Source organism: Zootoca vivipara, chromosome 6 (genome assembly GCF_963506605.1).
Source record: "Zootoca vivipara chromosome 6, rZooViv1.1, whole genome shotgun sequence".
NCBI lineage: Eukaryota > Metazoa > Chordata > Lepidosauria > Squamata > Lacertidae > Zootoca > Zootoca vivipara.
Window position 1 is genome coordinate 2165223 of NC_083281.1, and position 127667 is coordinate 2292889.

The 127667-nt window shown below is 47.2% G+C and overlaps 1 protein-coding gene across 1 annotated transcript; it reads left to right on the forward strand.

Annotated features, from left to right (window-relative positions):
• The first annotated feature begins 40025 nt into the window (after positions 1-40025).
• Positions 40026-117639, forward strand: ONECUT3 (one cut homeobox 3). The gene is made up of 2 exons (XM_035119273.2): positions 40026-41106; positions 115110-117639. The coding sequence occupies exons 1-2, from the start codon at positions 40026-40028 to the stop codon at positions 115400-115402; spliced, it is 1374 nt and encodes a 457-aa protein (XP_034975164.1). The 3' UTR covers positions 115403-117639.
• Positions 117640-127667: the final 10028 nt, after the last annotated feature.

Here is a 127667-nt window from a genome sequence, read left to right on the forward strand (position 1 = left end):
GCAGAACTGTTGGTCTGCAGCCATTCGGAGGAATATTCCTTGTGTACAAATCAGTGGTAAGAACTAGGACATTGCACTACAGAAGGATGGCTGTGTTGTGCAATAGTTAGAGTACGGTGGCAGGGAATCTTCGTGGGAATGTTCAGGGTGGCAGGAGAGGATACATTGGAGAGCCAGTGTGGTGTAGTGGTTAAGAGCGGTAGACTCGTAATCCGGGGAACCGGGTTCGCGTCTCCGCTCCTCCACATGCAGCTGCTGGGTGACCTTGGGCTAGTCACACTTCTTTGAAGTCTCTCAGCCCCACTCACCTCACAGAGTGTCTGTTGTGGGGGAGGAAGGGAAAGGAGATTGTTAGCCGCTTTGAGACTCCTTCGGGTAGTGATAAAGCGGGATATCAAATCCAAACTCTTCTTCTACTCTTCTTCTTCTACATTGTTTATTAATATCCTTCCTAACTTGCGCTAGCAAGTTCCTTTATGCAGCAGTGTTACATCCCCCCTTTTTACACGCACAGCAGATAGCTGGTTGCAGGCTCGTGTGAGCCTCCCACTGTTACACAATTCAGTCTGTCTCGGACTGAATTGTACGTTCCTGGTAAGTTCCCTTGAATCCCTCTGAAAAGAATAAAGACGCCACAATCTTATTCAAAGTCAATAAAAGAAGTTTGCTCACATCAGTTCACAGTTGGATTCCTGAAGACAGACTTAGTAACAGATATACACATGTGGATCTATCCCATACTGGGGAATAATCCCAGTGCTTCCGCTAGCTGAGAGCTAGCAGAGCAGTCCTAGCTAGAAGCTGGTCAAACGAAGAAGGGAGTCAAAAAGAGAGAGGCGTGCTGTGTGACTCATCCTTTTGTTACCTGCACAGGTGAGGTCACTGCCACCTTCTATCACATGCAAAAGGAAGGATGCTTCAGGCAGGAGGAACAGGAAGTTTCAACTGGTTGGACCAAAGATTCCCTCGCATTTCTTCTCTAGCATTGCAAAGAATGCCACAATCCAGAGGGGAAAGTGGATGGAGCAATTCATGTAAACATTACCTTTATTTACCAATATTAACAATATGAGTGCTGACTGTGCAGGCAGAAGACCTAGCAGGCAAGTTCTCAGCTAGATGCACCAAGAAGAGAAGGCAAGATGACTGGATCAGGCCAAAGACACAGTATCTGATCCATCATTCTGTCCTCACAGCGGTTGGCCAGATCCCTGTGGGAAGTCTACGAGTTGGAGATCAGCAATTCCTAGAAACTGGGATGATGTTCCTGGCGGATGGCCATCAAACCTCTGCTTAAAAACCTCCAAGGAAGGAGAGCCCACCACCTACCAAGGGAGTTTGTTCCACTGTCAAACAGCTCTTACCATCAGAACGTTAAATAAAAATATAAAAATAAATAAATTTTAAAAATTCCTTCAGTAGCACCTTAAAGACCAACTAAGTTTTTATTTTGGTATGAGCTTTCGTGTGCATGCACACTTCTTCAGATACACTAGAAACAGAAGTGTCAGACCCTTATGTATATACAGAGGGTGGTGGGAATGGGTGGGAATGGGTGATGGGCTGATGGGAGTGGTAAACCTGTAGATGGCTGTTAACGACTGCTGATGACTGCAATTGGTCCTGCGGGGGGAAAGCAAGGGCTGAGGCGCTAAAGAAAGCTTGATCATGCATAATGAGATAAGAATCCAATGTCTTTGTTCATCCCAGGTGGCTCCATGGTTTTAAGCTTGGTAATGAGTTCCAATTCAGCAACTTCTCTTTCCAGTCTGTTCCTGAAATTTTTCTGTAATAAAACAGCTGCTTTGAGATCTTGTATAGAATGTCCTGGGAGATTGAAGTGTTCTCCTACTGGTTTCTCTGTCTTGTGGTTCCTGATGTCAGATTTATGTCCATTTATCCTTTGGCGTAGGGTTTGGCCTGTTTGTCCAACATAGAGAGCTGAAGGGCACTGTTGGCATTTGATGGCATACACAATGTTAGAAGATGAGCAATTAAATAGTCCTGAGATGGTATGTTAGAACGTTATTCCTGATGTTGAGTCGGAATCTCCTCTCTTGTAACTTGAAGCCATGGGTTCAAGTCCTACCCTCCGGAGCAAGAGAAAAAAACTTGCTTCTTCTTCCATGTGGAAGCCCTTGATATATTGGAAGGTGGCTCTCCTATATCCTCTCCGTCTCCTCTATTCCAGGCTAAACATACCCAACTCCTTCAACCAATCCTCATCAGGCTTGGTTTCCAGACCCCTTGATTATCCCACATTCGCTCTTCTGCACATGTTCCAGCTTGTCAACATCTTTCTTAAATTGTGGTGCCCAGAACTGGACACAGTCTTGCAGGTGTGGCCTGGCCAAGGCAGAACAGAATTGTCCTTTTACAGTCGTACCTTGGTTGCTGAACGGAATCATAGAATCATATCATAGAATCATAGAGTTGGAAGAGACCACAAGGGCCATCCAGTCCAACCCCCTGCCAAGCAGGAAACACCATCAAAGCATTCCTGACATATGGCTGTCAAGCCTCTGCTTAAAGACCTCCAAAGAAGGAGACTCCACCACACTCCTTGGTAGCAAATTCCACTGCCCAACAGCTCTTACTGTCAGGAAGTTCTTCCTAATGTTTAGGTGGAATCTTCTTTCTTGTAGTTTGAATCCATTGCCCCGTGTCCGCTTCTCTGGAGCAGCAGAAAACAACCTTTCTCCCTCCTCTATATGGCATCCTTTTATATATTTGAACATGGCTATCATATCACCCCTTAACCTTCTCTTCTCCAGCTCCCTAAGCCGTTCCTCATAAGGCATCGTTTCCAGGCCTTTTACCATTTTGGTTGCCCTCCTCTGAACACGTTCCAGCTTGTCAGTATCCTTCTTGAACTGTGGTGCCCAGAACTGGACACAGTACTCCAGGTGAGGTCTGACCAGAGCAGAATACAGTGGTACTATTACTTCCCTTGACTTCCGAAAGTCCGTTTGACTTCCGAAAACGTTTGACGACCAAGGCACGGCTTCCGATGGGCTACAGGAAGCTCCTGCAGCCCATCAGAAGCCATGTCGGACATTCGGCTTCCAAAGGATGTCCGCAAACCGGAACACTCACTTCCGGGTTTGTGACGTTCGGGAGCCAAAACGTTCGAGTCGCAAGTCGTTCAGGATCCAAGGTACGACTGAAATATACTCGGAGTCCTGTACAGTAGTGACTCCGTGCTCTTTTTTGCAGCTTGTAAAACAGTGAATGAAAAGCCCTCCAAACCTCAGGCTTTTATATACATTATTTACACAATGGGTCCCGTCTGATTGGCTGATTTTCCTTCCCTCCTGGGGCCTGATTGGTCTTCTCCCGCAAGCCAATCAGTTCTTGCATTCTAGGATCCTACTTGCCTATTGTTCTAGGATCCAAGCTTAATACATAACAATGCTAGACTTCGGTGCATGCTAACTAAAAACGCATTGGCCGTTTTTCTTCAGCTGAATACCATTTGCTGAAAGCGGACAGAGGGGGGGGGCTGTTCTTGCTTAAAGGTTTTCCACGGCCACCAGGATGACCACTGAATGCCAGGCTAGATGGGCCGTTGGACATGGGGTGGACCTGCCAAAAAATTAAGAGCTTCTGGGATATGGTGTACGAAGAATTGAATATATATATATATATAAATCGTGAAACTGCGTTCTACACTTTTATCCGTAACCGCTTGACTGATCGTCCTGAAATTTTGACACAACGATCCAGGCCACTCCCCGAGCGTTGTTGGGGGCAAAAGCCCCTCAAATCACACACCTGGGCAGGTGTAGACCTGGTTTTCCACCAAGTCAAACAGCGCCCTCAAGTGGCGTAGTACCCTCCTCCACCCCCTCCCTTCCTGTGAAATCTAAGCCACACCCACAAACCAAATGACATCATCAACCAAGCAACTGAAACCACCAAGGCGGCCATTATCAGACAGACTAGGCTGCTTTCCAGATTAGGCCAAGTGGAGGTAGGGGGGGTGAATAGAGGGCAGGGATAAGTAATGGGTCAGAACGGGGAGGGGGGGAGACACAGGGATGAAACCTGCCCTCTCCACAGTATCTTGCCTCGACTCAGGGGGACTCTGAGGCTCAGGGGTATCTGAAGGGGGGCTATTACCCTCCATTTCACAGACTAACGCACAGCAACGCATGCAGGGCCAGCTAGTGTATATATATATATGTATATGTATATGTATATGTATATATGTGTATGTATATATATATATATATATATATATATATATATATATATATGGGGAGGGACACAGATGGCGCTGTGGTTAAACCACTGAGCCTAGGGCTTGCTGATCAGAAGGTCGGCGGTTTGAATCCCTGTGACGGGGTGAGCTCCCGTTGCTTGGTCCCAGCTCCTGCCAACCTAGCAGTTCGAAAGCACGTCAAAATGTAAGTAGATAAATAGGAACCGCTACAGCGGGGAGGTAAACAGTGTTTCCATGTGCTGCTCTGGTTTGCCAGAAACGGCTTTGTCATGCTGGCCACATGACCTGGAAGCTATACGCCGGCTCCCTCGGCCAATAATGGAAGACAAGCATGCAACCCCAGAGTTGGTCACGACTGGACCTAATGGTCAGGGGTCCCTTTACCTTTACCATATATATATACATACAAAATTTCATAAAGAGACCAGAAGTCTTTTTATTGGGCCTACTAGAATCAAGTATCTTAAATGAAAATAAGAACATGTTCTTATACGCAACCACGGCAGCAAGAATATTAATTGCCAAAAACTGGAGAAAGAGTGATGTAGTACCAACTAAAAAAAGAGTGGCAGGATAAATTATTCGATTATCTCGAGCTGGCGAAAACGACAGATGCAATTCGGGGACAGTTCAAGTTAAAATCCCTAAAAGAGTGGGGAATGTTTAAAGAGTATCTTAAAAAAACAACAACTGTGTCCTCAGATAAAAACCTGGACTTGCTTTGAGTAATTTCTGCAAAACAAAATAAGGGTTACAAGTATATTATATGGAGAAAGATGATGAAAAGAGACAGTTTACCAAGAAAGAAAAATTAGAACCGCATTGAGGAGGAAGGAAGTCTATAAGAACAGAATTGGGAATAGAAAAGAAGATAACATGAGTTTGTAAGATCTTTTGGATTTATGGGTATATGTTTGTAATTTCTTTGTGTGTGTGGTTTTTTTAGTTAGTTTTTCTCTTTTTTTGTCAGGGCCAGGTTACATATAAGCTAAACAAGCTACAGCTTAGGGCCCCACTCTCTTGGGGGGGCCCAAAAAAATTTAAAGGAAAAAGAAACCTGGATGCACATTTCCAAAATATAAGATAAAAATAAAATAAAATAAAACCTCCATACAGCAACAGTGTTTTGTGATGTGTAGGCTCCTGTGATGTAAGTCATGGGCCCCGCCTGCTCCCTCAAATATCACTGGTTTGTTCCTTTCTATATATAGGGTGCCTACATTCTGCATGTGCAAATGGCTTGAGATACCTATGAGGTCCATCAATGACCATATAGCATATATTCAACACAAAAAACAGTGACCCTTTGCTGTTGGCAAACGACAGCTGGACATATAAAGGGCCCCATTACCTTCAGTAGCTTAGGACCTCATCAAACCTAAATCCGGCCCTGAGTAGAGGTAAAGGGACCCCTAACCATTAGGTCCAGTCGTGACCGACTTTGGGGTTGCGGCGCTCATCTCACTTTACTGGCCGAGGGAGCCGGCGTACAGCTTCCAGGTCATGTGGCCAGCATGACAAAGCCGCTTCTGGCGAACCAGAGCAGCACACCGAAACGCTGCTTACCTTCCCGCTGTAGCGGTACCTACTTATCTACTTGCGCTTTGACGTGCTTTCGAATTTTTCGCTGATAGGGACTTGTGAGGGACAAGGGGTATCGCGAAGCCCCTCCCCTCCTGAGTTCCAGCCCAGCCCCGAGCGAGGCTGAAAAGAGGGAAAGCTCCAGCTCAAGTGGGGAAACAGGAAGTGGTGTCCAAGGCTCTGGCAGGGTAGAAGAGCCATCGTCCCAGGTGGGACAGGAAGGGGGAAGGAAGGGGGGCAGACCCGTCCCCCCAACTCCGGAACTTCGCAGAAAGCGTCGGGGGAAGAGGATGGGTCTCCCCAAGTTGTTATGCTGGCGCAAGACGCGCCAAAAGCCACTTGGAGGTTCTGATTCAAGCTGAACAGATGTGTCTTTGTAAATAGCACTGCCATTAGCACTGTAAATACTCAGCACCAATAAAAGATAAAATGCAGAGCTGTGTAGAGTCGTTACTCTGAAGTAGCCCACTCCGGCCACCGTGACAGGACTCAAAGATCAAATATGAACAGCTAAAAACGTAGGGGGGAAATTGTTTCCAACTAGGTTTTTCTTTGTGTTGTATGATGATGCTTCCTTAAAAAAATTGATGTCTGGAAACGAGATTTGATGTTTGGAAACGAGATTTGATGTCTGGAAACGAGGTGCATTTTCTGCTGCCAGCCCTGAAAGGGTACCAAAGCTGGACTTGTTGAGGGTCAGCCAGCTCCTTCTCCCTCCCTGCTCGATTTCCACTGGACGTCCACCGCGAGCCAGAGGGAAACGTCGATAGAGACAAAGCAAGGTTATTAATTTTTCAGAAAAGAAAATGCATTATACATTTTCGGGAGAAATATTGATAAAGGCACTCAATTGCCTCAGCCTGCTCCTTCCTCGGCTCCCCCCTCCCCCCCCACTCCTCTGTCCATCTCCATCTTGCCTTTCCTTCCTCCCAGAGGTTTCTTTTGTAATCTGTTTAATGCCATAACTCTGTTCTGATCGTGGCTTTTTTAAAAACAAACAACAGCTTCTGCAGTCAGACCGCAAGGCAAATGTTTTCTCTCCTCCCCAGCCAAAACGAAACAAACGAACGCCCATCTCCATTCGCTCTTATTTTGGAGAGCGTCTCCCACACCCTCCTGGTGTCTCTATTTTCCAGGGAGAGTCCCAAATTTAAAGAAGCCACCCCAGTTTCTGATTTGATCCTGGAATGTCCCACTTTTCCTTAGGACATCCCTATTTTCATGGGAGAAACATTGGAGGGGATGGAATAGGACGTCCCTCTTTTCATGGGATAAATGCTGGAGGGGGTGGAATAGGACTTCCCTATTTTTATTGTTCTCGAAGCTACCAATATAGAATCATAGAATCGTAGAATTGGAAGAGACCACAAGGGCCATCCAGTCCAACCCCCCTGCCAAGCAGGAAACACCATCAAAGCATTCTTGACATATGCCTGTCAAGCCTCTGCTTAAAGACCTCCAAAGAAGGAGACTCTACCACACTCCTTGGTAGCAAATTCCACTGTCGAACAGCTCTTACTGTCAGGAAGTTCTTTCTAATGTTTAGGTGGAATCTTCTTTCTTGTAGCTTGAATCCATTGCTCCGTGTCCGCTTCCCTGGAGCAGCAGAAAACAATCTTTCACCCTCCTCTATATGACATCCTTTTATATATTTGAACATGGCTATCATATCACCCCTTAACATGAGTCTGACCAAACTGCGGGAGGCAGTGCAAGACAGGAGTGCCTGGCGTGCTCTGGTCCATGGGGTCACAAAGAGTTGAACTAAAGAACTAAACAACAACAAATGTTTATTGGAGAAATGTTGGAGGGTATAGGGAAGTTTTTTTTAATGTTTCATGTTATGTTTTTATATCTGTTGGAAGCTGCCCAGAGCGGCTGGGGCAATCCAGTCAGATGGGCGGGAAAGAAGAAGAAGAAGAAGAAGAAGAAGAAGAAGAAGAAGAAGAAGAAGAAGGAGGAGGAGGAGGAGGAGGAGGAGGAGGAGGAGGAGGAGGAGGAGGAGGAGGAGGAGGAGGAGGAGGAGGAGGAGAAGAGATGAAGAAGAAGGAAGAGGAGGAAGAGGAGGAGGAGAAGAAGATGGAAGCGGAGGAGGAGGAGGAGAAGGAGAAGGGAGAGGAGGAGAAGAAGAAAGAAGAGGAGGAGGAGGAGGAGGAGGAGGAGGAGGAGGAGGAGGAGGAGGAGGAGGAGGAGGAGGAGGAGGAGGAGGAATGTCCCTATTTTTTATCAGTGAAGTTTTGGAGTGTCTGGATTTCTACAGAGAGTCCTACACTTAAGACCATGGGTAGGCAAACTAAGGCCCGGGGGCCGGATCTGGCCCAATCACCTTCTAAATCTGGCCAACGGACGGTCCGAGAATCAGCATGTTTTTACATGAGTAGAATGTTTGCTTTTATTTAAAATGCATCTCTGGGTTATTTGTGGGGCATAGGAATTTGTTCATTCCCCCCACCAAAAAAATATAGTCCGGCCCCCCACAAGGTCTGAGGGACAGTGGACCGGCCCCCTGCTGAAAAAGTTTGCTGACCCCTGAACTAGACCATGTGAAAAAGGAACATAATATTTCAGCTGCAGCTCATTCATTTTCAGCTTTGTATTCTTGTTATTATAAATAAATAAAAAAGCACCCAGGCATTCCGTGGTTGCGCCCGTAACCTAGGTTTATGGTACCTCTTAGCTCCTAGCTTGCATATCTCAGTTTCTAACACCGGTTAGGCCCTGATCCAGCGGGCTTTTCTGACTTTCTTACGATTTTGTGACATCCTGCACCATGCAGAATCACAGCAAATAATTGTGCCCCCCACCCACCCACCCCGTTCTGGTTCTGGCCATTAGGGTGCCCAGGCTATTATTGTGGCAGCGATGATGAATCGAGAAAGGGGAAAGGTTTGTTTGTGCGTGATCTCACAAACGCAGAAGAGGGAGAAGGTGTTAAAATGGTCTCTTTAAGCCATCGGTTGTTGACAAGACTATTCTAATCCCATCGAAGCTCTAAGTGATAGATGGATGTTGTCTTTCTCAATCTCACACTATAGTGTGCATTGATTTTCCCTTCCCTTCCTCCCTCCTTCACAGACGGATCTCAAAGGTAACCTTTCTCTGAAAGCGATAGATGTTCTCTTCCATATCTTCCATAGTGGCCCAGGAAAACCCTGGGTGGCTAGCTCAATTGAGCAGGGCATTAACCATACTCATGAGTAGACCCCATTATATGAGCGTCACTAAGAGGAAGAAATGGAGGCAGTGAGAGATTTTACTTTCTTGGGCTCCTTGATCACTGCAGATGGTGACAGCAGTCACGAAAATAAAAGACGCCTGCTTCTTGGGAGAAAAGCAATGACAAACCTAGACAGCATCTTAAAAAGCAGAGACATCACCTTGCCGACAAAGGTCCGTATAGTTAAAGCTATGGTTTTCCCAGTAGTGATGTATGGAAGTGAGAGCTGGACCATAAAGAAGGCTGATCGCCGAAGAATTGATGCTTTTGAATTATGGTGCTGGAGGAGACTCTTGAGAGTCCCATGGACGGCAAGAAGATCAAACCTATCCATTCTGAAGGAAATCAGCCCTGAGTGCTCACTGGAAGGACAGATCGTGAAGCTGAGGCTCCAATAATTTGGCCACCTCATGAGAAGAGAAGAATCCTTGGAAAAGACCTTGATGTTGGGAAAGATGGAGGGCACTAGGAGAAGGGGACGACAGAGGACGAGATGGTTGGACAGTGTTCTCGAAGCTACGAACATGAGTTTGACCAAACTGCGGGAGGCAGTGGAAGACAGGAGTGCCTGGCGTGCTATGGTCCATGGGGTCACGAAGAGTCGGACACGACTAAACGACTAAACAACAACAACAACAACTAGATCCCAATGGTCCCATAAACACAATAAAACATCAGACATTAAAAAAAAAAAACATTTGGTTGTTGGTTGGCTGGCCCAGCCCTTCTGGGTGGCTCCCAATAGAAGATTAAGAACACAGTAAAAAAAAAATAGTTGCTTATTTCCTTGACATCTGATGGGAGGGCATTCCACAGGGCGGGTGCCACCACTGAGAAGGCCCTCTGCCTGGTCCCTTGTAACCTCACTTCTCGCACTTCGGAGCTGGACCTCAGTGTCTGGGCTGGACGATGGGGGTGGAGATGCTCCTTCAGGTTTACTGGGCTATTTAGGGCTTTAAAGGTCAGCACCAATCCTTTGCATTGTGCCTGGAAATGTACTGGGAGCCAATGTAGATTCTTTAGGACCTGTGTTATAAATGCAGTAAATAAATAATTTAGTTCCATTCATGGTTTCCCATTAGGGCATCTGGTTGGCCACTGTGAGAACAGGAAGCTAGACATCCTCCAAAACTCAAGGTGGTATACAGTACATGGTTATACCCTCACCCCTAATTCTACCCTCACAACAACCCTGTGAGGGAGGTTAGGCTGAGAGGCAGCGATTGACACACACACGCACACACCCAAGATCCCACCTAGTGAACTTCATTTCTGAATGAGGATTTGAACCCTGGTCTTTCCAGCCCAACATTTTGTGGGAACAAATGCCTGTCTTTTAACTCAATGTTGTGTGAACAAGGCCTGTCCTGCTTCCTTCTGACATTCAGGGTTGTTGGAAGTCCCTGAGGTCTAGCCTTATGAGAGACCCTCCCTCTCCCTCCCCCTCCCCCTCTCCCTCCCCATCCACAACCAGAGATGGATGATATTGACAGGCTGGTCCCCATCTCTCTGTCAATTCCACTGTTGACATCATTAAAGCTAGCAGTGGATCTCAATTTAACGTGTTAGCTAACAGATTATTTAATTAGTTTTCGATACTAAGGAAAAGACGACCGAAAGGATTTATGGAAGGAAGGAAGGAAGGTTGGTTGTGATTTTTGAAAGCATCAGGGACCCTGGGCTTGTGGAACTCACAGTCTGAGGTTCATGTAACCAGTTGAGGAATGATCATAGACTTTACCTGCATGCACCCCAAGAATGTAAAGCAAAGAATTATGGAACTGTCGTATGTAGTAGATTTCAGGAATTGTAGCTCTTTGAGGGGTAAATTGCAGTTTTTGGAATACTCTGGGTGCACTGTGTGTGTGTGCTTTAAACGTGCTTTAAATTGAGGGGGGGGGTGTACATGGAATCTCTTTTCCCAAGAGCAGTTGCAAGCTACTGGAATTTGCTGCTGCAAGATATTGTAACGGCCATCAATTTTGTCAAATGCATGAAGCTACCAGGACTAGGATCCAGGTATGTTTAGCCTGGATGAGAGCAGGAGGAGATAGGATAGCCGTCTTCAAATATCTCAAGAGCTGTCCCATGGAAGATGGAGGAAGCTTGTTTCCTTCTGCCTCGAGGGTAGGGCCTGAACAAACGGCTTTGAGTTGCAAGAAAGGAAGAACTTTCTAATGGTGAGAGCTGCTCAACAATGGAACGGACTCCCTCAAGAACTGGGGGGGCTCTCCTTCCTTGAAGGTTTTCCAGCAGAGGTTGGATGGTCATCTGTCATGGATGCTTTAGCTGAGATGCCTGCATTCCAGGGGGCTGGACTAGATGACCCTCAGGGTCCCTTCCAACTCTAAGATTCTATGATGCAGCTTCACTGTCAGACGCAGGAGGCCAGTTGCTGGGAATCGCAAGCAGGAGGGTTGCGGATGTTGTTAGGTCCTGCTTGTAGGATTTCTTTCAGGGTACCTGGGGGGGGGGGAGATGCTGGCCTAGAGGGGCTCCCTTTGGTTTGATCCTGCAGCCTGTTCATTCTTTGGTTGATTCCTTTCTTGGGGCAATGATTTTCTATTGAAAAACACCCAAAATGACTTACAGAGAGGTAAAAAAAAAATCCCTCCTCCCTTTATCATAATAATAACAACAATATTATATTATTTATACCCCACCCATAATGGCTGGGTCTCCCCAGTCACTCTGGGTGGCTCCCAACAGAATATTAAAAAGAAGAGAAAACATCAAACATTAAAAACTTCCCAATATAGGGCTGCCTTCAGATGTCTTCTGAAAGTCTGATAGTTGTTTATTTCCTTAACATCTGGGGGGGGGGGCGTTCCACAGGGCGGGCGCCACCACCGAGAAGGCCCTCTGCCTTGTTTCCTGTAACCTCACTTCTCACAGGGAGGGAACTGCCAAAAGGCCCTCGGAGCTGGACCTCAGTGTCCGGGCTCGACGATGGGGGTGGAGACGCTCCTTCATGGAAACACGGCTGTTTAGGGCTTTCAAGGTCAGCACCAACACTTTGAATTGTGCTCAGAAACGTCCTGGGAGCCAATGTGGGTCTTTCAGGACCGGTGTTATATGGTCTTGGCGGCCACTCCCAGATCCCAGTCTAGCTGCCGCATTCTGGATTAGTTGCAGTTTCCGGGTCACCTACAAAGGTAGCCCCACAGAGAGCGCATTGCAGTAGTCCAAGTGAGAGATAACCAGAGCATGCACCACTCTGGCCTGACAGTCTGTGGGCAGGGAGGGTCTCATCCTGCGTACCAGATGGAGCTGGTAGACAGCCGCCCTGGACACAGAATTGACCCGAGCCTTTAACATGTGATCACACAAAAGCAAAATTAGGCAATAGGTAAACCTTGAGCAAAAGGAATCATAGAATCATAGAACAGGAAATGACCCCGAGGGTCATCTAGTCCAACCCCCTGCAAGGCAGAAATCATGCCCCAAGCTTTCCCTGGGTGGGCTGAGGGAGCCAGCATTTGTCCGCAGACAGCTTCCAGGTCATGTGGCCAGCATGACTAAGCTGCTTCTGGAGAACCAGAGCAGCGCACGTAAACACCGTTTACCTTCCCGCCAGAGCGGTACCTATTTATCTACTTGCACTGCATGCTTTCGAACTGCTAGGTTGGCAGGAGCTGGGACCGGGCAACGGGAGCTCACTCCATCATGGGGATTTGAACCGCCAACCTTCTGATCGGCAAGCCCTAGGCTCTGTGGTTTAACCCACAGCGCCACACTACACCACACTGGCTAGTCCCAGATTTACAGAAGCCATCCTGGTTTCTGATTTGATCCTGGAATGTCCTGCTTTTCCTTAGGATATCCCTATTTTCATCAGAGAAATGTTGGAGGGTAGGGAAGCATGCAACCCCCCCCCCCCAAGACAAGGAGGTAAGTAACTAGACAACCTTTAGAAGACATCTGAAGGCAGCCCTGGATAGGGAAGTTTTTGTTATATTTTGTTATATAAAGGTAAAGGACCCCTGGACACTACGAGCGAAAGCCTGCCTTCAGGGAACCTACTGTGAACTGAATGTAAGTAAACTTCTTGTTATACTTTTAAAAGAAGACTGTTGTGTCTTTATTCTTTTTAGGAGGGAGAAAAGAGGAATTTACCAAGATCAGGTAAAGATAAAGGTAAAGGACCCCCAGATGGTTAAGTCCAGTCAAAGGCGACTATGGGGTTGCGGCGCTCATCTCGCTTTCAGGCCAAGGGAGCCGGCGTTTGTCCACAGACAGCTTTCCGGGTCATGTGGTCAGCAGGACTGAACTACTTCTGGCACAATGGGACACCGTGACGGAAAACAGAGCGCACGGAAATGCCATTTACCTTCCCACCGCAGTCCTACCTATTTATCTACTTGCATTTTGACGTGCTTTCGAACTGCTAGGTTGGCAGGAGCTGGGACAGAGCAACAGGAGCTCACCCCGTCACGGGGATTTGAACCGCCAACCTTCTGATCTGAAAGCCCAAGAGGCTCAGTGGTATAGACCACAGTGCCACCCGCGTCTGTTTTTAATAACAATAATAATTTATTTATACCCTGTCCATCTGGCTGGGTTGTCACAGCAACTCTGGATGGCTTCCAACATATATAAAAACATAATAAAACATTAAACATTTAAAAACCCTTTCCTATACAGGGCTGCTTTCAGAAGTCTTCTAAAGGTTACTTATCTCCTTGGCTCAGGGGCTCACATAACTCCAGATCCTCCATCATTTCTCTGATAAAAATAGGAATGTCCTAAGGAAAAGCAGGACATTCCGGGATCAAATCAGAAACCAGGATGGCTTCTGTAAATCTGGGACTAGCCAGTGTGGTGTAGTGGTTAAGAGCGGTAGACTCGTAATCTCTGCTCCTCCACATGCAGCTGCTGGGTGACCTTGGGCTAGTCACACTTCTCTGAAGTCTCTCAACCCCAATCACCTCACAGAGTGTTTGTTGTGGGTGAGGAAGGGAAAGGAGAATGTTAGCAGCTTTGAGACTCCTTCGGGGAGTGATAAAGCAGGATATCAAATCCAAACTCTTTTCTTCTTCTTCTTCTTCTTCTTCTTCTTCTTCTTCTTCTTCTATTCTATGATTCCATTCTACAGTATTCTATGATTCTTCTCCTGGAAAATAGGGACACCTGGAGAGTCTGAAGTTGGTCAACACTGCTTCCTGTTCCATAACACAATGTGAAGAAGTGATTTCTGTTATGTGTCCTGAATATTCCGACATTCAGCTTTATTATAATAATTGCAATTATTATTCATCGTGTCAGTATGAATTAATTAACTATAACTAAGAAGAGGGAGTACCCAAAGCCAGCCTTACTCAAAGAGCCATTGGAATGAATGAACCAAACTTCATGAATGAACGGAACTTCAGTGGGTCTACTCTGAGGACAACATTTTAGGGGCCACCCATCAGACCAAACCCATTGAAACTGAGACCCTTATAGAAAAGCCCGCTCATTCCAATGGGTCTACTCTGAGCAGGACTTATACGGTACAACCCCCGGTTATTGTTGCTCTGGATAATACAGCAAGAAGCAACCTCTATTAGAACTTTTGTATAAAGCCCAGAACTTTAGACTTTTTGTATAAAGTCTGAAGCTGAACATAAAAAAAACCAAGATCATGGCCACTGGTCCCATCACCTCCTGGCAAATAGAAGGGGAAGAAATGGAGGCAGTGAGAGAGATTTTACTTTCTTGGGCTCCTTGATCACTGCAGATGGTGACAGCAGTCACGAAATTAAAAGACGCCTGCTTCTTGGGAGAAAAGTAATGACAAACCTAGACAGCATCTTAAAAAGCAGAGACATTACCTTGCCGACAAAGGTCCGTATAGTTAAAGCTATGGTTTTCCCAGTAGTGATGTATGGAATTGAGAGCTGGATCATAAAGAAGGCTGATCGCCGAAGAATTGATGCTTTTGAATTATGGTGCTGGAGGAGACTCTTGAGAGTCCCATGGACTGCAAAAAGATCAAACCTATCCATTCTTAAGGAAATCAGCCCTGGGTGCTCCCTGGAAGGACAGATCGTGAAGCTGAGGCTCCAATACTTTGGCCACCTCATGAGAAGAGAAGAATCCTTGGAAAAGACCCTGATGTTGAGAAAGATTGAGGGCACAAGGAGAAGGGGACGACAGAGGACGAGATGGTTGGACAGTGTCCTCGAAGCTACGAACATGAGTCTGACCAAACTGCGGGAGGCAGTGGAAGACAGGAGTGCCTGGCGTGCTATGGTCCATGGGGTCACGAAGAGTCGGACACGACTAAACGACTAAACAACAACAACATAAAGCCCACATTCTGTAGCATTCCTCCTACCCGCAAAAGATAAAAAGAGTAGCGTGGGCAACAGAAATGTTTGTTTCGCACACAGTCAAAAGATGCGCATTTGGGCATCATCCGTTAGAGAGAGGCAGGCAGAATAGGGAGAGGAAGAGAGGAACGGAAGGAGGGGATTTGCTGTGTTGGAGAGAAACTTCGAATGTGTCCTTTTTACGCCTAGGCGAGTGGGTGAGTCGAGGCGCGCGCGCGCGGGTTCTGCTTTAAAAGGCGTCGTTTGCGATGCCTATCTGAGAAGCTAAACTCAAAGCAGGACACTGTTGAAAGGATCAGGCTTTCTCCTACCTCCCCTCCCCACATTCCTTTATCTCTCTTTTTTTTAATGCATTTTTTTTAGCTGCAAACAAGATTGAAACCCACAGGCCGATTTCCTCCAGAATATTGCCATCGAAACCAACAGGAATGTTCCTGGTGAACTGCTCGACGACTTCAATTTAAGAAGGCGGGTACATGCGGACACGCAAACACCTCCCCGTGTTAGGGGTCTTTCTGTCTTTTTTTGTAAAAAAAAAAAGTGTTTTTTTTTTTAAAAAAAACACAACCCAAGGAACTTGTTTCTGGAAGTTAAGACACAAGCACACACACACACACGTAATAAACCCCACCCATTGATTCTTTCCACCTCCCTTGGTTTTGCTGCAGTGGGGCTGGGTGCGCGCGCGCGCGAGGCTTACTAAGCGACGGGAAGAGGATCGATGCGGATCGATGCGGAGCCCGATCGATTAAACTCCCATTCCGATCAATTTGGCGCAGGATCTTGCCTGTTCAGAAGGAAATTTACCAGCCCCTTGTCTATTTCACGCGGAAAGGGAGAGAGATTTTCCCCCCTCCTCTCTCTCTCTCTCTCTCTCTCAAAAAGAGTGAAGCGATGCAGCCCCGCCACCCGCACCCCCCCCCCCGTGAAATCTGCAAGGCCTTGTCAGTTTCGCTAAGAGTGCGCTCGCGCGGTTTATTATTATTATTATTATTATTATTATTATTATTATTATTATTATTATTTAAAAATACTGTCAGGTAAATCATCAAGCCAGACTAAGAATCTTAAACCGGTGGAAGGGCAGGGCCGTATTACTCTGTGGGTGGAAATTATTTTTTGTTTGTGTATTTTGTAGGAGAGAGAGGGAGAGGGAGGGAGGGAGAGAGAGAGAGAGAGAGAGAGAGAGAGAGAGAGAGAGAGAGAGAGAGAGAGAGAGAGAGAGAGAGAGAGAGAGAGAGAGAGAGAGAGAGAGAGAGAAAGAAAGAAAGAAAGAAAGAAAGAAAGAAAGAAAGAAAGAAAGAAAGAAAGAAAGAAAGAAAGCGCTCTCTTTTAATTTTATGGGTCCTCTAAACTTAAACCCTCTATTCGCACTGAACATCAAAGTGGGGGGAATAATGGCTATATTGTGGTTCAAAAAAATAAATAAATTGTGGTTCAAATGCTTCCGGGGAAATGAGGAAAGCAGACTGGTGAGGTGGGGGAGGAAGAAATAAAATCAATGCCGCAGTAAAATTGATAGTGAGGTTGCAGAAATCCCGGTTTTTTTCTTTCCTTTATTTCTTGTTCAGATGGACAATTTTAAGAAATTGTGTTATGTTTGTGTGTGGCGTCTTGGACGGTTCCCTCTGAGTGCGCCACCCCTTTCTAGATTGTAGGGAAGGGATCGATGGGTGGTATGGTTTTTTTTGGGGGGGGGTTGCTGTTTTTAGTTTACTTGCACTGCACACGGGGCGGGGGGGGGGAGGACAGCTAATTCCCGAGCCTGTCAAATTTCGGCCCCCAGAGACTCTCAGGCATAGCTGCCAAGTTTTCCCTTTTCTCGCGAGGAAGCCTATTCAGCATAAGGGAAAATTCCTTTAAAAAAGGGATAACTTGGCAGCTATGGTCTCAGTCTAATCCTCTTCTCGCCCAAAACATCAAGTTTTTTCTTCGCTAGCCCAGAATGTTGAATGAAATGATTTTCAGAAATCTAGCTCCAGCCTGCCTTGCCCTGAAGTTTGTGTGTGTGCGCGCGAGGTTTGGAAGAGGGAAATTTGTGGAGCTGGGAGCGGGGGGGGGGCGGATTTAATCTGCAAGATCGCCAAGCTTGAAGGGTTTGTTTGGACTTTGGTTTCCAACTGCACCAAGTACAAAAGGAGAATGATGTAAGGGCGCCTTCTGCGAGGTAATGATTGACAGCGCGCACCCAACCCCAGCCAGGACTTACCTCCTAGATAAATGGGGTTTTAGGGGGTTACAGCCTGATTTAGCTGGAGGGAGGGGACAGAAAAGGGCGTTTTGAGAAAAAAGTAAGAGGAGGCAGCGACGGCAGGTCTCCTACTCCAGAGGGAAGGAACGGGTTCCGGTCCAAGGCACGTTTACTCTGAAGTCGGTCCAATCCGGTTTCAATCCGGTTTTCTTCTGAGCTGTTGGCGAAGGCGCGCAGAGGGATTTCGCTTTTAAAATCTGCTTTCTGGTGGCAAAGAAGTTACATGTCATACTTTCAAAATAAATTTGGGGGTGCCAACTAAAACAGATGGGGTTGAGGGTTGCTTAAGAAGCCGTCAGCGCGCCTCGGAAGGGATGCATAGCTGCCAAGTTTTCCCTTTTCTCGCGAGGAAGCCTATTCAGCATAAGGGAAAATCCCTGTAAAAAAGGGATAACTTGGCAGCTATGAAGGGATGGCCTTAGGAAAGCACCCTTCCCCGGAAAGTGAAAAAGAAGGTGAAATATACAACACACACACACATACACGCCCGGTTCCTTGTTACCAAATTTCCCCTTTTTAAAAAAAATTAAGTTTTGTCCGGAGAGGGGTTCTAAAAGGATAAAGGAAGCAGAGAGAAAGAGGAAGAAGTAATTTCTGGGCGTGACATCGTCGTCGTCGTCATAATATTCCAACTAAACAATAGAATAACCCCCCTAAAGTTAATGGGCCTAAATCAGGCATGCCCATCAATTTCAATGGGTCTACTCTATTCTGTTGCTCAACAACAAGCCACACTGGTATTATTATGGGCCGTGTGCAACTAAATTATGGGCTGTATTCAAATACGCTCATAATTATTGTTGTGCTGTCTCAAGTCATATGCCTGATTTTTGGCCTGCCCTTTTTGTGGTTCTTTTTTATTTATTTTTAGTTGGTTGTAGAAGGATATTTTTCGACCTATTGATTTGTTGGGGGGGGGACTACAACACTTTTAGAACTTCGCGTGGTTTGGACATTTTTTAAATATAGTCTCTTTGTGTTCCCAGCTTGTTGGACAAGTCGCTTCGAGACTTGTTGCCGCCCTACGGAAAGAGAGGAGTATACCGGTATTTAAATAGTCATATGCATAACCGTTGCTTTCAATGGGTCTGTTAGCCGGAAGCGCCTTGTCTTCGGCAACCGTGCAGATTTAGACCCGTCTAGTCACCATAGCTGCCAAGTTATCCCTTTTTTAAAGGGATTTCCCCTTATGCTGAATAGGCTTTCTCGCGAGAAAAAGGAAAACTTGGCAGCTATGCTAGTCACAGAAGTAAGTTGGACGGAGGCTTACTCTCGAGGAAGCGAGTGTGTGTGATGGAATGAATCGTCCCATTTGCAACCCCCGGATCATAATAATAAAAAGATGAATTATTGTTGTTTCTGAAGAGGGGGAAAATATGTTTCGAGAGGGTATCCTTTGATCTACACACACACACCTGCATTTTTATAAAACGGATCATCTATCCGTAAAAAATCGCCCCTCCCAAGACCAGCCTCTCAGAGTTTTCCCAGAGCGAAGCGAGACTATAGCAAAGATTTATTCAGCGGCCAAGACAATACGGTTTATTTTATTTTATTTTAGACCAGTCCCCCCCACCCCACCCGCAAAAACAACCCCCAACATCACTGGATGGTCATTCCAAGGACTGTGGTTTTAAAACGGAGCGACGGAATTGCCCCAACAGGATCAGTCAAGGCCAGATCGCAGATTCCCAGTGCAGGAGGGATCTTTTTCCTTCCCCACCCCGCCGCCGCTGCTTCCTTCCTAAACCTTAGTAGGCCGACTTGCCTCTCAATCCTTCACCAAGAAGGAAAAAACAATGGGCTTTACTTCTGAGTAGAGTCAACATGCACTGTTGAAATGGCCTGGGAAGATTTCAGATCTCTTCTCCGAGGGCTGGAAAGCTGAAAGGGGAGATACGGAGAAAATCAAGGACACACACACACACCCGAAGTCAGAAACACAAACATCTCCATAGTACCCCAAAATGTTGGCAATTCTCCCGCCCAGAGCAGAAAGCTGGGGACGATTATTGGTGTGTGATTAAAGTTCTGTATTCATTTCCGTATAATTAAAGGCGAGTTTACTTGGAAGTATAAGTCGCCAGTGTCTTCCAAGACGCCCCGATTCTGAGCCGGTGTGTGTCTTTAGATAAAAATTTACTCGCGTAGCTAGAGAGTTTAACACACATTTCCTTGTCGTCCGCTCACGACAGAGTCGCTTCCGAGACAGCCTAACTGTGCCTCCCCGCGTTTGTGTGTATTATATGGAAATCTGGACCATAATAGTAATATATGGAAATGTGGAAATTTTCCAACAATGATTCCCCCCTCCCCCAAATCACCGCGTTAGACAATTAAAAAACACCCAGCATTAATGCACGGGGGTTCCTGATTTCTTTTGCATATTTTTTAAAAAATATTATTTAATTAGATTACTTTCAACTTCTTATTTGAGCGTCAGGGCCCCGAGCCTGCGATTGCCACTGGCACGAAAATGGAGGCTAGCCTCTCCAAGCGCGATAGTTATGATATTATTTACATTGAGTAGGGAGAATCGGTCTTTTTAAGGTTTGCTGGAAGACGTCCGGGTACACAGCGCAAGGTCTAACTCGATCTGCTCAGAAGTAAGCTCAAATGAATTCAAGGGAGCTTACTCCCAGGTTCAAAGGGGTGGGGATGGGGTGGGGTGGGGTAAGGATTGCCAACTTTAGACCATATTCTTTCCCAAGAATATATAAAATCTTAGATTCATATAGGGTTCCTATAAGATGCCCTTTGAACATGTGAGGAGAATAATTTGAGCACACTGAAATGTCCCGTCCCCCATTCTCCCACGTTTGAAAGCTGGAAGGCTCCATATTTCCCCCCCCCAAAAAAAACTCATTGAGAACTATCTTGGGCACATAGCCATATAGCAATGTAATTTTGAACGGAACACATTCCAGCCGAGCTGAACCCCCTTCCAATTTGTATGCCTGGTTTCAGCTCGGAGAGAAGAGAAGCTGCGGCTCTGTTCCCTTTTGAGGTGGAATAAGCCGGTACCTGGCTGGTGATTTTGGGGGAGATCCTGTTCACATTTTAGCAGAGGATTTCTGGTTTAAATGGGGCTTGAAGGCTGCAGTCCTAACTCTTCCCCCCCCCACCTCGTACCTGGGAGTAAGGCCCACTGGATTCAACTGGGTTTGCTTCAGAGTAGACACGGTAAACTTTCCCACCAGAAGGGAACCTGCTGAAACTCGATGAGAATTAAGGAAGCGCGTCTCCTAGGAGCTGCTGGATCGTGTCCTGGCCTTTAGAGATAGATTTAATATGCACCTTAGAATCTATTTCTGCATGTACAGGGTTTGCTTTATCCGTAAGGCGCTGTAACAGGGGTTGGGGAAGCGTTGGAGGGTCTCTGTGCGCGAGGAGGTTACAGTTTAAGAAAACTGGACGCCCAATGGCAGAATTTCCCTGCAGTGTCATATATCTGGGAATGTAGATATATACCCTGTGCTCGTAGATACACATAGAGTGGGTTATAGCTAACTAAGCCCTACTCAGAGTAGGCCCATTTACATTAATGGGCTTAAATGAGGCTTGCCCTTTAATTTCAAGGCGTCTGGTCTCGGCATGACTAGAGCTACCCGCAATCACAAATCTCAACACAGGCACCCAAACTTCTTTCATTCATTCATTCTTTTACAAAGCAGGGCTTGTTTGGAATGGGTCTCCCTTTCCTTCCAAAATCTTGCTGAATTTCGCCCCCCCCACACACACACCCGCGCCCTTTCCTCCGTGGTGATCACAAAACTTCCTCGCCAGACCTTCCTGGACTTTAAGTTTCTCGGTATGTATGGATGCGCGACAGATTGCTTTCAGTTTAAGAAAATCAGGTGTGGCGCGGAGGAGTTTAATATATATTGCGACCCACCAAAATGTCACAAAAAGTACGGAGGGCTTTCGAGTTCTACAGAGTTCTTCCTCAGGCGAGCAGGGAGGGAGGAAGAAGAAAAATAATTTAAAAAAGAAAACAGACGGAAGAAGTACAAATAATAATTAGACCGATTATTGAAGCTATTGAGACCAACAGGCTCATCTTCGTGATGGAGAGGAACCGCAGTCTGCGCTGAAGGCCCCAGCGCAGCTCCCCCTTGGCGCAACGCTGAGCCTGAAGAAGAGCTCTGCAGGAGCTGAAAGCTTGCCACACTTCTGTGGCGGGCGAGGGGGTCCCGATAAAAGGCGCCGCCACTTGCACTCACTGTGCCAAAGTCCTTACACGGTGTGCAGATGGAGATGACGAAAGAATGTGGATTTGTACCCAACATTACCCCTACTGGGAGAAGACCCGCTGGAATAAAATAGCATGATTCCTCCCCACTAAGGTTCATTAATTCCAGTGGGTTTACTCAGAATGCAACTGGACAGTAACCTGTTTTTCGTATTAATGGTGATGGTCACGATAAACTCTTCGATATCACCCTGCAAGTTTAAATATATATATGGTGTTTTCCAGAAGCCCCAATATGTTGAATTGGGCTTTACTCCATAGTAAAAGGCTTTTGTTTTTTTAAGGATTATAGCTTATTTCTCTAGATTCTAGGAGGACGCCCCACCCGCTTCCGTGCGAAATGACTTTTGAGTGTTAAACTATTGCGCGCGTGTGCAACTTCCAAAAGCAGACCCGTGGTCAGGTTTATTCAGAAGTATCTAGCGTTTAGCCGTATTCAGAGCGGACCCATTAAATAAAAAGAAATTGCTTGCTTAGCTCCGTCAATTTCAGTGGACTTACTCTAAGTAGGATTCCCTTTTTATTTTTTTTATTTTTTAAAGGACCTACCCGCCGGTTCTTGGCACTGCGCGCCTGTGAATACAGCGAGGCTTACTTTTGAGTAAAGATGCGTAAGATTGCGTCCCTAGTCGCTGTGTGTAAAAAGCGGGGAGGCAGCAGCCCCGCAAACCTATTCCCTAAGCATAATTTCCTCTGAAGTAAGCCTCGCTGCGCTCCGCGTCTCGTGTTGCAGCCTTGCTGGGTGGGCGGTTAGCAGATCTTTGTAAAGAAAAAAGTTATTGTTATTGTTATTATTAAAAAATAAATCAGTCTCGCTGAATCCAAATCGATCTACTCGGAGTAGGACCTACCCATTCCCTAACCCACTGCGACCAGTCCTTAGCAAATGTGTTTTTTCAGATAGCATCCCCTGAAAAGAAGCGAAACAAAACGAAGCGGATTGTAGAATAATCCGAGGAATTTGAAATGCCTATTCTCCAGCTATGCGTTGTTGTTGTTGTTGTTGTTGTTGTTGTTGTTGTTGTTGTTGTTGTTGTTGTTGTTGTTGTTGTTGTTGTTGTTTAATTGCTATTATTATTACTAATGTGTTCCTTCAAATATAAGAAATAAAAACTCTGCGATCCTTTTTATTTTTTAACTAAATCACTCCAATATAAATCTCTTGGATACAGCCCGTTTGCTTTCTTTCTTTCTTTCTTTCTTTCTTTCTTTCTTTCTTTCTTTCTTTCTTTCTTTCTTCCTTCCTTTCTTCCTTTCTTTCTGTGTCCAAAGACTCATTAAAATCAATGGGCGCGCCTGTCTTTGAAGCCCATTGATTTTCAATGGGTCTACTCTGAGTGGGACTTAGCCCGGCGCAGCCCTTTCCTCCCAGTCTCCTGTCTAAGCCTTACAAACGCTGGGAGCCTGAACTCAAAAATGAATTTTATTATTATTATTTTATTTATTATTATTTTTCCTTTCTTTGGCGGGGGTGGGGGGGGAAGGGGGGCGGTCTAGAAAAAGTTTGGAGGAAAGAAGGCGGACGAGGGTCAATTGACGGGTGCGCGCGCGTGCTGCAGATCCCCCCCTCCTACCTTGGATCCCTTCAGAAATTTGGCCCCAAATGCGTCGTCCTAGTTAATATTCCTTATAAGAAGCAAGGCGTTTGTAAAACGAGCAGGATCGCTAAGCTAGATCCAGACGCAGGTAAGAAAAGAACATCGCTCGCCCATGTTAGGTATTTTTGTAAGATACACACACATACTGATACGTGGCATACTATCCACATGTGCATGCAGCAAATTGAATTAATTTAAGTTAAATCTTCTCTCACTCTCACTTCCCTTTTTTCCCCTTTCACACTCACACACACTTTTGTCCAAGGGAGCCCAGATTCCAACGTTTGGGAGAGGAAGGCGAAAAAGTTAGCAATGGCAATCCCCTCAAGGCAGGTTGCGGAGAGTGTGTGTATGTGTGCCGGGGGAGAGCCTTAGGCCCTCATCTGAATGGGATTTAAGAAACCCCTGAGCACTTTCCTTCCGCCTGCCTCTCCCCCAGACTTAGTCTCTTGCCTCCCGAGCTGGATCCACCAACATGTTAAGCCGGGGACCAGGGCTAAGTCGTGCTCAGGGGTCGGAGCAGTTAAAAGCCTGGAGCGCAGCAGGCTTGCGCGAGTCTATTGATCCCAAGGCGCGTTTGTTCTGGGTACAACCCCTGAGACGTTCAAGAGGCAGGAGCTCAGTGCTAAAGGCCAATCACAGGAAAGAGGATCCGTCAGTAGTCGGAGTGGTTGGGCGCAAGGGTGCCAACGGTGCCCGCGCACCATTTGAATGCCAATGCCCATTAACTTGGGTGTGCGGGGAGGTGCCCCCTCAAAGGGACCTCGACCCCTAGGAGTTGGCTCCTGTGGTTGGGGGATTTTTTTCCTTCGGGTCTCTGTGTGCGGAAGGATTCTCGCATTTACAGCCTGGTTTTACTCCAGAGCAACCGCTCTCCCGTATTTCAGTGGAACCATAAAGGCTTGCCTGATCCTGGTGCAAGTTTACCTGGGGGTAAGCCTGCGTAGGATCTGGAGCTGGCCAATTAGCATTTAGGAACCAGAAGAGCCTGCTGGGTAATAATAATAATAATAATAATAATTTATTCCCCGCTCATCTGGCTGGGTTTCTCCACCCACTCTGGGAGGCTCCCAACAGAATAATAATAATAATAATAATAATATTTTTTTAAAAAAGTGATAAAACATATAAAAACTTCCCTAAACAGGACTGCCTTCAGATGTCTTCTAAAAGTCAGAAAGTTGTTTATGTCCTTGACATCTGACGGGAGGGCGTTCCACAGGGCAGGCGCCACCACCTAGAAGGCCCTCTGCCTGCTTCCCTGTAACCTCCCTTCTCGCAGGGAGGGAACCGCCAGAAGGCCCTCGGCGCTGGACCTCAGTGTCCGGGCAGAATGATGGAGGTGGAGACGCTCCTTCAGGTATACTGGACCGAGGCCATTTAGGGCTTTAAAGGTCAGCACCAACACTTTGAATTGTGCTCGGAAACGTACTGGGAGCCAATGTAGGTATTTCAGGACTGGTGTTATGTGGTCTCGGCTGCCGCTCCCAGTCCCCAATCTAGCTGCTTCATTCTGGATTAGTTGAAGTTTCCGGGTCACCTTCAAAGGCAGCCCCACGCAGAGCGCATGACAGTAGTCCAAGCGTCTAATCCGGCATGCGCTTCTTGCGGCGCCTCAATAGGAAGCCCACAAGCAGGATCCGATCCCATGAGCCTCCTTCCCCCCCCCCCCTTCGTTCCTAGCATCTTGGATTGAGAAGCATTACTGCCTCGGCTCCCACCGCGGAGGCGGAGAACAGGGTTTGCTAGCCAAAGCGTTGAGTTTGGGTTCCGAAGGGAGCGCGTTTGGCCACTTGCTTTCGAAGCTTTCCAAGACAGATAGTTGCCTTATACCGAAGGTCCAACCAGTCTAGTCGACACTGACTGGCAGCAGCGGCCCTCCAGGGTTTCAGGAAGGGGTTTTTCCCTGGCGAATGCCGGAAATGGAACCTGGGACACTGTGCGCAAAGGAGGCGCTCTATTATTGAGCGACGGCGTTTCCTCTAAAAACAGTGCAAGGCGCCAGTCCTCATTGTTCTGTTCTAAAAGGGCAGAGAAACAGAACACAGGAAGCAGGCTTCTACGAAGTCTGGAGTTTCGGTCTGGCTCCCTCAGTAGTGCCTGCACTGACTGGAAGCGACTCTCCTGGTAGGACGCTCCCAGTCCTACCCGAAGATACCAGGAACTGAACCTGCTGGGACGTTGCGTCAGCAAAGGCAGAGATGCGCTAACCACTTGGCTTGCCAGCCCACACCGCAAATATATGAAAATATACACGTCTGGCAAAACAAAAACAAGCAAAACAAACAAACAAATAAAACCCACCCAAACAAATAAATAAAAATAATCTGGAAAGTCGTGTCCTGGGGGGAGAATTTTCGGTGTGATGATCCGAATGTTGATTGTAGGCGCCGCGGGGCAGAGATACCTCCTTTAAACCCAGCGGTTTTGAGTGTTTATTTTTATTTATTTATTAAATTTATATACACCACACTTCGTCAAAAGATCTCGGGGCGGTTCACGAGATAAAAGCAAGTTAAGAAGTGAAAACAGGAACAAACTAATAACACCCCTCATGGGCGTAGCCATGATTTATTTGAAGGGGCAGGCTGCCAGGCTTTATGCTAAGGGGGGGGGGACACCAAGTTATCTGGGACACAGTTGGTCAGTTAAGTATTTTTTTCTTTATTTACTTGATGGGGGGCAGCTGCCTCCGCCCCCCAGCCTAACTTAGTTCCATAGCTTTCAATAGTGGAGCACAACTCCACTAAATTTCTGGAGAAATGAAAAGGAATCCGAACTCAGTTTTTTAAGGGACTCTCTAGGTTGTTGGTTGTCGACTGCCAACCCGCCCCCTCTCCACCCCAAGAAAGGAATTTACCTAGGTAAATTAAATTAAGAGACTTTGAATTAATTCATTTATATGCCACTTATCTGACAAAATGCCTTCTTAGCGTTCCGGGCATCAGGGGTCTGAACATATAGAAATATTATCGCGATTGCAAGGACATCGGGGCAGAGCGCTCTCTCTCTCTCTCTCTCTCTCTCTCTCTCTCTCTCTCTCTCTCTCTCTCTCTCTCTCTGTGTGTGTGTGTGTGTGTAAAAAGTGTCCTAAGCAGACAGAGTAACAGTAAAGAACCATCAACATTTCATAATAATAGCTTTGGTCCCCCGGAATAATACACTGAATTATTATAAAATATAATGTTGATGGTTCATGACTGTGACGTGGCCTGCCTGGGACGCTTCAAACGAAGGAAAGGAAGACGCCGCATCTCTGCCCCGAGGTCCATACAATAACGATAACGATTGTGTGTGTGTGTGTGTGTGTGTGAGTGTGTGTGTGTTTTCAATATGTTACCCAATATATTGCGGATCCTTGAAAGGTGTACATATTACCCCCATTGCTCTCGCAGCTGTGGAGCGAGTTCATTCCTCGATTCCCTGAAAGCCGAGTCGTCTTGGGATATTGATGCGGACTGTAAGCGCCGCGAAGGCAGAGAACTTTTTTTCCTCTCTAAGCGGGGTGGGGTGGGGTGGGTAGTCTGCAGAGCGCGCCCATTCCAAGAAAAAGTCGCTTAGGGAAAGTCCCTCGCCGCCCCCCCCCAAATCAAATGCCCAAGGTGCTTTCTCTCCCACCGCCGACCCCTCCCCAAAATGTAAAGGTCTCCTGGATAATCCCCCAGCCAACCAGTGCGCCTCTCCCACCACCACCGCCCCACCCACCCTCGGAAAGCTGGCTTGCGGTCGCCTCTGGACAACTGCGGGCGAGTCGAGGCGCCAGGAAATTTTTTCCCAGGGTATATCTATCGATTGCCCCAACAGAGAAAACAAATCTTTATGTGTCGAGAGCTGAAGTGTTTATGATAGATCTGCGGGGAAGGGGGAAGGAGGAAAGGGAGGAGCTGCCGCCGCCAAAAACAACAGCAACACACAAATGAAATAAAATTTAAAAGCCCTGGTGTCCTTTTTTGACACACCCCTCCTTCCTGTGCTTCGTTTTTTCTGCTTTCTTTCTTTCTTTCCATCCTCCTCCCTTTTCTTTCAGTTTCTTTTCTTCTTCCTTCTTCCTTGGCTCTAATAGGCTCGGCTAAGGGGTTGTTGTTGTTTTAAAGCAGGCACAGGCAAACTCGGCCCTCCAGATGTTTTGGGACTACAACTCCCACCATCCCTAGCTAACAGGACCAGTGGTCAGGGATGATGGGAGCTGTAGTCCCAAAACATCTGGAGGGCCAAGTTTGGGGATGCTGTTTTAAAGTGTTGGAACTCATTCTTTCCTCCATTCACCCTCTATGCCAGGCATCCCCAAACTTCTGCCCTCCAGATGTTTTGGACTACAATTCCCATCTTTCCCAACCACTGGTCTTGTTAGCTAGGGATCATGGGAGTTGTAGGCCAAAACATCTGGAGGGCCGCAGTTTGGGGGTGCCTGCTCTATGTACTTACACACACATAATGCACACAAACACAACTCTTCTGTAAATCTCTCTCTCTCCATTACACACACACACACACACACATACACATATACACACACACTTATTTTTCTTCACATCTACCTGTCCATTACACCAGTCATTTTCAACCCATGTGCTGTAGCACCCTGGGGTGCCGAAGGATAGTCAGGGGTGCTGCGGGCAACCCTGTCCCTCTTCCCTTCCCTCCCTCCTCCGATGCCCTCTCGCTTCTCTGCCTCCCAAAGGCTGGCACAGCAGCCCTGGCTACACGCTCCCCAGGCGAAGGGTGCCTCTGGGGCTAGAGAGCCCAGTAGATTACATTCCACGTAGACAAGTTCACGGGAGGCAATGTTGTCTGTCCCCTGTCGGAGGCAGTAGACCTTTGAATGGCAGTTGCCGGGGATCGCAGGTGGGGAGAATGGCCTCTGTGCTCATGCGCTGCTTTCTTGCTTCACATTGAGGCTTCTGGTTGGTCCATGTGAGAGCAGGATGTTGGACCAGATGGGCCTTTGACCTGGTCCAGCAGTGTTCACTGATACAACAGCGTTCCATTCATTTTGGTTCATAGGCCCATGGGCTCCTCACCTGGCTTAACTTGTCCGAGAGCAGAGCTTTATGCAGCGAAATTGTTTCCCTTTGGCAGATAAAGGAACCCAGCGCCGGGTGTTGTGGTGCCTTATAATCAGGAGTGAGTGAGTTGTGGCCTTCTAGATGGTGCTGGGCTCCAATTCCCATCATCCCCAGGAGGAGCCACAACTGTGGGAATGTTCAGGGAGGCAGGAGATGATATTTTGTTTATTAATATCCTTCCTAACTTGCATTTGCAAGTTCCTTAACTTAGCAGAGTTTACATTCCCCTTTTAAAAGCACAGTGAATAGCTGGTTGCAGGCTCGTTTAAGCCTCTCACTATTAGATTCCTGGTGAGTCCTCTTATATCCCTCTTAAAAGAATAAACACACAACAATCTTATTTACCTCTCTCGCCCTGATCTGGCCACAGTGATCCATGCGACGGTCACCTCCAGGCTTGATTATTGTAACTCGCTCTACGTGGGGCTGCCCTTGAAGCTGACCCAGAAACTCCAGCGGGTGCAGAATGCCGCGGCGAGGCTCCTTACGGGGTCCCAGCCGTGAGATCACATTCATCCAGTGCTTTACCAGCTGCACTGGCTCCCGGTGGAGTACAGGATCAGGTTTAAGGTGCTGGTCTTGACCTTTAAAGCCCTATGCGGCTTGGGACCCTCGTACCTACGGGACCGCCTCTCCCGGTATGCCCCGCGGAGGACCTTAAGGTCCACAAACAACAATACTCTGGAGATCCCGAGCCATAAGGTGGCTAGATTGGCCTCTACTAGGGCCAGGGCCTTTTCAGTATTGGCCCCGACTTGGTGGAACACTCTTTCGCAGGAGACCAGGGCCCTGCGGGATTTGTCATCTTTCCGCAGGGCCTGCAAGACAGAGCTGTTCCGCCTGGCCTTTGGGTTGGACTTAGTCTGACCCCTGTGTTTTCCTCCCTCATGGCTTGGATTTATGGACTACTTAAATCAGGCTGCATTTTAAATTTTAATACTTTATTTTAATCTGTATTTTAATTAATTGCTTTTTATGTTTTATTGTAATTTTATTGGTGTGAGCCGCCCTGAGCCCGGTTTTGACTGGGGAGGGCGGGGTATAAATATATTATTATTATTATTATTATTATTATTATTATTATTATTATTTCAATAAAAGAAGTTTACTCGCATCATCAGTGCACAGTTGGATCCCTGAAGGTAGACTTAGTTACAAAGTATATTCATGTGGAACTATCCCATATGGGAATAATCCCAGTGTCCTTTATTGGCTGGAAGCCAACAGAGAATCTCTAGCTAAAATGATGCTGCTCCTACGAATGGAGGAAGTCAGAGAGAGAGAGAGAGAGCGTGCTGTGTGCCTTGTGCTTTTGTTACCTGAACAGGTAAGGTCATTGCCCACCTCTAGTCACATGCAAAGGAAGTAGGCCCCAGCCAGGAGGAAACAGGAAGTTCTGACTGGCTGGACCAAACATTCCTTTGCATGTCCACTCTAGGAAAACAAGGAATGTTGTATTTGACTGCTGCTTACTTATCACATCCCACAATTGTTTACCTTTGGCAGATAAAGGAACCCAGTGCTGGGTGTTGTGACACCTTGTAAACAGGAGGGAGGGAGTTGTGGCCTTCTAGAGGCTGCTGGGCTCCATCTCCCATCATCCCCAGGAGGAGCCACAACAGCATCTCCTTGGAGCTGTCCCAGGTCCTGAATAACGTGACCTTGGGACTAAAACGGTGTGAGGGACTTTTGGCCCTCCGGATGTTGCTGGAGTACAACTCACAACATCCCTCACTGTTGTGTGGGAATGTCCAGGGATGCAGGAGAGGATATATTATTTGATGATATCCTATTCCAACTTGTGTTAACAAGTTTCACAATTTAGCAGAGTTACATTCCCCATTTAAAGTCACACAGCGGATGCGTTGCTCAGGTTCGCTAAAACCTGGTATTTTCTCCTTTATTCCCTTCCTAAAAGATAAGACACGACACAGTCTTCTATAAAAGTATAAAAAGAGTTTACTCACATCATTCTGTCCACAACAGGATCCCAGAAGGCAGACTTAGCTTAGAAAAAGTTACATACACCTGGAAAACTATCCCATAAGGAGATAGCTCCTTTGTCCTCTCTTGGCTGGAAGCCAAGAGGGCATCTTCGGCTAAGCAGATGTTTCTTCCTCGATGAAATGTAGTCGGAGAGAGAGAGATGGCGGCCAGTCCTATGCTTTTGTTACCTGCACAGGTGAGGCCACACCCACCTCTAGTCACATGCTAGAGAGGAAGTCTATCCCAGCCCAGGAGAAACAGGAAGTTCCGACTGGCTGGTCCAGACATCCTCTTCTATGTCCACTCTAGGGATGTTGTACTTGACTGCTCTTGTGTTTCACACCCCACATATTGGCCATCCTATCTGCCAGGAGCCTCCAACAACATCTGGAGAACCAGGGGTTTTTTCCCATCCCTATTCTGTTAAGAGGCATTCCCCTCTCTTGGGAGGCCAATGCTTCTTCTAAGCAGTCGTTCTTCTTTCCATCTCTTGGATGCAGCAGGGAATGCTGCTTCTTAGATCAGGGAATGGGGGGGGGCTGGACCTATAACCCAGGCACAGGCAAACTCGTCCCTCCAGCTTTTTTGGACTACAACTCCCATCCTCCCTGACCACTGGTCCTGTTAGCTAGGAATCATGGGAGTTGTAGTCCCAAAACATCTGGAGGGCTGAGTTTGCCTATGCCTGCTATAACCCAAGAGACGTTGCTGGACTCCAACCCCCACAATCCCTGTCTATTGGCTATGCTCGCTTCTGGGATTACTGGGGCTGAGAGTCCTACAGTATCTGAAGAACCACAGCTTCTTAATGGTGTTATAGGTTTTGGGTTGTATTTACATTACCTGTATATGAAAAGCAGAAGCACTGAAATTCATCGGCGGCTAGTCTTGTCCATTCGGGTTGGCCTGGAGTAGGATTAACATTGGACCTTTGTTTTTTGGTAAATTTATTTACAGTATTTGGGTTTTTCAAATTAAATTTTTACAGTAACATATTAACATACAATATAGAAACAAGATTCCACAGAATCTACTGGACTTCCCTCCTCCCCTTTGTGGGTCCTTTGGTTAATTCATTTCCTCTTGCATCAATAATAATAATAATAATAATAATAATAATAATAATAATAATATATTATTGATACCCAGCGCATCTGGCTGGGTTTCCCCAGCTACTCTGGGTGGCTTTCAACCGAATGTTAAAAACACAATACAGCATTAAACCTTAAAAACGTCCCTAAACAGGGCTGCCTTCAGATGTCTTCTAAAAGTAAGAAAGAATAGTAAAAATCTTTTGCATCTCCATTACGTCCAAAAATCACCATTAAACTACAAGTGTTATTCCATTAACATTTTTAACCATTTTAGAATGGTTTTTAAGATATAAATTTCCCTCATTCCTTATTAAAATTTTGGTTTCCTGATTTCTGATTCTTCCCGTCATTTTTGCCGTTTCGGCACAATCCATCAACTTGATCTGCCGTTCTTCTCTGGTAGGGGCTTCAGCTTCTCCCCATCTCTGGGCTAGTAGCAACCACGCAGCCGTGGTTATGTACAAAAATAGACTTTTCTGCTGCCTTGGGATTTTGGCACCTAAAATTCCTAAAAGAAAAGCTTCGGGGGGGTTTTAAAGAAAAAAATATTTTAAACTTTTTTTTCAGTTCATTATATATCATTTCCCAAAATTCATTTACAGTGGTACCTTGGTTTAAGAACAGCTTAGTTTGTGAACAACCTGGATTAAGAACGCTGCAAACCCGGAAGTACTGTAGGTGTTTCAGTTTGTGAACTTTGCCTTGGAATAAGAACATGTTTCTCTTCCTGTTGAGTGTGTTCCATTTGTAAATTGAGTCCCTCGCTGCTATGGGAAAGCACACTTTGGTTTAAGACCTTCTGATCAGCAAGCCCTAAGCTCTGTGGTTTAACCCACAGCATCACCCGTGTCTGTAGAGCACCCTAAACCAAGGTACCACTGTACTAGCTTACATGTCCACCAAGATTAATGTTGGACTTAACCCTATGGGTGGTAACAAACTAAGTCGTATTCACAGTAAAGGTAAAGGAAACCCTGACCGTTAGGCTCAGTCATGGACGACTCTGGGGTTGTGGCGCTCATCTCACTTTACTGGCTAAGGGAGCCGACGTTTGTCCACAGACAGCTTTCCAGCAGGACTAAACCGCTTTTGGCGCGGCGGTACACTGTGACGGAAACCAGAGCGCATGGAAATGCCGTTTACCTTCCTGCCGGAGGGGTACCTATTTATCTACTTTCACTTTGACGTGCTTTCGAACTGCTAGGTGGGCAGGAGCAGGGACCCGGCAACGGGAGCTCACCCTGTCGCGGGGATTCGAACCGCCGACCTTCCGATCGGCAAGCCCTAGGCTTAGTGGTTTAGACCACAGCGCCACCCGCGTCCCTTGTATTCACAGTAGACGCATTCAAATCAATAAGTTAGATCCAACCTATACGGAACGGACCCAAGTCACAGTGCAAACCTAACCACGTCTACTCAGAAGTAAGTGCTGTTGAATTCAGTGGGATTTGATCCCGTGTGAATGGGGCTAGGATTGCAGCCCTAGCCATGATCTTTAATTCAAAACGGTTGGCTCTGATGATGACTAAAGTTGGATAAAGCCCAATGCACGCGACTCGTGTCCATTGATTTCAGCGAGTTTGCTCAGAGCATGACTTAATTGGCCAGGGAATGCAGATGTGAAAAAAAGAGAGGGGCTTAAGTTGCTCTACAGACACGGGTGGCGCTGTGGGTTAAACCACAGAGCTTAGGGCTTGCTGATCAGAAGGTCGGCAGTTCGAATTCTCTCGCATGTCTTCTCTAGCCTTGACTGCCTCTCTCATGGATCACATCCCACATGCACACCTTCCAGCTTGTCAACATTCTTCTTAAATTGTGGTGCCCAGAACTGGACACTGTGTTCCAGGTGTGGCCTGGCCTGATTCAAACAGAGCAATTTCCTTTGTTCTTCCTATTCGTCTGGTGTGCGAAGAAATGGACTCCCTCTAAGCAGCAAATGAGGATTTTAGGGAGAAGGGGGTCTGTTCGAAGCCTACATCACACACACACACACACACACACACACACACACACACAGCATAGCTGCCAAGTTTTCGCTTTTCTCGCGAGGAAGCCTATTCAGCATAAGGGAAAATCCCTGTAAAAAAGGGATAACTTGGCAGCTATGACTACAGCAGACATAAATTTCTAGGTTCGGGGAGGGCTTTAAATAAATTAATAAAATATTGTGGGTGTGTTGAGGGGAGGGGGAACTGAATCATGCAAAAACCTAAATGTCTTGGCTTCGATTGTATAAAGATTGACCTTGCTAGTGTGCGGAAGGCCCAAGCTTCGGGAAACACCCTCCTGTCCCCCAAAGGATTATCAGTGGCTGTGGGGAAGCAGAAAGACTTGACCATACAGTAATATTCATCTGCCACGTGAAGGAGACTTCCAATCCTACAGAGGATGCGATTTAGCACCTTAGCTACATCCATTTTTCTTCCACCTAGCTTTTTCTACAAAAGATCTTCCCTGGTGGTTTAAAACAGCCTTTCCTCCTTCCTTCCTTCCTTCTTCCTCCTCCTCGTCCTCCTCCCCTCCCTGCCTTACCACATTTTCTGGCCTTTTGCCTAATGACATTGTATTGATTAGGCTCCAGCAACGGGGTGTCACTGCCCAGTGGAAAGGAGAACAAGCCAGCATAGCTCAATTATATTTTATTAATTACAGAGCGGTTGGGGAGAAGAAAGTCCGGCCAACGTCACCAAGAGTGGGGGTGGGGTAGGGAGACAGATTGCACCGCAAGCACCCTCAGCCAGGCCGTTTGGAAAACAAACAAACAGGGCAGAGGGGATTTCATTTTCCCGTCTTTGAAATATTTCCCCCCCTGATTGTGATAATAGTAAGGAAAGATACACACACACACACACACACACACACACACACATATATATATATATATATATATATATATATATATATATATATTACACAGAGAGAAAAAAAGAGATGCTATTTTAATTCATTATTCAACACACACAAGGTTTATTGCATTTATAGCTCAGCTTCCCCCCGCCCAAGGAGTTCGAGGTGATGAACATGGTTAACCCTGTGGGAATGTTCAGGGTGGCAGGAGAGGATATATTGTTTAGTAATATCCTTCCTAACTTGCGCTAGCAAGTTCCTTTATGCCGCAGAGTTACATGCACAGCACATAGCTGGTTGCAGGCTCGTGTGAGCTCTCACTATTATACAATTCAGTCTGTCTCAGATTGAATTGTACGTTCCTGGTAAATTCCCTTGAATCCCTCTTAAAAGAATAAAGATGCCACAATCTTATTCAAAGTCAATAAAGAAGTTTACTCACATCAGTTCACAGCTGGATTCCTGAAGGCAGAGGTTACAAATCTGTACATGTGGATCTACCCCATATGGGGGAATAATCCCAGTGCTTCTGCTAGCTGAGAGCTAGCAGAGCAGTCCTAGCTAGAAGCTGGTCAAAGAAGGAAGTCAGAAAGAGGGGAGTGTGCTGCCTGACACATCCTTTTGTTACCTGCACAGGTGAGGTCTTGCCCACCTTCTATCACATGCAAAAGGAAGGATGATTCAGTCAGGAGGAACAGGAAGTTTCAACTGGTTGGACCAAACATTCCCTCGCATGTCTTCTCTAGCATTTCAAGGAATGTTGTTCTTGACTGCTTCTCCTGGATCACATCCCACACCCCACAAACCCCAACTCGCATCTCATTTAATCTCCTCAACAACCCTGTGAAGTAGGTTAGGTGTGAGAAGCGTGGTATTGTTAAAGTAATAAATAGAAATTATATAAGATTTAGAGTTTACTACGGATGACATGTAAAGAATCGCAGCAGGAGGTGGAATGAGGAAGTCAATAGATTGGAAATAAGGGTTGTAGTTAGAATTTTTGTTTTTGTATTTTCTTATGTTTTGCATTTTCTTTGTGTGTTTTGTAGTTTTGTATGTTTTGTTGTTTGAGAAAATCTTTAATAAATACATAATAAAAAGAGAGAGAGAGAGAAGCAATGGCTGGCCCCCAAGGCCATAGGAAAACAGGGGATCCAAACCCTGGTCTGCTGAGTCCTAGTACCCAACCTTCTAACCGCTACACCACACTGTTTCTCTCACGTGGTCTACCAACAGAATAAGACTGTGCAATGATTGGCAGGCCCGCGGAACAGTTTGCAATGTACTGAAAACAATAAAGAAATAATGACAACCAATTATTATTTATGAGCTGTTCGACACCGCTGAAGGAGTCTCCAAACCACATTTCAGAGCATAAAAATATGGGTGCATATATTTATTTATTTATTCATCCATCCATCCATCCATCCATTCATTCATTCATTTTCGCAGCTATTCTGTGAAATGTATATGCAGCTTACGCAACGGGAAGCCTCCGATCAGTTTACAAATGAACAATCCAAGAGCATTCATGGAAATGTGGGGGCCCGTTAGGGGGTTGGAAATTGCTTCGATCCAGACAGGCAGCAAATGAAAGCAAGGCCTTGAAAGGGATTGTAACCCTCCAATGCGAGCCATTCACATTTAGGCAGCAGGAGCTAGAAGTCACGATACCAAGGTGGAACCTCCAGCTTTAGTAGCATGATACCAGTGAATACCAGAAGCTGGAAAGCAATGGTGGTCGAAAGGATTGCCTTCATAACCTGTCTTCGAGCTTCCTAGGGTTGTAAAATTGTCCACTGCTGGAAACAGGGGGCTTGGAATAGCAGGTCACTTCTTGTCTTCTTACATGAGGAATGGGGGACCTGTGGCCCTCTGGGATGTTGCTGAGCTCCAGCACTCATCGATCCCAGAAGACAGCATGGCCAATGGTCAGGGTTGATGGGAACTGCAGTCCAGCAATGTCTGCAGAGCCTCGGGTTCCTTACCATCTTCCAACGATCACCAGTGTCAAAAGCAATGACTGAGTCTTCAACATCAGCTTCGTTGGACTGGTCATGTTGTGTGGATGGTTATCATCTTCCAAAGCAACTCCTCTATTCCGAACTTAAGAATGGAAAGCGTAATGCTGGTGGTCAACAAAAGAGGTTCAAAGACCCTCTCAAGGCAAATCTAAAGAAATGTAGCATAAACACAGACAACTGGGAAACACTGGCCTGCGAGCGCTCCAGTTGGAGAACAGCCTTGACCAAAGGTGCCATGGGCTTTGAAGATGCTCGAACTCAGGACGCAAGGGAGAAACGTGCTAAGAGGAAGGCACGCTTGGCAAACCTTCACCGGGATCCACTCCCACCCGGAAACCCATGTCCCCACTGTGGAAGGATGTGTGGATCCAGAATTGGCCTCCACAGTCACTTATGGACTCACTGCTAAAACAATGCTATGGAAGACAATCTTACTCAGCTACAAGGGATCGCCAAAGAAGAAGACCCCATCTTAGACCAAAGGTCAGATACTTCAGGACCTGGGACAGCTCCCAGAGGGTGCTGTGGTGGATTCTCCCAGGGCCAGATCATATTAAATCCCAAAGGAGGGCCTAGTGCTGAACCAGGTCTAATCAGTAGTGAAAGCCCAGGCAAGGGAGGGTGGAACAAAGAAAGCCCCCCCCCTGCTTTAACACACCATTTCCTCACAGCTGCCCACATCTGTCCTTTTCCAGATGAGATACTTCCCTCCTGAAAGAGCCTTAAAAGTCCACAGGTAGAATAAGCAAAAGGGAAACAGATCTGATTGTTTCTGAGGTCATGTCCAGTTCCTGCTGCGCTTGTATCAACGAAGGGCAGGTTAGGACTACTGTATATTCCTTTATTATTAGACAAAATCCAGTGTTGGATTACGTAGCTCCATTAATTTCAATGGGCCTACTTTGAGTAGAATGTAACTGGAGACAACCCAAAGAGAACTGCCTTTATTCTTCAGCTTAAAAGCTGAAGCAGAGTTTTTGGGTATTGGGGGGGGGGACCTGGGCGGGGAAGCTGAGGACCAGCAGTTGAAAGCAGGCACCGAAGTCTGGGGATGCCTGGTGTAGACAATACTGGGCTAGATGAACTGTCAGTTTCTTCGGTTCCCGTTAAAGCAGAAACATGAGGACTAGGACCTTACTTTCTAGGGGAAGCTCTTTTGCTCAGTGGTAGATCTGTTCTTGGTGTGGTTCCCCCCCCACACACCCCGCCCGCCCTCCCCCTGTAAGTTAAGGAGGCTGTCTCTGAGCATAGCTAGAAGTACTTGGACCTGAGGCATCAAAGAAGACGCTTTGTGGAGGGGTAGGGGGGGCAGGCTGCTTAATCCGGTCCCATTAGGAAACGCTCCCCTCCCCCTCCCCCCAATACTTCCCACAGACCATCTGCGGAATCTTTTCTCTCTCCCTTCCCCCCATGAGCTGGAGCGATCGATAAGGGCAGAGCGCGGGGAGGGCGGTTGTGCTACAGCGGAGCGCCGAGCCACTCCTGTGAGCCCCCCCCCCACTCCACACCGTCTCCAAGGGCCGGTGGTGTTGGGGGGGGATATCTAGGAAGCAGAGAGGTCATCTTGGGACTGTGTGGGGCGGGTAGAACGACCCCCGCAAAGGTTAGGCAGATGAGAAGCCTTGGTTGCAGTAGGGGGTGGGGGGTGGGCAAGGTTGGCCTCCGGTGTGGACCCCCGGCCCTGCCACACGCGCAGACACACACACACACATACACACGCCAGAGCGCGCTCAGAGCCTTCCCCTGCGAGGATAGATAGACCAATAGAGCAGAAACGCCCGTGATAGATGGAAGCAGAGATTAGGCGCGATGGAGTGTCGTGATGTATGGCTGGCTGATACAGTCGGGGGGCGAAGGCGGACGGGGCCGAGGGGCGAAGAGGGCAGGCGGGGCACGGGGCGCTTGCCTCAAGAGCTCAGCTAACCTGTCCCAAGACACAGAGGTCCAGTACTCTTTCCTTCCTTCCTTCCTTCCTTCCTTCCTTCCTTCCTTCCTTCCTTCCTTCCTTCCTTCCTTCCTTCCTTCTTTCCTGTCTCTTTTCCTGCTCCTGTCTCTTTCCCTGCTCCCTCTTTCTTTCTTTCTTTCTTTCTTTCTTTCTTTCTTTCTTTCTTTCTTTCTTTCTTTTCCTTCGTCTCACTGCTTCCTATTTCATTCCTTTTTTTATTTCCTCCAACCCCTGCTCCTTCCTTCCTTCCTTCCTTCCTTCCTTCCTTCCTTCCTTCCTTCCTTCCTTCCTTCCTATTCTTTCCTTCCTTCTCTCTCTCTCTCCCTCCCTCCTTACTTCCTTTTCCACCCCCTCCCTCAATCTCACCCCTCTCTCCCCTACTTCCTTCCTTCCTTCCTTCCTTCCTTCCTTCCTTCCTTCCTTCCTTCCTTCCTTCCTCCTTCCTTCCTTCTTTCCTTCCTTCCTTCCTTCTTTCTCCCCTCTCTCCCTCCTTCCTTTTCCACCCCTCCCTCAATCTCACCCCTTCCTTCCTTCCTTCCTTCCTTCCTTCCTTCCTTCCTTCCTTCCTTCCTTCCTTCCTTCCTTCCTTCCTTCCTTTTTTCTTCCTTTCTTTCCTCCAACCCTTTCCTTCCTTCCTTCTTCTCATTGCTTCCTTCCTGTTTCATTCATTTCTTTCCTTTCCTCCAACCCTTGCCTTCCTTCCTTCCTTCCTTCTTTCTCCCCCTCCTCCCTCCCCTCTCTCAATCTCACTCCTATCCATCCCTCCTTCCTTCTCGCCTTTGCCTTCCCCACAGATTCACACTCTCCCCCCCCCCGCCCGCCCCACAACCTAGTTGAAACTCTCTCGCTCAACCTCCAGCCGCAATTGATTTTATATCGCTATTCTCCCTTGCCCCCCGCTGCTGCCTCCCCCCGCACCCCCGCTTTCCCCTCCCCCCGCCCACCTCCCAGCACTCGCCTTTCCCTGCCTCGCGTGTGTGTGTGAGAGAGGGGGGGAGGGGGCACACATCCTTGTCGCTTGTCGATGCCTCTACAGAGAGAGAGGCAGAAATCACATTCATAACAGGCACCAGAGAAGCCACACTGAGACTGGCAGGTGGGCGCTCGTTAGGAGCACGCTGGGCAGGTTGTGAGCCGTGTGTGTGTGTGTGTGTGTGTGTGTGCTTGGGGGTGGTGTCGGTGGAGGGGGGGGCGGACAGACCGTAGCTGGGCGCCGTGACGTCAAGGGTAGAGGGAGGCTGAGCCGAGGAGCAGAGCCGCGCGATTCGCAGCCACGGCGGACAGAGGAGGAGGAGGAGGAAAGCAAGCGAGCGAGCGGGTGAACGGGCGAGAGAGACAAGCCAGAGCCGAGCGCCGAGAGGAAAGGAGCGCCCATCCCCGCAGCTTTGGGCAGGAGGGGGGTGGGGACCCGCCGCCTCCGCGGCCCCTGAGCCCTGCCGCTCCCCCTGCGCGCGCGCCCAGAAGAGATCCGGATGGAGATCTCCTGAGATGGATCTGGATTAAGGCGGCGGGGGACGCAGGAGGGGGGTGGGAGGAGGAGGGAGGAGGAGGCGGAGATCCAGGAGGAGGGGGGGGAGGGGGAGGGGGGAGGAAGGATCGCCTGGCAGGGGGAGAGCGAGCGAGCGATGGAGTTGAGCCTCGACGGGCTCGGCAACCTCCACCAGGCCGGGGAGCTGTTGAGCCCCGCCGGGGCGCACGCCAGGCAGCCTCCGCCTCCCCCGCCGCCTCCCCCTCCGCCTCCTCCCCCGTCGGCGCACCGCAACCTCGTCTCCTCGCACGGCCGGCCAGCCATGGTCTCCAGCATGGCGTCCATCCTCGACGGGGCGGGAGACTACCGGCCGGAGCACACCCTGGGCGGGCCGCTCCACCCTGCCATGAGCATGGCTTGCGAGTCGCCGTCGGGGATGAGCACCTACACGACCCTGACGCCTCTGCAGCACCTGCCGCCCATCTCCACCGTCTCCGAGAAGTTCCACCACCATCACCACCCTCACCACCACCCGCACCACCACCCGCACCACCCGCCGCACCACCAGCGGCTGTCCGGGAGCGTCAGCGGCAGCTTCACCCTCATGCGCGAGGAGCGCAGCTTGGCCGCCTCCATGGGGAACCTGTACGGCCACTACCCGAAGGACATGCCCTCCATGGGGCAGGCCCTGTCGCCCCTCTCCAACGGCCTGAGTCTACACAACGGGCAGCAGTCGCTGGCCCCCTACGGGCCCGGCGCCCACCTGGCCGGAGACAAGTTGCTGTCCCCCAACGGCTTCGACCCTCACATGCTTTCCAGGAGCGAGGAACACCTGGCGCGGGGTCTAGGGGCTCCGGGCTCCGGCATGATGCCCTCCCTCAACGGCATGCACCCCCACGGAGGGCACCCCCACGGGCAAGCCAACGGCGCCCTGCTGGGCGAGCGGGAGAGGCAAGCTTCGTCCGCGTCGGGCTCGCAAGCCGGGGGCTCCGGGCAGGTGGAGGAAATCAACACCAAGGAAGTGGCCCAGCGGATCACCGCCGAGCTGAAGCGCTACAGCATCCCGCAGGCCATATTCGCCCAGCGGATCCTGTGTCGCTCGCAGGGCACCCTCTCCGACCTCTTGAGGAACCCCAAGCCGTGGAGTAAGCTGAAGTCCGGGCGCGAGACCTTCCGAAGGATGTGGAAGTGGCTGCAGGAACCCGAGTTCCAGAGGATGTCTGCCTTGAGGCTGGCGGGTAAGGTGGCTTCGCGCTAGGGACTAGAAGCCTGGGTGCTGCGTGTTGGGGTCTGGAGAGGGCTGCGGGGTGGAGGGTGGGAGCAAAAAAACAGCTGTAAATTTCACACGCATTACAAGCGCACACACATGCACACACTTGGCCGCCTGGACGCGCGCCTCTGGAAGAGGGAAACGGTCGTCTGAACCCTGCGGAGCGGACGCGGGGAATGTCATAGGCGGGAGGGTGAGAGAGAAAGAAGAGAAGGGGGTCTTCTAGGGGAAACCAGAGGAATCATTGGGGAGCGGGAGGGGTGTGCTTGCGAAAGGAATGAGACAGGAACCCCTGCCCCTACAAGAAAAGAGGCTGGAGGATGATTTACAGGTGTGTGGGTCAGGATGCGTGTATGCTGATTCGCGGTCCCGAGCCTCAGGGAAAGTGGCGGGCGTGTGTGAGGATGAGCTCCGGCAGAGATGACACCACCCCACCCCCCGCCCATCCCCTCTTGACGGCATAACTTTTTTATCGCCTCAATTTGCGACGCTTTCCAGGGTAGGGGCTTGGGTCTTTTCACACGTTCCATCCCTGCCCGTTGCCGCGTGTCGAAAAAGGGAGCGACGGCGTTCCAGGGAAATGGGGGGGGGGAGATGCGCAAGGCCAAAACGCACGATCGATGTTTATTCAGTCTTGGGCTTCTTCCCCCCCCCCCGCCACCCCCGCTTTTCTGCATAATATACATTGTGGCCTATTCCTCTCTCCTTTCTGTCTATGAATCGTCCTGATCGCTGGCTGCATCTGGGGAGAATCGCAGGGAGCATCTGGGGAGAATTGCAGCGCCCTAGGGTCTCTGCCGCCTCAGGAGTAAGCCCACTTGGGTTGAATGGGCCTTACACCCGGGGCAAGAGAGCGCGGGAGCTTCCTTTATTCATCCCTGCTCGGAACAGACCGGTTGGAATGGAAAGGGCACGACCAACTTGGGTGCGCAGCGCTCATTTCAACGTCCCTCCTCTGATTTAGCTACAGCCCTGAATATTTTATCCCAGAATTGATGATGGTGCTAATGCCTGGTGTGAGCCACGTGTTAAACACGCAGGCACAGCGTTCCGACGTGCGCAAGAGCAGAACCCGGGTGCTAGCGAAGCACGATCCGTTTTCTACTTCGGTTAGAGTGACACACACACACAGAAAGAGAAACACGCGTCGGTCCATCCATCCATACGTTTTAGGACACCGAGTCCCCTCCGTCCTACCTCATGGGGTTGTTGTTGAGGATTAAATGAGGCGGGAGAGAAAACCACGTAGGCCACTTTGAGCAAAGTCTTGCTCAGAAGGATACCCACTGAAACGAACCAAGGCCCAAGCTAGCCGCGCCTACCCGTTTCCATGAGTCTACTCTGAGCAGTGCGTAACCGTTGAAGGCAAAACCTACAGAAATGCAGGGGGTCCGCTCGTCTCTCAGTGAGTCTCTGAGCAGGGCTGAGGCACTTTATGGCGCGCCAGGCGCGCGCGCGATTCCGTTCGTGCTGCGATGCCCACAGACGGATGGGGGAATAGGCCGTTTCAGGATCCAGAGGGATCAAGAGGAAATGAAAAAAAGAAAGGGCGGGGGCGAGAGAGGACGCGCGGGTCTCTGCCTGCAAGGAACTTGCAAAGTCTAAAATATGCAATTGCCTCAGGGATCGAATGCAGTTGAATGCGCATATTTACACTACTCAGTTGTGATCCGCTATATATGTATATGAATGGGACCTGCTGACGGGCAGGTAATAATAATAATAATAATAATAATAATAATAATAATAATAATAATAATAATAATAATAATAAAACATCTGAAGGCAGCCCAGTATAGGAAAGTTTTTTATGCTTGATGTTTTACTATATTTTTATACAGTATGCTGTAAGCCGCCCAGAGAGGCTGGGGAAACCCAGCCAAATGGGCTGGGAATAATAATAATAATAATAATAATAATAATAATAATAATAATAATAATAACGCCCATCTGACTAATTGCCCCAGCCAATCTGGGCTGCTCCCAACAGAATATTAAAAACATAATTGATATTAATATTAATAATGGTCAAATGAATGAACACGCTTAACCTACAGAGAGGGAATTCTCCTCCGCCTTACTCATTTTCGCCTTCTCTCATTTCCCTTATCCATCTGAACGTTTATTCTATCTATCCATCTTTCGCCAGCCGAAAGTTCGCTTTTAAACAGATTGATCCTTTAACTGGCCATATTAATAAATGAATCCCGAAACATAATTTCCCATTGCTCGCCCGTAGTATCTCCCTGTCTGGTTGTACCCTTGTCAATCGTGTGCGCGCGCGTGGACAGATTATACACGGTCTTGACAACTTGGCAACTGCGTTTCGTTCACAGCAGATTTTCGCTGATCAATGGGTGTAAAGAAAAATGTGTGCGTGTGTGGTGTCTTTAAAACGCCGTTTCCTTTTAGACGATTTTAATATTATATATATATGGCATGCGAATAATAATATATAGTGTTGCGCCCTGCTCAGAGTAGACCCTATGAAAGCAAGGGACATGAATAACGAATGTCAGCTCCAACTAAATTATACTAAAAGTAGGACCTCTTGAAATCGATGGGCCTAAAATCTTTACCTCCGTGCATTTCAGTTTGAGCCAACCTATAGGCAATTTTTCTTGATGGAGTATGCAGAAATTGCGAAACTTACTGGAAGAAATAAGAAACCAAGAAGAGAGACTTTTAAAAATCAGAATGGGGGGGGGAGGGATTTACTGGCTATTTGAAGATGTAAACAACTTAAAACATTAGCAGGATCGACATAAACAAGTGAAGTAAGAAATAATGAAAAGGGAATACAAAGGGGAAATTAGCAAACAGTCTTGAACCGAATTAATAATAATAATAATAATAATAATTGTATGCCACCCATCTGATATAAACTAAGTAACCGCAGAAAGGAGGGGAGGAAAGTCGAGGGAAATGCAGATTGATTATGTAAAGATTTAGGGTTTTTTTAAAAAAAAATGAGAAAATGAAAATTTAATTTTTTAAAAAAGACAATTTTGACACCCCTTTCCTTCAGTAACTGGTGCCTGGGGCAGAGCAAACCCATTGAAATGGAGGGAGAAGAGGAAGTCAGCCTCAGACAAGTCAATGGGTCTACCGGCTACTCTGAGTAGAATTTAGCCAAATCATTTCAGCCAATAGTAGCCGTTACTCCTTTGCTTAATAAACAATAGGGTCTCTGTCGCGGGGGAAAGGATAATAATGTGCCTTTCTAAAAAGCGAGGGTTTAAAAATAAATAAATGCATGGATGGATTAAATGCTGGACACTTTGCTGATTCTGGAATCATCATTTTCTTAAAAAACAAACAAGGAATCAAACATTGATAGCTTCAAAGATGGAGATAGGGGGAAATCTGTCTCAATATCTGTGGTTACAGGTAGGCAGCCATGTTGGTCTGAGTCGAAACAAATTAAAAAAATTCATTCAGTAGCACCTTAAAGACCAACTAAGTTTTTATTCTGGTATGAGCTTTCGTGTGCATGTGGTTAGAGAGGCGAGCCGAATCGGTGCCCTAAGGGACGCTTAGCAATAGGCGTGGAGGGACGTGGGGGAATTTAAGTGCCTTGCAAGGTTTGCCAATGAGCCCAGAGGTGAGGGGACACCCCTGCTTGGGGGGGGGGCTATCTCTGTACCGCACACCTGTGTGGAGTTTCCACCCGTGACTTCAGAAGAAATAAATGGGTGGTTTGGTCGCACCGCATCCCAAGACACAGTCAGCCCCAGAAACCCATTATTTTCCCCCAGTGTTCTGTTTCCAACGCTGGTCAGATGCATTTTTCCGACCAGGGAAGGTCTGGGAGGACAGCCATAGTTTGACTGACTGACTGACTGACTGATTGAATGATTGATTGATGGTAGTCCGCAAAACCTACAATGGCATCGCCAGTGAACACTGGCACGCGTGCGCCCGTTTAGACGCGGTGGCCCCCTTCACTGACAGGCCTGAAGAACACAGTAAGAGTTCTGCCGGATCAGGCCAGTGGCATTCAATGGCCAGCCCAGATGACTATTAGGGGACATCTGAGAGCAGGACACCGGCACAAGAACACGTTCCCCACCCTCCTGTGTCTCCCACCCATATTTCTTTACAAGTTTACTTTTCCTTCCTGCTGCTTTTAATCCTCCTTTGTCCCTGTCCATATTTCATTATTTCCTTCCACCCTCGATTTCTCTTCTCCTCCCTCCCTCCTTTCTCAATCTCTCCTTCCTCGACCTCCCTCCACCTGTCTCTTCCTAAACTCATATGCATATGAGAGGAAAGATGGAGCCAGTTTTATTATCCCAACCCCCTATTCCCAGGCTTGGATGTTGCTGAATAGGTCAAAATCAGCTGATCTCAGTGACCTCTCCCCCCCTCCATCGCCTACTCGACCCCCTCCTTTCCCCCTCTCTCCCTTGCAGGCAGATCGATAGTATATAGCTCCTTCATTTTACAAATGGCGGCGGAGATCAATTATCTATAACCGAGGCAACGCGGCTCAGATAGGGAGAGAGAGGCCAGCCTAGTAAACAGACCCTTTTGTGGGTAAAGTTTAGGGTTCTGTTTCCTGTCCAATCCGGCTTAATTCGGATTCGGAGAGGGTTCTGTGTGAATGAAATCACGCGCGAAAAACACACACACACACACAACACAGCCCTTCAAGGCTTTCTGATGAAAATATTGTTAGCCACCTACTAACGCGCTACTTTCGGAAAAATTATACGCACCGGAACGACTCCGTTTACACAGAACTTGATCCTACGCACAATCCAGTGTTTGTTTGTTTTAATTTAAAATAGCAGGGGTGAGCGTGGGGAGAAGAGAGATTACTTCATTTGCTACCTGTTATTTACTCAGTGAAATTGGGAAGCGCCCAAACAGACCGAAGTCCAACGCCCCCTCCCCCGTTGCCAACAGGTGTATCTGGAAAGCGCACGAAAGGAATAGACCCCAGTCTCTCTCTTTTATTATCCCTGGAATATTGTGTTCAAAGTTAGACTGCCGTTGAAGGGGGAGGTTCCATCTTTTTAGCCTTTGCTCTCCTCCGTGACTTTGCTCTCTCGCCTCTCCCGATTAGTCCAACATCATATTTGGCGGTGAGTTCCGCAGATAATGAGCGTGTGTGTTGTGGTTTAATGAGTCCAGGAAGCGCCCGTTTTCCTTTCCTGGCTACTGCCTGGTTCATTCTCGTTCGCCTGAGATGAAAGAACCATTTTTAGTTTTCTATCGTAATTTACATATATAAAGAGCAAACCTTTTGTGGCAACTAGAAAGACCTCGAATATACCGTATATAAAGGGAATCGCTGTACAATGCAGTAGTAAATTCATGGGGAGGTCAAACGCCAGATAACCGCGAAGAATACACGCATTTTCTAGCACAGCGAGAGAACAACGTCTGAAGAGCAGGGTGTGAGAATACTTTTTGCAGATATGCCATAATCCAGTTTCTGGGTTGTGCACCCAATGCTCACCAGACTTAGCCCCCCCCCCCGCAATGTGCCTTTTAAAGCACATTTCAAAACGCAGCCAAAGATTTCTGGCCGCTGCAGAGTTACCATTCCCAGGGACCCTTAGCAAAAACTACAGTTCCCAGGATTCCTCGATGGCAAGAGGGCCATCCGAACGTGCTTCTGCGCTCACGCAGCCTCAGGGCAGTGTTATTGCTACACGTGACAAATTTAGGTCCGTCGATTTCCATAGGCCTTCTCTGATTTCTGGGATTTATGTTGTGAGGGGCGGGGGCGGGGCATGCAGAACCGAGTTGCCTGCAACGCAATCGGTCGATTAGTTAAGTGTTTTTATTTATTTGCTTGATGGGGGGGGGGGCTGCATTATGCAGCCACTACGGCTGCCCATGAATCGAAAACACACACATGCATATCCAAGACACTGCGAGTCATTTCCCTCAAGTGTTGTCCAATCATAGCTGCCAAGTTATCCCTTTTTTAAAGGGATTTTCCCTTATGCTGAATAGGCTTCCTCGCGAGAAAAGGGAAAACTTGGCAGCTATGTGTCCAATGTTGGAGTTGGGTGATAGACAACCTGCGCCCCTCCAGACCAGAAGTTGCGGAGCTGTTGGGAGTTGGGTAATGCGCCATCTCCCGCCAGCGATTATCACAGAATCACAGGGTGGCGGGAGTTGGAAGGGACCCCCGAGGGGCATCTAGTCCAACCCCCTTGCAAATTGCAGGAATTTGTCGCCCAATGCGGGACTCGAAGCCGCGGCCCTGAGATGACGAGGAGGATTGGAGACCGCTGATGGGTTCTCCTGTCACCTATACATGAAGTTGCTGGCAGGATTTGAGATATAAGCAGTGGATTAGTGAGAGAATCAAACGACCCTGGAGTTAAGAGGGCGAAAACATATTTTTATTTTGATTATGTATTTTGTGGTTTTATATATCTTGATTTTATTCTGTGAACCGCCTTGAGACCCCACCAGGTATAGGGCAGTATATAAAGTATAATAATAATAATAATAATAATAATAATAATAATAATAATAATAATAATAAACTTACATGCTGTAAAGCAGCAACAACAACAATATACAGTATATGTTGTAAAACAGCTAATAAAACAGTGTAAAAAAACAAACAGGAAAGGAGGGAGTGGGAACTTTATGGGGTAGGAAAAATGCTATCATGTTCTGGAATAAGTTGGGGAATTAATAAAAATGATTTTTTAAAGGGAGATTACGAGTTTCAGGCTCTACCGACTGATCATTTCAGGGGGTTGGGCGATGGCCATTGGAGCCATAATTGGAGTTCTATAATTTTATGGTTCTATGAATAATCAGGAGGGGGTACCCACGGATTCTCCCCCCCCCCATCCCTGTTCTGAAGAGGCAACCCCCTCTCTCAGGACACAATGCCTCTCCTTAAACAGAGTCATTCCTCCAGCTGTCGCATAAAGTAGGAGGTGAAGTTGTGGGAATGTTCAGGGATGCAGGTATTTGATTATATCCTATTCCAACTTGTGCTAACAAGTTCCACAACTTAGCAGAGTTACCTTCCCCTTTTTAAAGTTACACAGCGGGCGCGTTGCTCAGGCTCGCTAAAGCCTCTGTAATAACTGTCCTGGTATTTCCCCCTTTATTCCCTTCCTAAAAGATAAGACACGACACAGTCTTCTATAAAAGTATAAAAAGAGTTTACTCACATCATTCTGTTCACAACAGGATCCCAGAAGGCAGACTTAGCTTAGAAAAAGTTACATACATTTGGGAACTATCCCATAAGGAGATAGATCCTTTGTCCTCTCTTGACTGGAAGCCAAGAGGGCATCTTAGGCTAAGCAGATATTGCTTCCTCAATGAAATGTAGTCAGAGAGAGAGGTGGTGGGCAGCCCTATGCTTTTGTTACCTGCACAGGTGAGGCCACGCCCACCTCTAGTCACATGCAGAGGAAGTCTGTCCCAGCCCAGGAGAAACAGGAAGTTCCGACTGGCTGGTCCAGACATCCCCTTCTATGTCCACTCTAGGGATGTTGTACTTGACTGCTCTTGAGTTTCACATCCCACAGAAGTCACTTCTTATATAAAGCAAGGCTAGGCGGGAACCTGTGGATTCTAGAAGTTTCTGAACCCCGGATCCCATCGTCTCTGGCCACCAGCCACTGTGGTGAGCGGGGAGCAGGGTGGGTAGAGATGGATAGAGTGAAACAGCTGGAACCAACTCCGGATTTACGTATAAGCTAAACAAGCTATAGCTTAGGGCCCCACTCTCTTGCTCTCCCCCCCAATATACTTCTTCTTAATTGTATCTCACTATTAATATGCTTCTTCTTGATTGTATTTCAGTTCAACAATGACTTTGATAAAACACGTTTTGTGATGTGCAAATGGCTTTAGATACCTATTAGGTCCATAAATCACCATGTAGCATATATTCAACACACACACACACACACAAAAGGACACATTCTGCTCATGTAAAAACATGCTGATTCCTGGACCATTCGTGGGCCAGATTTAGAAGGCGATTGGGCCAGATCCAGCCCCTGGGCCTTATTTTGCCTACCCATGCTCTACCGACTGAGCTATCCTGCAGGCTGATGTATTAAGTCAATTTCAATGTAATAAGTCATGCTTGGAGTGGACCCGCGGGTTAGACTATTGCTTTCAATGGTTCTGCTATGAGTATGATGTAACTTTAGAATAAATGTGTTTAAATTTTTTAACAGTATGATTTAGCTGGGAACATAAACATAATAATGCATACTGCCCTTGAGACCTGAAAGATGATCCAAACAGCTGACAACGAGTTGCTGCTGTTGTTTTTAAAGCCATAGGATATTGAAATATAAAACAGAGCAGCATTAGAACAACAAGAGGTAGTTGTTAAAACATTATAAACTCAGGAAGATAAAAGCAGATAATAACATCAGCAAAAATGCCACCTATGTAAAAAATTCCACGGAGCTAAAATCTATAGAGACCATTGCTAATGTATTGCAGTGCTAATGTAGTCAGTTGTGTGTGTGCATGGGGGTTGGGGTTGGGAGGGGGTTCAAGTATGATTCAGCTCAAGCAAACCACTTTGGAATCCCATATATTTTAAAGGAAGCCTTCTGGGATATAATGGGCCTGCTCCCATGTAGGACAAAGGGTTATAATGGGCCAGTAGCTCGTGTTCTCGAAGCTACGAACATGAGTTTGACCAAACTGCGGGAGGCAGTGCAAGACAGGAGTGCCTGGCGTGCTCTGGTCCATGGGGTCACGAAGAGTCGGACACGACTAAACGACTAAACAACAACAGCTCCACTCAAAGTGGACCCATTGAAATGAGCAGACCTCAGTTTGCCATGTCAGCGACTGCTGGATGCAACCCACAGTACCTGACTTGACTAAAGACCCATTGGAGTGAATGGGCAGCGCTAATTCAGCACCATTGATTTCAAAGGAGGGAAACAGGAAGCAGCCTGGGAGTCATTTTGGACTCACAGCCGCCATCCATGGAGGCACAGGCCAATTCTGCATCCAGGGCAGCTGTCTACCAGCTCCATCTGGTACGCAGGATGAGACCCTCCCTGCCCGCAGACTGTCTGGCCAGAGTGGTGCATGCTCTGGTTATCTCCCGCTTGGACTACTGCCATGAACTCTCTGTGGAGCTACCTTTGAAGGTGACCCGGAAACTGAAAATAATCCAGAATGCGGCAGGTAGACTGGTGACTGGGAACGGCCGCCGAGACCATATAACACCGGTCCTGAAAAACCTACATTGGCTCCCAGGACGTTTCCAAGCACAATTCAAAGGGTTGGTGCTGACCTTGAAAGCCCTAAACGGTTTCCGCCCAGTAGACCTGAAGGAGCGTCTCCACCCCGTCCACTTCCCGAGGGCCTTCTGGTGATTCCCTCCCTGCGAGAAGCAAGGTTACAGGGAACCAGGCGGAGGGCCTTCTCGGTGGTGGCACCCTCCCTGTGGAACGCCCTCCCATCAGATGACAAGGAAATAAACAACAACCTGACTTTTAGAAGACATCTGAAGGCAGCCCTGTTTAGGGAAAATTTTAATGTTTGATGTTTTATCGTGTTTTTAATACTCAGGGGTGCCGCCCTGAGTGGCTGGGGAAACCCAGCCAGATGGGTGGGGTATAAATAACAACAGCAACAACAACAACAGCTGAATCAGACCATTGCTTGATCTAGCTCAGTGTTGTCTACACATACTTGCAGTGGTTCTTCGGGATTTAAGGCCAAACGATTTCTCCCAGCCCTTCCTGGAAATGTCAGGGATTTGAACCCAGGACCTTCTGCATGCAAAAGTATTTCACCATGGAGAGACCTGGTCTGAATAGAGACTTTGGATTCTTATCTCATTATACATGATAAAGCTATTTTTAGCCATCTCACCCCTTGCTTTTTCCTGTAAGACCAATTGCAGTCTTTAGTCCATAGGTTTACCCCATCTATCAGCCAATCACCCATTCCCACCACCCTTCTGAGTAATACCCCTCCCCACCCTCTCACTATATTTAAGGTTCTGGAGACTTCTGTTTCAGTGTACCTGAAGAAGTGTGCATGCACACGAAAGCTCATACCAATGACAAACTTCGTTGGTCTCTAAGGTGCTACTGGAAGGAATTTTTTTTATTTTGTTTCGACTACGTCAGACCAACACGGCTACCTACCTGTAGCCAGTATTTCACTGTTATGGAGAACTCTATCGGATGCTGCCCATAAGATTCCCCTGGATTCCAAAAAGTTAATTACATCTAAGACTGTTTCTTTGTTTAGATCGTGGACTCATAGAACTGTAGAGTTGAAAGGAGCCTGTAGGTAATCTATTCCAGCCCCCTGCGATGCAGGAAGTGGGATTCGAACCCATGGCCCTGAGATTAAGAGTCTCATGCTCTACGAATTGATATGTATTGATACCCCATCTCTCCAATGAACAGTTTTGGAGAGCAGGACATTTGATGACACTTGAGCTAGTCTTAATATTCCTTCCTTCCTTCCTTCCTTCCTTCCTTCCTTCCTTCCTTCCTTCTTTCCTTCCTCCCCCTTCCATCTATAATTTCCTTCCTTCCTTCCTTCCTTCCTTCCTTTCCTTCCTTCCTTCCTTCCTTCTTTCTTTCTTTCTTTGAAAGACCACCCATCATAAGATCTCAGGGCGGCTCACAGAACAAAATACACGATGAAAAACAAGTAAATAAGTAAAATGAAACAGCAAAACAATAACCCGCCTCACCTTAATAAAGGTTGTAGCCTCAGCCTGATTTGAATGCTATCTGTCTTATCTCTCCCCTCCTTGGATAATAATAATAATAATAATAATAATAATAATAATAATAATAATAATAATAATAGGAAATTGATCTATTAGCTTTCAATATCAGCTCCTCACAGTCACATTTAGGGTGGTTCAAGAGAAGGCTTAAAAATAAATAAACATGCAGATCCCTACTATTTTATTATAAATGTGAAGGGGACGGGCGGGGCGGGGGAAAGCAAACATTTATTTAACATGAACCAGAATAAAGAATTGGCCTCACCTTCTACACCTGAGTTTTGGCTTAATTGGGGGCTCTAGTAATTCAATTCAGAAGAGGATTAAGCCAAAACTCAGGTGTAGAAGGTGAGGCCAATTCTTTATTCTGGTTCATGTTAAATAAATGTTTGCCTTTGTTGTTGTTTATATCCTTGAAAATGTACTGATCCGTAGTTCCAGATCTGTTTTCTGCCAATCCCTGTATATCCCACAAGACTTATGTCAAAATGTGTGTGTGTGTGTGTGTTTATGTGAATTTGGCAGATGCCCTCACTCTCCCATTGTGTTCACATGGGGTGGAACCTAATTCGTATTAGATGGTTATGATGAGGCAGGAGATTTCTTCAAGAAGTATCACAAGCAAAAGGGGGCGTAAATAATAGAAACTGTGCCCGCTAGAAGCTTACAATTTAATTTATATCACACTATTTCCAAAACCGGGGTTTCTGGCTGTTTTTTAGACTACAATTCCCATCATCCCTGACTGCTGAGGATCATGGGAGTTTTAGTCCCCCCCCCAAAAAAAAACAGCCAGAGACCCAAGTTTGGGAAACCCTGCTCCACTGGTTAAAAGGTGTTTGAAATGCCACAGGTAGGATCGTTATAGAAGCCTTCCCCTTATCTTTTTCTAAAATCCACTGGCTCTCCTCCCCTCCCCTTTCAAATAATAGTAAGTTGGAAGTATGTGGAAGGGTTAGAATAATAGAATCATAGAAACATAGAGTTGGAAGAGACCACACAGGCCATCCAGTCCAACCCCCTGCCAAGCAGGAAACACCATCAAAGCATTCCTGACAGATGGCTGTCAAGCCTCCGCTTAAAGACTCCAAAGAAGGAGACTCCACCACACTCCTTGGCAGCAAATTCCACTGCCGAACAGCTCTTACTGTCAGGAAGTTCTTCCTAATGTTGAGGTGGAATCTTCTTTCTTATAGTTTGAATCCGTTGCTCTGTGTCTGCTTCTCTGGAGCAGCAGAAAACAACCTTTCTCCCTATATTTGAACATAAAAGGATGTCATATAGAGGAGGGAGAAATGTCATATAGAGGAGGTTGGGAGACAGAGGTGTATTTCGTAGGTAACAGTTGCCACAGGCCTGTCGATAGGATCATTAGAAAGCCTTGTTATCAGAGGAAGGTCAAGCGTGTTGGGTGTGGACACAACTGCAGGATTCCTTGGCGTGGGCAGGATTCCTGAGAGGAGGGACTCCAGTAGAGAACAAGGACTCCTTCTGAGACACAAGAGGCACCTTCTTCTAAGCGCGTGAACCCATCCTCCCGCAGTTCTCCGTGGGGGAGAATCTGAACGATCCAGAAAATATTCAGCTCGAGGGTGCAATTATTGTGTTTTTAATATTTGGTTGGGAGCCACCCACCCAGAGTGGGGTATAAATGAATCAATGAATAATTGCAAGAGGAAACGGCTTAAAGCAGAGGAGGGGGCATTATTAGACAAATTAGAGGGTCAGAGGGCTATCAGCACCATGTTCGCAGACCGTTTTCTTCCAAATAACAGTTGATGAGAACAGCAATGTTGCCTTTATGAAGAAATCTGATTGCCAGAGGTGAGAGAAATAGGCTTTTTATCTGGTCCAGCAAAGTTGCAGGTTCTTAAAGAATTTCAGAGCAGGACTTTCCCCAGCAAAACGTCACACCTAGGAAAACCTGAATCTTGACACATGTGTGAATGTCCCTTTCTAGTGATAGACTTGGACAGTGTGGTCCTCTACATTATTATTATTATTATTATTATTATTATTATTATTATTATTATTATTATTATTAGACTGCCCTATACCTGCAGGTCTCAGGGCGGTTCACAAGATATGCAAACACAGAATACATTGTTGTTGTTTAGTCGTTTAGTCGTGCCCGACTCTTCGTGACCCCATGGACCAGAGCACGCCAGGCACTCCTGTCTTGCACTGCCTCCCAGAGTTTGGTCAATACATAAATAAAACAAAAACAACCTAACAACGCCATGTCGACTCAGAAGTAACCCTTTTTGAGTCCAATGGGACTTTCCTTGGGGAAAGCTTCCGAGGACTTTGGAGATGAATCGCGTTGCTTTCTGACAGGAGAACTGTGATTTTTGTGGTTTGGTCAGAAGGTGGATGCAGAGAGGAGCGTTTAAAGGCAATGCCGTCATTCCAATCTCTTTCTTACACCATAAGTATCTTCTTACACCTGGTATGGAGACCCCCTAGACTCACTGGAGCCCGCAGCCTCTCCAGCCAACGTGTCTACAAGATGGTTCTGTCTGCATAGATTTTCAAAGGAAGAAAATTACAGGCCCACTCCAGACCTTCCAAGGGTCCCCATTTTCCAGGGGACTGTGCCAGATTTGCAGAAGCCGTCCTGGTTTCTGATTCCTGGAATGTCCCACTTTTCCTTAGGACGTCCCTATTTCCACCGGAGAAATGTTGGAGGGTATAGGGTTATGCAACCCTGGAGCCAAGGAGATAAGTAACTAGACCATGGGTAGGCAAACTAAGGCCTGGGGGCTGGATCTGACCCAATCGCCTTCTAAATCCGGCCCGCGGACGGTCCAGGAATCAGCGTGTTTTTACACGAGTAGAATGTGTCCTTTTATTTAAAATGCATCTCTGGGTTGTTCGTGGGGCATAGGAATTCGTTCTTTCCCCCCAAAAAAATATAGTCCGGCCCCCCACAAAGTCTGAGGGACAGTGGACTGGCCCCCTGCTGAAAAAGTTTGCTGACCCCTGATTACTAGACCTTTATAAGACATCTGAACGCAGCCCTGGATAAGGAAGTGTTTTTATTTTGGTATGAGCTTTCGTGTGCATGCACACTTCTTCAGATACACTGAAACAGAAGTAACCAGACCCTTATGTATATTCAGAGGGTGGGGGTGGGGTGACAGTTCTGGAATAGGATGTCCCTATTTTCTCAAGCTACCAGCATGAGTTTGACCAAACTGCAGGAGGCAGTGGAAGACGGGCGTGCCTGGCGTGCTCTGGTCCATGGGGTCACGAAGAGTCGGACACGACTAAACACAGAGCCTAGGGCTTGCCGATCAGTTGCTCGGTCCCAGCTCCCGCCAACCTAGCAGTTTGAAAGCACGTCAAAGTGCAAGTAGATAAATAGGTACCGCTCCGTGTGCTGCTCTGGTCCGCCAGAAGCGGCTTTGTCATGCTGGCCACATGACCTGGAAGCTGTATGCCAGCTCCCTCGGCCAATAACGCGAGATGAGCGCCGCAACCCCAGAGTCGTTCACGACTGGACCTAATGGTCAGGGGTCCCTTTACCCTTTACTATTTTTGTTGGAAAATTTGGGCGGGGGGAAGGTTCTGCTCTTTCAGATTTTACTTGTGCAGCAGGGATGAAAGGAACTAGTGACACCCCCCCCCCAAACTGAAACCCCCAACCCCGTCATCCTGAGCCTTCACCATGGGGGCTGTTGGGAATCCTGAGAAATCCCAAAGGCCATGTGGGTCCTATGAGAACTACCCATGGAGTCACCAGTCTGGATTTCTAATGGGGAAAGGAGACCCAGGCAGAACAGGGACTCATTCAGAGATGCTCGGTGGTGGGGCAACGTCTCTTTGAGTGCTGCAATTCAACATGGGGGCGTGGCTGAGCGATCTGGGTCACCACCCCTCCAGGGGCTAAGGCACGTGGCGCTAACTCCATGGGAGCAGCTTGGCGTACAGTACAGGGACTCATTCAGGCTTTCTCCGGTGTGCCTCTGGTAGGACTTGCAGGAGATTCAGAAGGACTCTGAATCTGCACTCCAAGGGAGCCAGCTGAGACAGTTTCCGTCGGAACCTCCCGCCCCTCTCCACGCAAACGGGTTTCAAACCGGTTTCTGTCGCCGTCAGCGCTTGGAGCCGAAGAGCACACACGCTCCTTTAGAAAAAAATAATAATAATCAAGTCCAAAGGGACTTGCCAAAAGCCATTTACACCTACTGCCTAATGAGCGTTGGGCAGAGTCCACATCCCAGCGTCTGCCAATGGCAGCGATCCAACCCGGTGGTTCTTCCAATCCACGAGGCTGCGTGCATGGCATACTGTACATAGATCTTCAGAAGCGCCTCTCTCAGCAGCCCTGGCGGGGTTCAGGACACAGGTTTCCGGCGGGCGGCGCGTTTTCGCACGTGGTGGCGGCGTACACGTGTCGCCCTTGCACGAAAATCATCTCCCGTCAAGGGGTCATAGCTGCCAAGTTATCCCTTTTTTAAAGGGATTTTCCCTTATGCTGAATAGGCTTCCTCGCGAGAAAAGGGAAAACTTGGCAGCTATGCAAGGGGTGGGTGTGGAGGTTATACTCAGCGAGCCAGCCGTCCTCAGTCATAATTCCATATAATTTTAAAGAGTTACGAAACAATGGAAAGTGTGTGTGTTTGTGTGTGTGTGAGAGAGAGCGCGCGCGCTGGGAAACCCAGCTAGATGGGCGGGGTATAAATATTATTATTATTACTGTATTATTATTATTATTATTATTATTATTATTATTACTGCTACTACTACCACTACTAAAAACAGATCCAGTTGGTTTCAAGTGGTCTGCCACGAATTCTAGTAGGAGAGAAACAGAAATGAATACTGTACTCTCTCCCTCCCTCCCTCCCTCTCTCTCTCTCTCTCTCTCTCTCTCTCTCTCTCTCTCTCTCTCTCTCACACACACACACACAACGTTACCGTATGCCGATATTTATATGCATATTAAGTATGAACGAACCAGGCATCATCCAGTAAAAAGGGGTATTTTAAAACTCCCATCTACTGGGGGCGTGGCGTGGATTTAGCACACGCCAAATCCTTCAGAATTGTGGAACGAATTATGAATTAAAGGTTTAATTTTGGCTAGATTAATAAAGGTTTTAAATAATTTTACCTCGCGTACCCTATTCACCATAATGCAGGATCCGTTTTTTTTATTAAAAAAATCTTGTTTATAAGATTGTAATGCACATTTCGCTGCACACTAGGATAGTCACAAATATATTTTATTTATTATTATTATTATTTCGTCTTCTTCCCTTCATTCCTGTTTGTACGAGTAAAATTTGAAAGAGCACATAGCCTCCAACATTTCTCCCATGAAAATAGGGATATCCTATTCCAGAACTGTTGCTGTATTATTATTATTATTATTATTATTATTATTATTATTATTATTATTATTAACACCCTGCCCATCTGACTGGGTTTCCCAGCCACTCTGGGCGGCTTCCAGCATATATAAAAACATAATAAAAACACCAAGCATTAAAAATAATAATAATTGTGTTATATAGCTCCATAGTGATATCCAGTGCTTCCCCCCCCCCGAAAAATGTTTAGGGGTACAGTACTCTTATTTTGACTCAAGAAAACCACCATTTTATAGTTCAAATCGGGAAAAAGAAATACAATAAATGGGCAAAAGTACAAAGATTCACAAAATGTTTAGGGGGTATGCATCCCCCTGCGCCCCCCCCCCCCCAGAAAAAAGCACTGGTGATAGAAAAAGAAAGCCAGAACTTAGCATATCTGATGGGCTTAATAACTAATGATATTCCCAAAGACAAAAAGAACATATTCCTCTACGGGACAGCAGCGGCAAGACTGCTAGTGGCAAAAAAATTGGAAAGCAGGAAATATCAGAATGGAGAACCAAAATTTGTGAATTTATGGCAATGGCAAAATGAACGGCTTCAATTGGAGGCAGCTCCAAGCCAAAAGTAAAGAGAGAGTGGGAGTGTGTAGAGACATATATGGAAAAATATGGAAATGGAAATAAATTTTAATATAAACATAAAAGGAAATACTCGCAAGGATACAAGATAATAGTACAAAGGATAGAATCATTAAGTACAAACAATGGCTAACACAACAAGAAACAATCATATAAATACCAGTAAGATCCACATGGGTGAGGGGAAGTTGGGAGGGAGGGAGGGAAGTAGAAGGTGCTGTCTGAAGAATTATTAAGAACCTTTAAGAACGTGATATAAAAGCGAAATGATATATGTAATTGGAAACATGTTAATTGATTGTGGCTGTAAGCTTTTTTATTTTCAAATAAAAATGAAGAAAAAGGAGAAGAAAGCTCAAAAAGGGGGGGGGAAGCCACACTCGTTGTAGACTTCAATAGGTCTACTTGTCAGGTGCTGGCCAGATGAGGAGTGGTTGAGACAGACCTCCACCCCAGGACGCTTCAGGGCAGGAGAGAGATGAAGTTAGTACGGACCTAGGATGCTGGTGGTTTGAGACAGGAGACACCCCAGAAGAGGAAGCAAAGAGCTGGGAAATAATGGAGGGTGAGGAACAGGAAGAAGCTACGGTAGCAGATGCCTTGTTTCTGACCAGAGACAGGAGACAGAAGTGATAGGAACAGGAGACCCCCATGTCGCTTGAAACCCTTCCTTCTCCTCCAACCAGGCGCTGCCTTCCTGTCTCAGAGCAGAAAGTCAAACAGAGGCATTAAAGATTCATTCCATTGGCAGCAGGAGGGGCCTGGACTGGCATGTGGGAAGTCATTGCCAGGGGAGAGAGAGGGGTGGGCACCCCCGGGGCAACAGCTCAAGCTTGAAGGAGTACAGCCTCCGTGTATTCTGTTTGATCTTCTTCTTTTCTTCTTCTTCTTCTTCAAGATTGTCTTCCATAAACACGGTTTTAACAATGAGTCCATACGTGACTGTGGAGGCCAATTCTGGATCCACACGTCCTTCCACAGTGGGGAAATAGTTTTCCAGGCAGGAGTTGATCATGGCGAGGGTTTGCCAAGCGTGCCTTCGTCTTGGCACGTTTCTCCCTTGCGTCCTGAGTTCGAGTGTCTCCAAAGCCCATGACACTTTTGGTCAAGGCTGTTCTCCAACTGGAGCGCTTGCAGGCCAGTGCTTCCCAGTTGTCGCTGTTTATACTACATTTTTTTAGATTTGCCTTGAGAGAGTCTTTGAACCTCTTTTGTTGACCACCAGCATTACGCTTTCCATTTTTAAGTTCGGAATAGAGGAGTTGCTTTGGAAGACGATCATCAGGCATCCGCACAACACGGCCAGTCCAACAAAGTTGATGTTGACGAATCAATCACTTCAACACTGACTGGAGATCTTTGCTTCTTCCAGGACACTGGCGTTAGTTCGCTTGTCTTCCCAAGCGATGTGTTTGATGCCAATAAAAGGAGTGAACAGCCGCTCTCTCTGCGTGTCTGGGTTTACGCAGCAGTTAGCTTTGTGAGCTGTGTGCCGGTTCCCTCTATGATTATGGCTGGATATACCGTATATACAACTTTTAAAATTACTATTCTGTATACCAGGATGTATCCAGCATTTGTGGCAGGGTAAACCCAATGAAAGTAAACCCATGAATTTCAGCGGGCCTACCCTGAGCTGTTTTTGGTAGGCTACAACCCATCTATTTAACAAATAGTTGCATTGCTATCCAGTTAATTTGCAAATAGTTAATTTTTGTGCGTGTGGGATATTGTGTGTGCTTTACATATTTGATTTCCCCCCAAATTATTTTTATTAGTTTTCCAAATTATTACAAATCATACCGAATCACTTTAATTCAATACAATTTCTTAATATCAGGTTTCCTATCCTGGCTGCTTTTGAATCAGCGTCAAAAGCCTGTTCTGGGTAGCCGTACTTGGATCGGGCAATAGCAGGGCAGCGAAAGGAGTCAACGAGAGAGATGGAGGAGGGGAGGGAGATGGAAGAGAGACAATGGAAGGAAGGAAGGAAGGAAGGAAGGAAGGAAGGAAGGAAGGAAGGAAGGAAGGAAGGAAGGAAGGAAGGAAGGAAGGAAGGAGAGAGAGAGAGCTGAATCTATCGGCCCCAGTCCACCCGTGATTTATTATAAGCGATCCATATTGTTTTGAAGGGGGAATGGTTGACTTCAACAATGGTAGGATTCTGCCCGCGTGCCTCTGCAGGCGGGCGTCGTGGGGGACCGTGGGGGGGGGGGGGGACGGCGAAGGCCGCGTGGTGTGTGTGCCTGGAAGATGCAGAAAGCCATTTTATTTTATAGATGCGAGTATATGTCTGTCGCTCTCTGCGTGCAAGGGCAAAGATGGGAAAGAAATGTGGCAGGCTTACTGTGGAATGAGGGAGGGGAAGGAAGGAAAGAAAGAGCAAGCGGGAGGGAGGGGGAGAAAGAGAAAGAGAAAGAAAGAAAGAAAGAAAGAAAGAAAGAAAGAAAGAAAGAAAACGGAACAAGGGAGGAAAGGAGCAAGAGAGAGAGAGGAAGGAAGGGCGGAAGGAAGGGGATATTAAAAAGAATAAAGGGAAAGCGAAGAAAACTCTAAAAAGGAATAAATGCGTGACAGAAGAAAGGAAGGAAGGAAGGAAGGAAGGAAGGAAGGAAGGAAGGAAGGAAGGAAGGAAGGAAGGAAGGAAGGAAGGAAGGAAGGAAGGAAGGAGAGGGAAGGAAGGGTGAAGTAACAAGAAAAAAGGAAGAGAAAGAAACAGAAGAGAGGGAAAGAGAGAATGAGGGACGAAGGGGAAAGGAAAAATAATAGAAGGGGGAAAGAATGAAGAGGGACGAAAAAACGAAAAAGGAAGGGAGATAAAGGAAGGGAGAAAAAGGGAACAGGAAAGAGAGAGGAGGGAAAATAAAAAGAAGAGGAGGTTTATACCGGTAGTTAGGGGACGCACGCGCGTATGTCTTCACGCGGGCCCTTGGTTTCACACGGAGCCCTGTTCCCTGTTCCCTTCTCGCCCTCCGCCCGGGCCTTGGCTTCCCCGTGGTCCCGAGCCTCTCCGCCGTAGCCCGGCTCCTTCTCAGCCCCGGGGGACGCGGAGGCAGAGTCGGCGCTGAGCGCCCCTCCCGGATCCTGGCCTTTCTCTCCCCCCTCCCCTCCCCGCCTCCCTCTTTCCCAAAGTGTCTGAGCGGATTATTTATGGGGGGCGAAGCGGTATTCATATGTATTTAGAGTAATTCCGCCGGTGTTTAATTAGGAAGGGCGAGTGGCATCCTTTAGTTCCAGTCAATGCCCTATTGAAAAGCAGTTAATAGCGATGCAAATTGTCCCCCTGTCTTTACAAGGCTCTGGTAAATAAAGATTTAAACACTGGCCACAATTGGCTCCTTAAGTACCCCTGTTGTTCGCTCTAATTGAGCCGTCGGTGTTTTATTTCCCCATCCCAACAAATAAATAATAATTTAAAAGGAGGAGGAGAAAGAGCGGCAGACGACGACAAGTCCTACTCCGAGGAGGAGGAGGAGGAGGAGGAGGAGGAGGAGGAGGAGGAGGAGGAGGAGGAGGAGGAGAAGCCCGTCCAGATCAATGCTGCTGATCTCCCGCTTGGACTACTGCAATGCGCTCTCTGTGGGGCTCCCTTTGAAGGTGACTCGGAAGCTACAACTAATCCAGATTGTGGCAGCCAGACCGGGGGACTGGGGGGGCCATATATAACACGGGTCCTGAAAGACCTCCATTGGCTCCCAGGAGGTTTCCAAGCACAATTCAAAGTGTTGGTGCTGACCTTGAAAGCCCTAAACGGCCCAGTTTACCTGAAGGAGCGTCTCCACCCCCATCGTCCATCCCGGACATTGAGGTCCAGCTCCGAGGGCCTTCTGGCGGTTCCCTTCCTGCGAGAAGTGAGGTTACGTGGAACCAGGCCGAGGGCCTTCTCGGTGGTGGCGCCCTCCCTATGGAACGCCCTCCCGTTAGATGTCAAGGAGATAAAGAACTGCACAACTTTTAGAAGACATCTGAAGGCAGCCCTGTATGGGGAGGTTTCTAATGTCTGACGTTTTATTCTGTTTTTATACCTACTGGAAGTCACCCAGATGGGAAAGTCAGATAGCCAGTATGGTTTAGGGGTTAGACTTAGAGCGACCTACTGGGACCTGAGAGACCCGGGTTCAAATCTCCGCTTGGCCCTGAAGCTCACCAGGTGTGCCTTTAGGCCAGTCACTGCCTCTCCGCCTGACCTACCTCACAGGGTTGTTTGCAGGGATTGTGCTTGGAGGGACGGGAGAACCATGCATAGTGGGATGGACTAGATGGCCATTGGGGGACCCTTTCCGACTTACCATTCTGTGAAGTAATTAAAATAATAAGCCACCTTGGAGAGCTTGCCAGCAAGCTAGCAATCCTACTGGTTGAAGCCAACTCTAGAGTAGTCGCGTTGAAAAATCGACAGGCCTAAATCAGGCTCGCCCCATTTCATTTCAGCCGGTCTACTCTGTGTAGGGCTTAAGGTTGGGCGCCTCGCTGCTGCGCCTCGAAGCAAGGACTTCTTGTTTTCGGGGTCTGAAGCTGAAGCTTTTATGTTTTATCATTCCTTAAGGAGAGACGCCCTCCTGCTCCGTCCCAGCTGAGGGTGTGTGTGAGAAATGCGCTCTGCACACTCTCATGTGCACCGCTGCCCAGTAGGCACCAGGAAATGAGCCCTGGTTTTTAGAACGGGAGCCGGATATCTAAGCAGAAACAGACAGGGGTGGTGTTCTAGGAAAAGGACGGTGGCGGTCGACCCCCTCCTCACAATAACAATCGTTGTGCCCGGTGTTAGTCATGCTCAGAGAAATGTAAGAATATTTAAAGCACCCACACCCCTCCCCAGAATCCTGGGAACTGTAGCGTACCCTTCAGAGTGCTACAATTTCCAGCATCATTGACAAACTACAGTTCCCAGGATTTAAATATATGGTGTGTGCACAGCCCAATTTAGGTACCTTGCTCTGAGATTAATAATAATAATAATAATAATAATAATAATAATAATAATAATAATAAATATAATAAATAACAGAGCTTATCTATCGGCCCCAGTCCACAGTGCTTTACAGAGCGCAGTTTTCTCGGAAGTAAGCACGGCGTGCAATGCACCTTAATCCCATAAAAGTCTGTTAAGCGTTGGGGTCTTTCAGTGGGGAAACGAAGGACCCGATTCAACCAAAATAAAGCCCTTACTAAACCCAGTGGCCTTGATTGATTTTTTTTAAAGGGAGGCGGCTTAACAGACCGATCACAACGCCTTGCTTACTCGCAAGTAAGTAAAAAAAAAAACACAAAAAAAATCCTTCCAGTAGCACCTTAGAGACCAACTAAGTTTGTCATAGGTATGAGCTTTCGTGTGCATGCACACTTCTTCAGATACCAAGTAAGCCTCGCCGAGCGCAACGAGGCTTGCGCCTAAGTAAGAAAGTGCTGGAACGCGGTCTTAGCCTCTCGAGGCAACTGAATGTGGAAGAGAAGGCCGTCTTTGTTTCATTATCTTTGTGCGGAGTCTGTGTTTCGCTATTGACTCGCGAAAACATAAATCAAGGGAGGCACAGAATTTGGCGAAGATCGTGGACCAGCAGTACTATATTTGGGTGTTTTTAATCTGGGACGGGAGGGAAAGGAATAATCGTTTGAAGTTTGTCGCGCGAACTGAACCTCCGCGTTTGGCAGGCACGGTTTTAGATGTTTTAAATAAATTGAATTGCATCCGTTTGGATGTCGCCGTCTGTCTTGTTATTCAAACATGCAAAAAACAACAACAATGAATTATTATTATTATTTATACCCCGCCCACTTCTTCTTCTTCTTCTTCTTCTTCTTCTTCTTCTTCTTCTTCTTCTTCTTCTTCTTCTTCTTCTTCTTCTTCTTCTTCTTCTTCTTCTTCTTCTTCTGTCAAGGGCAAGCTTTTCCAGAGCGTTCAGCCTTTGCAGTGAGTGCAATTTTAAGCAGTGTGCTAAATCCAGATTCTCCCCCCCTCCCACTTCTAAAATCCGGATTCATTCCCTCCCCTCCTAAAACCGGATTACCTTTTACCTGAGTCGGATTAGATACCAGCCAAACATCCCATGCCTGGGGACACACGTGTGTACGTGTGTGTAAGTGTGTGTTTGTGTGTGGTGGCAACAGTGCCGGATTTAGGTATAAACTAAACAAGCTCTAGCTTAGGGCACAACTCCCCAAAAAATTTAAAGGAGAAGAAAAACTGGATGCACATTTCCAAAATATAAGATAACAAACAAATAAAATAAAACCTACATCCAGCAACAGTGTTTTGTGTTGTGTGGGCTCCTTGGATGTAAGTCATGGTCCCCGCCTGCTAGCCTGCTCCCCAAAATATCACTGGTTTGCTCCTTTCTACATATGGCTTTAGATACCTATTAGGTCCATAAATGACCATATAGCATATATTCAACAAAACAGCGACAATTTGTTGTGGACAAAGGACAGCTGGACATCATAGCTGCCAAGTTATCCCTTTTTTACAGGGATTTTCCCTTATGCTGAATAGGCTTCCTCGCGAGAAAAGGGAAAACTTGGCAGCTATGCTGGACATAGAAAGGGCTCCATTACCTTCAGTGGCTTAGGGCCTCATCAAACCTAAATCCGGCCCTGAGTGGAAGCAGAGTCAGCGACCGTTTGCAAGAAATCCAAACACACCCTCCCACTTTGAAACCGTTTCTAGACGGTCCCCACTTCCCCAAGCCACGTTCAGAGCGCCTTTTAAGAGAAGGCAAACAATAAACGCAGCGACGGCCCTGTTCCCCGAGACCAAAGGACTTCCTTTTTCTCTGACATCTTAGATAGAACAAATGCAATTTCCTCCCCATATTTTTTTTTAAATACCACGAAGTGTTTGTAATCCGCCTACCTCCCGAGTAAAACTCAAGAGTAGAACTATTGAATTGAATGGGCTTAACTGAGCCATCACTAACGGGCTGATTGATTTCAGTGGGTCTACTCTGAGCTGGATTCAGCCTTGTCTTCTGTCTATCCACCCATCCATTTCTCCTCTCTCCCCCCCCCCTTAACCATTTCCATCTTTCCATCTCTGAATTTCTGTCTGTCCTCTATCCATCTAAGTAACTAAGAGGCTCTATGATAGAGAGAGAAAGAGAGAGAGAGAGATTGCACGTCCTTTTGAGTTCAAGAAGATCTTTAATAAAATTATTTCAATAATAATAATAATAATAATTGTCACTGTAAAACCCTCAATCTGGATTAGTTGCAATGATTCCGAAGGAGAGTCTACTCCCAGGTAGGAGCAAGTGTGGCTCTAACCCAATAAACGAGTGGATCCTAACAAACTCGTGTGTCTGTTTATATGCTGTGATCTTTCAAGTGTGCAAATAATAATGATAATAATAATAATATATTATTTATACCCCGCCCATCTGGCTAGGTTTCCCCAGCCACTCTGGGCGGCTCCCAAAATAATATTAAAAACACGATAAAATATCAAAGATTAAAAACTTCCCTAAACTGGCCTGCCTTCAGAGTACAATATACATTTGAGACTACTATTCCCATCACCCCTGACCACTGGTCCTGTTAGCTAGGGATGATGGGAGTTGTAGTCCCAAAACATCTGGAGGGCCAAGTTTGGCCATGCCTGGTTTAGGGGAAGCCCCCCTGTGAGTTTATGGGACTTGTTTCCAAAGAAGTGTGTGTAGGACTGCAGCCCCCCCCAGGCTCAAACAATTGTTGTTGTTGTTGTTGTTGTTGTTGTTGTTGTTGTTGTTGTTGTTGTTGTTGCTGTTGCTGTTGCAGTAGCAGTAATGATGGCCTGGCTCCTGACTCCTACTTCTTGCAGACAGAATAGGTCCATCAAACTTCACGGCCTTAAAGTGATGGGTCTACTCTAAGCATGGAATCATGTTGGGTGCAGGCCACAGTAATCTTGCCTTGAGTACTGGTGACCTGGGGGTTGCATCTAGTCCTGATTAGAGCAGGTAAACTGAAATTAAAGGGCAGGTCCATTAATGTCAATAGGTCTGGTCTGAATTTGGTTAATGTTAATGGTATCATAAAGGTAAAGGGGCCCCTGACAATCAGGTCCAGTCGTGTCCGACTCTGGGGTTGCGGCGCTCATCTCGCTTTATAGGCCGAGGGAGCCCAAACGCGGAGCGGTCCCTATTTATCTACTTTGATGTGCTTTCGAACTGCTAGGTGGGCAGGAGCAGGGACTGAGCAACGGGAGCTCACCCCGTTGCAGGGATTCGAACCACTGACCTTCTGATCAGCAAGCCCTAGACTTTGTGGTTTAACCCACAGCGCCACCTGGGTCCATAGAACTGTAGAATTGGAAGGGAACCCTTGTTGCCTGCAGGAAGCTAACAATAGCAAGAATATAGTGTTTTTAGATAGATAGATAGATAGATAGATAGATAGATAGATAGATAGATAGATAGATAGATAGACAGATAAGTAGGTAGTTTGGTAATCAATACATTAATAATAATAATAATAATAATAATAATAATAATAATAATAATATATTATTTATACCCCACCCATCTGGCTGGGTTTCCCCAGCCATATATATTAATTCTATGCATGTTTACTTGGCAGTAAGTGTATTCTACGGAGCTTACCCGTAGAGGAAGTTGTAGTCCACCCGACATACATTTAAAGCGCGCACCTCAAATTTTGGGAACTGTAGTTCTTTAATTTGGGTGGGGTGTGTGTTGAACTACAGCTCCCAGGATTCTCGGGAGAGATATGTTTTTTTCTAACTGTACTGTGTGTACACAAAAAATAAAATAAATTCCTTCCAGTAGCACCTTAGAGACCAACTAAGTTTGTCATAGCTTTTGTGTGCATGCACACTTCTTCAGATACATATTCTTCAGATATCTGAAGTATCTGAAGAAGTGTGCATGCACATGAAAGCTCATACCAATGCCAAACTTAGTTGGTCTCTAAGGTGCTACTGGAAGGATTTTTTTATTTTATTTTTTGTTTCGACTTACTTGCGAGTAAGCAAGGCGTTGTGATCGGTCTGTTAAGCCTCCTCCTTTAAAAAAAAACTTAAGGCCACTGGGTTTCCTAAGGGCTTTATTTTAGTTGAATCGGGTCCTTCGTTTCCCCACTGAAAGACCCCAACGCTTAACAGACTTTTATGGGATTAAGGTGCATTGCAGACCAACACGGCCACCTACCTGTAACTATGTGTACACAGAAATCAGGGAATAGGTTGGTGAGACTAGGAGCATAGGATCGGAGTCGTGTTTGTGTGGAAAGGAAGGTTGGAAATAAATCTGGTGAGGAAGGCAGACAGGGGGGGGGGGCGTTGGAAGAAAATTGTAATATTTGAAACTCGTAGGTTCCAGAGTCATTTATATTGGAGACGGCCGAATTTGAGAATGGGGTGGGACGGTGGGGGGGTTCTTTCAGTTTCTATGGAATCCGTGTTGAGGGACCCATCCTAGCTGCTTTTTCTTCCATGCCACCCTCTGAAAAAAAACCTGGTAAAATCCTGCGCCTGCCCTGAAATTGCTAACAGGCGGTTTTAGACGCGTTGACTCGGAAGCATGGTCCCTGGTTATCAAGACAATCGCTTACGAAAGGCGTTAGGACAGCCGCTTCGGCATTTGGGGGAAATGCAGACCTTACATTTCGAATAAAAACAATTTTCATTTTCATTTCGGATGGAATAATTTTCTTGGATGTGCCGGGGGCCGGATGTGGCGGGGTGGGGGGCAGTATTTGTAAATTGGGTTGTTGTTGTTGTTGTTGTTGTTGTTGTTGTTGTTGTTGTTGTTGGTTTTCTTGAGTTACAGAAATATATGCAATGTCTCTCATAACATGTTTACAAATCAGTTTCATTTGTTGAGACATTGGGAAGAAAGAGGGGGAAACCGTTCCTAGTTCCCAGACACGTTTCCTCCCCCACAACTGAAACAAAACATTAAATCCCCACCCCACCCCACCCCAAGTAAAATCAATTATTAAATCTGCAGAGACTGTTCATTGGATTTGAGACTAGGTATTGCCTGAAACCTCAAAACAAAAAATAGCAGCCTAAGGCTGTCCTAACCCGAACATCGCAGCTAAAATGACCGAGAAACGTGTGGATCGTAACCAGCTCAATTTTACCCAGTGAAAACAACGGGTTCAAGTTTATCGTGTGGATTGGTTTCAGCGGGTCTACTCGGAGTAGGTTTTACTTGGACACAGCTTATTTTTGGGGGGGGGGGGGAAGAATCGATATAACGCCCTGTTTTAAGGGAAGGGGAAGGCAAGATGGTAAACATTAAAAGCAAATGTTAAAACAGCCACAATTAATAATGACTGCTGTGTTTCGCTTCTGTTCGTTTAAGATACGATTAAATTAAGAGAGACTCTGGCGTTTGCTCGGCCGGCAGACATAAAGAAGATTTTTTTTATTTGGTTGTTCATTTTGACCACAAACACCACTACTAGAGACCGGAAAGGCTTATGATTTAAAAATGCCTCTTATGAATGAGACAGTGGTATTTTTTTTCTGGGCAAAACCGGATCTAACAAACTAGCTCAGCCGGAATTCGTGGTCTCCGAGCCTCGGCGCGTTTACTTGGGAGTAAGTCTCAGTGAACCCGTTGGGATTCTGCTTTTGGGTAGACACGCGCCAGGATTTAGGGAAGAAGCACACAAGGAGAGGTTTTCGGGAACCAAGCGGGATCCTCGCCCAGGGTGTTCATTTGCAAGTTTAAGACTGGGAAAAGGAAGGGGAAAGAAAAAGAGATGGGGAGGGGAGGGGGGTAGAGAGGGAAGGTTGCTGGCAAAGGAAGGGGCAAAATGTGTGGGAGAGAGAGAATGAAAGCGAGAATGAGAGACAGAATGGAGAGAATGAGAGAGACAGAATGGAGAGAGAGAATGGAGAGAGCAAATGAGAGAATGAAGAGGGAAAATGAAAGAGAGAATGAAAGAATGAAAGAGAGGAGAGAATGAAAGAGAGAATGAGAGAATGAAAGAGAGAGAGTGGAGAGAAAGAAACAGAGAATAGAGAGAGAGAATGGAGAGAGAATAGAGAGAGGAGAGAGAGAGAATGAAAGAGAGAATGGAGAGACAGAATGAAAGAGAGAATGCGAGAATGAAAGAGAGAATAGAGAGAGAGAATGAAAGAGAGAATGAGAGAATGAAAGAGAGAGAATGGAGAGAAAGAAAGAGAGAATAGAGAGAGAGAATGGAGAGAGAATGAGAGAATGAAAGAGAGAATAGAGAGAGAATGAAAGAGAGAATAGAGAGAATGAAAGAGAATAGAGAGAGGAGAGAGAAAGAATGAAAGAGAGAATGGAGAGACAGAATGAAAGAGAGAATGAAAGAGAGAATAGAGAGAGAGAATGGAGAGAGAGAGAGATGGGGGGAGTGCAGGCAAAGGAGAGGAGCGAAATGATGGCGCTGTATGAGGGAGGGGGGAATCACAGAGAGGGGAAAAATAGTAGCTGGAAAAATGGGTTGGGTGGGGAAAGGAATTACAAAGAAATGCCGGGTTGGGGGGGGGAGAAAGATGGAAAATGAGACAGGAGAAGAACAAACCGAGGGGGAAAGGTAGGAGGAGATTTAAAGGATCACGGGGCGGGGGGTGGAGAAGGAAAAAAGGAAGGAAGGAGAGAGGAACGGAAGGAAGTTAAGAAACAAAAGAGAAGAAGAGAGGAGAGGAAAGGAAGAGGAGGGGGGAAGGAGAGGGAAAAGAGAAAGAAGTAGTAAAATAAAGAAGGGACATGGTAGTAAAAGAGAGAGAGGAAGAAGCAGGGAGCCCCTCTCTCTCTCCCCCCGCCATCCACTCGGTTTCTTTTTTGCTGGCGCCCAGCCCTCTCCTCTCGGCCCGGCTCCCATTTCCCTGATTGCATTTAAACGCGTCATTATCCAGAGCGAGGACTCTCGGGGGGGGCGGGGGTGGAGTGTGGGGGGCGTCCCTCTGGCCGCTCCGATCCTCATCGATTCCTATCCCTAATTCATCACCGTCTCTCCCCGATCGATCCGTCCACCCCTGCCTGCCTGCCGTAGATACAGCTTCCACCCCAACCACCAACTTTCCCGCCCCAGTCATAGCTGCCAAGTTATCCCCTTTTTTAAGGGATTTTCCCTTATGCTGAATAGGCTTCCTCGCGAGAAAAGGGAAAACTTGGCAGCTATGGCCCCAGTTTCTACACGCGCAGGGCCTCCGCTCGCTCCCTATGCGCCGCCGGGTGCCAATCCGGAGTGAGACGGGGTTTTTTTTTTTTTTAAAGGAGCTGCTGTATTTTACTGCTCCTCCTCCGGGCTGCAAGCCTTACGTGGAGCTGGCGGGGCATATATTGCAGAACTGCACTCTGCACCTGCTCAGGAGGCATGTAGCCCAGTGCGGGATTTACTTATAAGCTAAACAAGCTAAACTCAGGGCCCCACTCTCTTGGGCCCCCCCAAAAAATGTAAAGGGGAAAAAAATACCTGGATGTACATTTCTGAAATATAAGATAAAAAACAAATAAATTAAAACCTGCATACAGCAACAGTGTTTTCTGTTGTGTAGGCTCTTATGATGTAAGTACTGCAATGGGCTGCTCCCTAAAATATCACTATCAGTATTAATATAAAGGTAAAGGGGCCCCTGACCATCAGGTCCAGTCGTGTCCGACTCTGGGGTTGCTGCGCTCATCTCGCTCTATAGGCCGAGGGAGCCAGCGTTTGTCCGCAGACAGCTTCCGGGTCATGTGGCCAGCATGACTAAGCCGCTTCTGGCGAACCAGAGCAGCACACGGAAACGCCGTTTACCTTCCCACCAGAGCGGTACCTATTTATCTACTTGCACTTTGAGGTGCTTTCGAACTGCTAGGTGGGCAGGAGCTGGGACCGAACAACGGGAGCTCACCCCATTGCAGGGATTCGAACCGCCGACCTTCTGATCGGCAAGCCCTAGACTCTGTGGTTTAATTCTGTGGTTTAATTCTTTTTTTATCCAACATGGGACTCGAACCCACGACCCTGCGATTCAGCGTCTCACGCTCTACCGGCTGAGCCTATTAATATACAACTTCTTAATTGTATTTCACTATTAATATACTTCTTAATTGTATTTCAGTTCAACAATTACTTTGATAAAATATTTTGTTATGTGCAAATGGCTTGAGATACCTATGAGGTTCATCAATGACCATATAGCATATATTCAACACAAAAAACCAGCGACAATTTGTTGTTGACCAAGGACAGCTGGACATATAAAGGGCCCCATTACCTTCAGGAGCTGAGGTCCTCACCAAACCTTAATCTGGCCCTGCTCAGGAGGCATGTAGCTCCAAGGAAGGCTGCGATCTGGCAGAGTTTGGGTGCTCTTAATGTCTTCTAGGACTTTGCCCAAGTAAACCCCGCCTGCTGGACCATTCAATCGGATGGGGTCGTTCTGATGTGCTTGCTATTGATTGAACCGGGCTTCCATATCATATCAAACATGTGTATCCTAGGGTTGGAAGGGAGTTTGGGGAAACCCAGCCACATCAGTGCGGTAAAAATAATAAATTAATAATATTATTATTATTAATAGGGATGTGGGTGGCGCTGTGGTCTAAACCACTCAGCCTCTTGGGCTTGCCGATCGGGAGGTCAGCGGTTCAAATCCCCGCAACTGAGTGAGCTAGTGTTCTGATTTTTGCTTTGTGCGTAATGCTCTGGATTCTCTTGGCTCAGACGGGTTTTGCATCCAATTTAAGTTTGAATCCCCGCGACGTGGTGAGTTCCCGTTGCTCTGTCCCAGCTCCTGCCAACCTAGCAGTTCGAAAGCACACCAGTTGTTGCTGTTGAGTCGTTTAGTCGTGTCCGACTCTTCGTGACCCCATGGACCATAGCACGCCAGGCACTCCTGTCTTCCACTGCCTCCCGCAGTGTGGTCAGACTCATGTTCGTAGCTTCGGGAACACTGTCCAACCATCTCGTCCTCTGTCGTCCCCTTCTCCTAGTGCCCTCAATCTTTCCCAACATCAGGGTCTTTTCCAAGGATTCTTCTCTTCTCATGAGGTGGCCAAAGTATTGGACCCTCAGCTTCACGATCTGTCCTTCCAGTGAGCCCTCAGGGCTGATTTCATTAAGAATGGATAGGTTTGATCTTCTTGCAGTCCATGGGACTCTCAAGAGTCTCCTCTAGCATCATAATTCAAAAGCATCAATTCTTCAGTGATCAGCCTTCTTTATGGTCCAGCTCTCACGCCAGGGCAAGTAGATAAATAGGTACTGCTGCGATGGGAAGGTAAATGGCGTTTCCGTGCACTCTGGTTTCCATCACAGTGTCCCGTTGCGCCAGAAGCGGTTTAGTCCTGCTGGCCACATGACCCAGAAAGCTGTCTGTGGACAAACGCCGGCTCCCTCAGCCTGAAAGCAAGATGAGCGCCGCAACCCCATAGTCACCTTTGACTGGACTTAACCGTCCAGGGGTCCTTTACCTATTATTATTATTATTATTATTATTATTATTATTATTATTATTATTTAGTCCAATCCCCTGCAATGCAGGAATATGCAGGTGTCCCATACCTGTAGGAATGAATCTGTTTTGCTTAGTAAAAAAAAGTTGGTATTTGCTTGATATGTACACACACATCTCTAAACCTTGCAAATTTATTTGTCATATTTTCAAACTTACGTTGTTGTTCTGGTGGTGGTTTTGTATTGTTTTAAAATATATCGTTGGTTGTTTTTTGAATGGTGTGACTGAAAACTGCCTGCAGGCTTCGGTGAAAGGCATTTTGAGTTTGTAAAATTAATGCTAATGATAATATTAAGCGGCAAAAGTAAAATAATAGAAATAATGGGAAGCACAGACTAGATTGTCAACATTTTTAAAGCAAGTGTACCTAACTAATAATAATAATACTATATTTATACCCTGCCCATCCGGCTGGGTTTCCCCAGCCACTCTAGGTGGCTCCCAGGAGATTCAAAACAGAATAAAACATCAAAAATAAAAAACTTCTCTAAATAGGGCTGCCTTCAAATGATTCCAGCTCTACAATTCTATGGTTGCTTAAATGATAAAAAGAGTTTTGCGCATGCCTAATAGCGAGGCTGCCTAGTGTTATAGGCTGTGCATGACAAATTCCATTTTCTATTTGACAATTACCATTATCTTTATATACAACTTTACCTCCAAAGAGTTCAGACTTGTCTTGACTCTCCTGCTTCCCTCCTCATTATATGAAGTAGGTTAGGCTCAGAAACTTTGACCAGTCCAAAGGCTGAGCTTCACTGCCGAGCACTGATTCTCCTAAGTCCTAGCACTGTTCTCCTAAGTCCTAGCTCAATGCTCCGACCGAGGGGTAGGCAACCTAAGGCCCAGGGGTCGGATGTGGCCCAATCGCCTCCAAAATCCGGCCCGCGGACGGTCCGGGAATCAGCATGTTTTTACATTAGTAGAATGTGTCCTTTTATTTAAAATGCATCTCTGGGTTATTTCTTGGGCATAGGAATTCGTTCTTCCCCCCCAAAAAATATAGTCCAACCCCCAACAAGGTCTGAGGGACAGTGGACTGGCCCCCTGCTGAAAAAGGTTGCTGACCCCTGCTCCAACCCCTGCACCAACCCAGTACTTAAGTCAGGGGTTCCCAACAAAATTTTCTCGAGGACCCCTCATCGAGCCGCTATTGTGACAAGGACCCCCATTAATTGACTTACTTGCTTGAAAATCAAATGCATTATCTTCCTCTTCATCTGTAGGCCTTTGTCGTTTTAACGAACCACTTTTAAACCAATGGTCCATTTTTAACTACGCGAACTGTAGCTTCCGCAAAAAACAACGCTTTGTTTACAAACACTACTGTTTTGCAAAGAGGCAGCACGCGGCAGGGAGGAGGGAGAGGAATGGAGAAGACAGCGTACCTGCGCAGTAGCGCACAAATGAAGCCGACGCGCGCAAAGCATCTTGGGGAGGTGAGCGTTTAGAATGCGCGTGCTGCCTCGTTGCAAAACAGTAGTGTTTGTAAAGCACCACCTAACGGCATAGAGCAGAACTACTGCCTCTATCTAATTCTAGTTTTGCGCTAGACTCTGCTCATGCAGGAAGCGGCCAAAACAAAAAATCTGTTATCATACGAAATAAATTTAATATATTTTTTATTCTAATAGCATCTTGCGGACCCCTCTGGCATAGCTCGCGGACCCCTGGGGGTCCCCGGACCACCTGTTGGGAACCACTGACTTAAGTAATTCGGGTATCCCCATCAGAAAGTGAATCGCTGAGGTCCCCGAAAGACTTGCAGCTTGGCCTGTTCTCTGGTCAACCGGCAATAAACTGGGATCATTTCCCTCCAAGCATAGTCTCTGGAATATCCTTCCCAGACAATTATGTTAGGCCCCTTCCTTATAGTCCTTGGGAGGAAATATACCTTGAAAGGTAGTTTTGAATTATTATTATTATTATTATTATTATTATTATTATTATTATTATTATTTACTGCCCTTCATCAAAAGATCTCGGGGCAGTCCACAAGATAGTTTGACTAACTAAATCACAAGTCTTCAAACAACCCCCCCCCCCCGCTTGGTTCTGTAAATTCACCCCAACCCTATAAAAATCTTCCTTCCAGTAGCACCTTAGAGACCAACTAAGTTTGTCATAGGTATGAGCTTTCGTGTGCATGCGCACATGGTATCTGAAGAAGTGTGCATGCACACGAAAGCTCATACCAATGACAAACTAAGTTGGTCTCTAAGGTGCTACTGGAAGGAATTTTTTTGTTTTGTTTTGACTAGGTCAGACCAACACGGCTACCTACCTGTACCTATAAAAAGCATTATTCAGGATAGTGGTATAATAATAATAATAATAATAATAATAATAATAATAATAATAATTTGTTATTTATACCCCACCCATCTGGCTGGGTTTCCCCAGCCACTCTGGGTGGCTTCCAACCGAATATTAAAAACAGTAAGGCATCAAACATTAAAAACTTCCCTAAACAGGGCCGCCTTCAGTTGTCTTCCAAAAGTAAAATAGTTGTTTATTGCCTTGACATCTGCTGGGAGGGTGTTCCACAGGGCGGGTGCCACTACCGAGAAGGCCCTCTGCCTGGTTCCCTGTAACCTCACTTCTCGCAATGAGGGAACCGCCAGAAGGCCCTCGGTGCTGGATCTCAGTGTCCGGGCTGAATGATGGGGGTGGAGACGCTCCTTCAGGTATACAGGACCCAGGCTGTTTAGGTTTGGGTTTGGGTTGTTTTGTTTTGCATGGCCCACTACGCAAGATAACAATGCAATGAAATACAAAACAGGAACAATTGCTTGCCCATTTGTTCAAACTCCAATGAAAACTATGTAGTTTAATTAATTCAGCAACATTGAGGGGCTTAATCCAGTGAATGCCAGCTTTTCAAAGTCTGAAAGCAATTAATTATTTTATTTAGCTGGGGCAACACAGTCAGATGGGCTGGGTATAAATATCACCATCATTATTGAATAGGATGTCCTTATTTTCCTCGGAGGATGTGGGAGAGTTGCTGCTGCGCTCAGGTCCTTTGGGGGTTTATTGCAGTCCCCTGGGAGTACGAGATGCTACACTGGATAGACACCCCCCCACACACACACTTTGGCCTGATCCAGCTGCACAACTCTCCTTAGGTTCTTATGTTGACGCAACTTTGCTGTCTCTTCCCATTGCCTTGTGGCCTGGTTTAATCTGCAGCTACGCACATGGCTGCTAAATTTGTGCATCTACTGTTCGAAATTAGCCAGGCGCCAGGAGCGTTTTGCACCTGGCTATCGGCCACTTGCGACTGAGTGAAGATGCCCCAGGTGCCAGGATGGCACCTGATGTCCCCACCATCTGGAGGTGCGTGGCTGGGGAATCGTTGTTCTGGACTGTTTTCACACACTTAAGACCCCACCCTGTAGAATTCTGCTATATTTTATCTGTACAATCGCAGTGGATTTCTGGAACCAAAATGCTTTTTCTGTGCAGCCTGAGCAGGAGAAGGGAGCAATGCTTTTAGCTAATGGTTGCCACTTGTCTTTGCTTCCCCCACTGCTCTGCTCACCGTTGTGAAGAATATCCCTACGTTATGAATTGTCCATGTTGCCATTAAGAGAAAGAGGTTGGAAGAGGCCAATATATATATGTGGACTGTTTCTGCATTGAGTCCTTAACCGAGCTCTAAATTGTCCTCTGAACTAGCCAGATGTTTAACTGGGAATCAATCACAGTCCTTTGAAAAATAAGACTCTAGAGCAGGCACCCCCAAACTTTGGCCCTCCAGATGTTTTGGACTACAATCCCCATCATCCCTGACCACTGGTCCTGTTAGCTAGGGATCATGGGAGTTGTAGGCTAAAACATCTGGAGGGCCGCAGTTTGGGGATGCCTGATCTAGAGCCATCTTGCCCCCAAATGGCAACTAGGCATTCCATTTGTGGGAGTCTTGTGGATAGTAGGAGAGGATATATTGATTCAATATTCTCCTTCCTCACTCACACTAGTGATCTGGTAGCAGAGTAACAACAACAACAACAACAACAATTTATTTGTACCCCACCCATCTGGCTGGGTCTCCCCAACCACTCTGGGTGGCTTCCAACAAAGATTAAAAATACATTAACATGTCACACATTAAAAACTTCCCTAAAAAGGGCTGCCTTCAGATGTCTTCTAAATGTCAGGTAGTTGTTTATCTCTTTGACATCTGACTGGAGGGCGTTCCACAGGGCAGGCGCCACTACCGAGAAGGCCCTCTGCCTGGTTCCCTGTAGCTTTACTTCTCGCAGGGAGGGAAGCGCCAGAAGGCCCTCGGAGCTGGGCCTCAGTGTCAGGGCAGAACGATGGGGGTGGAGACGCTCCTTCAGGTCTACACTACAGGGCCGTTTAGGGCTTTCAAGGTCAGCACCAACACTTTGAATTGTGCTCGGAAACGTCCTGGGAGCCAATGTAGGTCTTTCAGGACCGGTGTTATGTGGTCTCGGCAGCCACTCCCAGTCACCAGTCTAGCTGCCGCATTCTGGATTAGTTGTAGTTTCCGGGTCACCTTCAAAGGTAGCCCCACAGAGAGCGCACTGCAGTAGTCCAAGCAGGAGATAACTAGTACATTCCCCTGTATATTGCCGGAAGCTAGTTGGTCGATTCGTTTGAATCTCTTGATTGGATTGTTCAGATCGGATTGTTGCTGGTAAACCCCCTTCGTTCCCTCATAAAAAGAACAAAGGCACAACAACCTTCTCTTAAAAGTAATAAGAGGTTTACTTACGTTCAGTTCACAGTGTGATCCTGAAGGCAGACTTTAGCTTGTAGTTACAGAAGAGAGTGTGGGTTCATCCCATATGGGGACTGAGCCCATGTGCTGCTGGCTGAGAGCCAGCAGACAGCAAAAGAACATCAAAATGGAACAATGTGAAACAGCAAAAGGAGAAGGGTCAAGAGAGGAAGATGGATGCGTGACCAGCCCTTTTATGGGGGTCTCACTGTGTGATGTGATACGTCAAGTACAACATTCCTTGTTTTCCTAGAGTGGACATGCGGGGGAATGTTTGGTCCAGCCAGTCGAAAACTCTCTGTTTCCTCCTAGCTGGGACATACTTCCTTTGCATGTGACTAGAGGTGGGTGTGACCTTACCTGTCCAGGTAACAAAAGGACAAGACATGCTGCACTCTCTTTCTCTTTTTGACCTCCTCCGTCATTGGAGCAGCTGTTAGCTAGAGATGCTCTGTTGGCTTCCACCCAACAGAGGACACTGGAATTATCCGCATGGGAGAGCTCCACATGTATATACTTTGTAACTAAGTCTGCCTTCAGGCATCCAGCTGTGAACTGAATGTGAGTAAACTTCTTTTATATACTTTACACAAGATTGTGGCGTGTTTATTCTTTTAAGAGGGATATAAGGGAACTTACCAGGAACCTGATAGTGAGAGGCTTATACAAGTCTGCCACCAGCTACCCGCTGTGCGTTTAAAAGGGGAATGTGAAACTCTGCTAAGTAAAGGAACTTGCTAGCGCAAGTTAGGAAGGATATTAATAAACAATCTATCTTCTCCTGCCTCCCTGAACATTCCCACACTCAGAGGGGCACACCCATCTACCTGGTCACACGCAGGGGGAGGATGCTACAGACCAGGTGTGACAGGAAGTCCTCCTGGCTGGAGTAACATCCCCCTGTGTTTCCATTCTGGGCAAACAGGAAGTGTTGCCCTTGACTGCTTTCTTTGATGTTCCATCCCACACCATTTGGGCACCTTAACGCAGCCAATAGCCAGGTGAAAACGAACCTGGTGCCTGGCTAATTTCGAACACCGGCTGGAGACCCGAGTTTGGGAAACAGCTCTGTTTTAAAGGGCTGCAGCAATAACTCAACAGGAACGATGCAGCTTCCTGCGTTCTACTACAGTGTGAAAGAATATTTTGTGACTATAACTAGGACTGGTTCCATCCAGCTGTGTTTCTCTCTTCCCTCAATCCCTCTCAACATGCCTCTTCATATCTCCCTCAATGTTGCAATTTTAACTGCAGGATGCCAGCTTTCTGTTGCATTCGCTTCCCCTGTTAGGTTATTTCCCCACCAACGGAGATTATTTTATTTTATTTTAAAGGTAGATTCTTTTTTTGGAGGGGAGGGGGCTGTTGTTTGTTTGTGGATCTGCAACTTCTTTACAGTGGCGGAGCCAAGGGTTGTGGGAAAGAAAATGAAATAAAGGAGAGGAGGAAGAAACTGGGGGGATTTCAGCCCTGTATACTGCTAGATGAAATGAATAGGCCAGAAATCTTAAAAAAAAAGAAAAAAATATATCAGCGAAGCTCAATCGATATCAGGCACAAAACAGCAAGCAGGGATATTGACAAACACATCTCCTAGACCCCCAATCTGGGAGGGAAGAAAATGGGGAGGGGGTTTGAGAGGGAGGGAGGGGGAGAAAACTGTTGGAGGAAAGGACAAAGGGAAGCAAAAATAATGCAGGGAGAAGGAAAGAGAGAGGTCTGAACTGGGAGGGTTTCCATGCAAACACATCTATGTGTTGTGTTGTGTTGTGTTGTGTTGTGTTGTGTTGTGTGTGTGTCCTTTGTTTGTGTATGTGTAGTTAAACAGAGTGGAAATCTGAGCTGCGAATGGAAAATATATATACAAGGACTCGGTGAAAGAGCTTTATCCAGAATTAATCCTAAGTGAGCAGAACAACTGAAATGGGCCGGTGTGGCTAACCCAAGCCCATTAAGGTCAATGGTTCTAGAATCGTGTTGGCTGCGACCCATAATATTCTCTCTCTCTCTCTCTCTGGGCAGCTGTGAATGTCAGTGCATGACACACAGAATCTCAGGAGGAAGAGAGGCAGGGGGGGATAAGGATGCGTACAAGGGAAGGGAGTTTAAATGGCTTGCCTCGAGAAGATCTGCAAAAATCTGTGCAAGGTAAACAGAAGGGCCTCCATGCGGCTGGCGCAAAGGGAGAACATAATAAAAGAGAAACGGCTGCTTGGAGATAACACTAGGTCTTCAACCTTTTCAGACCCAAATACGGTATGCATTCGGGAACACATTTCTTCATTTTTCTTTCTTTAAAAAGCCCCCCTGTTATGGGTCCCAACTCGCCAGCGGTGTATGTGGGCCAACGGCCTGCTCTGGATTAAGTGAGAGAGTTCCTCTCCACGCAGGTACAATAAACTCACCCATAGCATCCATAGATGTACAATGGCTCCTTTTTTTTAAGGCTGTGTGTGTACAGGATGGGCTGGGAGGTTAAGGGAGATGGAGGGGGCGGGGTTTGAAGGCAGAAAACCAGGCGCAGCGCTTATTTGTTCCATTCTGAACCATGATACAAGAGATCAAGGGCCTGGAAACCAAGTCTGATGAGGAACAGTTGAAGGAGCTGGGGATACTTAGCCTGGAAAAGAGGAGGCGGAGAGGAGGTAGGAGAGTCATCTCCCAATATCACAAGAGCTGCCACATAGAAGATGGAGCAAGCTTGTTTTCTCCTGGAGGGTAGGACTCGAAGCCATGAGAGGCCATTGTTGTTGAGCTTTTTTTTGGGGGGGGGGGGAATTCATCCATAAAAGGCAAACAGTGATACTCAAACACACAGTTCCTGGTTATATTGGCAACAACCTGGATGTTTTGATGGTTTTCCAAAATTCCTCCCGGACGCTAAATTCGCCCACCTCAGGAAGTTGTGGACTCTCATTCCTTGGAGGTTTTTAAGCAGAGGTTGGATGGCCCTCTGCCATGGATGCTTTAGCTGAGGTTCCTGCATTGGAGGGGGTTGGACTAGATGACCCTTGGGGGTACCTTCCAACTCTACGATTTTATGACTGAGCCTTGGAGAACCTGCTTTGCATGCAGAAGGTTCCAGGTTCAGTTCCTGGACTTTCCAGGAAGAGCTGGGAAACCCCCCCCCCCCCACACACACACTGAGAGCCAGTATGGTGTAGTGGTTAAGAGCGGTGGACTCGTAATCTGGTGAACCGGGTTCGATTTCCTGCTCCTCCACATGCAGCTGCTGGGTGAGGTTGGGCTAGTCACACTTCTTTGAAGTCTCTCATCCTCGCTCACCTCACAGAGTGTTTTTTTGTGGAAGAGGAAGGGAAAGGAGAATGTTAGCCGCTTTGAGACTCCTTCGGGTGGTGATAAAGCGGGATATCAAATCCAAACTCTTCTATTCTTCTTCCATTGTCAAGCTAGATCAACCAGTGGTTTGCGTTGGTAATGAGACAGCCTGTTAGCTTCCTATTAAATTGGCCATTCCTTCATGAGGACTAGTTTATTGCTTTATTATTTAGGGAGAGTGTCTATAGCTCAATGGTAAGGTAAAGGGTAAAGGGACCCCTGACTGTTAGGTCAAGTCACGACGACTCTGGGGTTGCGGCACTCATCTCACTTTACTGGCTGAGGGAGCCGGCGTACACCTTCCAGGTCATGTGGCCAGCATGACAAAGCCGCTTCTGGCAAACCAGAGCAGCACACGGAAACGCTGTTTACCTTCCCGCCAGAGCGGTACCTATTTATCTACTTGCACTTTGACATGCTTTCGAACTGCTAGGTTGGCAGGAGCAGGGACCGAGCAACGGGAGCTCACCCCGTCGCGGGGATTAAACCACCGACCTTATGATTGGCAAGCCCTAGGCTCAGTGGTTTAACCCACAGCGCCACCCATTGTCCCACATAGCTCAATGGTAGATCATCTCTTTTGCATGCAAAAGGTACCAGGTTCTGTGCTTGGGGGTCTTCAGGGAGTGCCAGAAAGCCCCCCCCCACCTGGGCCTTGAAAAATACTGAGCTAGACGGATCATCGGTCTGGCAACTTCCAATGTCACTAATGTGGTTATTGGAATGGCAACAACAACAAAAATGGAACACCAGCCTGACACAAGGGCCTTTTTTAAAAAAATAAGTGTCGCTTAATGTTCATTCCACCCTTGCAAAAAAATAATAAATCTTCCTTTTAGTGTGGCAGATGTAGGTCTCTGGAACTCACAGCCTCTGCCACATAATATTAGGCTGGCCTAATTTGTAATTAGCCTGCCCAGATTTGTAATTTTATCATGTACAGTTGTGTGCGTATTTATTTATTTTACTTCTCTTTTGATGATTTTATTATGTCGACTTGTTTTTACAGTTTGCTTTCATTCCTTTTCTTTTTCTTTTTTAAAAACAAGCCTTACCCAGTGCTCCCCCCCCCCCGGGGGAGATACAGAGGTACGCATACCCCTAAACATTTTGCGGATCTTTGTACTTTTGTCCATTTACTGTATTTATTTCCCCCAATTTGAACTATAAAATGGTGATTTTCTTGAGTCAAAATGAAAGTACCCTGAAACATTTTTTAAAGAAAAAAAAGCACTGGTCTTACTTACCATTTTATGTAAACCACCTGGATTTATTTTTTAAAAAAAAACCCGATCAGCATGTAAATCTCTCAAATAGCTAATAAATGAATGAACTGGGAAAAACTGCCTGCGAGTAAGAAAGCTAGCAGATCAAGGAGGAAGCATTTCCTGTCGAGCTGACTTTCTACATGCAGGGTTTTACCTATATTTCTACAAACTGCAACTTGAACTGGTTATCCTAGAATTGTAGAGTTGGAATCTCACTAAAGCAGTCTTGTCTTGTCTGTCAGGACTGTACCACCTCACTCCCTGAAAGGTGCAGTCCTGGCCCAGAAAAGCTCTCGATTTGAGGAAGACTTCCATGGCAGAAAGCTCATTAGACTCTGAGAATCACTCCTGAGTAGGGTTGCCAGACTCAGTAGTGGACAGGACTTCTATGCCTTTAATTGCCCTGTTCTCTTTTGAGTCTGGAAACCTTAAAGAGAAACCAGCAGACCCTTTGTTTAATTTCCAAGCAAAGGGTCTGCTGGTTTTTTCTTAAGGTTTCCAGACTCAAAAGAGAGCAGGGCAATTAAAGGCACAGAAGTCCTATCCACTATTGAGTCTGGCAACCCTACTCCTGAGGAATTAACTCAACGTATCTCGAATTGGGGAATATATAAAATGCTAGCATTTTTATGGGGCCAATCTGTATACAAAGGAGTTTAGATACACTCGGGGTAGATCCACTGAAATGAAAAGTTGTTATATCATCATCATTTATATACAGTACCACCCTATACCAGGAGGTCTCAGGACGGTTCGCAGAAGAAAAACAAAATATAAAACCACAAGATATATAATAATAATTTTAAAAACCCCAGTAACCCCCATTTGAAGCAAGTGGCTTCCTGCAAAGGATCCTGGGAACTATGGCACGTTAAGGGTGTGGGGAATTGTAGTTCTTTGAGGGGGAACCCACAATTCTCTGGATTCTTTGAAGGAAAGTCATATACTTTAAAGATGTGGGGTTTGTGGAGGGTAGCGCTGATGAGAATTCTGCCGCGAGCAGCCTAAAAGGGGCACGGAGTTGTGCTGCACGGGAGAACGGGCCCCATTCGCCCAGCCTGCTTTCACACGTGCGGCTAAACACGCATGTTGGCCGCGGCGGCTGTGAACGTTCTAACACAGGGCGGATAGAGCCCCGGAGGTCTGAAAGCCGATTGGAAACCTGCGTGGTTAACCTTCCCACCCTCTCGCGCACGCACACGCAAGCCCCACCCCGTGAGAAAATGACCCGGCTCCGCATCGCCTCTGCCCTTAAATCGAATTGACGCCCAGCTACTCGATCCCGCCAAGCCAAGCGAGGTATTAAACGCAGCATTTGATGTCAGGCGAAGAATTTACGAGGCGGTCGATCTTATTTTCGCATCCTTCTCCCACACAGTGAGACCTTCAGGAAATCTTTCTTTGAACGCCTATCCAATTGACTGCATCCGCAGATATTCATTCAGGGGTGACGCGGGTTCGAGTCCCGTGTGCGGCAAAAAGATTCCTGCATTGCGGGGGGCTGGACTGGATGAACCCTCGAGGCCCCCTCCCAACTGGCCAATTATGTGATTCTGTTCTTCTTTTCGTATGCCAGACGCAGACACATTTGACGCACGAGTGAGAAAATGGATTCCCACCTTGCCAAATAACAGAAGGTCGGACCCGAATTTTCCTCAATAGTAGACGCCACTGGAATGAATGGTTCTGCACATTAGCCACGCCAACCCATTTCAGCCGGTCTACTCTGAGTAGGATTCAGTTGGACACACTCATTTCATTTGTTTGTTTTTTCAATATATTTGCACCCCGCCTTTCCCCCAAGCTGGGACTCAAGGCGGCTCACAAAAGTGTCGGTAACGCAGAACAGTGGAAAAACCATCTAGTAACTAGTTGGAAAAGAATAAGTAAAAACACATCGCGAGGTATCTAAAACCAGCCATTAAAGGGCAGTTTTGCCCTGACAGCAGCCCAGTGAGGAGCCTCTGCATTGCAGGGGGTTAGACTAGAGGACCTTTGGGGGTCCCTGCCAATTCTCTGATTCTTTTATCGCCTGCGCCTTAGTTTTTCAGAAAGGCCCGTCTGGGTCTGCGAGCTGATAGATAAGGAAGAGAGAGCCAGTCCAAGCTCCCTCTTCATTAAAATTAACAATATTAATTTTATTATTAAAAGCAATATCAATTATATTAATTTATTATTCATATTCATATTAATGATGTTAATTTTATTAAATTTAATATTAATGTTAAGTTTATTGTTAAATTCAATATCAATAATATTAATTTTGTTATTAAAATTAATAGTAAGAATATTAATTTCTGTTGAATCCTTATAGTGTGAATTCATATTAGAGGGGGGGTTATTGAAATCATTTTGTCCCCCCATCCCAGATGAAAAAAGGTTCTTTTCTTTTTTTTACAGGGTGTGTTTGCTACGCGTGTTTTGTCTTTCAGAAGGAAAAGCTGGGTGGGAGGTGGGAGCGAAAAAATTATAAGACCCCTCCCTCAAAAAAAAAAAATTCAAAAAATTCGCAGCTGGATTGGAACAAGGAAATAGGATCCCAATTATCGTAGTGGCAAAAATCAACTCAAATGACAGAGCGAGACTATAGATATTTACCCAGAAGTAAATTTCACTGTGTCTGGTCGATCTGACTCCTGGGTAAGTTCCCCACACTCAGTGGAGTTTACTCCTGACTGCACGTTTATATCTTTTGATTCGGATTGGAACCACTTTCGTTTAATCCGGATTTACCGTTTCCCTTGAAACTCTGGGATTTCTTTAAAAAAATGTATTTCAAAAATACACACATATATATAAACCCCCCCCCCCAAACAAAAAACGCAGAAATCCGGGTTCGAGGAGCGGTGGCGGGATATTCATCTAGAGATTATTTACTGGGCGCGTTTGGTTTTTTTATTGAAAAAGGTTGAGAATTTTCTGCGTGTGTGTGTTGCAAAAAAAAAGAAAAGAAGCAGCCTGTTATTTTGTACTTGTTTTGCAACGATTCATTTTAGCTTTAAAAAAATTATATTTTGTACATCGCTGTGGAACATCTCTTGAAGGCGAATAATAATAATAATAATAATAATAATAATAATAATAATAATAATAATAATAATAATAAATAATTCAGCGCAATCTGACCAGCAGCTCTCTCGGAACTGCTTTTAACGAGTCCCACTCCCCCAGCCGTGACAGAACCTCGTTTCGAGTCTCTCAAACGTTCCCCCCCACACCAACCACCTCGCTCCAGATGCAAATCCAGGAGCCACTCCGGATTCGTTTCCCGTTCACACGGAAACAAGTCCAGGCGTCGGATCCACTCGGAAGCATAGCTGCCAAGTTATCCCTTATTTTAAGGGATTTTCCCTTATGCTGAATAGGCTTCCTCGAGAGACAAGGGAAAACTTGGCAGCTATGCTCGGAAGTTCCAGCGGGCCCACTGACAAATAACCGAGCGAGGAGCTCTTTCGGCCGAGATCTTCTTTGGGAACCAGATTTCTTTTCCTCCCCACCCCTGTTCAAGGAATATAAATAAATATCTCAAAATGTTGACTTGCAAGTGCTTGGTGGGTGGGAGGAGGCAGGGCGGGGAAGAGGATACACTTAAGCCTCGGCTAATTTGCTCCCCCGGTGCATTCATTATAAATAGAAATATCCCCCCAGAACCTCAGCTTTCCCAATCTATTAGCGGGACTTAATTATGATAAATAATTAACGGATAAATCTTTGCTTGCTGTTCCACAGGGCTTGTCAAATTCATATCAGGATTTCCATTTAATTCCCTCGCAGCTAAGTAAGAGGCCGTTTCTCGCCCCCCTGTTTGAGCCACTTAGTTTCAAGAAAGATTTCTCTCTCTTGCTCTGCTACTTTCCTTCCTTCTCCCCCTCCCCCTCTTTCTCTCCCCCTCCCCCTCTTTCTTTCTTTCTTTCTTTCTTTCTTTCTTTCTTTCTTTCTTTCTTTCTTTCTTTCTTCTTCCTTCCTTCCCTCTCTTTCTTACTCTTTCTTACTCTTTCTTTCTTTCTTTCTTTCTTTCTTTCTTTCTTTCTTTCTTTCTTTCTTTCTTTCTTTCTTTCTTTCTTTCTTTCTTTCTTTCTTTCTTTCTCCTTCCTTCCTTCTTTCCCTCTCTTTCTTACTCTCCCCCCTCTCTTCCTTTCTCTCTCTCTCTCTCTCTCTCTCTCTCTTTCCTTCCTTCCTTCCTTCCTTCCTTCCTTCCTTCCTTCCTTCTTTCCTTCCTTCCCTCTCTTTCTTTCTTTCTTTCTTTCTTTCTTTCTTTCTTTCTTTCTTTCTTTCTTTCTTTCTTTCTTTCTTTCTTTCTTTCTCTCCCTCCCCCCTCTCTCTTTTTCTCTTTCTTTCTTTTCCTCCCTCCCACCACCAGTGGCCTCTTCCACTCCCCCCCCCAACCTCTTCCCTCCGACTTCCTTCTTCTCCCCGTTGCCCCCTTCTGGGGGAGAGATAACAGAGCCTGAAAACTTCTCTGGGTGACCTCTGAATCAATTTGAAAAAGCTCATTTAACTGATAAGTCCTGAAAGCCCCAGAACTAATTTGAAAATACACCTATTAAAATCCCATCGATGGTGCCAGAGCGAGGCTGGGAGAGCCCTGCGAGGGCGAGGGCCCAGCCGCCCTGTCTGCCTGGACACAGGGGCAGAAATGGTCAACAAAGAAATTATGCTTTTGCTGGGGAGCGTTGGGGAAAGAAAGAAAAAAAAAGAATTATGAGGGCTGAAGGCTACAGAGGCCTCTCTCCTGTTCCTTCCTAATGGAGGAGGCTGGGCCAAAAGCTATTCATTTCCCCCAGGAACCAGGGAGACAGAATATTGAATTTTAAGTAAATCCAATATGTTATAATTTGGCGCAGTTTTAACGGTTAGGCTGGAAAGCGGCGACCCTAGGGTCATAAGCAACATAGCAAGCTGCCTTAAGAAGAGTCAGACCAGCGGTCCGCCAAGCTCAGTACCGCCCGCACTGACTGGCAGCAGCTTTCCAGGGGAGCCCGGGGTCTTTTGGTTCTGTCTTGGGCCCAGTCTTATTCAACATCTTTATCAATGACTTGGGTGAAGGGCTTGAGGGCATCCTGAGCAAGTTTGCAGACGACACCAAATTGGGAGGGGTGGCTAATACCCCAGAGGACAGGATCACACTTCAAAATGACCTTAACAGTTTAGACAACTGGGCCAAAGCAAACAAGATGAATTTTAACAAGGAGAAATGTAAAGTACTCCACTTGGGCAAAAAAAATGAAAGGCACAAATACAGGATGGGTGACACCTGGCTCGAGAGCAGTACATGTGAAAAGGACCTAGGAGTCTTGGTAGACCACAGACTTGACATGAGTCAGCAGTGTGATGCAGCAGCTAAAAAAGCCAATGCAATTCTGGGCTGCATCAATAGGAGTATAACATCTAGATCTAGGGAAGTAATAGTACCACTGTATTCTGCTCTGGTCAGACCTCACCTGGAGTACTGTGTCCAGTTCTGGGCACCACAGTTCAAGAAGGAGACTGACAAGCTGGAACGTGTCCAGAAGAGGGCAACCAAAATGGTCAAAGGCCTGGAAACGATGCCTTATGAGGAACGGCTTAGGGAGCTGGGTATGTTTTGCCTGGAGAAGAGAAGGTTAAGGGGTGATATGATAGCCATGTTCAAATATATAAAAGGATGTCATATAGAGGAGGGAGAAAGGTTGTTTTCTGCTGCTCCAGAGAAGCGGACACGGAGCAATGGATTCAAACTACAAGAAAGAAGATTCCACCTAAACATTAGGAACAACTTCCTGACAGTAAGAGCTGTTCGGCAGTGGAATTTGCTACCAAGGAGTGTGGTGGAGTCTCCTTCTTTGGAGGTCTTTAAGCAGAGGCTTGACAGACATATGCCAAGAATGCTTTGATGGTGTTTCCTGCTTGGCAGGGGGTTGGACTGGATGGCCCTTGTGATCTCTTCCAACTCTATGATTCTATGATTTTGCATGCGGAGCAAGTGCTATGCCACTCTGCGATTCCCTTAAATATATTGCAAGAACCTAGCCCTCACGGTCCTGAATTACACAATCTGTGAGCTCTTAGAAAAGGATGGTGTGATTACTCAGACCCAGCACGGGTTTCTCAATAGGGTTACAAGTTGGGTGGATCAGGGGAATGCTGCAGGTGTAGTGTATCTTGATTTCACAAGGCTCTTGACAAAGTCCCCACCCCCCCACCCCCATGACATCCTTCTGGAAAAGCTGGTAAAACGTGGTCTGGATGAAGTAACTGCTTGGTGGATTTAGAGCTGGTTGACTGATCAAACCCCAAATGTGCTCACTACAAGTTCCTTGTCATCCTGGGAAAAGGTGACAAGTGGGGTGCCACAGACTCCCCCTGCTCACTAACCCCCTGTGAGCGCTTCAGCTCCTGACACCTCCCCCTCCCTGTCTTCTCCCTCTGACTCCTCCTGAAAGACCTACATTGGCTCCCAGGACCTTTCCAAGTACAATTCAAAGTGTTGGTGCTGACCTTGAAAGCCCTGTATACCTGAAGGAGCATCTCCACCCCCATCGTTCAGCCCGGACACTGAGGTCCAGCTCCGAGGGTCTTCTGGCGGTCCCCCCCCCCGCGAGAAGTGAGGTTACAGGGAACCAGGCAGAGGGCCTTCTCGGTAGTGGCTCCCGCCCTGTGGAACGCCCTCCCATCAGATGTCAAGGAAATCTGACTTTTAGAAGACATTTGAAGGCAGCCCTGTTTACGGAAGTTTTTAATGTTTGAAGTTTTATTCTGTTTTATATGTACTGGAAGCTGCCCAAAGTGGCTGATGGGAAAGTCAGAAAGTCAGCATGGTGTAGGGGTTAGAGCGACCTACTAGGAACTTCCCTGCGAGAAGTGAGGTTACAGGGAACCAGGCAGAGGGCCTTCTCGGTGGTGGCGCCCGCCCTGTGGAACGCCCTCCCATCAGATACCGAGGAGATAAATAACTCTCTGATTTTTAGAAGACACCTGAATTTTTAGAAGACACAGGGAAGTTTTTTATGTTTGATGTTTTATCGTTTTTTAAATATTCTGTTGGGAGTGGCAGTCAGGGAGGGTCTCATCCTGTGTACCAGATGGAGCTGCCCTGGACACAGAATTGACCTGCACCTCCATGGACAGCTGTGAGTCCAAAATGACTCCCAGGCTGCGCACCTGGTCCTTCAGGGGCAATGTATGGGGAAATTGCATCGTAAATAGGATGGGATATATAAATGCAAGTGTTCTAGCAGGGGAGAGTCTTTGCCGCGGCTACTGATTTCCACCGCAGTTATTAATGACCCAACATGGGCCTGTGTGCCAGGAGACGGGCAAGATCTGCTGATTGAATGGAAATTGGAAAACTCGTTAATACCTCAAGCGATATAGATCATCTGGAAGAAGATTTAAGCTCAGCCCGGGAGTGACTGATGGGTTTTAACATCTCTCGGATCTTTAAATTATATCTATCATAAAGCCCAAAACGGGACGTGTCTCGCCTAGGATGGTGTTAGAGGTTGGGCGCATGGCGATGTGCTTGAGACCTTTAGATGGGCCAGCTCTCTCACTCTGGGTCCAGACATGATGGAGAAGAACTGCTTTGTGCTCGCCTTCCCCAACCTGCTCCTTTCCAAACGCTTTTGGACTACAACTCCCATCATCCAAGACCATTAGGTGTGAAGAGCCAGGGGTTGATGGGAACCAGAGTTGAGCAGCTCTGTTGAACCGTGGATTCCCATTGCTGGGTGGGAACTGAAGTCCAAAATTCCTAGAGGCCCCAGGCAAATTTGAACATTTTTAAACCTGTTGTTGGACAACATCGCCCTTGACCATGCTGGCTGCTGGGATCTGGAGTCCGAAAAACACCTAGAGGGCGCCAGTTTGCGGAAGGTAGATTTGATGAGCTGCTGACCTGTGGTTGGACTACAAAGCCTATCATCTTTGACTGCTGGCTGGAGCTGGTTGGAGCTGTAGCTCAGCCGTCTGAACCACCAAGCTCAAAACTGCTTGACATGTTTACAAACCCATCGCAAGTGGGGAGCCCTTTCCCTCAAGCCCCGCCCCCCAACACCCTGAAGAAAAGTCTGGATTAATGCAATGAAGTTTCACTGCGGTCCGATGTTGAAGTGGACACAGATCTGTGCCAGGTATCAATAGCCAGCTCCCTGTACCCAGCGCCCAGATTCCACGGCTGCCTGCCGGTCCTGTTCTTCTTTCTGATAGTCCTCCATGCAGAATCAGACCTTGAGCTAACTGGAACTTCTATTCCAAGAGCAAGGGGGCTTGTTCCAGCCTGAGGGCTGCATTCCTTTCGAGGTCACTTTCTGCGGGGGGGGGGGGGGCTTGTGCTGCTGAATGGGGGGGGGCAGAAGCAAAAGTGGAATTTGCTCAAGCGTTCCTCCTCCTCCATCCAGCGGGGTTGCCATGTGTTCTCTTTTTCCAGGACATGCCCTCTTTTTAAGGGGTAAAATTTCTGTCTGGGTGGTTTTTTTTTTAAATTGCCAAAATGTCTCTGGCTATGCTTTCTGGATGAGACACAGGCATAACTGGTGGTTGGAGATTTGCTTTCTCTTCTGCTGTGCTCAGCAATAAATCACAGCTTCTATAGCCAACATATAGTACGCGTATTTAAAATGACTGTCGTCGTAGCGTTTTCTTTTTGTGTCAGGAATGAGCCAGCTCCAAGCGAAGGTTTGCAGCCAACTGCAGAAAGCAGCCAGGAACAGAGAGGCTTTGATGTGAGTCAGGCAGGGGAGAGCTGGCAGCTGCAGACTTCGTCCCTTCCTGACCTTGACAGGCAGGCTGATAAGGCAGTAGCTGAGAGCAGGCTGGAACACAACCAAAGCTCACCGGAAGCACAATCCGGCGGGAACAAACTCAGAGACAGCCTCTCAGAAAAGGAAGAGGTTGGAGGTGATCCACTCAATCCAAAGAGTCGGCAAATGGGAGAGCTGCTAGCTAGGAAGCAAAACAAGAGACGTAGTTCGTAAATTCAGTATCTTCTGCCAACGCCGGAAGCAGTCTTCAGAAGGGTCATCTTGAGTCATGATGCCAGAGGCTTTGTTAGAGCCATCCAGAGCTATCTGTTTGTTTGTTTTTGCAATAAATCCTCCTTTTTAATTACCTACGCTTACTGTGTTATCAAGCCGGGAACCTGGACTCCTGACATTTTGGCTCTTCAAAATACAGTATGGCAACCCTACAGGCAAGTGAGAAGCAGGGTGAAAGTGAAAGCAGGGGAAAGGGCCGTAGGGGAAAGAGTCGCTCCCAGCTTCATACCTTCATCTGCAGCATGGCGGTTATTGCAGTGCTTGCCTACCTTACAGGGTTGTTTATAAGAATTCCCACAACAACATACATGCCACGCTTAGGGCTCCGCCTCGCTCAGCTGACGCCTGGGGGCAGCCATTCCACCAGGCTGCCTCAGTGGGAGAGAAGGGAAGCAGAAGGCTTAGCTCCATCAGCTTCTCCAAAAAAGCCCAGCCTCCTCCCCATGAAACTGGTGCCTGAGTTTGAGTCTTCATTATCTTCTTCCCTCCCTGTCCCCTTTTCCTTTCATGCCGTGTCTTTTTTTTTTTTTTTAGAGCACAAGGATTTTTAGAGTGTTAGCTGCTCTGGGAGTCTTTTTGGCTGAAGAGCAGGGTACAAACGCTCTACGTAAACAAACAAACAAACAAACAAACAGCCTAAAATTACGGTTAGGGTTGGTTTCTAAAACATCCTTACGATTCTGTGACGCATTCTATCTATCATCTATCTATATCTATCTATCATCTATCATCTATCCATATCTATCTATCTATCTATCTATCTATCTATCTATCTATCTATCTATCTATCTATCTATCATCTATCTCTCTCTATCATCTATCTATATCTATCCATATCTATCCATATCTATCTATATCTATCTATCTATCTATCTATCTATCTATCTATCTATCTATCTATCTAATCTATCATCTAATTAACTTGCAGGAATCTTTCCTGGCTTGGAGTGGGTGTTCACTATTATCCCTTACCCCCTTCCCCAATCTTTTTTTTAAAAAATGAATTTTATTAATTAAACAATCAATACAAATCATCACATATATCTCATACATTCTTTTCGAAAAATATATATGTAGATATCAAACAAATATACTACAAACAAAATAGAAATAAATAATAATAATAATAATCAAAAATAACAAAATGCGATTCACCCCCCCCACCATTTCCCCCCTCAGACTTCCCTCCGCTATCTACTCGACTTCTGTTTCCGACCTTATTCTAGATATTGTTAACTACATATTCCTCTAGATATATTTCTCTGCATGCATTCTATTTTTATATAGAACCTTGCAGTCTTCAGTGTCTTTAATCTTTGTTCTGGTGGGAAAAAAATATCTATCTGGGGGGTCGGGCAAAGGCTGAGAAGCCAGCATTCCCTGTGGGCAGGTGAAAATTTGTACCCCGTGTTTGATTTCTGGGGGAGAAATAAATATTAGCACATTCCACATTTAATGCTCCCATCTGCAGCGTATTTTCTCTGAAGTCCTATTGATTTTAATGCAGGCCTTTTGCAAGTCAGCAGGTTCAGGACTGCAGCTTTCTTTCTTTCTTTCTTTCTTTCTTTCTTTCTTTCTTTCTTTCTCTCTCTCTCTCTCTCTCTCTTTCTTTCTTTCTTTCTTTCTTTCTTTCTTTCTTTCTTTCTTTCTTTCTTTCTTTCTTTCTTTCTTTCTTTTAAAATTCCACTCTCAGGAGAAGGTACAGCCCCTGCTTTGTGTGCAGAATGGGTTAAGGAATTGGACTGGTCAAGGAATTAGGGGAAGAGGTCCTCTTGTGGAGCATGGATTGGTGAAGTTCCAGGAAGCAAGAGAATAGGAATAAATGGAGAGTTTTCTGAATGGAGAGGTATAGAAAATGAAGCCCACCCCCCAAGGATCGGCATCGGGACGTGCTTTTTAATTTGTTCATAAATGATCTGGAATTAAGGGTAAGCAATGAGATGGGCAAGTTTGCTGATGATCCTGTTATTTTTCTAGCAAAAGAGGTGCCAGAGCTCGCCATGAATGCCTCCCTTGTTCTCTTATAATGGCAATGACGTCCAACTGAGAAGTGCCAGAACTGGCAAGGTTCAGCTTGGGGGGAAAGCCCTGGTCTAGGGGCATCAGCAGATTGATGGAAGATAAGGCCAGTGTTAGAAATTAGCCAGGTGCCAGACGTGTTTTGCAACTGGCGCGGGTCCAGTTGTGGCCACGTGGAGACCTCCGGGTGCCAGGTTGGTGCTAGGAGAAAGCAAAATGTCACTTACGAGAAGAATCTGAAATATTTTCCTTGAAGATTCAAAACAGACCCCCCAAGTGTCCTATTTTCCTGGGACAGTTCCAGATTAAAAACAACAACAACACCAGTTTTTAATCCCAGAATGTCCCACTTTCCCTAAGGAGCTTTGCGACCCCGCCCCCAAACCAAGGAGCTACAACCTTTGTTGTTGTTGTTTAGTTGTTTAGTCGTGTCCGACTCTTCGTGACCCCACGAAGATTTAATGTTTTGTTATGTTTCTATATATGTTGGAAGCCACCCAGAGTGGCTGGGGCAACCCAGTCAGATGGGAGGGGAATAAATAAAGCTATCATCATCATTATTATTATTATGTAATAAAAGGTAAAGGGCCCCTGACCATCAGGTCCAGTCGTGTCCGACTCTGGGGTTGCGGCGCTCATCTCGCTCTATAAGTCGAGGGAGCCGGCGTTTGTCCGCAGACAGCTTCCGGGTCATGTGGCCAGCATGACAAAGCTGCTTCTGGCGATCCAGAGCAGCGCACGGAAACGCCGTTTACATTCCCGCCAGAGCAGTCCCTATTTATCTACTTGCACTTTGATGTTCTTTCAAACTGCTAGGTGGGCAGGAGCTGGGACCGAGCAACAGGAGCTCACCCCGTTGCAGGGATTCGAACCGCCGACCTTCTGATCAGCAAGCCCTAGGCTCAGTGGTTTAACCCACAGCGCCACCTGGGTCCCTATTTTCATTGGAGAAATATTGGCGGGTATGTGAGGTTGCCACCCTGAGCTAGAAAAGAGGGCAATTGCAGCTGTCGGCGTCAGCCAGGAGTCCAGGAACAATAAACCTGACACAGGATTGGCAAAGCCACCCTCCTCGCTTGCCTTTCACGCCTCTTAACAAGCATATCTGATGCGTATAACAAGCTCCTGGCCAGCCGGGCGAAATTCTCAGGTTCCTGGCTTCCAACATCAATGGCGAGATTGATGGGGGAACATTTCCTCCTGGCGCTGCTACCCTGAGCCCCAGACGGTCGGGGCTTCCCCATAAATCTGTGCATGGCCTGCTAGAAACACCCTGAGCCAAAGCTATTCATTAGAAGCACCAATCGATGTGGGGTTTTTTTTTTTTAAAAAATTATTTTTTATGATTATTCTCATGCTGCCACCTCCCCCCCCCCCCAAGTGCATTCCAAGGCCGAGGCTTGGAAATATGTCAGCGTAATTGAAGGCAAGGAGACGCGCTATATTTGAGCCTGTATGTTGGTGTTTACTTGAGCATTAAGAAACAGAATCATAGAACTGTATACTTCGGAGGGACCCTCAGAGGTCCTCTAGTCCAACCCCCTGCGATGCAGGAATCTCAGATTAAGTGCCCATGACAGTTGAAGGCTTCTCCTTCCTTGGTTTCACCATAGAACTAATACTTTGAACTAATGTTTGTGACAGCTGAACTCAGCTGATCTTGGATTTGGCTAAGTAATTACAGTATAATCTTTCTTGAGAGGGGGAGTCATCCTTCATGCAGGGCATGATTAAACTATGGGACTCTCTCCCGCAGGGGGCAGAGATAACTCCCCTCCACCACCCAATACTACTGCTACAAATAATAATAAGTTTATTATTTATACTCTGCTCATCTGACTGGCTTGCCCCCACCACTTTGTGTGGCTTCCAACACATATAAAAACATAATAAAATGTCAAACATTAAGAACTTACCAATGCAGGCGTACCCCCTTCGAAAGATAATTAAGCAAATTCATGGAGGAGAGGGCTATCTGGGATGTTGGCAATCTTGAAGGTGTGCAGATCAAGGCCCTAGAAGCCAAGCCTGATGAGGAACGTTTGAAGGAGCTGGGTACGTTTAGCCTGGAAAAGAGGAGGCTGAGAGGAGACAGGAGAGCCATCTCCAAATATCTGAAGGGCTGCCACACAGCTTGTGTTCTCCTGCTCCCGAGGGTAGGACTCGAACCCATGGCTTCAAGCTACGAGGAAGGAGATTCGGACTCAACACCAGGAAGAACTTTCTGACAGTCAGAGCTGTTCGACCGTGGGACGGGAGGTGGCTGACTAAGCAGAGGTTGGACGGCCATCTGCCATGGGTGCTTTAGCTAAGATTCCTGCAGGGGGGTTGCCTGTTGTCTTTGTCCATGGAGTTTTCTTGGTAGGGATACTGGAGTGGCTTGCCAGTTCCTGCTCCAGGAACATAAAGAAGGCTGATCGTGGAAGAATGGATGCTTTTGAATTCTGGTGCTGGAGGAGACTCTTGAGAGTCCCATGGACTGCAAGAAGATCAAACCTCTCCATTCTGAAGGAAATCAGCCCTGAGGGCTCACTGGAAGGACAGATCGTGAAGCTGAGGCTCCAATACTTTGGCCACCTCATGAGAAGAGAAGACTCCCTGGAAAAGACCCTGATGTTGGGAAAGATGGAGGGCACAAGGAGAAGGGGACGACACAGGACGAGATGGTTGGACAGTGTTCTCGAAGCCACAAACATGAGTCTGACCAAACTGCAGGAGGCAGTGGAAGTTAGGAGGGTCTGGCGTGCTCTGGTCCATGGGGTCACGAAGAGTCGGACACGACTCAACGACTCAACAACAATAACAACAACAACATATATTCAACACAAAAAAGCTAGATGACCCTTGGTATCACTTCCAACCGCTACCATTCTATGAATCAATCCAGAAAACAGCAATAGGATGGAACAACGAGCATCTATTCATCACCCTTACTGTGATGGCAACAATCCATGAAACTTGGCTCCTTTCCTGGTGGGAGATGGGCAAGGACAGAGAAATCCCTGGAAAATCTGCTTTGAGTCTCCTGCGTAGGCACAGCTTGGAACAGCACCCCAGAGAGAGATTCCGATCTCCCCGTCTCAGGTGCCGCTGGCAACCGGCCCGGCAGCGCCGCTGACATTTCTCCAGCCCCATCAAAAAAACCCCGACTTGGAGTAACAAGCAATCAATTCCCCTGTTAAGCTGTCGAAATATTTAACAGATATTACGGCTAATGGGCACCGGGAGGGGGAGAGAGGGAGAAACCACAAGCACCAGCCGGGGAGTGGAATGACACAAAGACGGCTTCACAGTGGAAGGCAGGAGCAGGCTCTCCCTTAGAAGTGGGAGGAGCGCTGGGGTCAAGGCCTTTGGTAAGGCAGGGCCTGGCTGGAGCGATGGGTTGGGGGAGGGATTGGCGCCAAGGGGGGGGGCAAAGAGCTTGTCTAAAAGGCTCTGTCACCAGAACAGGCCGTGGGTGTGTGAGAGTGGCACACCCTTATTTTCTCTCCTCTCTCCTTCCTTGGAGGTTTCTAAACAGAGATTGGATGGTCAGGGATGCTTCAGCTGAGATGCATGCATTGCAAAGGGGGTTGGACTGGATGACCCTTGGGGGTCCCTTCCAACTCTACGATTCTATGGTTTACACCTTTCTCTCTAGCTTTCCAACACCTCTTTTCTCTCTTCTGCATCCTGCTATTATCTATCTTCTGCCTCTCTAATAATAATAATAATAATAATAATTTATTATTTATACCCTGCCCATCTGCTTGGGTTTCCCCAGCCACTCTGGGCAGCTTCCAATAAAAAATTAAAATACAGAAATCCACCAAACATTAAAAGCTTCCCTAAACAGGGCTGCCTTCAGGTGTCTTCTACAAGACAGATAGCTGTTTATCTCCTTGACATCTGTTGGGAGGGCGTTCCACAGGGTGGGCGCCACCACCAAGAAGGCCCTCTGCCTGGTTCCCTGTAGCTTTGCTTCTCGCAGGGAGGGAACTGCCAGAAGGCTCTCGGAGCTGGACCTCAGAAGGATGGGGGTGGAGACGCTCCTTCAGGTATACAGGGCCAAAGCCATTTAGGGCTTTCCAGGTCAGCACCAACACTTTGAATTGTGCTCGGAAACGTACTGGGAGCCAATGTAGGTCCTCGGGAGATGGACCCCGGTGTCCGGGGTGGACACGCTCCTTCAGGGATACAGGGCTGAGGCCGTTTTGGGCTTTCAGGGTCAGCAGCAAAACTTTGAATTGTGTTCGGAAAAGTACTGGGAGCCAATGTAGGTCTTTAAGGGTTCGTGATGAGACCTGGCACCTCTTTTTTCTGCAAAAAACAGCACTGCATACAACCATACAAACGATAACAAAGCCATTACAAGGAGCATGTTCTGTGTGTGTGTGTGTGTGTGTGTATAACACAAATGTTACAGGACAAATGTTACGAGAGCCTTCTGGCGGTTCCCTCACTGCGAGAAGCAAAGCTACAGGGAACCAGGCAGAGGGCCTTCTCGGTGGTGGCACCCGCCCTGTGGAACGCCCTCCCATCAGATGTCAAAGAGATAAATAACTACATGACATTTAGAAGACATCTGAAGGCAGCCCTGTTTAGGGAAGTTTTTAATCTGTGATATTTTAATGTGTTTTGGTATTTGTTGCAAGCCGCCCAGAGTGGCGGGGGAAACCCAGCCAGATGGGCGGGGTATAAATAAATAAATAAATAAATAAATAAATAATAAATGGCAGGGGTGTAGGTTGACCAAGTTTTAAAAGGGAGTCTGCACAGCCGAACGGGAACGAGGAGTGAGTCTTGTTGTCATCAAGGCATTCAGGCCCAAACCTGTTTTGTTCTCAAAGCTACTTCTGGGGGTTTCAATAAAATCGACAGGTTCAGGGGAATCAATGGACCATCCTGGGTTGTCCATCCCCCCCTTCTCCGCCCACCAGAGTGTCCAGAGAAGTTGGGAAGGCAGCAGAGGTGGGGGGGGGATGATGTTGGAGGGGGAAGAAGGAGTCCTGCAGCTGCAGTGAGGCAGCTTGTGAGAAGAAAAATTTGATTGGAAATCTATCAGCTCCTTCCTGTGATTTATGGGTTCTTTGCCAGCAGAAACAGCTCCAGATGGGGGTCATTTTTTAAAGGGCGATGCCAGGAAGTTTCCCAGTTCCCAAGCACGGCACAATCCATCCTGAAGCACATTATCTTTGATACAAGGAAGGAGGGTTCTCTCCTTCTCTCTCTCTCTCTCTCTCTCTCTCTCTCTCTCTCTCTCTCTCTCTCTCTCTCTCTCTCTCTCTCTCCCTCTCTCTCCCTCTCTCCCTCTCCCCCTCTCCCCAATCAAATCTTGGTATGCTCTTGACTACTGTAATGTGCTTTTTGCGGGGCTGCCCTTTGCAGCTGGTCCGGAAGTTGCAATTAAATTGAGGTTGAATCCTGACAAGACAGAAGGGGCAGGGGGCAGGCGGGTCTGGGGGACTCCCTGGTCCTGAATGGGGCAACTGTGCCTCTGAAGGACCAGGTGCGCAGCCTGCAAGTCATTTTGGATGCACAACTGTCCATGGAGGTGCAGGTCAATTCTGTGTCCAGGGCAGCTCCATCTGGTACACAGGCTAAGACCCCCCCACCCACCCGCCCGCAGACTCTGTCACCAGAGTGGTGCATGCTCTGGTTATCTCTTGCTTGGACTACTGCTATGCGCTTTCCGTAGGGCTCCCTTTGAAGGTGACCCGGAAACTGCAATTAATCCAGAATGCGGCAGCTAGACTAGTGACTGGAAGCGGCCGCTGAGACCATATAACACCTGTCTTGAAAGATCTACATTGGCTCCCAGCACATTTCCATGCACAATTAAAAGTGTTGGTGTGGACCTTGAAAGCCCTAAATGGCCTCGGCCCAGTATCCCTGAAGGAGCGTCTCCACCCCATCATCCAGCCCAGACACTGAGGTCCAGCACCGAGGGCCTTCTGGCGGTTCCCTCCCTGAGAGAAGTGAGGTTACAGGGAGCCAGGCAGAGGGCCTTCTCGGTGGTGGCGCCCGCCCTGTGGAACGCCCTCCCGTCAGATGTCAAAGAAATAAACAACTACCTGACATCTGAAGGCAGCCTTGTTTAGGGAAGTTTTTAAAAAATGTTTGATGTTTTATCGTGTTTTTCCTATTCTGTTGGGAGCCACCCAGAGTGGCTGGGGATAATAAATATAAATGTATAAATAATAAATTATTAGTATAGCTGTACAATTCTATGATTCTGTGGGTAAAACCTAGTTGATCACCCGTACTATTTTTTTTTAATAGTAGGAAGGTCTGTGATCTGTCCCTGAAAATGGGTGACTGTTATTCCTAGTGGTTCTTTCCAGCTTCTTTCCATTTAGAGCGGCTGTCTCCCCTCTTGTGCATCTCCATCTATCCTTCCTCTTGTCTCTCTCCTCCTCCTCCTCCTCCTCCTCCTCCTCCTCCTCCTCCTCCTCCTCCTCCTCCTCCTCCTCCTCCTCCTCCTTTTCACACCAGGTACAAATTGAGCTGTCACACGGCTTCTCCAGGTACCCTCTGGCATCTCTGCAGACTCTCCTCTGCCAGGTTGTGTTACTGTGGCAGTTTATTAGGAGCAATTGGCTCCTGTCGCATTAGCTGGGGCTGGTTCGGAAGAAGATATTGAGAGTGAAAAGGAGGCGAGGGAGGAAAGGGAGAACAAGGGGAGTGAAGAAAAGAACGAAAGAACAACAGCGGACAGGATTGTCTACACCAGAGGTTCTCAACCTTTTCGGGTCCACGGCTCCCTTGAACAACTGCATCCTTTCTGTGGCACCCCTGTGGGGCTCGGGAGCCCAGTTATGTCCCCCTTCCCTGCAGAGCTGTCAGCCCTTCACCCTTTTTCGAACACCCTCCCTTGTGGAGAGTTCCCTCAGCCCCCTCTTCTCTCCCCTTTCTTTGGGAGGCCTCTGGGCAGCTGCTGGTCTCTGAGTTGCCCCAAAGAGAGGTGCCTCCTCACACTGCCCCACAGGGGCCTGGGAAGAGGAGGCCCCCAGCCTCAGTGGCCCAACGGAGACCGGACAAAGGTGGATGTGAGGCCAGCAGCTTGCCTTGGGGGGGGGGAGGCAGCAACGGGCGCTGCCAGGCCTGCATGGCACAAAGGCTCCCCTTCAGCACCGGGCACTCAGCTCCCAGGCTGGCATTGCAGACAACAAGCACAGGAAAGGCTTCCTGCCTGCCCGGCCTCCCACTAGTCTGTCCATTCCCAACAGCAAGGGCTGGTGGACTGGCCAGCTAGGCTCCCACACTGGCTTGCTTGCTTACTCCAAGGCTGCCCCAGCTCCTGGCCTGCCCCAGAGGCACCATTCGCCCACGGAGGTTGTAGCCAGGGCTGCTGCAACAAACAGCTGTGCCAGCCTTTGGGAGGCAGAGACACAAGAGGGTATCGGAGGAGGGAGGGAAGGAAAGAGGGATTGCCCGCGACATTTCTGAGCATCATTCAAGGCACCCCAGGGTGCCACAGCACACGGGTTGAAAACCGTGGCTCTATGTGCAAAAATGGAAGGCGTTCCCACCAAAGAAGAATGGATAAGTAAGGAGACGGACTATGCAGAAATGGCAAAGTTAACAGCCCAAATAAGATGATTGCTTTGTGGAAGAATGGAAGCCCTTTTGGGGGCTTCCTATGGAAATATTATAGTGTGATGAACTTGAGAGCAGGATTTGAACTATTAGAAGGAATTAGAGAATGCAGTATAGGTGTGTAGGTATTTAAAAATAAAAGGCACTGAACAGCAGAAGGGGAGAGAATTAAAACACCATGGTAAATGGGCAGGAGGTTGAGGGAAGGTGAATTTAGGATGCATTGAAGCACAGGTGTTAAATTTTTGAAACTGCAATGGAAAATTATTACGAAAGAAAAAGAAAGGAGAACGAGAACGGTTAGATATATCCCCTTCCTCCTTTCATCATTTCCTCTCTCCTTCTGTTTCTCTATCCCTCTTTTCTTGGTCCTTCCTTCCTTCCTTCCTTCCTTCCTTCCTTCCTTCCTTCCTTCCTTCCTTCCTTCCTTCCTTCCTTCCTTCCTTCCTTCCTTCCTGGGCTGAATTTAGGTTTGATGCGGCCCTCAGCTACTGAAGGTAATGGGGCCCTTTATATGTCCAACTGTCCTTTGTCAACAACAAATTGTCACTGTTTATTTTGTGTTGAATATATGCTATAGGGTCATTGATGGACCTAATAGGTATCTCAAGCCATTTGCACCTGCAGAATGTAGGCACCCTATATATAGAAAGGAGCAGAGCAGTGATATTTTAGGGAGCAGGCTAGCAGGCGGGGCCCATGACTTACATCATGTTGTTGTTGTTGTTGTTTAGTCGTTTAGTCGTGTCTGACTCTTCGTGACCCCATGGACCAGAGCACGCCAGGCACTCCTGTCTTGCACTGCCTCCCGCAGTTTGGTCAAACTCATGTTCATATCTTCGAGAACACTGTCCAGCCATCTCGTCCTCTGTCGTCCCCTTCTCCTTGTGCCCTCCATCTTTCCCAACATCAGGGTCTTTTCCAGGGAGTCTTCTCTTCTCACGAGGTGGCCAAAGTATTGGAGCCTCAGCTTCAGGATCTGTCCTTCCAGTGAGCACTCAGGGCTGATTTCCTTCAGAATGGAGAGGTTTGGTCTTCTTTCAGTCCATGGGACTCTCAAGAGTCTCCTCCAGCACCATAATTCAAAAGCATCAATTCTTACATCATAGGAGCCTACAAAACACAAACCACTGTTGTTGTGTGTAGGTTTTATTTTATTTGTTTTTTATCTTATATTTTGGAAATGTACATCCAGGTGTTTTTCCCCTTTAATTTTTTGGGAGCTTATACCTACCGGTAAATCCAGCACTGAGTATCATACAAAATGCATTGTGCGGAAGGATACGCAGCCATGTGTATATTACGCCACACTTGTCTACAGAAATCCTTCCTTCCTTCCTTCCTTCCTTCCTTCCTTCCTTCCTTCCTTCCTTCCTTCCTTCCTTCCTTCCTTCCTTCCTTTCCCTTAGATGACTAAGTTCTCTCCCCCCACACACAAAAAGAGAGAGAGGTGAAAATAGATTCCATGGCAAAGCTCGGGAGCCTTTTGTATTGTCTAACATCCTAATTTGCAGAGTTCAGAGGAAGATTTAATTTGCGTCGCTGCAGACAGTCTGCTTGGGAGAGCACAGTAGCTCAGGGCATGCAGGCTGCATACCAATCACAAACAACTCCCACTGCTCTAAATGAACCAATCGTGAAAGCCTGGCTAGCAGGTCTCTCTAACCTAGTACTCTGTCTCCAACAGAGGCTGGTAAAAGGAAGTAGCGTTGCTGGAAGAGAACCCAGATATTCTATCACATGGGTAGGCAAACTAAGGCCCGGGGGCCGGATCCAGCCCAATCGCCTTCTAAATCCGGCCCGTGGACGGTCCAGGAATCAGCGTGTTTTTACACGAGTAGAATGTGTCCTTTTATTTAAAATGCATCTCTGGGTTATTTGGAGGGTATAGGAATTCGTTCATTCCCACCCTTCAAAATATAGTCTGCCCCTCCCCCTCAAGGTCTGAGGGACAGTGGGCTGGCCCATGGCTGAAAAAGTTTGCTGACCACTGTTCTATCACCTATCTATCCCGCAGTAGCATACCCACCAACATTTCTCTGATGAAAAAGGGACGTCCTATTCCATCCCCTCCAACATTTCTCCCATGAAAATTGGGACGTCTTATTCCAACCCCTCCAACATTTCTCCCATGAAAATAGGGACGTCCTATTCCATCCCCTCCGACATTTCTCCTATGAAAAGAGGGACGTCCTATTCCATCCCCTCCAACATTTCTCCCATGAAAATTGGGACGTCCTATTCCAACCCCTCCAACATTTCTCCTATGAAAAGAGGGATGTCCTATTCCATCCCCTCCAACATTTCTCCTATGAAAAGAGGGACGTCCTATTCCACCCCTCCAACATTTCTCCCATGAAAATAGGGACGTCCTATTCCATCCCCTCCAACATTTCTCCGATGAAAATAGGGACGTCCTATTCCATCCCCTCCAACATTTCTCCTGTGAAAATTTGTTGTTTAGTCGTTTAGTCGTGTCCGACTCTTCGTGACCCCATGGACCATAGCACGCCAGGCACTCCTGTCTCGCACTGCCTCCCGCAGTTTGGTCAAACTCATGTTCGTAGCTTCGAGAACACTGTCCAACCATCTCGTCCTCTGTCGTCCCCTTCTCCTAGTGCCCTCCATCTTTCCCAACATCAGGGTCTTTTCCAAGGATTCTTCTCTTCTCATGAGGTGGCCAAAGTATTGGAGCCTCAGCTTCACGATCTGTCCTTCCAGGGAGCACTCAGGGCTGATTTCCTTAAGAATGGATAGGTTTGATCTTCTTGCAGTCCATGGGACTCTCAAGAGTCTCCTCCAGCACCATAATTCAAAAGCATCAATTCTTCGGCGATCAGCCTTCTTTATGGTCCAACTCTCACTTCCATACATCACTACTGGGAAAACCATAGCTTTAACTATACGGACCTTTGTCGGCAAGGTGATGTCTCTGCTTTTTAAGATGCTGTCTAGGTTTGTCATTGCTTTTCTCCCAAGAAGCAGGCGTCTTTTAATTTCGTGACTGCTGTCACCATCTGCAGTGATCAAGGAGCCCAAGAAAGTAAAATCTCTCACTGCCTCCATTTCTTCCCCTTCTATTTGCCAGGAGGTGATGGGACCAGTGGCCATGATCTTGGTTTTTTTGATGTTGAGCTTCAGGCCATATTTTGCGCTCTCCTCTTTCACCCTCATTAAAAGGTTCTTTAATTCCTCCTCGCTTTCTGCCATCAAGGTTGTGTCATCTGCATATCTGAGGTTGTTGATATTTCTTCCAGCAATCTTAATTCCGGCTTGGGATTCATCTAGTCCAGCCTTTCGCATGATGAATTCTGCATATAAGTTAAATAAGCAGGGAGACAATATACAACCTTGTCGTACTCCTTTCCCAATTTTGAACCAATCAGTTGTTCCATATCCAGTTCTAACTGTAGCTTCTTGTCCCACATAGAGATTTCTCAGGAGACAGATGAGGTGATCAGGCACTCCCATTTCTTTAAGAACTTGCCATAGTTTGCTGTGGTCGACACAGTCAAAGGCTTTTGCATAGTCAATGAAGCAGAAGTAGACGTTTTTCTGGAACTCTCTAGCTTTCTCCATAATCCAGCGCATGTTTGCTATTTGGTCTCTGGTTCCTCTGCCCCTTCGAAATCCAGCTTGTACTTCTGGGAGTTCTCGGTCCACATACTGCCTAAGCCTGCCTTGTAGAATTTTAAGCATAACCTTGCTAGCGTGTGAAATGAGCGCAATTGTGCGGTAGTTGGAGCATTCTTTGGCACTGCCCTTCTTTGGAATCGGGATGTAGACTGATCTTCTCCAATCCTCTGGCCATTGCTGAGTTTTCCAAACTTGCTGGCATATTGGGTGTAGCACCTTAACAGCATCATCTTTTAAAATTTTAAATAGTTCAGCTGGAATATCATCACTTCCACTGGCCTTGTTATTAGCAGTGCTTTCTAAGGCCCATTTGACTTCACTCTCCAAGATGTCTGGCTCAAGGTCAGCAACCACACTACCTGGGGTGTACGAGACCTCCATATCTTTCTGGTATAATTCCTCTGTGTATTCTTGCCACCTCTTCTTGATGTCTTCTGCTTCTGTTAGGTCCTTACCACTTTTGTCCTTGATTATGGTAATCTTTGTACGAAATGTTCCTTTCATATCTCCAATTTTCTTGAACAGATCTCTGGTTTTCCCCATTCTATTGTTTTCCTCTATTTCTTTGCATTGCTCATTTAAGAAGACCCTCTTGTCTCTCCTTGCTGTTTTTTGGAAATCTGCATTCAGTTTCCTGTATCTTTCCCTATCTCCCTTGCATTTTGCTTGCCTCCTCTCCTCCGCTATTTGTAAGGCCTCGTTGGACAGCCATTTTGCTTTCTTGCATTTCCTTTTCCTTGGGATGGTTTTCATTGCTGCCTCCTGTATAATGTTACGAGCCTCCATCCATAGTTCTTCAGGCACTCTGTCCACCAAATCTAAATCCTTAAACCTGTTCCTCACTTCCACTGTGTATTCATAAGGGATTTGATTCAGATTGTATCTTACTGGCCCAGTGGTTTTTCCTACTTTCTTCAGTTTAAGCTGGAATTTTGCTATAAGAAGCTGATGATCTGAGTTACAGTCAGCTCCAGGTCTTGTTTTTGCTGACTGTATAGAGCTTCTCCATCTTTGGCTGCTCCATCTTTGTCCCTGTGAAAATAGGGACGTCCTATTCCATCCCCTCCAACATTTCTCCTGTGAAAATAGGGATGTCCTAAGGAAAAGCAGGACATTCCGTGATCAGAAACAGGGACGGCTTCTGTAAATCTGGGACTGTCTCTGGAAAACTGGGACATTTGGAGAGTCTGCAGCAGAGCCCCCAAATATCTTGTAAGTTCCTCTTGCGACCCACTGCAGACCCACCAGCGACTCTGTTGCACAACGGCTTAGATTACTGCAATGCATTGTATGTGGGGCTGCCCTTGAAGACAGTCCAGAGATTGCGGGTGTGTGTGGCTTGCTCCTGTCGCGTGCAGGGAAGCCTCTTGTGTAGAATGAATCATCAATATTTGAAGGACGATCACATGGAGGATGGAGCGAGCTTGTTTCCCCCCCTGCTCTGGACGGTAGGACCAAATTGCAGGAAAGGAGATTCCAGGCTTCAAATTACAGGAAAGGAGATTCCAACTGAACTTTAGGAGGAGAGCTTTCAGACATTATTTGTTTATTTTGATTGTACAGTATACTGCCACAGAAAATAAAACACAGGATTAAAAACAAGGAAATAAGGAAAACGAAACAGTGAAATAACCCCACCCTCCCCGCAGACATATTTTAAAGGTCGTAGATTTGTAGAATGCTAATCAGCCAAAGGTCTAAGCTGAAAATGAATGTTTCGCCTGTTGCCTAAAAATCTAGGTATATAAATAAAAATGTAATTGTCCGTTTGTGGGTGACCAAAGATCTCCGAAAGTGCTTGACCGATTGCGTTGAAATTTGGACACAACGTTGCATGTGCATACAGGAGTGTTTGCATATACTTAGATTGTACAGGTGTCACACCTGTGGCAGGTAAAACCCTATTTTTCGCAAACAGAGCGCCATCTGCTGGGCGTCAAAGGAACACACACTATACTAAATGCATCACCGAGCAGAGGCTGCTGTGAGTGACTCCCCGGTGGCTACTCTGAAGGCAGGGGCCAGATCCTGACATTAGCAGGCAGAGGCTGCTGGGAACGACTGCCCGGCGACTCCTTCTCCGAGGGCGGCGGCTGGATCCTGCCCCTTCCCCCGGCGGACCCCGGCGGGAGTATGCAGTACTGCCGGGAACATGCGGTATGCGAGGGGGAGGGAGAGGGAGAGGTCAGGGTGCCAGGTCAATGGGAGTGGCTGCTGGGTGACTCCTGCTCCGACGAAGACAGCCGGGGTCTTTTTGGGGGGACTTCTCTATGTTCAAGACAACCCTGCTGTCTGTGTCTTACCTGCCAACAAAATTCACATCCAATCTTAGACTCAGCCACAGCAACGCTAGTACAGCTCATATATATATATATATATATATATAGAGAGAGAGAGAGAGAGAGAGAGAGAGAGAGAGAGAGAGAGAGTTGTTGTTGTTTAGTCGTTTAGTCGTGTCCGACTCTTTGTGACCCCATGGACCATAGCACGCCAGGCAGTCCATGGGACTCCTCCTTCGGCGATCAGCCTTCTTTATGGTCCAGCTCTCACTTCCATACATCACTACTGGGAAAACCATAGCTTTAACTATACGGACCTTTGTAGGCAAGGTGATGTCTCTGCTTTTTAAGATGCTGTCTAGGTTTGTCATTGCTTTTCTCCCAAGAAGCAGGCATCTTTTAATTTCGTGACTGCTGTCACCATCTGCAGTGATCAAGGAGCCCAAGAAAGTAAAATCTCTCACTGCCTCCATTTCTTCCCCTTCTATTTGCCAGGAGGTGATGGGACCAGTGGCCATGATCTTGGTTTTTTTGATGTTGAGCTTCAGACCATATTTTGCGCTCTCCTCTTTCACCCTCATTAAAAGGTTCTTTAATTCCTCCTCACTTTCTGCCATCAAGGTTGTGTCATCTGCATATCTGAGGTTGTTGATATTTCTTCCGGCAATCTTAATTCCGGTTTGGGATTCATCTAGTCCAGCCTTTCGCATGATGAATTCTGCATATAAGTTAAATAAGCAGTTAAATAAGTTAAATAAGATATATATATATATATATGAAGGCCGCAGGCGTGCCTTCCTGGGGAAAGCATTCCACAAAGGGGGAACCGCCACAGAAAAGCTTTGTTGCCACCCTCTGGTTAAGTAGCTTCATGAAGGAGAGCTGCATTGGTCTTCTATGACTTTTTCCTAACCCCATCAAGTCCCCAAACAGGGCTGTCTTAAGTATATCCGGCGCTGTGGTGCAAATATCCCTCCAGCACCCCTCCCCCCCATTTACCAGAGTTGCTGACCTTTTTACGGCGCTGCCGGCAGCTTTGCAGGGCTGGAGGGCAGTTCCTCTGGCGGAGAAGAGGCGGAGGCTCCGGGCGCAGCCCTGCTTCAGCGAGGCGGGCGAGGGTGGCGAGCTGATGCCGAGAGGCGCCACGTCTAACCTCCACCTCTTCCCTGGCGCCCTCCAGAACTTGGCGCCCTGGCGCCCTGCACCACTTGCCTCTATGGGAAAGATGCCCCTGTCCCCAAATATGCCTAGGTGTAACTTGTGGGATGTGAAACATAAGTAGCGGTCAAGTTACAACTTTCCTTTTTTGCCTAGAGTGGACATGAAAAGGGGGTGTTTGTTGCAGCCAATCGAAAGCTTCCTGTTTCCTCTTAGCCTGGAGCATCCTTCCTCTTGCATGTGACTATAGGTGGGCGTGGCCTTACCTGTGCAGGTAACAAAAGCGCAAGGCATGCAGCCATATCTCTCTCTCGCTTCTTTTTGACTTCCTATCATCGCTGGAGCAGCTTTTTAGCTAGAGATACTCTGTTGGCAACAGAGGACAAAGGGACAAACTCCATATAAGACAGACCCACATGTATATACTTTTTAACTAAGTCTGCCTTCAGGGACCCAACTGTGAACTGATGTAAGTAAACTTCTTTTACTGACTTTGAATAAGATTGCCGCGTCTTTATTCTTTTTAAGAGGAATTAAAAAGGGGACTTACCAGGAACATACAATTCAATACTGAATTGTATGATAGTGAGAGGCTTACACGAGCCTGCAACCAGCTATCTGCTCATAGCTGTCATCCCTTTTTTAAGGGGAAATTCCCTTATGCTGAATAGGCTTCCTCGCAGGAAAAGGGAAAACTTGACAGCTATGTATCTGCTGTGTGTGTAAAAGGGGAATATAAACTCTGCCAAGTAAAGGAACTTGCAAATGCAAGTTAGGAAGGACATTAATAAACAATATATCCTCTCCTGCCTCCCTGAACATTCCCACATAACTGCGTGTTAAAGACTAGGTGCTAAGCTGTGGGACCCTGGAGCTGACCCAACGGGGAATTTGATGTTCCTTTCCTATGACATCCTTTGTATGGATCGACTTGCATTTCTTTCTCTTGGAATACCAAAATTACATTTCCACTGGCGCCAAATTAGGGGAGCTGTTTGTTATGTATAGTTTTTCTTCGCGTATGAGGAAAAGAGAGAGGGAGTGGAACTGAGCTGCAATTTCTCAGGAGATATTCCCCCCCCCTGCTGAGATGTTCCTGGTTCTCACATACCCCCCCCCCCGGGGGGGGTGAGAAGGCCACTTTGAAGAACTTTCTCTGTTTTTTCTCTGCTGTGAGACACCTGCTATCCTAGCCTCTCGCCCGAAAACGGCGGCCCAGAACAACCTTATCCCCCAAGTATTGTGATAGCTAACAACACGACTGCAATTTTTTTAAAAAAATGCACCCATGTAGCAAAAAATAAGAATTCTTAGGGTGGGAAGGGAAAATAATCTGTGCATCTACCGCACTCCCAATGGTGAGCCCTGACCCTGAGAAACTGTCTGAGAATTTCTCCTCAATCCTGGAGAAATCAGGTGAAATTGTTACTCACACCTCTGTTTTCCCAATTTTTTCTGGCTGGTGGATTTTGAGAGGTCAGTTTGTGAATGGCTCTGAGCAAAAGGGCCTAGTTTGCAGATGAAGCCATAGTGCCACCTGGTGGCCAGCAGAATACATTGCAACAGGGTTGTGGCGGCTCAGAATGCTTTCAACTGAGATGGGCTTACAGGAATCCCTCTTGACGTCAGGTCAGCGGTTCGAATCCCTGCGATGGAGTGAGCTCCCGTCACTCTAACCAAGCTCCTGCCAACCTAGCAGTTTGAAAGCATGCCAGTGCAAGTAGATAAATAGGTACCGCTGTGGCAGGAAGGAAAATGGTGTTTCTGTGCGCTCTGGTCTCTGTCACGCACTTCTGTCCCGTTGTGCCAGAAGCGGTTGAGTCCTGCTGGCCACATGACCCAGAAAGCTGTCTGTGGGCAAACGCTGGCTCCCTTGGCCTGAGGGAGCGCCACAACCCCATAGTCGCCTTTGACTGGACTTAACCACCCAGGGGTCCTTTACCTATTATTATTACTATTATTATTATTATTTAGTCCAAACCCCTGCATTTACGTCAGAGCATTTTCTAGCTGTGATTCCTGCATTGCAGGGTCTAAATGACCCCGTGTGTGTGTGTCTTCCAAGTCTACAGTTCTACGATTCTATGACCGGGCCTCGGGCTCGCGGTCATTGATCTGCCAGGCACCCCCATTGCTTGCAGGAGTCTTCGCCCTTGTGCAAAAACCGCTGTGTCGTTGCTGTCAACACATGGAACGGGAAAAGAACCCCTCTTGATAACATTTCCCCCACTAACAACCAGAGCCAGCCCTCCTCCTAGCGCCAACCTTTTGTCGTTTGCCTAAGTCACCAGCGCTTGTATAATAGCCATGCGCATTGCGCATGCATGCGAGTGTGTGTCTGTGTGCAGGGCAGAAAATTACAGGTTGCATTGCAAAGGGGGCTGAGGATAAACAGATCCATTTAGGGGTACAGTGGAGAAACTGGCGCTAGATTAAGCTTTTCTTTTCTTTTAGATATTAGGCTGTAGCCAACCAAGTCCTATTTGCAGCAGCAGACCCACTGAAATTCCTGGGCCCAGGGTCACCCTTGTTTTTAATCAGTCTACTCTAAGTAGAATCGCATGCAGCTGGGGCCGTAAGTGTAGCTTCGCCGTTTTATTTAATCCTACCTTTTGCCAAGGAGGGGAGGCCCCCGGCGAGTCTGTGGAGCAGAGGAACATAGTGGCCTTCAACACAAATGCCCCCTGGAGCCTGTGAATGGCTAGACCAAGGCTGCCTAGACAATGATCCACAAAGAATGAGAAATATGAACAGAGGCTTTGGTGATGCTCTTGTGTATAGATCCGACTACAGCAGCTATTGATTCCTGCTCTGCTGAGCTGTAATTATATTGAATTGCAAAGGGACCTGTTAAGCTTTCTTCTTGGAGAGAGACCCCCCCCCTCCAAAAGGAAGGGGAGAATTTATTTGAGATTTACTGGTATCTGTGCTTAAGATGAGAGATGTTGGGATTCACTCTGTCCAGCGAGTAACTCCATGAGGAAGGGTGGCGGTTTCGTAAAAGGGCAGGCACTCTGCACATGTTCAGAAGGTTCGCCTGGTTTCCTTCATTATATATTTTCAGGTGCCAGGAGAAAATGTTCCTCTCCAACCCGGCTAATCAATATTCCTACCGCCTTTTAAATATGTCTGTGGGAAAGGGGGTGGGTTTGTTGTATTCCTTTATTTGCTTGTGCTTTAGCTTGCATTTTATTCCGTGAACTGCCTTAAGATCTTTTGATGAAGGGTGGTATATTAATTTAATAAATACTAAAAATGTAAAAGGCTGAAATGGTTTGCCTGGGCTAGGGCTTGATTCTGGCACCTAGGCATGGCCATGAAAAGGGCTCTTGAGCACAGGCAGTGGTAAATTTTTAAAGTGCAGGGCCTCCTCCTCACAACAGGCCACTGGACCCACGCTCTCCAGAGGCGAGCCCATAGCCACATATAACCCTTGTACACCAGGAGCACCCATAGCTCAGTGGCAGAATACAAGCTTTGCATGCAGAATGTTCTAAGTCTGATCTTTGGCAAGAAACATCTCAGGAAGCCTACAGCTTGGAGGGTTGGCACCTCCTGTTCTGGCCCCAAGGAGCAGCAAGACAAGTCGGGCATTTCAGCACCACGGAGACCTCCAAGGGGTGCTTGTTCTTGCTGATTCGGTGGGCAGCCTGCCAGTCAGCCTCAGTTTCCATTGCTCAGAGCCAGGAGGCTGGTCTATATTCTCAGCCAGTGACTCAATATCCCGGTCGCTGCTGGACCCTGGGCACACGAAGACCTGGGCTGTCCATCAAGATTAGGCAACACTGGGCCTAGAGGGAATCATTGTCCCAAGCCCCATCTTTCCATGGCTTACACGCGGAAGGCCCCTGGTTGAACTGTAGGAATCATCTTGGGGAAAACCCTGCCTATGTTTCACCTCCACAGCTGCTTCAGTATATGTGGTGCGAAAGGGTTAGTTTTGGGCTTTTGCCCAAGGCCTAGGACCCTCGTACTTACGGGACTGTCTCTCCCGGTATGCCCTGCAGAGGACCTTAAGGTCCATAAATAGTAACACCTTAGAGGTCCTGGGCTCGAAAGAAATCAGATGAGCTTCAACTAGAACCAGGGCCTCCTCAACGCTGGCCCCGACCTGCTGGAATGCTCTGTCTCCTGAGAGCAGGGCCCTGCGGGACCTGATTTCTTTCCGCAGGGCCTGTAAGACACAGTTGCTCTGCCTGGCATTTGGCCTGGAGCCAACCTGATCCATTCCCCCATTTCCCCATTTTCCTTTCCTTTCCGTATGAGGCTACATTTTAATTTTAATTTTAATGTATTTAATCTTAAGTTGTATTTTAATCAGCTGTTTTATATCTAGTGTTAGGTGCCCTGAGCCCGGCCTTGGCCGAGTGAATCTCCACCCCTCTCTCTTCCTCACGAGTCATCACTACGGGACGTGCCGTCTGCCTTTGAGCTCTTTGCTCACCTACTTCCAAGGCATGCCGTGTTCTGGGGGGGGGGTCTGGAATGCTCTCTAAAGACCCTGAGTCTGAGCTGTCACCCTCCTGCTGCTTCCTCCTCCTCCTCCTCTCCCTTTATCCCCAGCTTTCCCCCCCCCCACCTGCCTCTAAGCTGTGACCTCCCCTCCAACCCCTGTTGTAATTCTGAACTGTCTCCTCCTTCTCTGGAAGGGCCAGGCTGAGGAGCAGGAGGAGGCACCCACCTTCCCTCCTCTGCCCAGTCTCTGACTGCAGACTATTAGGAAATAATATTGGGGATCACTGGGTATTAAGAGTGCTAACATAAACCATACACCCCAGTTTCCCAGTGGCCCTTCAAAGTACGCTTCACGCAGAGTTTTATAGAAAAACAAAATACGCAAACAGAAGTTGACTTGGCTAAAATACACCACCAAGAGTTTGAACCTAGCATGAAACCCCTGACTAGCAGTAGACCTGCTTAAAGTATACAGAAGTAAAAAACAAAAGGTTGGCTTTCTCTAACAGAAAAACAAACTGACTCAGAAGAGACTTTAAACTAAAGATAAACGCTCCCTCTCCCAGCAACTTTACATACCCACATTCCAAACCTCCCACACAACTCCCACATGAAATGCTTTCCAACAGAGCCTTATATACATGGAGTAGAGCCCACACCTGTGAGCAATTAAACAGAAATTACCGGCACCTGTTTTTCTTAAACAGACAGTATTGACATTAGACCGGCTCAAAAGCAACTTCGATTATTCAAGAAACCCAACACAGACAACCCCACTTGGCTAGGCACTGGGGTAGGTTTCACCCGTGCCTTGTAGAGCTGGGCTGACGCTCCCGGCGGGCCCTGCGCCCCCTGGCAACATCCAAAGGCCGTGATCCAGTAGGCGCTGGGGTGGATTGCTCTCTGTGCCTTGCAGAGTCAGGCCCAGGCTGCCCCCGGGGCCCAGCACTGACAGCAGCAACAAGCAGCTCTGGCTCGCTCAGCCCTACCTATTGCCACCCCACCAGCCACACTTACCTGACCTGGGGGGTCCTGGATCACAGGCTCTACTGGTCAAAACGGGGGCCTCGGCGATCACCCTCTCCTGCCAGAAACAAACCAGGACTGCTCCAAGGAAGTGGCAAAAAAATGGAGCACTAGGTCTTGGTGGGTCGCCAAGTGGATAACCAGCCAATCAGGACTTTTTTTAAAATAATGTTTCCCCTCTTCACTTCTCACTTCCTTCTGTGGCCCCCTAGCATGCTGTGAGCTCCCCCATTGCACATTTTCACCTGTGGCCCCCTTGGAATATTCTGGGGGCCCCCCAGGGAGCCACATGTCCCCAGGTTGGGGAACACTGATGATGCCAATGTATACATGGAAGACCAAGGACCAAATCAATTTTGTGAGTTGATGGGAAGCTGCTGGGGGGGGGGTTGTAGGCTGGGAAGAAGGGATGAAGGAATTGGTGGAGGGCGGTTTTGCCTGTCGCAAATGCTTTGACCCAATGTCTAATTTTGCCAATCTTGTTTCCCCCCCTTTCATTTTTAAGCTTTCTGAAATTTTCGTGTGTGTGTTTTTTTAATTAAAAAAATGACTTTTAAAAAGATGACTTTTAAATAATGAGTAAATATTACCTGTTGATGTGCCAAAAAGGTTTATATCTTTCATTTGTTTTCCTTGCAAGCATCTGATGGTCATAGGGTAGGTTTTTTAATTCCTCTGCTGGGTTTTTTTTGGATTGAGAAACACCCAAAGCTTCGCCCAGTCTTTAAAAAAAAGGAAGAGAGAGAGAGAGGAGAGAGAGAAAAATACTAATAATTAAAATTCATACTAATAATTGAAATTTGATAATGATGCTTGGAGACAGAGGACACATCACCACCGCGCACCAGAGAGGTCTGGAAAACAAGTCCTAAGGAATGGCGGAGGGAGGTGGGTACGTTTAGCCTGGCGAAGAGAAGACGGATATGATAGCCACCTTTCAATATCTGAAGGGGCTGTCACTTGGAAGACGGAGCAACCAGTGGATTCAAATGATAAGCCAGGATTATTCCAGCTAAACCTTAGGGACAGACAGAGAGGAAGATGGCGGGCTCTCCAACCTTGGAGGTCTTAAGACGGAGATTGGTTGGCCGTCTGCCGGGGACTCCTTAGGGGTGGCTCCTGCATTGCAGGGCGGTTGGAATAGAGAAGCCTTGAAGGTTGCTTCCAACTGCTATTTAAAGCACTATATAATATCACTTTAGGGACCCAAGTAGCTCTGTGGGTTAAACCACTGAGCCTAGGGCTTGCTGATCAGAAGGTCAGCGGTTCGAATCCCTGTGACGGGGTGAGCTCCCGTTCCTCGGTCCCAGCTCCTGCCAACCTAGCAGTTCGAAAGCACGTCAAAATGCAAGTAGATAAATAGGAACCGCTACAGCGGGAAGGCGTTTCCATGTGCTGCTCTGGTTTGCCAGAAGCGGCTTTGTCATGCTGGCCACATGACCTGGAAGCTGTACGCCGGCTCCCTCGGCCAATAATGCGAGATGAGCACGCAACCCCAGAGTCGGTCACGACTGGACCTAATGGTCAGGGGTCCCTTTACCTTTATAATATCACTTTAGCAGCCGTGGCCTCCTCCTGCAACGAATCCTGGGGACTGCAGTTTGTTTAAGGGTGCTGAGAGTTTATCAGGATCTCCCCCATTCCCCTCACAGAACTACAATTCCCAGAGATCTCCGAGAAGAGGGTTGGATTGTTAAATGGTATGGGCTGCTGAGCAAGGTTGGCGCCTAGTTCCCTAGTTCCTGCAAAAGAAGCAGGAGGCTTTGTCCAAATGTGAGATTTGCACCCTCTGTAGACGAAGGGTGCAGAAATTGGGAAAAACTGGGTGAATCTTTTTATAAAAAAAAGAAAGAAAGGGGGGGGAGAATACAAAACACAGATACATTGGAACCTCGGTTTTCGAATGTGATCCGTACCGGGAAACCGTTCGACTTCCGAAACGTTCAAAAACTGAAGCAAGTTAGTTCCGGAAGCATTTACTTACGGGAAACTCAAAACGGAAGCCGCGTGTCACGTTCAACTTCAGAAAAGCGTTCGGAAACCGCAGTTACTTCCAGTATCTCCGGCGTTCGAAAGCTGAAGTGTTTGACTTCCGAGACGTCTGAAAACCGAGGTTCCACTGTAGCCTTAATGAAGGACCACAGAAGAGCCAATGTATTTTGGGGGGGGAGGGAGGTGCCCTCTTGCCAGGGGAAGGGTCAGAGCAGAGTTGTTGCCATCTGTATGGGGGGAGGGCCCCCAGAAAAGTTGGAAGAAGCATTGTCCTGCATCCGTTTGATGGCTGTGTTCTTTTGTCTCCTCCTCTCCCCCTCCCTGCTTCCTCCTCCAACGACATCTAGCATGCAAACGTAAAGAGCAGGAGCAGCAGAAGGACCGGAACCTGCAGCCGAAGAAGCAGCGCCTCGTCTTCACGGACCTCCAGCGCCGCACCCTGATCGCCATCTTCAAGGAGAACAAGCGGCCTTCCAAGGAGATGCAGATGACCATATCACAGCAGCTGGGCCTGGAACTGAACACCGTCAGCAACTTCTTCATGAACGCTCGCCGGAGGTGCATGAACCGTTGGCAGGAAGACCCAGGAGCCAACCCCGGGGTTCCCTCTTCATCTACAAGCACTTTTTCCAAAGCATGATCTCCTCCTCCTCCTTCTCACCTGCTCCCTACATCTCCCCCCCCCTCCGCCCTGTCCAACTCCACACAGCAGCCAGAAAGCTCATCATCGCCTTCTCCATGCCGGCTCTCCTTCTCCTCACCGCCATGCACACACCTTGAGCCATGCGCCACTCATACCTCAAACACAGCACCAGGTGCAATTGGAATGCTGCTAGACCTCTGGGAGCATCCATGCGTCTTAGATGCACAAGAGCCCTTGCCTAAAAGCTGGCGGCTGATTTGCAGAGGGGCACTTGCTTGGCGCCATCTCCCAAGCAGCCCCCAAAATCTTTGGCTTAGGTGAGAGGCGCCATTTGCCCCATAAACAAACAAACAAACAAACAAGCACCCAGCTCAGAGGGTGTTGTGCCATTCTGATGGCTGGGCAAGGGGGTTAAGGGGCTGATTTAATTGCATATGTTCTCAAGGTAGTCTGTTTTGAAGTTCCCGTTATGGGGGAGGCGAAAGCCATATCGCTGAGGGTCGGTGGGTGCCTTGGCCAACTGAGTGTGTGCTGGATGCCTTAAACACAGCCCAGCACTGGGCAATTGTTGGGAGGGCAAGTATCCATGTAACCCTGTCAAACTGGTACACCTTCCTTCTGCCTTTCCCCTGTCCCTGGGTTTCAACCCCTAGACCATTCACCTTTCAGTAGTAAAGCATTTGCTTTGCATGCGAAGAAATAAATAAATGCCAGGCAACTGCAGGTATGGCTGGGGGAAATCCCCAGCCTGAAATCCCTGGAGAGCTGCTGCCAGTCAGTGTAGACAGTGCTGAGCTAAATGGACCTATGGTCTGACTCAGTATTAGGTAGATTTCTATTTTCCTGCCATGGCTACCTTGGCACCAGCAATGGTCTTGCATTCTAGGACACAGCTGAGCCCCCAAGTTTCCAGACCTCTTGCCCTTCCTCCCCCCCCAGCTCCATTTCAAACGAGGGCCATTGTCGCGAAGCTGATAACAGCCCTTTTGGATGTGTGTGTGGGGGGAAAGGCAAGCGACTGTGTCGCATGGGAATGGTTTGCAATTCGTTTGGGGACAAGCTGTTGCATCCTAGGCAATGGCAAGTGGAATCAATGGTGGAATGTATGAATGGCGTTTATGGGGTGTCTCTCAGTTTGCAAACCAAAAATGCATGAGGGGGCTGAGAAAGTTTTTAAAAATAATCATGATGATGATGATGATGATAAAACCAGTCAGGAGCATGGCATTTGTAGGATAAACAAGGGGAAAGCATGGAGAACCATCTTTGCAAGCATCACCAAACATTGCCATTCTGTCCTCACGCACATTTGTTCCCCGCTCACCTGCTCAACACCCTTCCTTGCATCCCATTGTCTACGCAGCTCATGAACAGAAGGCGTCACTCTCCAAACCAACCCCTCCACGAATAGATACCCTAACTCATGGCCAACTGCACAACAACATGATTCACATCCACCAAAAGGGAAAAAAAAGACAGAGCAACCAAAAAGTGTAGGAGAATGAGCCGAAGAGAAGACTTCTTGTTCTTGTTCTATCAACGATTCCTCTCAAAGGAATTCCAAGCCAAAGTGTGGAAGGGGGGGGGGAGTAGCAACTCATCCGAAAAATACCCCTTCCTCCTCCCCCTGGAATCAACTAAAGCTAAGTTGCACTGCGTCACTTCGAGAGAGAGAGAAAATAAGCGGGTCACGAAGCACATTTTAGGTACATAATTCGGGTATTTAAAAGAAAAAGAGAGAGAGAGAAAGAAAAAGCTTTAATGAAACCAAAGGAAAGGAGATGACAGGATTTTCGCTCTTTTTCCCGGACGCTGGACCGGCAGCTCGCCTTCTGTCTTGACCTTGGTTTCCCTTCCAGAAGACAGCCCCCAGACTGGATTGATTCTGTCCATCTCCTCACAGAGTACCCACAAGCCCCCCGCCCCCTATATCCTCTTTTCCTTGCCTGTGCTATCAACAGAGAGAGGTGAGGAATTAGAAATGACCGATAGGATAGGAACAGGGGCCTCAGGGTGGACAGGGGCCCGAATTGCGAATCTGCTTGCTAAAACAGAGATAGAGATATATTTAAGGACAGATCTATACATGGTGGGTGGCGAGAAATGCAATCCTCTTTCCCACCCACCCCGTCCCCATTCAAAACCCTGGAAAAAGAAACTCTACAACAAGCTCAAAAAAAAAAAAAAGGGATCTCTGGCAACGTATGAAAGATAACTGACTATTTTTGAGTGTGTGCATGGGTGTATGTGTGCCAATCAACAGCCTGCCTTAAAAAAGAAAGAAAGAAAGAAAAAAGATAGATACACCACAATTCTCTTCTTCATTCCTGGAAGGAGTGTTGTCTTCAACAGGGGCCGGCACCATGAGTCATGAGTGACTTGCAAAGGCAAAATAAAACGAGACAATGGCGGACGAGGGACACTTTCACGAACCAAGCTTCCCAAACGTTTGAACCCAAAGGCCTGGAGGAGAGGAAGTTGAGAAGGCCTGGGGGGCAAGAGAATCTCACCCTCGCCACCTCCCCAGTAAATGTGGGGTTCTTTGTGTGTCTGTGTGTCTTTTGATTTTTGATTTTTAATGGGACAATACCAAATTGATGCGGGTAAAAATAGCACCATCTGTGTGGAGTTTTTTTCCCTTCCCCTGTTGACTTTACGTTGAAGGCGAAGTGTTAAATCCACGGTTAGGCGACTTCTGGAATGAGGAGGAGGAGGAGGAGAAGGAAAGCCACACCATCGGATAATATTATTTAATTCGAAAGGAGGATGGACTTTAAAAAGAAGAGGAAAATAACTTTAACCAGAAACCCACCCCACCCCCCAAGATTATGCCCCAATCTAGGCTATTGAGGGGGTGTGACCACCAGGGGGAGAGATGGTTGAACCAACCAAAACAGAAGACGGAACCATGTCTGGAAGGAGGGGAATGTAGCAAATGCCGAGGTGTGTTTTGCCAAAGGAGGAAGAGAGGGTGCGAAAGGGAAGGGAAGCAAATATATATATATTTCTCTCTCCGCCCAGTGCCCACCCCCCTCCAAGCGCCCCCTATTTCCCCCCCCCATCCTGTCTTGTCTTTGTCGTGACGTGTTGATGCTAACAGACGATGGAGGGCGAAGACAGTGGATTTCTGTACCTGATTCTGTGGAGTATTTAAGGGCTGAGAAGCCACGCCAGAAAAAAAAAGAAAGGTAATAAACGGGGGCCTGACCTTGGCTAAAAAAAAAAAAAGAGCACCCCAAGGACAAGGAAGCTTTCGACGAGCGACTGGCCCCCGAGCGTGAAAAAAAAGGACGTTTGTAGTGAGACCCAAAAAAATATAGGCTACCTCACTTGAGTTTTCGAGTTTTTCGTGATTTGAGAATCACACCTGATACCAAAGATTTGTTCCCCTTGCCTGGTTTGTGGTGGAATCTAAACACTCCCCCCACCCACCCACCCAACCTACCTTATCCTCGTTCCCATGCTACTGCCATAACCCTTCCTAGATGGTTACGCCATGAGCCCCCCACCATGACCCATAGATGATGTAGCCAACCTTCTTCCTTCCCAAGACCTCCATACCTTGCTCTTTCGATTGCTCCCCCCAGAGAGAAAGAGAAAGACAGAGACAGAGACAGAGACAGAGAGAGAGAGAGAGAGAGAGAGAGAGAGAGAGAGAGAGAGAGAGAGAACATGACCTTTAGAGTGATAGACGAGTGCCTTTTCTTGTACCAAAGGTGGCAGACCACATTTCTTTTGGCTTCTGTGTCCTATAAACTCACACAGTAACTTACCTCAGTTCTCTGAATCAGATGGTTCCCGGCTACTCTCGTTTGCTTTTGGGTGATGGGGCAGAAGCCCAGTCTACTCCTTGTCCTTCCCTTCTCACCCACCCTCCCAAGAGACTAGTTCTGGCCTACCCAACTTGAGTGCTTGCGAATGCACACACGAACCAAAATGTGCTTAGTGGGCACTTAACGTTCATGGATATAATAATACAGTAATAGTAACAACAACAACTTATTATTTATACCCCGCCCATCTGGCTGGGTTTCCCCAGCCACTCTGGGTGGCTTCCAGAAGGATATTAAAATACAATGATTTATTAAACATTAAAAGCTTCCCTAAACAGGGCTGCCTTCAGATGTCTTCTAAAAGTCAGATAGTTGTTTATCTCCTTGACATCTGTTGGGAGGGCGTTGCACAGGGCAGGCGCCACCACCGAGAAGGCCCTCTGCCTGGTTCCCTGTAACTTGGCTTCTCGCAGCGAGGGAACTGCCAGAAGGCCCTCAGCACTGGACCTCAGTGTCCAGGCAGAATGATAGGGGTGGAGACAGAACTTTGTCTGTACCAATGAATCTGGTAAGAAGAGACTCCATAGCTCAGTGCCAGAGCACATGATCTGCTTGCAGGTCCAGTCCCAAACATCTCTGGTTTGAAACGGATCTCACACAGCCAGTGAGAGGGAAGCCATCTCTCTGTCACGTTCTGTGGGACCCTGGAGAGCCTTGTGGGGTCTCCCACCTGCCAGTCGCCTGGTTCAGGGTGCTTTGAAGCTCCAAAGTTTGGGTCTTCAAAGCACCTTGGAAGTCAGCGAATGAGCAGGAGCTGAAACCTGTTGTGTTCTTGTGCACCGTTGCCAGCAAACAAATGTTGTCCAGGGCTCTCCAGATGTTCTTATGAATGAGAGAGAGAGGGAGGGAGGGAGGGAGGGAGGGAGGGAGAGAGAACAGCTGTTCCCTGTATGTCCTGCCCATGTGCTTGCTGAAGGAATCTTGATTGGCTACCATGAGAAGAGGTGGCTGGTCTTGATGGGAATTTGGCTTCTCGTTTTAGGTTCTCAAGAACCTTTTACCCGTCCCATCTCCACCTGAGATGCAGCTGGAAAAAGAAAATTGATGTTTCCTCTTGCATCATCATCACCTTTCATGGGTTGTAGGTGTCAGACCCCCCCCCCCCAGAACACAAGCGACCGACCCACCTTCTCTCCCAAGACCCCTCTTTCCCAAGCTAAATCACCCCCGTCCATCTTTTGACCCAACACCCAAATAGCCTTGTTGATACCAAAGAAATTCTCCGCTCAGGAGGAAAAAAACCAACAACCCCTCGCATAAACCCAGACAATTGACCCCCCCCCCACCGCCTCTCTCTCCATCACAAACCTGGCAAGACTTTTGACAATGTTCTCTGAAATACCTCAAAAAAATAAATAAATAAATATTTAATGTATAGTTTATGTGACAAAAAATAATAATGATGATGATGATAATAATTACTTAGCTAGTTTTTGGAATTTGCAACTTGAAGCTTTATACTGTTAAATTATAATTTTTTTGCAGAGGACGGCATGTTGTAATTATGTTAAGATCCTCATTGGGAGACGTATTGAATGTTCGGAAAGGAAAAGGGAAAACTGGTTCGTTTCATGATTTTTTAAAGAGAGAGAGGGAGGGAGAGGGAGAGACAAAGAGAGGGAAATGAAGGTTCCTTGGAGTTTACAGATTTCATATTTAAACGAGTCCTTTAAAAGAAAAAGAAAATCACAAATAAGACTAATACCTGTTGCTTTTGGGGATGTTATTCTTTTCTTCTCCTCTCCTGCTGAGTCATGTCTTACGAGAGTATTTATTATATGTGTTTATGTGTTAAATTGTAATTTAAGAAGAAGAAGAAGAAAAAGACCAAAAAAAAAAAAAGATGAAATGGAAATTTGATTTATGCATGGAAAAAAATATACTCTTTCTTGAAGTAACGTAATAATTATTGAGGGGGTGGGTGGGCGGGCGGGGCGGGCGGGGGAGGAGGGGCTTGATGTGTTGTTTGTCTGACAAAAGATTTCATTTCGACTTGACAAAAGGTCTGTGCATGGGCCGGATCCGTTTCATGTGACTGTTGACCCTCTTCCTTTCCCCCCTCCTTTCTCGTTTCTCCCGCCATCTCTTCTTCTTCCGTATTGTCTGTTTGCGCATTGTCAAACGACAACGAGGACGGTGCTGATCCGAGGTGCATACCTGCCAAGTTCCTCTCTGAAAAATAAGGGACCGGACCGAAATTAGCATGCCGGAAGTAGCGTGGTGGCCATTTTGGAACTAGGCACAGCAGCATCAAAGGTCACTTCTGAGCATGCTCCGCTCAGTTCCAAAATGGCCGCCGCGGCAGAATAAACCGGGGGGAAACTAAAAAATCCGTTTTTTCAGCTGGGGACAGCCGGAAAAACGGGGGTTTCCCGGGGAAAACGGGAGACTTGGCAGCTATGCCGAGGTGAGAGAGAAAGGCTAGAGCTCCCCACCTCCGACATCCGGGAAAGTCGCTGCTGGTCCGCAGCACTCAGTTAGACGGAACCAAGGGTCCAACTCTGTACAAGGCAGCTTCCTAGGCCCCTGTTGAAATCCAGCTTTTTATTCGAGATCATGTGGACCGGAATCCTTATGCCATCTTCAACTTAGTGGAGGGACACCAGCTTTGCATGCAGGAGCCCCCTGGTTCATCCAGGTACAGCTGGGGATAGACACCATTTTTGAAACCCTGACATTCGGTGTTGGCACTACTGAGCTAGCTGGACCAATTGGCCCCAACAGCTTGTTCCTGGGAGCTGGGAGCAGAGTCAGGACAAAGAGGGCTGGAGTTGGCTGCAAGGAAGGAATGGAGCCTCAGCCAACAGCAACCCAACATGGTCCCTGCCTTTCCAGCAAGCAAACATCAGCACCTCGACCCTGCTCTGCCCATGGCCCTTTTAGCATCCAATCACAAGTGTCTTTATAAAGAGAAAGAGACAATCATCTGCCCAAAATAAACAAGTAATTCGCCACTGAACCTGTAGCCACATTGATACCGGTTGCTGGAAACAGCAGGGAGGGGGGTTGCTCTTGAGCTGAGGCCCCAATTTCAAGCTTCCCGTTGGGGTATCTGGTTGGCTTCTGTGACAACAGCATGGGCCTTCTTGATTCAGCAGAGCTCAGCTCATCCTCTAAGGCAGTGTTCCCCAACCTTGGGCCTCCAGCTGTTTTTGGACTACAGTTCCCATCATCCCTGACCACTGGTCTTGCTAGATAGGGATGATGGGAGTTGTAGTCCAACATCAGCTGGAGGCCCAAGGTTGGGGAACACTGCTCTAAGGAACAGAACGAGAGACGAATTCTTCCCTTGATGGGCCACTGGCCTGATCTACCAGGGCTCTTACGATGTCATGTTTTTTATGATAGACCTCTCCCACTGTGAATTTTGGGTCAAGGGGAAGCACGCACCATGGACGTGCTTGTCCTCTGACCCATGGCACATTGGGCTCTTGGACCAAAATCAAGCTCAGATCAGGGCAGAAATACCTCCAGGAATTGATGCTTCTAGGTCCTCTTTCTGTAGTTTGGAAAGTTGCAACCAGGGCATGGGAAAAAGGAGGTTACTCATAAAGTTTTTCGATGTTCTAAAGGGTGAGTGTCCGCACCTCTTCCATCTCTGAGGAACAAAGTGTCTTACAGGTCTCTGAGGCCTTCCACTTCAAGGGGGCCTGTAGCTCAGTGGAAGGTCATATGCAGAAGGTCACAGGTTCAATCCCTGGTACCTCCAGCTACAGCTGGCCAAGAATCACCTCCAAAACCCTGGATAGTCAGTCAGTGTAGCCCGGCAATGACAAACACCTGAAGTCCTCCAGATGTTGTTGAGCTCCAGCACACATCAGGTCCAGCCGCTCTCCAGGATTCCTCCCCACTGGGATGATGGGAGCTGTCATCCAGTAACATCCTCAACGCTTCAAGTTTCATGTCAACCAGGGTTCTTCAGCCTCGGCTCTCTAGGTGGTGTTGGGACATCATCCCCAGGCAGCTTAGCCAATAGTCGGGGATGATGGGAGTTGTGGAGTCCAGCATCATCCGGAGACCCAAGGTGGAAGAACACTCTGGCGTGTACAGTGCTGAGCTAGACGGACCGATGGTCCGATGTGACCTAGAACACCTTCAGCATTTCCATGCTCCTATGTGTAAAGGGCCCACCGCCAGAAATATCAAATTGTACCTTCCAGTAGGGTCATAAGAAGTTCTAAGAAATTAAGAGAATTTGAATGTAATTGAGAGGGCGCTTATTGCTTGTCAGAAAAGTGGTCCGTATGCACGTTCAGAATGAAAACCAACCCATCGATCTGCAAGCAAGCTGTCTGTCTGTCTCCAGACGGGGGTTAGTATCCAGACAGGGTTATATCCTGTATGCTCAGAGCAGACCCACTAAAATTAATGGATCTGATCATTAATTTCAATAGGAGCGTCTCTGAGTAGGGCTAACACCGACTGCAACCCTATGGGCTGTAGCCAACATTAGTCCTACTCAAAGTAGACCCTTTGAAATAAATGGGGTAGCTGAAGCGCATCCGTTTCAGTGGGTCTACCCTTGAGAAGAATTTGATCGGATAAAGCCAATATTTCTTTATTTTTGTCCTCGGATGATGACCACGTCTAGATTGGCCCTTGTACAATTTCCACGGTTTCAGTAGTACCTGTGTGCCAAAATAGGGCTGCCCGGCCACAGACATGGATCCCAAATTGGCTTTCAGCCTTGAGGCAAAGAGGCCTTCTTCTGAGGCATCTCATTGACCTCTTAAGCCCAAAGGGTCACGAGTTACTTGTGTCCATTACTTTCCATGGGGCTGCTCTGGGTACACCCATTAAAGGACATGACATATGTGAGGCCATTGGTTTCAGCTGGTCTGAGTAGATTTTAGTTTGAGCGCACACGGGGTTAGAAACATTTCCCCCAAAGCCTGGTCAACTTCTAGAAGTTCTGACTTTGGCCTTTTATCGCTGAGATGAAGCAGATGGAAGGCTTGTAAGACCCAGCACCAAAACCAGCATCCTTTCGTCTCTCCTCCTTTCTACCATCCTGCCTATCAATACTGGCTCCATCATTCACGCAGTTCTCAAATCATTTCAGGAACAATCTTTTCAGGATACCAAAGATCTTCATTTCCTTCCTTCCTTCCTTCCTTCCTTATAGAGGTATCGACAATCCAAACTTGTCCTAAAGACAATTCTCTCTACCACAAGAAGGGTGGTGGTGGGGTTCCTCAGGTATAAATTTCGGGAACTGTGAGGAGGAAGAGGGAATCGCCCCCCCCTTTTTTATTAGAAATGGTTTTGTCCACAGCCATCAAGGAGAGCAGGATGGAATACGCCACCACCTGACGGGAGGCAGCAGCATATCAATGGTTTAGAAGACAGACTTTCAATGCAATAACAGACTTCCATCCTTTCTTTCATTACTTTTGTTGTTCTTTGTTAATGAAAAGCTAATGCAGTAAGTTTCGCCCTACCTCTCCAACCTTGTCTCACCTAATGATTGCATTATGACATTGCAGGTTATCAATTAATGGCAGGTGGGATGTTTTGTCCATGTGCTCTGAACCAATGCTGGTTTCACCGGGCACAGTCAATGTGGACGGGGATAGGTTTGTTCACGGTTCTTCATCAGGGCCCTTTGGAACTGGCTGGATGTCTGTTTTGATCCAGAGCATCCTGTTCTGATGTGGCGGGAGAGCCTTTGTAGCGGGGTGAGGCAGAACCACGGACAGCTCCCAGCAAGAAACGTGCCCCTAGCCAGAACCATGGACAGCTCCCAGTGAGCTCTCGGTGGCAAATGTCAGAGGTAGACTAAGGCCCTTGAACATCTGCCTCCAGTCCACCTCACCTGGCCTTCATCCCTCTTGAGAATTTCAGCCTTTTAAGCCCCCCCCCCCTGTCTCCCACTGGCCTGCAAACAGACACTTCTTCTTTGCTCCTTCTATGTTGTGCACTCCCTGAACCATTGGGCCAGCTAGTTAGGTTGGGCGGCAGAGGGAAAGGTTTTTGGACCTTGGTGCTGTGGGATCTAGTTCAGCAGAGTATCTTCTCTGCATTCCAAAAGCCCCAGGTTCGATCCCCAGCTGGGGGACGCCCTTCCTGAAACCCCGGGGAGCCTCTGGCAGTCAGTGTAGACAGCACTGAGCTAGATGGAGCAAGGATCTGAGCTGGTATAGGCTGCTTCCTAAAGTAGCCTGCGACAGCAACCCACATGTCGAAGGAATGCATAAGTGGACTCTATCAAGCAAGCATTGCATTTGAGGGAAGGGGAAGGCTCAGCCTCTGATCTTTGACCCAGATTTGCTTCTTCACACCTGCAAAATTGCTCCTTCTGTGAAGTGGCCGTTGGGTGTGACACGTCCACAGGTAGTTCAGACTCCATAAGTGTACAGTCGACACTCGGGTTGCGAACATGATCTGTGCGGGAGGCACGTTCGCAACCCGCAGCGTTCGCAACCCGCAGCCCCGTGTCTTGTGTACGCACGGTTCGCGATTCGGGGCTTCTGCGCATGCACAAAGTGCAATTTAGTGCTTCTGCACATGTGCAAGCACCGAAACCCGGAAGTAACCCGTTTGGGTACTTCCGGGTTCACGCGGTGCGCAACCAGAAAATACGCAACCTGATGCGTCTGTAACCCGAGGTGTGGCTGTATCATGTGCAACTCCCGGGAGCGCAACTGATTTTTATATTATTATCAAAGCAATATTTTTGAATGCAGATCTGGTCCCCCAAACACACACCACGAGAGACTGCAAGACAGGTAAGAATAAGAGAAGCAAAGTACCTCTGGAGTTGTTACCATTTCCACACGCCTTGCTCCCTGAGATTCACCGGCCAGGCAACGGAGTCTCCTCCAGATATTACTGGTCTGCAGCAGTGTTGGTCAACCTTGGGTCCCCGAATCCTGCTGGACTACAACTCCCATCAACCCTGAGCTGGCTGGGGGATGATGGGAGTTGTAGTCCAAACAACATCTGGGATTCTCTGAAATTTTTATTAGACTTATTAAACAAAATATATCAAAGAGACGAGGAAACAGGCAGAGCATAAGAAAGCAGATGGAGGAAAAACTCTTCTCTCTCTCTCATAACCCTATAACTTCTGGCTATTGGATGGCACAGAATGTTAGAAGGTTCGGGAGAGAGAAAAGAAAGGACTTTCTCACACAGCACTCTTACAGGAGGCAGTGACGGCAACCAGCTTGGGTGGCTTTGAAGGAGGACGGGCAAATTCCTGGAGGAAAAGGCTCTCAGTGGCGACGAGCTGTTTCCACTGTTGGGGGGCAGTCAATGCCTCTGAATACCACTTGCTGGGAATAACAAGGTTGCGTACAGGCCCTGCTTGCGAGCATCACGAAAGACGCATCTGCTGAGCTGCTGTGAGAACAGCCGTGACAGGCTTTTGGGGTTACCCAGTAGGGTCTTCTGCTAGTCCAAAGGTGACTAGTTGTGATGGCTACATACCACTCTGCGGGGACAGAGGTAGTTCCTGGGTTTACACCCTGCTTGTGGGCTTAGAATGATAGAGTTGGAAGAGACCACAAGGGCCATCCAGTCCAACCCCCTGCCGAGCAGGAAACACCATCAAAGCATTCTTGACATATGCCTGTCAAGCCTCTGCTTAAAGACCTCCAAAGGAGGAGACTCCACCACACTCCTTGGCAGCAAATTCCACTGCCTAACAGCTCTTACTGTCAGGAAGTTCTTTCTAATGTTTAGGTGGAATCTTCTTTCTTGTAGTTTGAATCCATTGCTCCGTGTCCGCTTCTCTGGAGCAGCAGAAAACAACCTTTCTCCCTCCTCTATATGGCATCCTTTGATATATTTGAACATGGCTATCATATCACCCCTTAACCTTCTCTTCTCCAGGCTAAACATACCCAGCTCCCTAAGCTGTTCCTCATGCGGCATCGTTTCCAGGCCTTTGACCATTTTGGTTGCCCTCTTCTGGACACGTTCCAGCTTGTCAGTATCCTTCTTGAACTGTGGCTTCTTGGGGGCATCTGATGGGCCACTGCGGGAAGCAAGGTGATGGACTTTTATGGGCCATTGGCTTGAGTCATCAATGCTCTTATGCAGCAAGGAAGAAGAAGAAGAAAAAGCTAATGCTCTTCTAAGGCTGTATCAAAAGAAGTCTAGTGTCCATATCAAGGGAAGTCATAGTACAGCTCTATCCTGCCTTGGTCAGAATACTGTGTCCCGTTCTGGGCACCACAGAGTTTAAGAAGGATATTGACAAACTGAGGAGGGCGACCAAGATGATCAAGGGTCTGGAAACCAAGCCTGATGAGGAACAGTTGAAGGAGCCTGGTATGTTTAGCCTAGAAAGACGGAGAAAGCTTGTTTTCTCCTGCTCCCTGGAGGGTAGGAGCCGAACCCACGGCTTCAAGCTACAAGAAAGGAGATTCCGACTTAACATATACGGAGAAATGTTCTGATGGTAAGAGCTGTCTGACAGTGGA

What these genes read in the sequence shown, in the direction of transcription:
- ONECUT3 (XM_035119273.2), top strand. Translation starts at nt 40,026, where the DNA reads ATGGAGTTGAGCCTCGACGGGCTCGGCAACCTCCACCAGGCCGGGGAG. An exon ending in GTCTGCCTTGAGGCTGGCGG is followed by an intron (nt 41,107 to 115,109) that starts GTAAGGTGGCTT and finishes AACGACATCTAG; the next exon opens with CATGCAAACGTAAAGAGCAG.